Below are 144,179 nucleotides of genomic sequence, written 5' to 3'. Positions count from 1 at the left end.
GACCTGTCTCATTTGAGGCTTTTAGGATTTTGGTTTCGCTACACACCATCATGTGGTAGATTTGCTAATCTGACTCATCTTGAGCTAGTTGAAGCTACTTATGATTTTGGACAAGGCATCTTCTATTGCCCTGTGCTTGAGAAGTTGACCTTGATTTTTTGTTGAGGACTTTTCCCTAACAACTTTTGGGCTCCTAATCTTAAACGTCTGATTCAAGTGTACCATGGGATATCTTCCGAATATTCTCTAGCTGGCTTACAAAAGCTCGAAGAATACTCTTTAATGTTATTAGAAGATTGCTCTGAGGAGATGCAAACATTGAATGTGGTCAAAATTCCCGGTAGTCTCCATAAAATTGAAAAGTTTTCCTTAGCATATGATTCCTTGAAGGTAATATTCAGATTATCTTTACATTATTCTGTGCAATCTTACTTAACCGAGCAACTTCTAATTTTGGTGCTTGCATTTGTGATGTCTTTCAAAGGGCTTGGCCGCAGGAGGTTTTCCAAATAGGCTTTCAAAACCACTGCCATACTTAAAATTTATAAATATCTCTGATATTGACTTTGGTGCATTGTCCGAGGTTTCTTGTTTGGTTTGTTTAATTAGGAGTGCTCCCAACTTGCGCACACTACATATCGTAGTGAGTCATCTTCTTTAATCTCATTTTGTTCACTATAATTTAGCTACTGTTGACAATTCTTGAATATATGCTCTATCACTAGAACTCAATGGATGGCAGAGAAGAGGAACTTGAGGAGTATCAGATTGAAGATTCTGAAGAATGTATAATGCTCCATCTTGAAATTGTCTCGTTCAGTGACTTCAAAGGTGTCATTGCTGAGCTGGAGCTAGTAAAGTTTCTACTAGCCTGCTCTCCGTCCCTAAAATCATTATTCATCCACCGTGATTGCTCCATAAAAGATTGTGCCTCGGCATTAAAAATCACAGAGGAAATGTTGCAGTATACTAGAGCTTCACCAAGAGCGCAAATCAGACACTTGGAAAGCCCTGTTAACATTATTTATGGTACTAATTGTTTTGATCGGAAACTTTGGTCTGATAATTATAGTTTATTCTAATTACTTGTTTGTCGCACTTTTTGAGATATACATATGCTTTTGAGCATCTCTTTTCATATTACTAGAGCCCTTGTATATTACAAATTTCATTCCATTCAATTTCATCCAAGTGAACATAAGTAATATGTGTTATGATTTTTTTCCACCTATATCTAGTTGTTAGGGATGCAGATGGCGCCTTCTAAAAATTGAAAACTGCAACTGTATAATCGATGATATTTAATCTAATTTCTATTCGACTTTAAGATATATTTTAACAGTAGCAGTGAAATTTTTGCATTGTTCATCTAGTTTCGTATGTTCAGATATCTTTTTTCATTGTTTAAATATCTTGTTTTGCCCGTCTCTCTGAAAACACATAGTTGCAATCTCTCTGTAAATATGAACTTTCTCTTTAATGAAAAGGGGACTAGTCTCTATTACTATTATCTTCTCAAATTTAATGTTCTTTTACCGAAAACTATCAGTAGTACTATTGGAAGATGGATGATCCACTTGGATATTTGAATTTAAGCTGCTCTATGTTCTATGAATAATTATAGTGCTTTTTTATTTAAGATGATTTTCTCGAACCACCAATAAATAAATATTTTATATTTTTTTAGTAATATACGTACGGAATTAAATACAAAATTTGTTGCAAGTATAATATGACATCAAATTTTCTACTTATATTATATCATTCTTATGTTTGCTTTTTGCTTCCTTTGAGTTTTAGGATCATGAAAAAAGACTTGATGGATTTTTTTATCAGAATTCAAAGTCTTATTTCTAAGCGTCGGTAGATATCTTTGTGTATCCTTGAGTTAGATAATAAACTTTGTTGGATGAAAAAAAATCCTGATATGTATCTATGATACAGTATCAATATTTCCAAAAAAATATGACACATCTTTCTTTTATCCGATTGGTACCTCTGGATTTTTCAGTTTTTTTATCAATTTGAAGACGCATGATCAGAATCAGGTAATCAAGTGCCCGGGAAGTGTCAACAACAATACTATAGAGTGCTCCTGCAGCTGCAAGTAACTACGGATATATATATGGTTCCTATATATATGTGAAGACAAGGTTAAGAGATTTTTTGCACCCAATGTTTGCATAAAGTAACTTTTTACTTAAAAATGTTGAAGTAGAATTTACCAAATGTGTTTTAATAATATTACTTACAAGTTAATTGAGATAAATTAAAGAAAATCAAATTATTAATTATAATATAAGAAACTTCATTAATGAATAAATTTATTACATAGAAAAAATAAAAAAAACTTTATAGCAAATGAAAAACCCAAAAGAAATCATATTAATTCCACTTTCTGACTTTATAACCCAAAAAAATCACTTCACTTTTTTGTCAAACAGTGTGCAAGAAGCCTGAGACAGTTTACAATGCTAAAAGAGGCTGGAGAAGCGGTAGCCAAACATGCCCGTTATCAACGTTTCAGTGGTAAAAATCCCAGTCGCAGCGTCCACGTAATAGATGATCAATGTCACAAAACATGTGAGCAATGCTTATTATTTTAGGAAAAAAAAGAACTGCACAGCAAATTTGACAAACTGCATATTTGGTTCCATCAAGTACCTCCAAACAACCAAAGTTACAATCAAACAAGTACATCGTGAACAGCAAATGCAATTTACAGACATCCAAATCGAAGTAAAATGTGTGCACAAGAACTCTTTAAGCAACAAAGGCGCACTGAATGCTGCAATGCAACAACGAGTAGAGGAGATGCAGCCTACATTCTGAGATAATGGTGGTCACAAAATTCAGTCTTTTAAGGATTTAATGGAACACACCGATATTTAAAATATTATATTCTTGTATAGAAAGATAATTTGATTGTTTTGCATAATATAATAGTAGTATATAGAGAATAAATGTGAACTATTAAACATAATTGTTTCATAAACAGTTAATTTCACGTTTAAGATTTATTTAAGTATAATATTTTATTCTTGCAATGTTTTAATTTATATAAAAGTAGATTTTATAAATAAAATATGTCCTCTATTTTTTGTGTGTTTTAAATCATATAAGAAGGTAGAGTTAAGTTCTATGGAGTACAAAAAAAATTGGAGTATTGGAGTACAAAGTTTGATAAAATGTAATCTAGTCATCTAAATTCCAATTTTTTTTGTCCAATAATATTTGTAAATATTTGACAACCTGCACATTATGTTCTGCAACATAAACATCGTGATCAAATGGTAGAATAATTACTTTTATAAATCATAGGACTCTATGTTCTGCAATATAACTAATAAGCAGAACAATAATCTTAATACTTGTTAAAGTTGAAAGATATTAATGATTAATTGACAATTATGTGCAAGACAACTTATAAATGATAGATTATATCAAAATTTGGATAATCAAAGATATTATATAGGATCAAACTAAAAAATTATGATTTGTACTCCAATACTCCAATGTTTTTATGTACTCCATAGAACTTAACTCTAAGAAGGTAATGTAAAAAGCATATATACATAGATTCTGTAATTAAAATACAACATTCATTCATTTTATGTTCTAAATCATATAGAAGAAGATTTAGTTAATAAAATATGATTCTTATTATAAATTTTATAATTATTTATACTACCTATTTTTTTGTACTGATTGAAATATAATCATTAAATCATCACTATTCTTTTCACTCAAATGAAAATCTTGATTTTGACAGTGTATAATATCTAGGGGTTGCAAACCCGACACGAACTCGACCCAACCCGAAACCCGATTTATTGAGACAGAAACCCGAAAGTGACCCGAAAATCACCCGATTGATCCGAAATGGACTCAAAATGACCCGAAATTAAAATCTAATAACTTCAATCAAAAGTTTTATTCAATTTTAAGTGATTTTAGCTTGACCCGAAATCGACCTGCTGACACGAACACGACCCGTTACCCGAAATTGACACCCTAATAATATTAGTAAGATAACTCATAAACTAAATAAAAGAATAAGATATTCTATTATTTAGATATAGTACAAATATTTTTTTATCAGTATTTGTTCAATGATTTTTAATATAAATATATTTTTTTTCAAATAAATAACTGCGCCTGACACGAGTTATAACTAGCATTAATAAAACTGTACATGCAAAAAGGTGGTCGTTAGTTTGTAGTTCGGCACGGTACATTATAAGCATTGGATCGTTTAAATTAAGTTGAAGAAAATATTTTCAACTAAATCTATAAGATTGGAATTCCATCAAGAAAATATTTAAAAAATTATTAATTTAAATACGTACAAGAAAATTATTAATTACTATTCAAATACATCCGTAAATCGTATAAATTATAAGCTAATAATAATAAGAGTAATTGACACTTTGCATCTCTTAAGTTTAGGTGTTTTTCGATTTGGTCTCAAACAATTTTTTTTTGACAATATGCACCTTAAAATTAAAAAGCGCTTATATTTGCACCATGTTATAGACTCGAAAACGAGGGTGAGAGCGTTCATGCTTTAGACTGTTCCCGATGTGCGGATGCCTACGTATCTTCTACTTGGAGAAGAATCAAATCTCAAACGTAGTTCTAGTTTGGAGGGGTAGAGCTCTTTATATAGTAGTCCCGATGTTAGAGATGATTGGAAGTATGATTCCACATATCAGAGCTCGTAGTAGTAGGCTTCATCGTATGAGATAAGATAAGACTGTTATCTTATGTAATCGATGTTTATCTGGGACTTTAGATGTTTATCATCGAAGAATTTGAATACTCGTAAAATTCTGAAATTCTAGAGGCTTCCATTTAGTTTCCTACTTAGAGTAGGATTATGAATTTGGGCCATGAAAGGGCTCATTGTATGATTCCAGCCTCAATAGGGCCGGGGGCTCAATTATTGGACTGTGACACAGTCCACGTAGTTTAATTGTGGGCCTAAATACTGGCCACATTAATTAATTACAAAATTAATTAATATTTAAGTGTTTCGGGCCCTTATTAACTGGGCTTCTATGTTTCTGGGCTTTTTAAAAATTAAGAATTATTTCGACCCCTATCACACCCCTTTTATCATATTCTGTCAAATTGATTAAAAATTAAATTTGAGTAAAATCAAAAAATACAACCGCTATATCATCGAACCCCTCTTCCCGCCCCCTAGATTACTATTTTACCCATGCCTCTGTTAATTTTAACAGTCAATTTGACGGAATATGGTCAAAGGGGTGCAAATCGAAGCGACTTTTAAACTTTAGAGTGCATATTGCCAAAAATATTGTTTGATACCAAATCGGAAAAAAGCCTAAACTTGAGGGGTGCAAAGTGTCAATTATTCTAATAATAATTAATTTAAGAATGACTAAAAATATGTCGCTCAAAAAAATATTAAATATTCATCATTCATTTGGTAATGAGTGGTGCTAGCAGGTGCACGAATTGTGTACAGAATATTTATACATAATGACATGGCAATTGATGTAGAATGTTTTAATTGGAATTGTTGATATAAATATAAGGGTTCATTCTAATTAAAAACCATCACATATCATTATGTAAAAAATTTTGTCTGTACACCAAATATTTTTCTTTATTAATTATAGTTATTATAGATTTGTTTGCGGAAAAAAAATCACGCTTTGAATTAAAAGATATATAGTAAATTGGGTTTGATATTATAGTTTATTATTCCTTCCATCCCTATTTAAATGTATCTTTTGAAAAAAATATACTTATCCCTTATTTTTAAAAGCAATGTTTTAAAAATATAGTTTTTTTTTTAAAATGTTCTTGAAACACAATTTTGAATGTTTGAGTAGTATACATATACTCACAACATACCTTAATTCAGTGAAACTATCATGAAAGACAAGGAAATTAAATACTCAACTAACATTTTCTAAAAATGTTTAATCTTTCGAAAGGAACATGGAACTCGAGACAAGAAAATCAAATACACGACTATCATTTTTTGTAAAATGCGTAATTTTTTCAAAAAGGTCATGTAAATTGATACATGTAAACTATATCTCCTCCGTCCCATTTTACATGTCCCCTTTGAAAAAAATTACGCATCTTAAGATAAAAAGTTACGCATCTTAAGATAAAATTAGTTGAGTATTTGATTTGCAAGTCTACTCTAATAATTGCACTGTATTAAATTAATTTACGTGTATGTGTGTGGTAGTCAAATATGAAAACTTATATTTAAAAAATATTGTTTGGAGAAACATTTAAAAAATTGTTTTGAAAAACGAAATGAGATAAATATTTTGAAATTAAAAAATTTCACGAAAAAGACAGGTAAAAGAGAGACAGTGGAAGTAGTAATTACGAAGATGATATTCAACTCTTTGCGTTTCGTCATAAGATCCAACTCTTGTTTTTCAAAAAAAAAAAAAGATCCAACTCTTCGTTTTCCCAACTCTGACTTTTTATATACAGTCCCCCAACTTCAAGTCTCTTTTTTTCAAAACCCTAGTTGTATAGCTGCTATATATCTTTTCTTGTTTACATGAATAAGCGGATCTGAAGCGTTCTCTTTCCACAAGTTATTTATCAGGTATTCCAAGTTTTTTAAGCTCTTGTTTGATTATTTCTAACTAATTTGTCATGCTTTATATGTTTAAGATCCATATCACTGTTATTTTATCTGTTATGTTCTACTATACTTCTATTATGGTTGTTTCTTTGGTAAATGGTAATTACTGTTTTGCCCCATTATCAATATGTTTTGGTCAATGCATGCACTGATTAATGAAGGATTAATGGATTTGAAACTTTGTTCATGAATTTAGAGTAATTAAAATGATGCTCCTGGGATATAATTATTAATAAAATGAAGGGGTTGGCAATTTTTAATTGCAGAAGATGATGGCACAGTCCAGTAGGAGAAAGGTCGATTTTGTTAAGAAAGATATAATCAGTGAGTTGCCTCAGAACTTACTAGAAATTATCCTATGTTTTCTGCCAATACGAGACGCAGTGAGAACCAGTGCCTTGTCAAGAGCATGGAGGTACCGTTGGACCAGGATCCCACATCTGATCTTTGATTTGGAATCGATATTTCACAGCACGATGAAGAAATATACTGAAAATGATGATCCAGGACTGAAGGCGTATAGCTTTGTTAGTGTGATAAATGAAGTTCTCCTACTCCACAAAGGTCCGATCCTCAAGTTTTCACTAGACATACCTCAAGGTTATAAGTTTGATACTCAAATAGTTCATGATTATATTGATCAGTGGATTTCATTATTGTCAAAGAATGGTACCAAGCAACTTACACTGGATAACTATAATAATCTCCTTGAAGAATCTAATGCACATAATTTCTCTGTTCTAGACCCGACTCATTTGAGACTTTTAAGTGTTTGGTTTCCCTATACACCCTCATGTGAAAGATTTGCTAATCTGACTCATCTTGAGCTAGTTGATGCTACTTATAGTTTTGGACAAAGCATCTTCTTTTGCCCTGTACTTGAGAAGTTGACCTTAATAATTTGCAGAGGACTTTTCCCTAACAACTTTTGTGCTCCTAATCTTAAATGTCTGATTCAAGTATACCATAAGTTATCTTCCAAATATTCTCTAGCTGGGTTAGAAAACCTCGAAGAATACTCTTTAATGTTATTAGAAGATTGCTCCGAGGAGATGCAAACATTCAATGTGGTTATAATCCCCGGTAGTCTACATAAAATTGAGAAGTTCTCCTTAGCAGATGATTCCTTGAAGGTAATATTCAGATTATGTTTACATTATTCTGTGCAACCTTACTCTACTGAGCAACTTCTAATTCTGGTGCTTTCATTTGCAATGCCTTTCAAAGGTCTTGGCTGCCGGAGGTTTTCCACATAAGCTTTCGAAACCACTGCCATACTTAAAGTCTCTAAATATCTTTGATATAGATTTCGGTGTATTGTGTGAGGCTTCTTGTTTGGTTTCTTTGATTAGGAGTGCTCCCAACTTGCGCAAACTACATATCTCAGTGAGTCATCTTCTTTTAACTCATTCTGTTCACTATAATTTTGCTACTATTTGACAGTTCTAGAATATTTGCTCTATCATTAGAACTCATGCAATGGAGGAAAAGATAAACTTGAGGAGTATCAGATAGAAGATTCTGAAGATTGTACCATGCTCCATCTTGAAATTGTCTTGTTCAGTGATTTCAAAGGTTTTGTTGCTGAGCTGGAGCTAGTAAAGTTTCTACTAGCCTGCTCTCCGTCACTAAAATCATTATTCATCCACCGTCGTTGCTCCATAAAAGATTGTGCCTCGGCATTAAAAATCACAGAGGAGATGTTGCAGTATACTAGAGCTTCATCAAGAGCGCAAATCAGACACTTGGAAAGCCCTGTTAAGTTTAATGATAATTGTTTTGATTGGAAACTTTTGTCTGCTTATGATTTGTACTAACTTGTTTGCTGCACCTTCTGCGTTTTATGTATGACAGTGAGATATACATGTGCTTTTGAGCACCCCTTTTCATATTAATACAGTCCTTGCACATTATGATTGCCAAATAAATTTGGAGGATACTTGCAATCATCTTTATTAGTTAGTGCCTGACTGTGGTACAAGGTTAATTGGATTAGGTACTTAAAACAGAGAAATAAGTAGTATGTATTCTGGTTTTTTGACATTAGGGATGCAGATGGTGCCTTCTGAAAATCCAAAACCGCAACCCTATCAGTCGATGAGATTTAATCTAATTTCTATTTGACTTCAAGATATTTTGTAACAATCACAGTGAAATTTTTGCATTGTTCATGTGGTTTTTGTATGTTCTGATATCCTTTTTGCATTATTTAGTATCTTGCTTTGCCCATCTCCCTGGATTTGGAATGAGAGTTATTGCAAGAGAGATGATCCACTTGGTATTTTTGAATTTAAGCTGATATATGTTCTATAATTAAATATAGTGCTTTTTAAATTTAAGATGATTATCTCGAACTCCCAATAAATGGATATTCTATGAATGCTACACGTATCAAATTATCCAGGTTCTGACCCTGGCTCATCTCGAGAGCTTGTTAGAATAGATACTAATTTATAAGACTATATAGCCATATTTTTCCCAAAAAAAAAAATAAACAATATGAACACGTGAAGTCCATTATTTCTGATAAAAATATGACTCATTTCATTTTGTATCCATTTTTTTATCCAACTGCTACCTCTGCATTTTTCAGCTTTTTAACCCTTAATTTGAAGATGCAAGATCAGAATTAGGTGATCAAATGTCCGGGAGGTATCAACAACAATACTATAAAGTGCTCCTGCAAGTAACTACGAATATATGGTGCCTAAATATCTGTAAAGGCAAGGTTAAGAGAATATATGCACCTAATGCTACATATATTTGTTACATATTAGAATATCATCTCAAAAATACATTATCAACCGTTTCAGTAGTAAATCCCACTCGCAGCATCTGTGTTAGATGATCAATGTCACAAACATGTTTGCAATGCTTATTATTTTAGGAAAAACACAACCCGCACTCTGAACATTACTCGTTTCTGTTCACTTTTATACTTTGCTACATAGGTTCCAATAAATTGTTATGACAAAACTGTCTCTTTTTCTCTGCTAACTAAATTTAAAGGATCAAGTGTTTCTGCGTAACAGATGGGTGACTAGATCTCACCAGATTGCTTGCAAACCAACAGGGTAGAAACAGGACATCCTTCGAAAAATGTTATCGAACTACTGTGCTCTTGCTTTTATATACTGATGTATTTCCTGGATTACGCCGTCGGTAAGGGAGTCCACATCATGATTCTTACCATAAAATTTGACAAACTGCATATTTGGGTCCATCAAGTACCTGCAAACAACCAAAGTTACAATCAAACAAGTACATTGTGAACAGAAAATGCAATTTGCAACTAATTGCATATATATTCTGTTTACAGCCATCCAAATCGAAGTAAAATGTGTGCACAAGAACTCTTCAAGCAACAAAGGCACTGAATGCTGCAATGCAATAACGAATAAAGGCTAAGCAGCCTACATTCTGAGATACTGGTGATCACAAAATTCAGTCTTTTAAGGATTAATGAAACAAGCCAGTATTTAAAGATTAAGATGTCAACTGACACTAGAGATCTGAGATACATGCCCTCGTATTTGTTGAGCACATAGGCATATATATTACTACTACAAAAAAGTAAATTTCCATAACGCTAATATCCTATGTAGATAATACATCCATGCAAACTTGCAAAGTATCCATTCTTCAACACAGTTACATATCATTATGTCCGCAGCAGTAGTTATATCGGATGCTACATACAAAATTTTCTTTCTAATTAGGATTTAAAACATGGTAGGAGATTGCAAGGTGCAGTCAATTCATTCCACAAGAAAAACTTTAGACATTCTTTTTGGGGGGGGGGGGGGGGGGGGGGGGTGTTATTAGGGGAGGGGAAGCCATAACTGAAGGGCAGCAGAGAAATGATAAAAAAAAGATTCATGTAAAATTTAATGGATCAGGAGATCGATGCAATCAAATATGATACAGTTACTTATCTCCTTACTGCTTAGAAGACAGATCACATTAATTGTAAGTGACCATGTATTTCCTAAAACCCAAAGGTTATTGTCTAGGATAGATGAGCTGTGTAGCAACTTGTGCGACTTCACACATTCATATTAAAAAGGCTGTACACATACATGATTATGGAGTGGTCGACAAGATAATCTGAATCTTCCTCTTCCGTTTTCATGTAGTATACTCGATATGCACGAGCAGCCTTCTTTACCTCGTCAGGGCTACCCGTCAGCCCAATCAAATTCGGATGGAACTCTGGGCAGTTCAAAAATTTCTAAAATGGGTCAATTCCAGCCAATTTTCACAAATTGCTAATGCACGTACAAATTACAAATAAAAGAAGCACCTTTGACGTATTCACGGACTTGTTCAACATTATCTCTTTCAGGATCAACTGAAATGAACAAAGGTACAATCTCAAGTCCTACCTTTTTCTCTGCAGTTGGAGGCAAAAGAGAAAGTCATAACTAGCTCCCAGGAAATATAAGCAAGTTAGTATAAGTTCAGTAATAGCTCAAGAAAGAGTACATAGAATATACTATATATACCCCTGCACCAAAATTTGTGAAAAAGCTATCTACACACAGATCTGGTAGAAGTTTGAAGTATATCATATAATTACACTCTGACCCTATTGTGGATGATAAGTATTTTCTGCAGTGACGCTTAAGTTCCAGAAGAAAACATATCCCATTACCAATAATCTCTATTTTTCAGTACATTAGCTCATATATATAAATTCCAAAATATTGACAGGCTACAATTTATATCAAATAAACTTACTAATTTTGTCAATTGCAGCAGCTAGTTTCTGTAGCTCATCAGGGCAAATGTCAGGGCAATGAGTGAAGCCAAAATATACTATGGTCCATTTCCCCAAAAAGTCCTTTTCAGTTACGGATTTTCCATCATGGTTGACAAGGTTGAAAGGACCCCCAATAGCTGCTTGACCCGCAGAAGGTCCTTGTTTTACAGCATTTGAGTTGTCATTGATTACTGAATTTCAAAAACAATGGACATATTAATGGTATATGCTCATTGAAAAACCAGATCACTTAGAATACTGCAATTTAAAATTAGGATATATTTTTGGACAACAAGCAATCCAGTGTAACAGCCATGTTACTACAAACTCAAGGAAAAATATCTGTTCAGCAAGTTAGATCTACGAAATGAATAATCGAAAGATAGACCCCTTACCCCAAAAGATATAAGAAATGATATAAACAAAATTGGTAAAAATCAGGTCATATATGTATCAGGCATCATTAAACAAACTATAAATTTCTCATAGACGTATCAAATGTCTTCGAAATATGGGAAGTCTCAAAAAAGGAGTCTGCCATTGTGACAAAAGTTAGTTATGACTTGTTTTGAAGCAAAACGAATTCAAGTTGGGTACATGAAGCACTAGTATCTTGATCACACTCCCAAGCTTTCTGCGTGCATTAACAACAAGTGACGAATGAGGGAGACAGTAAGATGAACTCCTCAGGTCATCTGTATGACTGTATCCTTCATCTATAGGTAGGAATGTCACTGGAATTTCGAGCCATAGGCTGAAGGAGCAACAGCCATTCATTTCATATTGATATTGAATACATAGAAAAGTTTAGACACCACAACTACACAAACCACCTACTCACTACATTCATATACCTTGAATGTGGCGTTTCTTCTCATTATCATAGTAAAAGACAATTCCTGCTCCTGTTAGAATCAGCAAAAGAAAGCTCAACCAAGAAACAGGCTGCATAAAACATTTAAGTCGAATAAGAAACTAGGGCTTAGTTTATTTGCAAGGAGTAGAATCCCTTCACTTCTTAAGACCATTACTCATTACATCACACTTCATATATCAACATAATCCCGTATATAAGTTCAGATCACCCTATTTGTTTATTCTAGGAGGACTATTCAATACTCTTCCATTATGTATGTGAACTCTAAGATTATTAAAATTACATAAACTTAAAATCAGCATAAACAAGTTAACAATAGAGATCATAATTGGGGAATTATCATTCCGACTTCCGTGAAACCAATAACCACAACCTAACTAAACATAACCTTGAAGAGTAACAAACAAACAGCACATAGCTTAATTTAAAAAAATTCACCAATCATAAACAACCAAAACTGTAAACTAAAATTAAAACAAACAAACAATATGAAAAAACTCAACAATCATCAACATATAAACATAAAACTAAAACCATACTGAGCCTCGAAAAAATTTCGCCTGCTGTCCCGACGACTGGTTCGAATCACCAGACCCTGTTCCACCGTCTCCACTCCCTTTCTCTTCATCAACTTGCTTTCCAGTAGTATTAGCAGTAGGTGCAGCAGCACTGGTGCACAACTGCCTATGTAAAGCTACTGAAACTGATTGTACTCCAATTCTACCAACAAATTTGTCCTAAACATTGGAAAAAATGGGAAAAAATATTGATAAATATTATGAAACAAAAAATATGTGACAAATATAATGAAAAGGACTCACCGGCTGAAATGGCTGTGGTGATTGGGGGCGTAGTGAGGGGAGTCCATGTAAGCGACGGAGTGAAGGGGCGGTGTGTTGGTGATGATACAGAGAGCGACATATATAGCGGAAGCTGTGGAGTTTGCGTGACATTGTAGTTGCCATCAAGTGTTTGATGTTTTGTCTCAACCAAAATATGTTGCTATGTGTTCCTGTTTGATTCTTTCACAAGCACGTGATGTGTACCAATAGAAATGTTAGATTTTGTCTAATTTTGCGAGTGCTTTGTGAGTGTCATGCTCCCTTGGTCTCCGCTTTGCACACGTATTCTACTACTCTCATAAATATAATTTAATAAATTTTTTAAATGTCATTTCTGAATAAAAATTAATATTTAAATTTATATATAGAAAAAGAAATTTTTAAAACTATGTCATGAAATTACGTTTTATATGTGCCTTAACAATGCGGTAAAAAAATGATGAGACAACCCAGGCTTAGGTTTTTATAATTTTACAAAGAATTAAAAAAAAGTTTTATGTAAAAATATTTTTCTAACGAAGTATATTATATATGTCTTAAAATATTTTAAATTTGGAAAATATTACATAAATCTATTTTAATTTGTGAGAGTAAGTCTTTCCAATCTTGATGATCTTTTTAGTATAATTTTTTTTTTTGAATTATTAATAAATTTTACCAACTACTTGGAGCGAACCAAATATGTTAGAGACAAATTCACCTCCTTGACTATCAGTTCGTGCTCCAAATTGATATTATTTTTTTAATTGAAATAAGGCTCCTACAAAAATTTCATCATATAGATCATGAAAATTGTAATGTCTCTTATAGTCTTATAGGTTAAATTTCACATAAATTATTACAGAAAGGGAAAGAGCAATCGAAGTCATAATATTCTAAAACAAAAATTTGACCTAAATCTATCAAATACAGCTCAAAACAAAAATCCTCTCATGAATATGAAAAGACATCAAAAAGTTACTATAGAAATAAATAAAATTCAAAAAGAAATGCTTAACATACAGAAATTTGTTTACTGGAATAGTGGAATATGACTACCCAACATTTGTACTGATTTCTGCTGGTTTATTTGGAAAGCTGCTACTGGAACTCCTTACTGCTTCCTCTCATTTTCACAGAGTACCATAATGACAATATAAACATTCATCAGGAAGCACAGAGTAAGACAACATTAATCAAATTAACACACATATTCATCAATTACAACCAGAACTAACAAGAAGCTACAGAGCAGCAAATCTCTCGAAATTGTGTTCTTTGCCACTTCAAGAGCCTGTCCAGTACTTGAACTGCATGAGTTACTAACAGGGAATAAGTATCATCCGTTTTGATAATATCTAAGGGAGGGTTATCAACGACTGGCTGATATATACGAGATCAACTATAACAAAGAGGTGATATAATTACAGAAAAGGGTTAATTCTTATGTGCAGGCTAGATTTATGTGACATAAATTTTCTTAAAAAGGGAAAACAATCCAAGTTATAAAATACTAAATTTGACCTAAACTAATCAAATTGAGCTCAAACCACGGAATATATCCTTTTAGAAATACATACTGTAGTAATATGTTTACTGTCTCAACATTTGCACTGACTTCTGTTAGTTTATCTTGAATCTGCCAGCATAACTCCTTATTGCTTCCTCTAACTTCCACATGCATGGAGTACCATAATGAGTAATGACAATATAAGACATAGGTATAGACAAGCAAGAAAACATTGAAATTAACACGTATATTCATCAATTACAACCAGAAGAATGATCATTGATCAGAATCATGTATCCACAAAAACAGATATGATAGACCAACAAAAAGCTACAGATCGAGCAGCACATCTCGCGAAATTATGTTCATTGCTACTTGTAGAGTCTCTTCCAGTACTAGAACTGCTCGACTTACTTGATCTCAGTTTACTAACAGGACTACAAGTGTCATATATCCCTTTTAATAACTACACACAAGGGTTAACTAATATATACGAGATCAACTACATTAGTTGAACAAAAATATACCGCTACATATCAAAAAAAAGGTACTGAACACTTTCATGATTTGGCGAGTTTATACAGCCTTCTGGTTCTGGTTCTGTGCCTTCTGTCCGGCCTTTGACTTGAGCATCGCAAACCTATGCAAATCCCAAACCGTCTCCCTGTCAAGAGCATGAACATCAAGCTCAATTTTCCCCTCTCCATCAGGCACCCTCATTCCAGGATTCCGCTTTGCCACAATCCCCAAAATCTCATCCAAACACTCCCCAGCCAAGCCTTCCAACACCAACCCTAACTTCTCAATCTCAATTTCTTTCCTCGTCTCCGGATCAACCTTCACCTCCCTCTTCTTCACCACCAATTTTCTACAAGGCCTCTCAATCCTCCGGTTTTCGACAATCACGCCCTCCCGCTCAACCTTATACTTCTCATACGCCCAATCAAACAACTTATCAAAAGCACCGCGCAAATCAGCAGCCATATTATAAACATCCTCTCCTTTCGAATTATACAACATCGCATTATCCAAAGTCAGGCGAACATCTCGCGCGAACTCAAGCGGCGTGCGATAAACGCGCTTATCGAGCTTCGATTTCACAGTGCCGAGATCCATCGGACGCTTCACAACCTCGTAATAATCCGGCAGCCTCAACGCCACCACGTCCACCGGCTTGTTAAACACCCAGCCGTGCCGGTGCTTCATCAGCCTCTCCAATATAACACCGCACTTCCTCATCATCGCCGCCTCCACTCTCCGACTCTCCGGCGAATTCAACTCCGCCGTGTTCCTAATGCATTGACGCTTATTATTAACATTATTATTGTTTTGTCGATCGGGAGTGACCGGCGCGGCACGCTTCTTGGTGAACTGGTCTTGACGTGACTGGATTTGCTTGACGACGCTGCGAATGCGTGCCACGTCGGCGAGGAACCTGTGCTTGAGTTCCTTCAAGTCGGTTTCGGAGAACGATTCGAGATCGAGGAGTTGATCGTGGTGTTGCGCATTGGGGAGATGAGCAATAGGGTTTAAGGGTTTGGAGGTTGTGCACTTCTTCATGCGTTTGGCGTGGGGTGGGAGGGATGACGTGTAGGGTCTAGATGCGTACATGTCGAGGGCTGTGAAATTTATGAGCGAGAGAATTATGGGAGGAGATTGAGGGGTTTTTTAAGGTTTATATATCTACTGTATTCGAAATTTCGAATCAGTTTCGGTTTTGGGTTGTTTGTGAGCCGTTGATGGGATGATCAAGGGCTGAGATTGAGTTATATTTGAAACTTGTGGAAGCGGGTCCTTGCAAAACCAAATTATCATAGGATTGGGATTTGGGAATTTTATAAAGACGTACGGTATTTCTTGAACTTAATCTATTGTCAATATTTAATGGTACTTCCTATTTTAATATGGATAATTAATACTTCCTTGATTTATAAGTATAAAAAAAAAAGTGGAATCACGGTTTTGAAGATTCATAAGAAATGGAGATTTACGATGTTTTTACAAAATTCTTTTTGATTTGATTTTTAAAGGATAATACTCAAATGCAACTAATTTCTCATAAAATTAGTATGTTAATTTATACATATTCTTTTTTGAAACAAGTATATTTTATATCTTGTACTTTCGTGTTGAGTAAACGATTTTTCATTATTTTCTATTTCAATTAAATAAAGTACTCTTAGTTAATATTTTATTTACAAAATATATAAAATTTAATAAATAATGCACGAATTTTATAAAACACTAATTATTCAACAGCTATACCGAGTATATTACTACATGCACGTGTAAATAGTTTTTAAACCTCTGAAAGCAGGTCCTTGCGAAACCAAACTATCGTGGGAAAGACAGCATCTTCTTTTGAGCTATTAACGAAAGGTTCAATCAACTTGTCATTTTCTTATCAAAAAGTTTTTCAATTTTTTTTTCGCTAACAATTTCAAAGTGATTATGATTATTTAGATTGAATGTATGAAAGTAAGGAATAGAAGAGAAGAATAGACGGCAAGTGAGGAGAGGAATGGGAGAAAGAGGGGCTCGACTCTCATTAGGAGGAAGTGACCGATCTGGGATTTTAACAATGTGGGGGCTTCATTAATATTAGAAAAAATTATTGAAGTTGAATCTTGTGGAAGGGAGGAAAGCATTGATTCGAGCAAGAGCAGCAAATCATTATTTTTTTTCTTTTAATTCATTCATTTCACCAACGATTAAAAAAGAACATTAGATATAGTGGGTGTTTGGCAAACACAGCTTATTACTTATTTGGAAGAGAAGGTGCTTCAACTCATTTATGTAGCATTTGGTAACTTAAGAAAAGTACCTAAAATGAGGCTTAAAAGCCCCGGAAAAAAAAAGCTAGGAAACCCAGTTGTTTTTGGGTTTGGAGCTTATTATAACAAAATAAGTCATGAGTATCCAAACACTTTTAATAACTTATAAGTTCAACCCAATTTTTCACTTATAATCCATTTTTTTATTTTAAGCAATAAGTCACTTCTTTTAAACTCAGCCAAACGACCCCATAATATAATAGATTATTTAGTCAATGAACTGGGTTTGCAATAAAGATGAATAGGTTCAAAATAATTGGGATGAGCTCATTTATAAAATACACAAATTTTACAAAGAAAATTAAAGTTGTTACGGACTCAGGGGTGGGTTCAAGCCCCATATGTATCCGTCCCCTTATTATGATTATTTAGATTGAAATGTATAAAAGTAAGGAATAGAGGGAAAGAATAGGCGGCAAGTGAGGAGAGGAATGGGAGAAAGAGAGGCTCGACTCTCATTAGGGGTTAATAGTTGTAGAATTGTCTAAAATTTGCTTATAGAGTACAAATAACATATCGACTCACTCAGCTAGCGATTGGTATTCCAATCATGGACAATTTAAATTATCGTATTGTTCATAAATTAATGATAAATTATGTTAATATGTACGTTTTTTTGGAAGTTAGACTTATTTGTGTAATAAAAAATATTAAAAAAAATTATTAAATATATAACTAAAATTATATAATTATGGAACTTTTTTACAACATGGGTTGTGTTTGACTGTTAGTGATCGGAATTTCCATTGTTATTTTGAACAAAATATAAATACATATCCCAAGTGAGTTTTTGAAATAAGTGGATGGTCAAAACTAGTTTTATTCTTCAAATATTTTCGTGTGGTTTAAAAAGGATATCTAATATATTAGAACGTTCAGTCTCTCACGTAGAAGATGATGAACCATTACTATGTGCACCACAATGACTAAAATTTTAGGTATACATATCGGATCAAGGTAATTAGTTGACAACCGTAAAGGCACACCACTAGTATTCATTATTTTGATAATTCACCATAGAAAGTATGGAAAACAAATACCCGAAATTAAAAGCATCCCACAAATGTTTACACATTCTGAATTCAGAGTAGTATAGTTGTCCTGCTAATCTACCTATATTTCAATTGAAGATGGCAGTAACAATTATTTTTTGTAACATATTCAACTGACAGATCTATATAGTTGCAAGACATCGATATTATCTATTGCTCCGGGTTTACATTAATAATTTATTACATGCGGCTACGTGATACAGCTGGCTTGAAACTAGCAATGCCGGTGATTTCTCTACCTGTGACCAAGGAGTTGATTTCATATGTGCCTTCGTACGTATAGATAGGTTCCAAGTCACAGAATGCCTGAACCACAAAAAGAAAAATATGTTCAATATGATTCATTAATACCCTTAAAGGGCATACAGAAGAAGACTGTACTTGGGCAGTTAGACACTAGAAACAGGATATTATGTACAAATTGCGGGTGATTCACAAAAATTTGGGCGAAACCCAGCATCTTATGTAACGAGTAATTTATGACACCCTCTATGAAGTAGCAGCACCTAAATGCTACATAGGTCATGCATTCCTGTGGGGAAACTAACCCTGGAACCAATGTATTCCTAAATGTTCATGTGGACCATGATTAAATTTTTAGTACGGTTCATACAGATTCCAGACTCAGCAGTACATGGTTATATTAAAAATTATTGCTGCTTATGTGGTTGGTGGACAAAAGAGGACTTCTTTCTCTCAAACAAGGTGTTGTAAAAGTCCAGCAACTTGTGTATATAAGTCCATACCATTTTACGATGTCAGGCTGTAATTTATGTCCGGGATGAAACAATACATAGAGTGACAAACTTAAGTCTCTCTCTACCAACATAATGACCATCCTCAGATTCTTTATTGTTTAAGATAAAGGGTATAATAGAGCTTTAAGCAAAATGTATTATGAACCTTTGCAACTAGAAAGTCGGCCAAGATCCCATTGCCGCCAAGTAATTCTCTTCCAAGGGAAACCACCTCCCTTGCCTTCACAGTAATCCATGACTGCATAATATGGAACAAAATTATTACCAGTGGAACAGATCCATTCAGTGATCGCATCTTAGAAAATTTACAGAATGTTACCTTTCCCAAACCAGCCTGTCCAATAGTCATTTTCCCTGCCTCATACAGCTTGCAAAGGCGCCAACCAATAAGGACCATTGCTTGAACATTACCCAACATGTGTACTAGTTTCTGTTGGTTTATTTGGAAAGCTGCCAATGGAGCTCCAAATTGCTTCCTCTCGTTCAAGTACCTTTTAGTTTTACACAGATTAACATAATATAATACATGCATTAGGTAGCTTATAGTAAAACAATATCCGATTTAACACATATATTCATCAAGTACAACCAAATCAACCCAAGAACCCTACCTCTTTTGACTTCCATTTTTTAATCTATAATATCATCAAGTATTTTTGCTTAATCAGTATATCTAAATTTTTTCTCTTTTATTAAAAAGAATATAGTTACCCAGAAGCAATTTGTATCTACAAAACTACAGAAATCTCTCCTTTTCAAGTTTATCAAAGTAATGTTACAGCTTTGTCTGTCGCATTTCTGATTCAAAATATTCATGTTCACAGTGGATCTTTAACAGCGGAAAAGTGAAAACTGGATATCTGACAAAACAAGTACACTAGGCAACAAGATGACTTTCTATGTTATATATACATATGACAAACAAATAAGTTGAATTTTTCAAGAAGCAAAAACAGGTTACCGACAAACTTATGTCATGGTATCAAGCATTTAGTAGGTACTAAACATGTCAACAACTTATGTCATAGTATGAAGCATGAAGAAGGTACGATACCTATGGCACATATCATAGACACCCATTGCGATTCCAATAGGTTGCCAGGCAACCATTACTCGTGAAACAGCAAGTACCTGCAACCACATTATGGTATGATTAAAAAGACAAGGCTGAAAGAAAGTGTGACAGCTAGATTAAAAAGGCAATACAGAAATAAACCTCAAAACAAAACCAGTTATTTCTATCATTCTCATTCACCTGCTTCAATAATAACCCATCCACCCATTTATTTATATTTATGCCAAGTACCCACCTAGTTACTCACTTCCAGATCCTATTCTCTAAAGAAGAATCATTTAACGAAGGCAAGACACAACGTCCTGCTGGGAAAAAGCACAACTTGTGTAACTCCTCACGTTTCCTAATCAGAAGCTAGAGTCCATCTGTCAAGATATACTTAAGCTTGGAGTTTTCATTTATTTGCTCAACTTGTAAGTCATATTATATCTATACAGTATAACTGTTCCGACAATTAGTTACCAAGGATACTTGAAGATTAAAGGGAGAAGATATGTTTAGGTGCCTCACAGACTCGCAGCTCAATGATTTACCCGATATACACATTTATGAATTAGAAAATTATAGAGAACATGAATAAAATAGATGGCAAGTAAAGGAAAATTCAACGATGGCACTTCAGAAAATTTGATGGTATTTAATCAAAATCATATAAGAGTTGAAATAAATAGAACTCCTTGACATCGCATATTTGCATTTTCGCCATGACAACTTAAACTAGTTATCAAAACTTTTGTTATACCTTGTTTGTGTCCTGAAAAGAATCGACACCAGGTAATCTGTCTTCATCAGGGACAAAAACTTTTCTTAAGAGAATATCTCCATTTTGAACCATTCGCAGACCAATTTTGTTTTCAATTTTAGTAGCTTGAAGCCCAGGAGCATCCTTCATCACCAAAAAACTGTAACAAACGGATGTGATCATGTTTGAACATCATATAAAATATCTCTTAGGAAAAGGACCGCAAGTGAGAAATTCTAAAACTGAATTTGCTACAAACATTTTTTAAAAGAGAATTCTAGATTTGTGTTCTCCACACTGGTGGAATCTATGGTTGTGGTGACAATTGGCCAGAAATACATCTTTCTTCTCGACACAAGGTGCTTTGTTTTCTTTTGCATTTTCATGTAACCTACTTCTTGTTTTTTGGATGACTTCTACTCTTCAATATTTTCCATTCAATTATTGCTATTTAATGAACTATGATGAAAAGCAAAGACAGGTTGTAATTGTATAGCGGTATCCGAAAACATATTATCAATGTATATTTAGTTTACTTGAAGGCTATACAGCGACTTTTATCTGTAAGAAATTCAGCATGGTCTGCACATTTATATAGTTGATTACTTGAGCATTTATTTTGTTTGTTACCAATGCAGTGTTAAATTCAGAAACGTACCCATTAATCTGGTTGGTAGATGTGTTCCTGGCAAAAATAACCAGAATATCTGCAAAAGTGCTATTTCCTATCCATCGCTTTTGGCCTTCAAGAATCCAACCACCTTCAACCTAATCAGGACAAACCAGGAATGTAAACAATATGACCAAATCTGATGACCTACAGATAGAAAATCACCCAATATAAGATGTGCAAAATGAATGAAACAAAAGTTAACAGAGTAAACCTTTGTGGCGGTTGTTTTTAAGGAGCTTGCATCACTCCCATAGTCTGGTTCAGTTAAAGCCTGACATGAAAGAAAGCAGAGGTAATATGGCTGGGCATGGCTACATATATAATATATACATGTATGTATGTGTTGTGGCGTTGTGCACGTGAAGGTATACACTGATAACATTTATATCTGAAAAGATGATACAGATAAGAGTCTCACCCAACAGCCTATTGTTTTTAGTTTGGCTAGTGAGGGCAAATATTTCTCCTTTTGTGCTGATGATCCACACATTCCTATTTTTGAGAGCCACCAAATTTACATCAAAATGATGCATCTATATAATACCTTTAAATCCAGTAAAATGAAAATATGACTTATATAATATACCAATAGTGAGCATTGCTAAAGAAGAATGCACTAAGATAAAAGTTGAGCAACTTGCGTCAACTCTTGCCACTTCTGCTGTTGCTATAGCACTTCCAGTAATGGAAAGACCTGGACAATCAAAGCCCTGAAATTCAAAATTTACTAAAATGAGCACCATCACGCTACCACACACTAATGAACACAGAAACCACAAAGGGAACTAAATTACCTTGATTGTTCCTCCAGCAATACATAGTGCACCAAGTTTTGGGACAACTTCAAATGGGAATTCTGCCTTCTCCCAGTACTGTAACAACAACTCATTACTGGTATCACTTTGAATTAATCATATACATGAACATGATAAAAGGTTAGAATTTAAAATGCATCTAGAAGATATCTTGACCTTTCTAAAATTAAACCTGTGAATATTATTATTCATACAAACAAGGAGAAAAAGCCAAGAATTTTTGAAACTGATCTCCATGTCACTAGTCCTGCTCCTCATTTAGAAGTTAACAGAATAAAAATACCTTGGTCATTATTGGAGCAACTTCTTTCTCCATGCACTCTCTGACTTTTATTCTAATGGCTTGTTCCTCGGGAGTCAAAAGATCGTTGAAGTGGTAGTAGTCAGAAACTGTATTGATTCAGGGGCAAAGTCTATTGGTAAGGAAAACAACATGGTAAACTTTTTTGGTAACTTATATTCATTCCGAACTTCTTATCAAATTTTCACTGTAAAGTGTAAAGACCAGCATACAAAATTCGTTTAGTAATTCATAGATAATGTAAACATTGTCAATGATACCAGCAGGAGGAAAGATGGATGCTGGTGTGGCTTGCGGAAATGCAATAGAAACATCCAAAGCTGGCTTATTAAAATAGGATGACCGTGCATCCTTAGACTGATCATCTGCATAAATTTAGGGAATGTCATAAATGTTAACAAGTAAAACTCAATTAAATCAGTACAACAAAAAATTTAACAAATAACAAAAACAAACCATACTATAGAATAGCCGTTGCACACAAATACCTCGTGAGATCCTCACGAAGAAATCATTTATATAAGAAACTCCAATCCTATTAAACTATCTCCTAAGAGCTAAAACAAGCCCAACCACATCTCGTTTGTAGTATCCTTACTACCTACATGTCTTACTCCCTGCCTCCCTCTCTTACTCGAATCAGGTATATCAAATATGCTCCAAATATTATATATCTTCTAAATTTTGTCCTCGCTATCCTTTTCACTCTTCTTATTGCTAAATAACCGAAAATTTTATATAGCTTCAAGTTTCAAGTTCAAATTAAAATTGGCGAGTAAATGCAGATTAGGCCACAATTAATCTGCATAATCACTTCATTGCGACGAGTTTATTTGAGCTCTTACAAAGTCTTCTTTGATCTACTACGAAATAATCATAGTCAAAACTTGTCAATTTCTCATCTCCAATTAAAATCCAAACAATTTCCATCAGCTAAATAATCGTAACAAACTTTTTGAAGTTGAAACTTAATTAAAACAATCGTGATCACAGAAAGTTGACTTGCCACAATCATATCTTACATAATCTGAGCGAGAATTGTGTGATTTAGTGATTGCAAGTATACTTCGTGCAGAGAAAATGAATAAGTAGAGATATATAGAGAAGAAACAACGAACAGACCTTGATATTTTGATGACTTAGCAGGCATGGTGATTGTGAATTAGAAGAAAAATTGATCTATGCGAAATGATCTTATCCAGTATTGGTATGATTTGTCAGTGTGTTATGTGGCTATTTATATACGAGTTTGAGGTGGGCACGCAAATCGAGGTGCTGGGATGACTATGGGAGTTGGACTGCTAATGGCGTTCTGTAGAGCTACGCAAGTCCTACAAGGATGTAGGGATGGGCATTAATCCCGACCCGCTCGATCCCGACCCGATCCCCGCACCGAATGGTGCGGGGATTCGGGGATTTTTTCGGGTACGGGTCGGGGAACGGGGATGACTTTGAAAAAAAATCGGGGATCGGGTCGGGTACGGTTTTTCACATTCCCCCGGCCCGATCCCCGAACCCCGACCCGATTTCCCCCGATTGTCGACCCGATCCCCGGCCCAATTATTATATTATATATTATATATTATATATAATATAAATATATGCATATATATTATAATCATTTATTAACATGTTTATATACCTCTTTAGGTCAACTCCAGTCATGGATTTTCACATGTTTGTAATCGTTTATTAACATGTTTATATACCTCTTTAATATAATTAAATTTATTAAAATAAATTTTAATATTTATTTCTATTAATATAAGTCTTAAAACTAAAAAGGTCATAATTAAATCATTGAAGATCTGTTTATTAAAATGATTAGGTATTAATTAGACATATTAGAAACTAATCGTAATTATGAATTTAAGTATTTAAATAGAAATTTTAGCTTAAACTAAAAATCCCCGAATCACCGTGGGTATCCCCGAATCCCGATCGGGCCGGGGACGGGGATCGAAAATTAATCCCCGATGGGGATCGGGCCGGGGATGGGGATTGAGTTTGGATTCGGGGATCGGGGACGGGTATAGCAATCCCCGACCCGAAAGAGCCCGATGCCCATCCCTACAAGGATGGTTCGTTTAATCGTTTGTACTCCTACAAGGATGGTTCGTTTAATCGTTTGTACTTTGTATCGAAGAAAAATAAGTACAATTTTGATTGGGACTGTGATAAACGGGATATTGGGCCTGTTATCAAAACTAGTATTTGTGCCCGCTACGCAAGGGCTTTGAAAATAAAAATTTTGTTTAAATACAAATTCATATATTCAAATTAATCACCTTTCCTTGTAACCGTTATTTGTTTTCCTAAATGAAATACATATATACATTACAGTAAAGTCTGTAATTAAATTTTGACCATTTTTCGTTAAAAGTTTCATTTAGTCCAACTACATTGCATATATTCATAGAAAAATATTCAAAAGTTTTGATTTATAGAATTTGTGTTGTTTTTTAGTTTTTTTTTGGTGCAATTGTTAATTCACAAATATTTCTATGAAACAAATTCGATATCCGAAAAAAATAATTTTTGGTATTCATCCAATCCAACACAAAAATCTCACTTTGGAATAGAAAAGATGTGAACAATATGTTTTCAAAAATAGTTTTTTTTTTTTTTTTTGAAAGCAAACTATTTTTTTTTCAAAAATAGTTTTTAATGTATCTCTTCCAATATTCATTAAATATCATTATAATAAAAAGAACTTATTCCAATTTGTGACTATGATTTGTGGAATAAAAAATGGATAAATTCCTTTAAAGAATTTTTTTGTTCTTTTTTATTGGGTCACGACAATTTTATGTATGCCAAAAATTGATTAATAAATATATTATTATCTCTCTTCATTGATTCAGACAGCTACTTCTCATTTATAAATGTACTTAACTGCAACATATATTTTATGCCAACACATGACTTAAGAGTTTCTAAAATTCAATATTATATTCAACTGGAAAAAAGAATAACGTATCAAACATTCCAAAATTCTTCTTGATATCTGTAACCTCTTTATGCTGCCCGAAAATCTTTAATGAAGCTTCCCAACTAATTACCCCATTACAATTTATTGCAGGTGTTTTCAATGCTTGTAACGTTAGTTTTTTGGGGCATTATCTTTAAATGGGGAAGAAACATTCATCCTCTTCTTGTGCTGGTGAAAGAAGTCATAATCAGTCTGCTGAGAATTGCTCGGACATTAATTCTATTCTTTCAGGTAAGGTCAAGAATCTTCTTTGTATTCGTCGTATTCAATATTAGCATGCATATCAGGGTTTTTTTTTTTATTACAAATCAACAGGGCTATGGATTTGTCTGGGGTTATTATGGAGAAATTTATCAAGTGCTTAACAAAAGCGGATTTGGAATCTGATGAAATGGTTAGTACACTTGATTTGGATTGAAAAACTGGTAGTTGCTCCTCTAACTGTTTGTTTCATTTTTCAGAAAATGCCTGAAAAATTACTCAGCAAATATGGTAACATTATTCTAAAGTATTTCTTGTTGAAATTCCTCAATGGATATCAAATTCTGGTGATGCACAATGAAGAGAAAGGAGCTGTAACTGGCATTTCAACTCTTTATGCTGACTTAGACTTGAAAGCTGGTGAATTTGATTCTGGTGAAATGCTGCTCTTTGTGCTGGTATGCTCAGAGTTTTCAAATGATAATGCCCAAATTTTGTAAATGTTCCCTATGATTAAAGCATGCTCGAAAGTTTATTAAAAAAGCTGGTTTCATGTATAACATAAGGACACTATGTGCTACATAGCAGATATAGATGGTTTCATTGAGATGAATTTCAACATATAATCAAACTGTAACAAAAATCTAATGGATTTGAACATATGATCAAACTGTATCAAACTGAAATCTAATTATGAAGTGTCAAATTCACCCTACATCTCTAATTTTAGTTAATTTAACAGCATAAGTAATAGAATTACATACCACACAATATAACTCTACAAACTCAAATTCATATCAAATAGGTTGTCACACACTCATTCATTCACGCATTTTATCAAACAGGTTGTGGCACATACATTAATTAGTACCTCAAAATCATTTTTATTGTCCAGTGTTCAATGCACTAAACTTCAAGATGAGTAGTAATTTGGAGTAGATACCTGAATGTTTCTTCTAGTTATATTAACATAGTTATTGCAGCAGAGACTTGAAACCTGCAATAAGATATAAACTTACATGAGCAAACATAATAAACTATCGACGAAAGAGAGCAATGAGAGAGATAGAGTAAGAGAGAAGATTTGCAGATAAAGGATTCAAAATTCAAATTGAGTAGATATATGAAAGAGAGAGTAGATATATCAAACAATTCAAAATTTGAAATTTGAATCGGATGTATTTTAGTGATTTTAGGAAAGATGACAGTAAAGGTTTGATATGCTCAGGTCTTTCCATTCCAATAGAAGTAAGAAGCTCCGGCTTGGGGCAAGTTAACATGTGTTAACATGTTTGAAAGCACGTGATTACAAATATAGCACACAGTAGTTGATAGTTAAATATTAGTGGGTTTTAATGAGGCAAACAAATGAAGTGCTTTAGTAGATAGAATATTTGTCTTGTCCAAGACAGTGCACAAAAAGAGAAAAACTGATGGCATTTTTTCGTAATTAACATGCAACTCTTGGGGTAGGGGGTGTAAAAAACACTTGATTTTGGCAACAGGATTTAATATTTAAGGGATTTCAAATTTGAGTATCCCAGTATCAGAAATATAATCTTGGACAATGTTTATTACTCCCTCTGTCCCCCTCATTTCTTTACAGTTACTATTTTGGGATGTCACTCTCATTTCTTTACGTTACTATAAATAGTAAGTTCTTTCCATCATTACACCCACTATCTTCCCCCACTATCTCATATTTAACAATAAAAACTACTATTACACCCACTACATTCCTCCACTATCTCAAATTTATTATTAAATATTGATGGGTCCCACCACTTTACCCACTTTTCATCTAACTTTACTCATTTTCCATACATTGTCTTGGTCTCCGTGTCCACCTCCAATGTAAACAATTGAGGGGGACGGAGGGAGTAGTAAACAAGCTCCTAAGTCTAGATTTTAGGAGCAAATCAAAATTTAGTGCTCCAATGGGCTCCTAGATGCTCTTTAAAAATTTAGGAGCCTACTCTCTCTCCTTTCTTTTAAAGAGCATCTAGTAGCTCTTAACTCAATATTATATTAATTTCCCTTCAATCTTCTCTCTCTTCTAGTTAACTTTTTCCTCTCATTTATATAAAATAAATATAAAATGTGAATAAGGAGCAAAGTATAAAGAGTAGCATTGGAGTTCTCATGTTTTCTAGTGTATTAACTTACTAGGAGCTACATTTTATATTATTGTTTAAAGAATGATTTAGGAGTACCATTGGAGATGCTCTAACCGTTACCTGTGCATTGTTATAATATTTGCTATTTTATCGTATATATTTTAACTTAAACAAATATTATTGTGAGAATAAAATTATGATAGAATGATATGATTAAATAAATTTTTTCTTTGACAGATGATAAATTCTTAATAGTTTATTTCGTCAAATGGCTAATTAAAAATTAGGTCGAACATATATATTTTACTGAGAATGTTAAAATACGGTTTTTTAATTTCATGTTATAATTTAAGGAGATCTATAAAATCAGATACGAATCAACCAATCAATCTTTTAATATTTCATTATCAATAATATAGCATGGAACAGTATTATAGTATATTATAGATTTATAATATATTTTTTAAAGTGAGTCTATTAGTGTATTTAAAAATAATGTTAATGTATTTTGGTTGAAAAATATCACAAGTTATTTATTAATAATTATATATAATAATATTATATTTTTATATGTAGCTCGTGTTAATTGTAGAAGATTCATTTTTTAGTTAGAAAATTTAAAAAAGATAATGTGTTTTAGTTAAAAAGGTAATTACTATGTTTCTCAATGTTATTTTAAATGATTGGGTTTTTTTAGTTAGAAAATATAAAAAAGGATAACATATTTTAATGAAAAAGAATAATTGATATATAGATAGACCCGTATTTTGGCCCTGACCAAACTTTCAATGTTTGGGTTTTAATAATATAGTATGGATGCGTATATATTTTTTAAGATTTGACTTTAGTTTTTGGTATAGTCAAACAGGTCCTATAATTGTTTTATGTTTTGATTTTATATTTGTTTTATACTTTGATTTGTTTATATTTTATTTGAAGCCCACTAATTTTGTTTGAAGCCGACTAATTATAAAACTCCATATAAAAGCCCATGTACCGACCGATCAAATTTTTAATGTTTCGACTTTAATAGTATAGTATAGTATTTTTTTAAGGTTTGACTTCAGTTTTGGTATAGTCAAATAGGTTTTATATTTGTTTCATGTTTTGATCGTATATTTATTTTATGTTTTGATTTGTTTATATTTTTGTTGAAACTCATTAATTTGTTTTGAAACCCGCTAATTATAAAAGTCTGTATAAAAGCCCGTGTGACCGACCAAACTTTTGATGTTTCGGCTTCAATAATATAGTATAGAAGTATAGATATTATGTGACATTTTGTTTTAAAACATAAAATGTTGCATCAAATAATGCTAATTAATCTTAATTTCATCTAACGCTGCTTTGTATAATGTTTAGCACTAAGCTATCAGACCCTAATTTCATCTCAGATGAGATTTCTACCCATATATTTCTAAGCTCACGTTGTTTATTTCTTAAACATCATTTATTTAAATACTGCTAAAAGAATTGCTTGTTGAAATTTCAGAGATTTTGACAAAGCCGAAACTGAATATCAGATAAAAACCAGGGACCGTGTCACTACAATAATTCAAAAGACAAATTGTCGGAAATGAGTCTCTGATTTTAGGGTTTCAAATGTCATTATTATTTTTTAAAATTATAACCTTATATGATGATGTATATGATGTAAGATTTTTTATTTTATCTCATTTTCATTACCCTTATATCACATTCTCGCAGTTTTCAATTCAAATTAATATGAATTGATATGATATTAAAAATATTGTTTAAATATCCAATATTCGATATTCATCAATAACATGTTAAATTTTAACTTTCATTAGATATTAAGGTTTTTTTCATAAATAATCAAGTTAAAAAGAATTTTTGCAAAAATACTATATTCCCGAGAATATTTGCAATAATACGGTGGTTGCATATGCAAACCATATCTGCAACTGCTAGCAATCATATGAGCAACCAAAAACGCAATTTTGAAAAAATTGGTTGAATATTACATTTAGTTGCAAGTGATTGCAAAGGCAGAAAAACACCTGCGGAACCAATTTTAATATCAACATTACAACCTAAAAAGTAATTAAAAACGCAACCTTTATAATCCTCTTTTTTTTTTATAATTCCCATTGCACCCCCATATGGCCATATCAACACAAATCCTATAACACACACAAACACATAAATCAAAAACCAACCACCATTCCACCAACTCAGCGGCGTCAAATCCCTCCTTCCCCAAAACAACCCCTCCACCTCCCAGGTCATCACCGTCATCACCCTTTTCCCCTCGGTGGCACCTTCCTCTTCCTGCCCGGCATCACCCTCGTCGGCACGCTCATTGGCCTCGCCGTGGCCACCCCGCTCTTCATCATTATCCGTCCTGTTCTCGCCATGACAGGATTTTTCCGGCGATTTCTTCTTGCTGGAGTTTTGATCTGGTGGTGTAGATTTGTTGCAGCTTGCTCCGATCTGAAAAGAGTGAGAGAGAGAGAGAGCGAGCGAGAAATGTGAGATGTGAGAGAGAATAGATAACGAATAAAGAAATGCAAAAATGATTTAGAAAATGTAGTAGTATATTTGCAAATAAGATTCAAAAGATAATATATTTAGAAGATTTTAGAGAAGTGAGTATATTTGCGAATAGATCCAAAAAGTGGTTTACTTTATAAATTTTCAAATTTGAATCATTTAAAGACCGACCGTAACCTGGTTTATTTAATAATATAAGTTTCTTCACAAGTACAAAAGTTAATAATAATATAATAATTTTTTTACAGAACATAAAAATAATAACTAATAAAAAATAGGGTCGTTAAAATTGATGATATCTCATTCACCTTGCAGATTTTAGAGATTTTATTTTTGTTACAAAAACTATGAAAAAAAATAAATTGGGAGTCGGAGCTTCTTTGCGTATGCTCAAAAGAAGCGCACTGCCTTCGTTTTGTGCAAACGTACAAGTGGGTTTGTTTTGCCGCTGGGCTTTTAACAGCCCAAAGGCCTACATCGAAGAAAATAGCCCCCACCCGCGTAAGCACTAGCTTTATCCATCCCCACTTTCACTTTAATTCAACATTTGCAGCTGTGCTGTCACCTCCCCATAATTATCCTTCAACAAACACCCTCATCTCCACACCCACCGCATTCAAACCAAACCCCAGACCTGTCACAAGTTGATCTGAAACCCTCAGCGGATCGAGCCGATCGGAACCGATCAATTGTATTGTTTCAATCTTTTTCGCAACAGCCCAACAGGTGGTTTCCCTGTAACAACCTAGACTATCTTGATCCGAAGTCTAGTATGCTTATCTGATCATTGCTCGCCTCCATCCGCAGCTCAAACCTCTTGATCTTCTCAATTTTTCTCTCAGCAAATTGAGCCATGTGCTTCTCCATGTCAAAAAGCTTACACCACAACGTCTCGGTGTCCAATCTACAACTCCAAGGTATTTGTGAATTGTGTGTTTTATTTTACAATATTATGACTATTATATGTACGGGAAATTGTACCGAGTTTAAAATGGTTTAATTCTTGTTGAAGGTACGAATGATTTCGGCTCCAGGCCCCGGTCGGATTCTCAAGTGGCAGCTGGGCGAGGTGATTTTTTCTTTGTTTTCGATTTTATGTATCTATTTTTTTGCAGATTTTTGATGATTGATGATTTTTTTAATCAGTTAATGAGACATTGCAGGAGCTATGATTTAGTGAAGTTGGGATTTTCGGTAACAACTTCGTGTCCGGGATTAGTTTTTAGTTGATTAATCTTGGTTTTTGATAGTTGTGGATGATGTTGTGGATATGAGTTTATGTAGATTTAAATTATTCCAGTTCGGCTAGTTATCGTTGTATGATTATAATTGGTTGCTAAGTTTAGTTGAATTATTTTCTGAATTGGCATCTGGCCAGCATACCAACATCCGTGATGAAGTGTTAAGACTGAAGTATTAATTGTATTGCATTTTGGGAAGTGAAGTATTAATCCTGAGAAATTCCGATCTAGTTGTATTGGGTCTTTTAATTTTTTGATATGGAACGGCATCCTTTTGGATTAATAAGGAAAAAAAGGCATATTCAAATTCGAGTCAATAAAACCAGTCAGTACTCTGTTCCCAAAAGTTTGGTATTACACATTACACTGCAAGCAACTAAGCTCAACCAACTTCAACCGAACTCATGGCAGAATGATTAAGATAGAATGCGAGAGTGATTGATCGGAGGTCCAGTCGTGATAAGCATTTGGGTACTGTGTATCTTATGGTACCCAGTCCCTAATTGCTTATAAGAAGATGAAAATTTAGTTTGTTTCACTGGATACACATTTGAGGAAAACGTATCAGAGGATACGCATTTCCGAAATGCGTATTCAGTAGGTGTAAATGGCCATTTTTTTCGGATTTGGTATTTTTGTCTGTCTATTATATAAAAAAAGGTAATTTTGTCCGTCAGCCATTAATAAAATGTTCTGCATTATATGTGTACAGTGTATGTTCTATTAAATTGCTGCTTTTTGTGGACTGATTTGCAGTACAATAAACTTAACTTCCAAATATGCTATTTTTTTCTTCGAAAAAAATGTAAATGTAAATTGATATTGTGCCACGTTAGCGGACTTATTTTAGTATGTGGAACATTCAGTGTATTTTTGTTGCTTGCTAATGGGTTGTTCTTATGAAATCATCGCAGGAGCTCTTATTGTAGATCGAACACCAAAATGTTGTTGTGTAAGCTTCTTTGACATCGGGGAAGCACATGGCTCAACTTGTTGTGAGACAAATTGAGAATGTGAAGAAGCTTGAATTGCTGATGGTGACGGACAATGATCCATTGAGCATATTAGACTACCGATCGAGATAGCTTAGGCTGTTGCAGGGAAGATGCTGAAGAACACCTGTTAGGCTGTTGTGAGAAAGATTCAAATTATACGATAAGTCTTCCGTTATCGACTCAATCCACAGAGGTGTTTCTTTTAAATCTGGTTGTTCGACAGATTTATGAACCCAAGATATTCTAAGGATCTTATGAATGTAGAAAGTTCATGATTTTGCAAATCACAAACCAAGCTGTGCAGATTTGGAGTGAGCCAGGTAATAATTCCATGTAAATGATTGAAATCGAAGCTGAGGGACCGGAGATGAGTAAAAGCTGTACGGAGAGCTACAAGCTGGTTGTGACAGGCCTTCTCCGGTCATATCTCCTCTTAGCTTGTCACAGGTCAGAGCCGGAAATGTGTAGTAGCTACATGATGTTGCAGCAGAGCATGGTCATCATGACTGAAACTAGCCACAAGCATTTTACAATTCTCTCATTTCAGCAACTCTATATCACATAAATTCATGTATCAGCTGGCCCAAATATTTTGTATTATTGTCAGGGCTAGCAGAGTGGACAAAGCTGTATTGCTTTTAATATCAAATTACAATTCTCTATTTTTAAGGTAGTCGCATTTCTAGAAATTTACAGAACTTCTAGTGTGATCAGGTTAATATATTGAAATCCCTTTGTTTGATAAAATTCATGCACACTGACAACATTCTTCATATATAAATTTTACATTTCATGATCGAAACTAAGGAAGTGTTGCTTGATATATAATTCGGTCAGCATTATTTTCTATCAACTTTGAGATCTTGTGGTAATGAAAAATTAAAATAATACCCTAGACAATGTTCAGAAAATCCTCGATTTATTTATATATAAAAAAAATTCACTGATTTATCAATTAAATTCTCGATTTGTACAGCCGCTTAATCGGTAAGACAACCAAGTCAAATTTACGAAAAAATAAATACACATCAAACATCTTTCGAAGACAAGTATTTGTTTGGATAAAGAACACACCTACTGCACTTGGATGACTCAATCTTGCTTTATTAACCAACTCCATTTTTCATAAATATTTATTTTTACAAATACGCAACCATTTCATCCATATTAAATCAAATAAAATAATCCAAAAATATAAGAACATACTGGTTTTGGATTAAAACAAGAAGCAAAGAATCAAACCGGGTCAAATACCCAAACCCGGCCAGCAGCCGCCCCGAATCCATCATCACACACTACATAGTCTACATATACACACAATCATCTCAGCTGAAATCAGTCAAGCTTTTTTCCTCAGAGTAATCGCCATGTTTGCTAAACGCCTAATTCAAAAAGCTACACAAACGCTTCATCTTCCTCATCATTCTCCTCAGGTACAATCAACTTCTATATAATATCACAATCATAATTATTTTATATAAATTCAATTTATCAAATTCATACTTAACTGCTGTGCCTTTGACTTTATTCATTTCTGTGCTGAAATATATATGATGATGATATGTTGCGTTTTTGTTTCGATGATCGGAAATGTTGATATGGTATACGAGTTGTTGAGCTTCTAGCAGGGAAGTTTCTGATGATTTATAATGGACATTGTGTGATGGTAGGGTTCGTAGCTGGTTTGTATTAACTTTTTGTTGCGGAAGTTTAGAGGAACCGGTATTGTGAAATTGAACTCTTGTTTCTCGGGATACACCTGTGAATGTGGCTGTGTTAAAAATTGAATGAACCAAAATACTACAATTTTGAAATGATTATTGACTGTTATATGCTAATGCGGTACAAGGCTGTGATATTGGAGGTCTAGTGTGTCAAATATTGTGATTTAGGATTATAACTAATTTGAATAATAATAAGTTCAGACAAGTCATGTTCTGGTTGCTGAAATGGTAAATTCTCTCTTGAAGGCGTTGTGTCCAAAACAATATAAATTAGTATAATAGATGATTTGATGCTCCGTCTCTTTCAAATTGTTTGCTTTTTTGGAGCTGGGCACATAAACCAATTTTTACAAGTATCAGAGTCAAATAGTCATATTCTTTACAATGTTTACTTACTAAAATCAACTAGTTAACTACCGATGCCTAGAATAAATGGAAAATACAAAATCAATTAATGAGGGCATAGTTGAATCACTGAATATATGCCTTTCACTATCTCATTAAACAAGAAACAAACATTTTAAACAGGGAGATTTGTCTGAAAATGCATCTGTCTGAACTGAGGGAGTAAATATTAAACGTAACCTTTGTAGTTACCGGAATATAGTGACATATTCTTGAATTTTAGCTCACGAAACTATAGAGATATCGATCACTTCTCGCTTCCGAACTGCTCACGTGAATTGGTAGTGTATATACAGTGGCGGACAGATCTGGAATTATTTTGAGAGGAGGAACTATTTATGAAAACCAAGAGGAAGTTAGGATGGTGTGGGCCGGCTGCCCTAAAAAACAAGGCACCACTTATTATAATGGTTTTTAAAAAATTTGTGTTGTATTCTAAATGTCTAATACTAAAATTTAGTAATTTTTAAATTTATCTCAACCAGTACATATATTTTGATAAAATTGACGGCCTTTAAAAAAAACATTTACTTAAAATTAAGTAAAGTTTCATTTATTTTATAGTTTTTTAAGGATAAATTATTATGGTTTAAGAACCACATTATATTAATAAATCTATATACATATAAATATTACAAAAAAACTATACATTTTGATATATCATATGAAATTAAGATGATAAAAGAATCAATTATATTTATCTATGCTTGATGGAAATGATATGTCTTGGACATGAATTTAAGGTAGGTGCACGCAACAAGACATGACTATATTCATTTCTTATTATATTGATAATGATTCGAAACACACAAATTTTAGAAGCTAATTCCAAAATATTACAGTCTTGAGTCTTATATACTGCATTATTACATAATGTTATTTCAGATTTCATTTTATATTTGCGGTGTTTTTGTTTATTTGTGTTCAAGATATAATATTTTGACTCTGGTATTTGGATTCAGATTCAGTAAACATCAAATAGAATAGCTTATGCAAATACACATTTGAGCACTTCTCAACCTCTTATTTTAAAGTGTTACATGATGTTATTCTCATTGTGGTAAATGACACTATGGAGTATTGAATGCAACAATTCTATAACCAAAATTTATCAAATAGTCCAGTTAACAGAAACATAGGGAGTATAATTGCTTACGAAGAGTGAGATACGTTTAAGAGAAGCAGTAATTGTTGATGACTTTAATAGCGCTGCTACGCCGTGTATACAATCAGATTTCTCTTACAAACTGAGGCATTCAGAAAATTATATAATATGTCATGGACATTTTTGTTTAAAGCATTACATAATTTTTCCGGTAGCTGCTTGGATGACAGCATTGCTTTTTTATCGGACATGACTCTAACCCAGCATTTGTTCTTCTTTTGATTCAGCACAATTTGAGCTCCGTGACAGCAGCTGACTTGGATTTTCAAGTATCAGTTCACTATGGTATCCCATCTACTGCATCAATCATGTCTTTTGATCCTATTCAGCGTCTATTGGCCATTGGAACACTGTAAGTCAAGAATCATCTAAATGTTCTGCTAATTACTTAATTTCTCTTGGCAGTATGATTTTCTATATATTTCTTAAAAGTACTTTGTTTCTGTATATAACTAAAACTTACTTATGACGGATTTGTTACTAAAATTCTAATATGACCCTTCCATACTGTGGATTTTTCAATGTGCATGCGGTTCCTTTCGAGTTGTGTTGCACACTGATCTTTCCGGTTTACGCAGTTTGTAGCAAACACTACATCTGGTTGCTGATATTAAGAACTACTTTTGCCTAGCTTGGTTTTTGGCAGTTAAATGGTGTCTGTTTAGTGTGTGTAGGTGAGGATAGGGATTGGATAAGAGCATATTTGTATAAATCATTATAACAAGCAAAGACCAATTCCTTTTTTAATCACATTGGTCTAGTTGTCTTAAAAAAGTACAGGTTCCCCTCATCCCGACTCCTGAGGCATTGTATTTACAGAATGTAACTATTGCTTCACTTCTAGATTGATCTATTAAATATGCATGTTTCATTTAATCAAGAAAAAGAAATAGTTCCATTTGCATGTTCTAATGTTAATTCCTTTTTCTGATGGTTGCCAAGTTAAGCTCTTCATCTCTTTGGTGCCTTCAATTAAATTGATATAATAATTACAGCAATAGTAGAAAACGAATAAGATACCCTTACAGCTTTAACAAAGATGAAAAAACATGCATTTGAAAAATATGGCATGCTGTCACTTACATTTATTTAATATTTTGGCAGGGATGGTAGAATCAAAGTAATTGGCGGTGATAATATTGAAGGACTCTTGATTTCACGTAAACAGTTGCCTTACAAATACTTGGAGGTTCGTGAAATGCTTACTTATTGAATGTTACTGAAGAGCTTCTTTTAACACTTATCACCTAGCTCACACTATAGCGGTTAGAAATCCCTTATGTTAGTCCTCATCTAATATTAACAAATGTATACAATAAAAGGTTTGGTCAGTGTATAAATTGGTTCACTTATGCCCTTGTGCATAAACATATGTACTTTCACACATAGATGTTGTATATGCATATACATAATAGCTGGATCATGTAATTAAGAAGATACAACATGGTGTAATAACTTGGAACACATTCCCTGCAACATCATTAATAAATAAGCTAAAAACAATTTAAACCCATCTCGATGATGGTTTTCTGGAAAAATCAAGCATTGTCTTTGCAACTATTTCATTTTTCAGCAATAGATGAATTTGACTTCCATAGTTTGCTTGAAGAGTTATCATTTCTCTGCAATGATGATGTGACTATAATTACAGATGTGGTTGCAGAGTAGCCCAGTTGAACTCCATTGTGTATTTTTATGAAGTTATATGTTCCTTCTGTGCATGGTATTAAAAGGAAGTCTTGATACCTACAATTTGAAAGGAAGATTTACATATAGGATACGAAGAAGCTTAACTTATTATTCATACATAATTGTTTATACAAAAAGTTTAACATGGAAAGAGGGCTTGCAAGCTGCAAATATTGCTAGTATATTATGTTACTGTTAAATTTACCATATTAATTGGTTACATGTTATATTTTTTTAAAGAGTTGGCCAATGAAGTAACTGTGTTTGTGGTGGAAGTTTTATTTGAAATGTCAGGGTTACTGATATCTCTGTTTTAGGATGTATACATACTATTTTTGATATTAATAATTATTTAGCGCCAAATACATATAATACACATTTTCTGTCTTTGTTGTTTTGGCAGTTTCTAGTCAACCAAGGTTATTTAGTCAGCATCTCCAAAGACAATGATATCCAGGTTTGAATTTTATTGTCTGAAAGATGGATACATGTTTAAGGATATTTGATGACTCTAACGTAAAATTTAAGGATATTAGACATTGTTACAACTAAAAACCATACAACATTGCAGTTAAATCAGGTTGTAATAATGCTATGTTTTAGATATTAAAGTATAAAATGAATTGTAACTGAAATTCCAAACACAAATATGAAAACTATGAATTTTAGTTTATTTTCAAATAAGATATTATTTTATGTTATATAATTGTAGAAGGATCTAATTCAAAATTTTGGTAGTCACCAAATTTGGTTTTCAAGTAGCTCAAGAAACACAAGCGTCGTTGCATCTATAACTAAATATATCACAACCTTTAGATCTATTTGAAATTATACACCTAGAGGTGGGTGAATAGGTGTTATGGCTAATATGACCGATTTTTAATTGTTACCGAATAGTTAAACTGTCACAGACAGCTTGCTGTTAAGTTTCAGAGTAAACAGTCAGCTAGCTAACAATGCAGATGCAATGCAAAACATATATAATCAGTAAGCTAGCAACACAGAAAATTTTAGCCAGGTTCGACCCCTAACCCAATTGGTCTACGTCCTGGTCCCCTACCAACTGGTAAGAGATTATATTATTAATCAAGAATGTTAACAATTACAAGATTCAATAATGTAACTCCCTTCAACCCTTGTTCCTGTTATCAGCTTGCTGAAATCCCTGAACCACGAACCAAAAGCTCTCCAAGACCTATACTTCCCAAGTATACTATTCTAGCTAATTAGTCCTTTTGTTCCCTTGTTTCACAAGCTGGAGACACAGCAACAAAACTTTACACTTTGAACAATACAATGTAAGAGTGTAATACAACCGAAACTATGAACTCAATATAGATACATAATCAAATATAAGTACTAGAGCTCAAGAAAAGATTTTGCAATGAAAGAGTTGTATTTTCAGAAAGCTTGAAGTGTGTTCTTGTTCTTGTAAACGGCAACCTCACTTCAATATTTATACACAATAATCCAACGGTCAATTTGTTAACAAATTCTAACGTTCTTGTTCCAACCGAACTCACGTATAATTTGTTCCCAATATGAACGTTTAATCATCATGAAGTTTACTGAGTAAAAGCATAAAGACGTTGTGTATTTATCTCAGTAAAACGTTTATATAAAACAACCTTTTAGAAATCAAATAGGAGTTTTAAATGGATAAGAACGAATTGAGATAAACTCTCCTATCTTTTAGGAAATCGTTTTTGTTTAAAACTCTTGTTTAAAACTGAGCTCTAATATTTATATAAGTTATATATAAATATTAAAGTCCTTACAAATCGTTCCCTAACAATTCTCCATGATTTTAGGACTTCATCTTTATCCGATTGCTTTTCTGTTCATGCTGTGAGTGTGCTGATAAATCTGGATAATAACCTGTAAGCTTGCTGACAGTTGAACATTATACTGAAACTCGCAAACTGTTAGCATACACATATATATCTTTGATAGCTCGCTAACAAGCACTAGTTTTATGCTATTAGGTTGCTGGCAGTGTGATCATCAAAACCTTGAGAGTATCACTATCAGTAACAAATATCTCTCATTCCATGCTAGTAGAGAACTTTCTTTTAATTCCTAATAATTATATTAATGCAAGGATTACAAAATAATCTTATCCGAAACCCAAAATTTTGGATTTACCGAACACGATTTACTGGACTTGAATTTAATTTTGAACCCGAAAAGATTTATAGCGATCCGAATTCTGAAATTGGATCCAAACCCAATCCGAAATCTTAAAAAAACACGAATACATATCAATTTATGTATCACGTTTTATAACATATATTATTATATGTATTATTTGATATATATAAAATATTTTCAATGTAGTAATTAAATCCAAAATGTGTCATAATGAACACATATATTATTAATTATACGTTATAGTATATTATAAACTCAACAATTAAACCCCCAGTTACCACTAAGGGCCCATTTGTTTGCTACTTACCGAAGCTGAACGATACACAAGCTGACCGACTCATCTATGAAGCTCGTTGGGGGTAACATTATTTTCAACTGAACGATTCAAAAAAAGCTGATTGGTTTCTACCCAAAAACTTAGCTGAAGCACTAAGAAAACCTTTGACCACCATCTAGGATTGGTCACTAGAGGCATATTCATGTGCTAATCATGACTCTGATTATGCTCAGCTCCATATAATTGTCAGTACTATCTTATAATTTAAATAATTTGTGATAAATTCGTATTATTTTTGTTTTATACATCATATGATTGATATTTTTAATCTATATTATATAATATTAATATTTAATACATAGTAATTAATTTCTGTTTTGTTTATAACAATAAAATAATAAAAAAAGTGGCATAGTATTTTAAAAGTGATGAAGATTGATAAATTACAATCAATAAAAAAGAGTGAAAATAATAATATATTATATTTTAGAAAGGAAAAAATATAAAATATTATTGTTTAGACATTTCATAATATTTTTAACAAATAATATTAATCATTCAGCATTTAATTTTATTATTCATTCAGATTAGTTAGATTTAGATATATTAATCTTTCAGATATTGTTTTATTCGGATACGCCAAATGACCCCTAAGTACTTACTCGAACCTGAGGTCCTGAGCATTTTAAGAGTCACTAAATTCAAATTTTCTTGTGTTTCTGGTTGCGGGTTCATATCCAATCCAGATAAAATTCGGGTTTTGGGTACCTGAATCCGATCCGGAATCCGTTGGATCGGATTTGAATTTCAATTATTGGGTATTTTTCGTGTTGTTTGGGTATGGTAAAAGATTTCGGGTTTGGATTTGGATTTTCCAATGTCTGATTCGATCCAACCCTAGTGCCATCCCTACAGTAATGTTTTGATTATAAAAGTGCGCTCAAAGAAATATAAAAAATCTGTGCATTGCACCGGGTATGAACCAGAACTAGTATATATTCAATATTGTATTGACTAAAAACCATATTACATGCCATTTAAAGGGCTTGTCTGGTTTTTATAAAAAGTTAGGCAGGATATAATAATTACCTGCAATGTTCTTAATTGTCTACAGTCTCTGTAGGTAGATTGAACTAAATAATAGTTGCATTATTTTCTTATTTATGTGCCCTTCTAAAGTTTTTTTATTGAAAGCATGTTGGATAGCTTTCAGTAGGTATTTAATAGCATTTCTGTATAAAAGTAATTATATGTTTTTCAGGTGTGGAATCTGGAGAGCAGGTGCATAGCGTGCACTTTGCAATGGGAAGCCAACATCACAGCGTTTTCTGTAATAAAGGGCTCCTGCTTCATGTATAGTACTCGTGGCCACCAGATTTGTGTTTATATCTAAATCTAATCCACTGGATGCTTATCTGATTAGGTGCCTGGTGTTTAATGTAGTTTCTCGGTTATTGCATACAGGTATGTAGGAGATGAGAATGGTCTAATATCTGTACTTAAATATGAAGCTGACGATGAAGAACTTTTGGTATTGCCATATCAAGTTTCTGCAGATTCTCTTGCTGGTAATTGCTTTAGTATTAACTTATCTTCTACTTGAATCAGTTATATATCATTTCGAGCATGTTCGGGTTATCTCAGAGTGTCACTTAATTTATATCTATTTTTTTTTATAAATACAAGTAACCTTTTTAACTTCCAGTGTATATGAGGTGTGGGGCTATTTAACATTAAGTTTGTAAGTTCATGATATAACATCAATACACACATACATATTATTTGCTTGTATCTGTAATACGAACTTCGCTGAATTTTAAAAATGTAGCCCCCCTTGTACTTGAGACTTTTTGACCGCTTGTTACTTAAATTATTGGTTCTGCGGGCTTACTGAAACACATCAATTTCAGCTTATCACTTGCTTAAAGTAATAACTAATAAATGATACTTAAAAGTAGACTGAGCAGGTTCACCCTCTGTCCGGTCTTTCATTTCTATCTACTTTTTATAGAATTTCTTATTTTACATGTTTGTCCTTGAGCTTTAATGCAAGCTTAAACTATATCTTACTTTCCTAGTAGAATGGAATACTTGTCGTTTCCAGTTTATTTGTGTTATTGTGTCAGCATCCTCTAAAGTTTGTGAAATCCACAGTATTATTTAAGAAGAAGGCAATTACTGATATACAGAAATGTGATCAGTTACAGAGTTATGTGTTTAATACCTTATTGTTTAGAATTTATGCTACCTTTATTTATATCTTACAGATTTTAGTATCGATTTACCTTTTTCTTTTTTATGCAAAAACATTGCTGTTTTAGTAACCATACTACCTTATAGCCCATGCAAAGCACGGTTACGTTTAAATTCTTTATTTTGCCAATACTTTTTAGTTATTATGTCTTATATATTTTTAAATAATTTTAAAATAGAATACAAAACGATTGTTGGGATTTTCATTTATTTTAATTTTAATATAATACTATAAAAATTAATTTTAGTATGTTATTGATGAGAATCGAACCTTTAGACTGTTGTATGAAATTTCTTTTGGCATTGTATATAGCGGTTCTCATCACTTTAAGGTGAAAAATTTAATGGTTGTGATTAAAAGGGATAACCAAACTACAAATTATACCTGTGTTTGATTGTTATATTTTAGTATAGATTCATAAATTTGAGTACTTTGTTGTTTGCTTATGTTTCTTTTTATCAAAAGTGTTGTAATACAAATATGAAAATGTGAAGAAGCTTTGGACATGCATCCATTAGTGTCTGAAAGTATTGGCATATGGCAAGGATATATTGAGCTCTTGCAACTTGTTTAGCTTACTTTGTGTGAGTTTCATCGGTTCTTCTTGGTCTTACACGTGCCTGATTTAATTAGTGCATGAATTGTTTATTAAATGCCAAAGTATATATTCTAGCAATGTTCCTCAGGCCATAGTTTCTACCATCAAACAGAATAATCCGGAGAGTAAACTAGGACAATAACCTGAGATAAATTTCTCTCTTAATCTTTATTGGTCTGATGGAGCCCCAATGCTGATACAAAATATTAAATTTTGTCTATGATTCTATCATTCTAAACACCAAACATGTAGATTACATGTAGACAGTAGGATCCTTCAACAAGTTTCCTCAGCTAAAGTTGATTTAATTTGAAAAAGTTATTAGTTATTTTCGCTTTGAAAATTGTAAGGCACTAGGCCTAAACCGTGGTATCCATTCTTGATGGGGTTTCTTTATATATAAAAGATGTAGTAACCATCTTACTTTCTCCTCGTACAAACTGAAACCTACATTCATTTGGTAATTTTGTTTGTGGCTGGTATTACCATTGTTATCAAGTCGATGACTAGTCGTCGACTAGTCGACAAGTCGTTTTATAGAAAAAGTCAAGCAACGACTTATTTAGTCTGGCGACTTATTTTCAACATATAAGTGTCTCCCTAATCTTTATATCATTTCAACTTCACATTATTATTTCGTTCCTGTCACTACTTTTTGGCTTCAGGCTATGTAATCTTTGTATCATTTTCAACATATAAGTATAACTAACAATCTGCTACGTCATATACATCTCACTGTTGCTTATTATCTTTTACTTTTGATTCAAACTATAAACTGATGTGCGTTCAACTATATTTTATATATTAAATCTAGTAAAAATATGTATAAGAATGACTTGTCGACTTTTTACGACTAGTCGGGCGACTTGTCGACTAGTCGATTCCAAGGTATCCGGGCGCCGAGGCTCGACTTGGCGCCTTAATAACCTTGGGTATTACGTTATCTGTGTTGCTATGATATTACCTACTACCATTACTTTCCTCATAAATCATTAATGTTTTTTCTAATGTATGCTTTGGCATCTGTGTCAATGTTTGTGCTTTTTTACAGAATCAGCTGGATCTTCATTTCCTGATAACCCAACCATTGTTGGAGTCCTTCCCCAACCTTGCTCTTCTGGAAATAGGCAAGATAAAAGACTTATCAAACTCTCTGATTCTTGTTTTCTTATGTTTGAAGCTGCGTCCCTACTCCCTTATAAGTTTGTTATTATTTACCTCATCAATCCATATTGTCTGTCATGTCTCTTTGAAATACATAGAGGCAGATTTTAGACGTTTTGTGCACAAGATCGCAAGTTTTTTAGGCTTTCTTTGGTCGTTCGGCCTCCAAATATAATCACGCATGTCAGAATAGCTGATGGCTCATATTGATCATCAGAAATCCAAAACCAACATGTGTTCCATCTTCTTAACTTTTTTTATGTAAAATAAAACATGAAAAATTCATGAGTCTCTATCTAATTATATTTACATTAAGTGGTACTTTAGGAGGCACTTGTATAATAAAAGGTTATCGTGAGATATATAGTCTTTGACATTCTAGTTGTGTACACTTTTCATTTTGTGTAGAAGGATACATTTGCTTTCGAAAGGCTCTTGTGCTCAATTTTTTTGTTCTTAGTTGGAGAATGTTATAGGAAAGCAATATTTATATTATAATTTGCTTTTGTGATTTTGGCAATATATCATACAATATGAAAAACATACCTGGATACAGATACCTGCATCACTATCACTTAACTGCACTTTGGAGTTGGCTACTCAGAGACACTTGACGACCCAATTTAAATTAGACGATTTGGTTATTTTATATGTTATTTTGAAAGTAAAGCTGGCAGTTTAGGATGGAAGAGGTATAAGAATCCTTCTTGCACTCAGCATTCTGGATGACATGGAAGATCACCTTTGATATTAAAATGTTTACTGCTATAAAAACTATTGACTTGAAAAGTTTTATACTTGTTGCCTTGCTAGTACAATGGAGAGGTAGACATGGTGAAAATGACAGAATCAGTCTCACTTGTTAACAAGTGCATACCATTTAAATGAAATAAAGTTGTTCATCCTTAAGATGTTTGTTCATAAGTTTAGCTAGCTGGATGTGACAAAAATTAAAAGAAATCTTGAGCTCAAAAATTTTGTGAATGTGCCTATGAAGTTAGACTGAATTTATAAACACAATTTTCTGTGTTGAATCATATGTGATCCATTTACGAATTACGACCTCTTTGAAAAACCCTAAGATTTTGGATGAGCTGGTTACTTAACATGATATCATAGTACCATGGTATCAGAGTTCGATTTCTCCTCGGGTTCAAGTCTCGATCTGCTCAGCTTAAGTTTCAATTCATGATTGAGGGGGAGTGTTGAATAATATGATTATTCATTTCAGGCCTTCCTCTAACACCATAAGGTTCCTGTTCATGTATTTCCATCTTCTATATGTTGTTAAGATGGTCAAATGCTTTAGCTTGTCTCCCTTCCTTTTTATTTATTGTGTGTGTGTGTGTATTTCATTTTTCTAAATTTTACTTTCTATATTTTCTTGAGTATATTTGATACCGACACATAAAATTATTTGGAAAATAAAATTTATGAATTAGTATTATATTAGCTATAAAATATTAATAGATGTACTAATTAGTACATCCTTAAATGCCAATATCAATTTTAACAGGGTAGTTGTCAATTACTTTTACTTATTACCTATTAGTCTATTACATATAATAATAATAGGTTAAATATATTAATTGAAATGAGCAGGACAGGTAATTACAGTCATTAATGATTTTGTTTAGTCATTGGGTTCATCTAAAATTTTAACAATTCAGCAAGAGTCACTCAGTTTTAACGAATGAACCATTGGTTATTTAACCATCTAAATGAATTTCTACCCATATAAACATCCACTGATAATCCGTTTGATTTCGCTGTTCGTATTATAATAGCTCAGTGCAGTGGGAAGCTCTATTTTCTATTTATTTGTACAAATACTTTCGAGGCTGCTGACTTCGATTAGATGTGTATGCTTACTCTTTCAATACAACTGGGTCTATGCTGCTTTTGCAGAGTTCTCATTGCTTATGATTGCGGATTAATTATTCTTTGGGATGTTGTTGAAGCTCGGGTTGTTATGGTTAGAGGTGATAAGGTTCTTGATTTAAAGGATGGAGATGTTAATTCTCATACTGCAGCCGGTACCATTCAGACAGATAACAATGTTCAGAATATGGAGGACAAAGAAATAAGTGCTAGTTGTTGGGCATCTTCAAATGGGTCCATACTAGCTGTTGGCTACATAGATGGAGATATATTATTTTGGAAGACATCAAATTCTAGCTCTACTAAAGTTGACCAAGGTGGAAAGTCAAGTAATAATGTCGTGAGACTGCAGTTATCTTCTGCGGAAAAAAGGCTCCCTGTTGTTGTTTTGCACTGGTCTTCAAACAATAGTGCACAAAATGATGTTGATGGTCATCTCTTTGTCTACGGTGGTGATGAGATAGGGTCTGATGAAGTTCTAACGGTCAGTTACTCATTACATTTCCTTTTAAGTGTAGAGAGATATGTAAAAGATTTCTTCTACAGTTGTACACTTCAGATTTATTCTAATTACGAGGTCTACATGTTACTATATTGTTGATGTGGTAGTAGTTTCATGTGTATTATGCTTTTGTGTGCAAGATTGCAAGGCATATTAGTTTTTTAACCTAGATTTTTAAGTTGGTGTCATAAATAGTGACAACGTGTTCAAATATGAACGTCGTACTTATTCCCAATATAACACCAACTTAAAGGCTTTTCTATGTTAAGCATAGTAACTTGCCCTGCAATCTTGCTCACAAAAGCATAATACACATAAAACAACTACCACATCAGTGATGCTTGTTAATATCTGGTTGAATCTGGCAGTTACCTGAGTATTGAAGTTGGTGTTATATGATAAACAGTGATGGTGAAATATAAATGCTTTTGTTTTCTTAATACTTCTTTCAACCCATGCTCGTTCAGTTATTTGCAAACACTGCTTACTCAAATAAATAATTGTTATAAATTTACAATTATTCATTTATCAAAAGAAATTTGTTATTCTTGCAGCAACTGTCTTCCTTTTTTGTACTCCCTCCGTCCCTCCCATTTCTTATCGAATGGGTTGGGCACGGAGGTTAAGAAATATGTATAAAGTAATGGAAAAGAGAAAGAAAAGTGGGTAAAGTGGCGGGACCCATTGATTTTTAATGTATAAAAAGAAGATAGTGGAGTAAAAGTAGTGTGAAAAGAAAAGAAAAGTGGATAAGTGGTGGGACCCATTGACTATTTTTGGTAAGTATTGAAATGTAAAGAATTGGATGGGTACCCCAAAAAAGGAAAGTGTAAAGAAATGGGAGGGATGGAGGGAGTATTAATCACCACAACGAGTCAATGATTTGTCACTTTCCTATAGTCAGCTAAACTTGAGAGTTGTCTTTTTGTGAATGAGTCTTACAGACCAATAGTTTTATTTGTGTTGTGTATTGGTTCTTTGATAATGTTGAGTTGGTTTTATCGAGGATTGCTGTTCTCTTTCTAAATCAAATTAAGATTGACGAGAGGTAATCCAAATGTACATTGGTTGTTACAGGTGTTGAGTCTTGTCTGGTCTCCTGGGATGGATACTTTAAGATGTACTGGTCGTTCTGATCTCCAGCTTAGCGGCTCATTTGCCGATATGATTTTGCTACCAAGTGCTGGAGAATTTATTATTAGTCATAATGCAGCTCTGTTTGTATTGACAAATCCTGGACAGCTTAATTATTATGATCATGATAGTTTGTCTGGCATAGCAAATCAACATGACAAGAGAGTATCTATAGCTTCTGCAGAATATCCTATGGTTGTACCTATAGTTAATCCAGTCATGACTGCTGCGAAGCTCATCTCATTATCTGCAAGTGAAAACTCATCAAAGACTCCGTTTGAGGTATGTTACTTTTAAAATGGATTTGCATTTCTCTAATATTACTCTCTGTTCTTGGATATCTGTTAATTTATCTTGGTAATATAATGGAACGGAAATGTGATTTTCATAGATACTGAAGCACCTCAGAAAATGTTCACCACCAAACCTGGTTGATGGCATCAAGTGGCCCATGACTGGAGGCATAGTCAATCAATTAAATAATGACGAGGACAGGGTCGGGAGACTTTATGTTGCGGGTTATGAAAATGGATCTGTTCGTATATGGGATGCCACTTATCCAGTCTTATCTCTTCTTTGTGTTTTAGAAGGCGAGGTGAGAGTCTCACATTCAATATTCTACTGAATTGTTTGATTAAAGAAAAACATTTGTCCTAATTGGGAAGTTATAATAAATGTTTCGCAAATAATCATCAGGTAAAAGGTGTAGAAGTTACTGGTTCAAGCTCATCTGTCTTAAAGCTGGATTTCTGCTCCCTGACTTTTTGTTTAGCAGTCGGCAACAAATCTGGACTCGTAAGATGTTTCTGTATTATTGGGAGGACTGGCTGTGTATTTGTTTGTATTTGTACTAGTATAAATTTCTGTGAACTCATGTAGGTTCGTCTATACTGTCTCGATGGCAGTTTAAATGAGTCAAGCTGCTGCCTTGTTACTGAAACGAAATCTGAAGGTAAGTTACTAACACTGACTACTCTTAAATAGTTAAATGTCTTGTCATATACTTTACTTGCTAACTTGGTTGCTGCCCTGTTTGGTGTATTTCACTTATAAATGACAGTTTGTTTTAATAGCATATGATGTCTTTAACTGTGCAAATGAACTGAGATGATACCTTTTACAACATGAGTTTTCTTAATTAGTGCCTAATTTTTCCTGCACTGTAAATGTGCCAGTGTTTGTTTCTGTACTCAGTAGATTGGTGACTGGCAATCACACTGAACACTCACTATTAGTGTTCAATATATAATATTCAAATTAATAAAGAAGGCAACTATTATAGTGTGGCTGTGAGGAGAGTAACACATTCATTCAATACACTTTCGTATTTTTTTTGCAATTATATATCACTGTGAGTTTATTTCGAATATGGAGGGGTCAACTTTGTACCCCTAGCATTGGAGCTGGTAAGTAGTATGATGCTAAAGCATACACCCTCAGGCCTAGCCACCACTTCAGTAAAGGTAATCACGTTGATATAGTTTACAAACCTATATCTTCCTAGTGTCAAATTGATAAATTGAATCGAAAGAATATCAGAATGGAATACTTTAAGCACTTCCGTTGTGTAGAGTTATATCTTATGTTGCTTTAATTGACTACAATATTTCAATTTTTTTTTTCTTTCTGTTTTTCAACTTAATTGCACTAATCAGATAATGCACTAATGGATAAGAATTATTTATCGAAGTTAACATTTCTCTGAAGCATAATTTCAATTGGTCATTACATTAACTCTCTTTATCTTCAGCTTATAGTCTTACAAAAGGTGAAGGATTGAATTGTAGAGCTATTTTTGGCCTACTACAGTCTCCAGTACTGGCTCTTCAATTTGCAAGCAAGGGAGCGAAGCTTGCCGTTGGATATGAATGTGGTCGTGTGAGTACATTTGACTATTGTATTATTATTCTGGTTGATCTAATGGTTATCTTTACAAACACGGATATTTGGTGTCAACAGTTAATACTTTTGTTTCAGGTTGCTGTGATTGATACGAGCTCATTATCAGTTTCTTTCTTGGCTGACTGTCTGTCGCAACCTAGCTCTCCTGTCTTAGCATTGACCTGGGAAACTTTAAGACAAACTGATGATCATATTAAAAGTCCCAGAAATTCAGAATCAAAAATTGTAGGAAAGATAGTAGAGCTATCATTATATGCACTAACAAAAGATGCAAAGATATATGTCATTAATGGTGGCATAGGTAGCTTGATCAGCCCTAAACCGCTGCACTTGGATTCAACAGTGATTTCCATGTACGTTATAGGCAAGTATGAATTTCAGAGGGAGGTGTGGTACACTTAATTATATGCTTGGATTTCACTTGAATGTTTTATTTTTCCCCACAGATGGAAACATTACTTTATCTGAGAAATTGACGCAAATTCAAGAAGATGTTATGGATGCTGCAGGAGAGGATGAACCTTCTCAGGATACTACTTCTAGTGAAATTGATCACCTTAAGCCTGACAATCACTCTCAGAATAGTTCAGTTGTTCCACTAGTTCTACTTTGTTGCAAGGATGCCTTGCTTTTGTATCATACGAAATCTGTGGTTAAGGTGAGAGGATATTAGTATTCACTATTTATTAGTCATCATGTCATGATTGTTTTAAATCTTGAACTGTGTGTCTCTTCATTTGTCAGGGAAAGAATAAACCTATTAGAAAAATGAAACTAGCAAATACTTGCTGCTGGACTACAACTTTCAAGAAATTCGGTAAACTTTGTGGAATATTGTTACTCTACCAAACTGGAGAAATTGAAGTCAGGTAAACTATGTAATTTAGTTAATCATAGACAGTTCTGTACCATTATTCTCCCCGCTAGTCTCCAGCTCTATCTATACATCAAAATAATATATAAATTTATTTTATTTGCTTATGTAGAACATTATCTGATCTGGAACTGGTAGAAAAGACTTCCTTAACGGCAATTTTAAGTTGGAATTTCAAGGCGAACATGGATAGGACAATGAGTTCTACAGAAAATGGGGAGATCTCTTTGGTATGATATAAATTTATTTATGCACACACACACACACACACACACAATTATACATATTAACTGAATCAAGACTATATAATTTTTATTACAATGCCAACTTGCCAAGTGAAGATTGTTACAGTATTTCTCTGGATTGTCATAATATTTTTACTGTTTACGAATTGCTTATAGTTTGCTATCTGCATAAAAGCAACATGGTTCCTATGTCAAAATATTTCCTAATATTGAGTATATGTGTAGGCAAGTGGGTGTGAGATTGCTTTCATCTCTCTGTTAACCAGTGAAAAAAATTTCAGGTATCTTGTTTATGTTCACATTGTCTGTTTTGTTGCAGCATATAACCAAAGTTTATCAGTATGTGAAGAACACTAAAGTATATCGGTGTTTAATAAGGTTTTATTTGTTGCTACAGGATTCCTGAATCTTTGCCTTGTCTTCATGATAAAGTAGTTGCAGCTGCAGCAGAGGCTGCCTTTAACTTCTCGCTAGATCATAAGAAAAGAAAGGTTCAACTTCTCTTTGGTGCTTGTTCCGACTACTTGTGGAGTTGTGGTTTTTATGGCAGCTTTTTTTGTTTTTCTTATCTCTGGCTTTACAGGGTACTGCACCTGGAATCTTAGGCGGTATTGTAAAGGGCCTTAAAGGGGGGAAAGTGAGCAATGCTACAGATCTAGTTGCCAACTCCAAATCCAATCTTAACCAACTTGAGCAGATCTTTAAGAGGAACCCATTCCCAGAACCTGTTATATTTAATGAAAAAGATGACCAGATAATTGTTGACGAACTTGATATAGGTTTTTGCCATTCTACTTTACCAGTATTTGTGTGCATCTTATTCTTTTATCTAGCCACTTAACGCAATTGCGAATCTTGTGCTTATAGATGACATTCATATTGATGAGCCTGCATCAGTGCCTTCTACCTCAGCCCCTAATGTACAAAAAAGTGAGAATTCAGGAAACTGATATATATACATTAACTGTATGTTGTTTGCCAAATGTATACACAGCTGAATAAAAATTATTCCTCCTGCTGCAGAAAGGGGAAGTGAAAGAGAACAACTGTTTGATGGCGAGGCTGCTATTGAGAAGCCCAGACTTAGAACACGTGAAGAAATTCTAGCAACATATAGAAAGGTATGTCAATTTATCACCTCACTTCATCCCTCTCTATGAACACCCCCCCCCCCCCCCCCCACAACAACAACAACAAAAAAAAATCTTGGGGCACGCCAATTTTATTTACTTTTTAAATAAAACTTTTCCTTTGAAGAAGTCGAATTTTAAAAAATCATGTTCCATAGATGTTCTAAATGATTGTGCTATATTACCTTATTTCAGGATGCCTCTTCAGTTGCTGGACAAGCAAGAGACAAGCTTCTAGAACGCCAGGAAAAGCTTGAGGTAGTAGAGGCTTAGTCTATATGTTAAGATAAGATATTAGTTGCATGCGATATGATCTCCTTCATAGTCTAAAGCGGTGCTGGGAAGAGGTAGGGAGAACATGTATAGGAAGAGATGGAACACAAATATCTATCTTTATTTGATTTTTTTGTGGTACATGACCATATCTTCCAAAATTTTGAGGTGATGGACCAGTGGTAGAAGCCATAAATGGATCACATACATTTAACACTTTCACTCAGAGGTACACTGGGGATTATATAGTGAATCACTAGGAACCCATCTTTTGGGATAACAATTAAACATATCGTCTAGAATAATTTCTTAATGTCTGGGGATAGTGTGGCTCAAACACAGTATCTCTGGCATACCTAAACTCTTACCATGTTAGATGGCCATCTCTCCCAAAGCTTAAGGCTATGCTTCAGGTAAACTGGTAAAGTACTTGAATCGGTGGTTTGAAACAAGAAGAGAATGGGAGAGAAATTATTAGATTTCTTTGTTGGTTGTGCTTCTGAGATTTCTGAGGAAAGAAGAGAAAAGTAGAGTGAATTCTTTTAACTCTTTGGGGATGAGTGGAGATCACTTAATCTTTTAAATTATTAAAGTATCCCTTTCAGAAAAAATTCAGGAGTATGAAAGAGGAAAGAAGTCTAGCACCTTCTTTTATCTTTAATTATTGGTTTCTAGTGTTTCAAATTCAAGAGAGGAACACCATATTTAAAGCTAAATAATTAGAGGTTTGGGCCTTCTATTTCAAGTTGGATTCTAGATCTTTCCTCCTTCCCTTTTTTTTTCATGTATAAGTGTATCGTCCTTATCTTCTTTTACTTAGCCTTCCAAGTTCACGCTAACAATAAATTAGTTGACAAGAACTATGAAAGCAAGCATGAATAGGTTAAATATAGCCTGTAGCAGCTAGCTCGGTTTCCTCCTAAAGAATGGAAGGGTCAAAAGGGCTTACCTCTGCATTATGCTGACTCTCTATTATCTGTCCCCTAATATATATGTGATTATGCACCATCACTCATCTTTTCACTCCTTTCCTCTTCTCTTCCTCCATTGGAAACTCTAGAGCAGATATAAGTGTAAAGACGGGCCACTAAATGGATCTAATACTTTGGTCAACAATGACTTCGAAATATCATTGTGTTTGTGTGTTCATTCTACTGATATATACGTTTATTTTCCTCTGGTTGATTGTTGTGCATTTCTTATGTCAGAGAATTAGTAGAAATACTGAAGAACTGCGTAATGGAGCAGAAGACTTTGCATCATTAGCTAATGAGCTTGTTAAACAAATGGAAGGTCGCAAGTGGTGGCAAATATGAACCTATGTTGTATGGTTCGCACCTAGTTGAATTCTTTGTACAACTCTCCCAAATGTTTAGAAGATGGATACAATTCCAGTGTAGTTTCCTCAATAGAGTTTATGTATATGTAATTGATATATGGGAATAAAGTTTAGCGGAACATAGTTTTAACCACTGGTGAAAGTAATACGTGGGGAATTTCTTAAGGTGATACTCCCTCCGTCCCTTTTTACATGTCCCTTTTGAAAAAAAAATGTCCCAAATTACTTGTCCACTTCTCTTTTCAATGCAACTTTTTGTATGTTTTTTCAAAATGTAACAACTTCCAATGTTTGACTAGCATATATATATACACAACTCTATCTAATTCATTACATTTAGGGAAAATAGATTTTTTTGCCACCCAACTTATTATTTGTTTAGAAACCTACCACTGAACTATAATTTTTTTTCTTTTTTGCCACTAATGTTAGGTTCGGATTTTTTTTTTGTCACTAACGTTAGGTTCAGATTTGATTATTAACACTATGTTATTTTTTCTGGAGTTAATTGCATTTGGCACTCCTTTGATTTCAGCATGTTGCACGTTGCACCTAATAGTTTTGGAATAAACACTATGCAGCCCTTTACTTTTAACCCGCAGACACTTTGCACCCTTTCCGTTATCTTCTGCCGTTACCGTTAACTTTTGAAGGGGCATTTTGGGAAATTTTATTATATTTAATTAAAATCAGACCTTTGTTTAAATTTTCCGACCATCTAAACGATATTTTTCAGAAATCTATTTTTCGGTAGTATGCAATATAATAGTGATCTGTGTCTATATCTTTATATGTGTCTATATCTTTATATGTAGTACTCCATATGTGTCCTAAGTAATTTATCTTAGAGGACGAGATTACGGATTTTTTTACTCGGAAAGGAAATCTCAAAATTAACTTATGGAACTATATTTATAAAAAGTGAGAACCTTAAAATACGTGACAAGTAGTGGTAAAGAACTATAAAGTCAAGTGATACTATATATTTGTGGAGTCTTAAATAATTCATAAAACTAAATTTTGTAGGTTCTTAAAATGCCTGTTAAACTCTCGTACTTCAAGGTAAACTAGCTAAGGGACATATAGATGACTGTATATAATGTTATACACACATATCATATCACCATAATATTGCAGACTACCACTATGTTTTTATAATGCTAAAAAAATAATATATTGTTAATAATCAAATCAAAACATAACGTTAGTGACAAAAAAAAATCCAACGTTTTTTTAAGGAAAAAAAAACCAACATTATATTTTATTCAGAAAAAATAAAATAAAATAAAATAATTTTTGAAATTTTTTGGAGTCTCAAAATGCGTGTCCAACTCTCGTCCTCCAAGGTAAACTACCTAGAACACTACATAAAGATATAGACACATATCAGATCGCCGTTATATTGTAGACTAACACTATATTTTAATAATATTAAAAAATAACATAGTGTTAATAATCAAATCCGAACCTAACGTTAGTGACAAAAAAAAGTCCGAACCTAATATTAGTGACAAAAAAGAAAAAAATTATAGTTCAGTGGTAGATTTCTAAACAAATAATAAGTTGGGTGGCAAAAAAATCTATTTTCCCTTACATTTATTAGGGATATGTATGAAAACAAGATATCCACCTAACATTTTCTTAAGATGCGTTATTTTTTCAAAAGGGACAAGTAAAAAGTGACGGAGGGAGTACTTCTATTCAAGAATCTTTCCAAGCAGTTTGATAGCATGAGCGGAGCTCCTTCAAGAATTTTGGTATTTACAAAGGTACTCTTCTAATGAATTATTCCCTTAACTAGACTTGGATTAGTAATGATTCTGCAAGGGCGAAGTTCATAGTCATTTCACCGATATTGCACTAGGATTTTCATTTTAGCCAAAAATATTGTTGATACATTTTATATTTTCAGCATGATCTACCGTCTCAAATAAGACTATCTGGGTGGTGAAATCAACAAGCTAATATTTTGGCACATTTTAGCATTATGTTTGCACGTGTTATGGATTATAACGAAATATCAATAAAGTTACGCAGCTTGGGTGGCTAGTGTTGCGAATAAACAAATTATCGTTATTTGTTATAACAAACGATCAATGATTAAAAATATATTTTTGGCTATATGAACATGTTTGATATGCAGTTATTCAGTTAATGTGTTTTTACTTTGGGTTTTTCTCATAAATACTTAAGTCTAAAAGAATTTTTGCAAAAATACCATCATTTTATAAAACAAATTGTAAAAATATTATCTTTCAAAAAAAAAAAAGAGACAAAAATACGGTAGTTGCATATGCAACTTTATCTACAACTGCTAGCAACTATATAAGCAACTAGAAATGTACTCCCTCCGTCCCAGCAGGAAGCTTACGTTCACTGTTTGCACGCATTTTGAGGCTTTTATAAAGTATAGTTCAATAATGTTTTTTGAAATTATTTTTTTTTTGAATAAAAGTTTAAACGTCAAACTTTTTTTCAGGATTTTTTTTAAAAAAAAACACATTATAGAACTATATTTTATAAGAGTTTTAAAATGCGTGCTGAAAAGTAACGTAAAGAACCTGATGGGACGGAGGGAGTAACTTTGAAAAAACCGATTGAAAATTACATTTAGTTGCATTATAAGTTGCAAGTGGTTGCAAAAGTCGAAAAATAAGTGTCTTTGCAGGGCCAAATATTACAACCTCAAAAGCAACTAAAACAACAAATTAGAAACCATATAATCAATTAAAATCTAACAAATCAACCAGCAAACCAACTTTGTGAAACTCTCCCACGCCTCCTCACACCTCGCAAACTAGACAAACACGACAATCCCCCCTCCCATCTTTCATAACCTATGAAAACAACATTTTTTTTTGAGTTTCTGGATGATAAGCCACCGATTGACGAAGCGACAATTCATCATCGCGAAGGCGAATGACGTTACGTGAAGCGCGAGGCACGCACAGGAGCACGGCGGCGCTCTGCCAACAGTGAAGATCTCTTCGGAGTTCATTTGAAACTTGATCTCCAAATCTACTAAATGATTCTCCAGCGGATCTTGTGGGTGACGTGTTGACATGTAAGGCGAAACCTGTGATATTGAAGACATACTGAAACTGTATATATGCAATTCATTTTTTTTTTTTTGAAAAGTAACGTAAATATGCAAGAATGATAGGAGGATCATATTATTGCACAAGGTACGCTAAAATAGGGTATTTGTGTCAAATACCCTTTTACTTTTTAGATGGATAAATAAATGTAAATGATCTCTATATATATATATTTGTATAAATTGTACCTACATACATATATTTTTGGTGCGACTAAAATGTAGTTTCTCGTTTTAAGACTTGAAAAGTTGAAAGTCAAATATTTTATATTTTCGTATTAACAATATCTATTTAGTGAATTCTGTGTTTCTAAGGTTTTCAAGACGCGTATGATTTTTAAGCAGTTCATATATTTTAATTATTGATCAACAAAATCTTCTTTGAGTGGAGTATCGGAAAATTATATTGATATTTTTAGCAAAATCAAGATTATAAGGTGTATTCAATTGAGATTTTAGAAGATTTTTTTTTTTGTTGATATTTGAAGGTATTCAACTCGGTGTTGAATAAATGTATGAGAATCTTCAGATATTCAATTGGATTATAAATTATACTATAAAAACTGATAGTATTCAATTAGCATTTTAAACTATGCTTAAAAATATGATAGTATTCAATTGAGATTGCTTAAGTCTATTAAAATCCATGGTAGTCAAATAATGATGAATTTTTTGGACTTCATAAATTGATAGATTTTGTGGGATTGTTTAGTATTTTAAGCTTTTCAAAATTCCATCAAAATTCATGAGATTTTGAATCTTTGTGCTTAAATTTTAAAGAATCTTATATCAACTCTGCGATATTTTACTAAAAATTCGCACCAAATCAAAATCAGATATAATACACTAAAATTCATAATTAAAAAATTATCGAGTAAAATTCTAGTTGAATACACCCCATAATTATAGCGAGAGGAGATATTGTCAAATTAAATATATTAAAGTGTGATTATTTTTATACAATCACATGGGTCATCAAAAATTGACTCAAACCTCCTTATTGTTACCAATATTAAAACCCAATAAACCAAGTGGGCAATTGGGTTTTACTTTAAATATCTATTTATAATTTCCTATCAATGAGCGATTGGTCACACAACCCCGTCATTCAGTTGTTCTTTAGATGAGACCCCGTACTAGATCATAGCAGAAAATTATTTTTACGATATTCTAATTTTTTGTTTTGACATGATTTTATGATTTTTTTTATATGATAGAAAAGTAAAAGAAGTTAGCCCACTGGAAAGTATTCACTTTGATCCCATAGTTGACATTGTTCTTTAAATATATGTCTACCACCAGAAAGTGAAACTTCAAAACATCATAGCAACAGAGTAGTGAACATATTTTTTTTTGTCATAGTCAACATTTTTTTTTTTTGAGATAACTAATGCCAACTCCAACCAGATTCAAATTTGAATCACCAAATCATCTAAATTTGAGGGGAGATCCAGATCTTATTCCAATTATGTGATTCAAATATAAATTCAAATTCATTCATCATTATTATATTCATATACTTAATTGATTTTAGATATTTTAGAAAAAGATTATTTAATTTCATTATTAAGTATGATAATAAAATCAACAAATAGACAAAAGTAAAATGTTACAAAATAATTCCAAAAAGACAAAACAGTATATTCAACTAAAATCATGGCGGGGAAAAGCTGGAGTGAGTGATCACAAATTAATTTATTATCGACCGGCTGACTTCGACCATACTTATTGTTAACTGTTTCTGGTCGTTTTTATTATTTTCAACCAGTTTTTTCGATCGCATCGATTTTCAACCGTATACGGTTGAAACTAGTTTACAGTCGAAATTAGCCGTTTTTCTTGTATCGAATATGTTATTTATACTACCAAGTTTTAATATAAAAAAATATTGTAAAAAGTTAATTTTCAAGGGAAAAAAATTAAGTCGGTTAATATCTATACTATACTATTAAAGCCGAAACATTAAAAGTTTGATCGGTCGGCACTTGAGCCTAATTATGGGCCTATCTATACAAACAATTATCCTTTTTAACCGAAACATATTATCTTTTCTATATTTTCTAACTAAAATAAATTATTCTTTTTAACATTAAAGTTTGACCGATCGGTCGATATGTGAGCCGAGATACGGGTCTATTTATATAACCAATTATTCTTTTTAACCGAAATATATTATCTTTTTATATTTTCTAACTAAAAAAACTCAATCTTCCAAAATAACATCGAGCAATATAGCAATTGATTTTTTAACTAAAACATATTATAAAACTAATTAAATTTATAATATATATGATAAAATAACAAATATATTAACCGCCTGTGCGTTGCACGGGTTATAAAACTAGTGTTATATATAATCAAACTTGAATTATTAATTTTTAAACTCTAACAAAATGATGACTAAAAGTATTCTACCACAATATTTTGACATCATTTCTTACGTTCAGATTATTGAAAAGTATCCATCAAATATGAATATATGCAGAACTAATAGAAAAGTATCCTACTGCTGTCTTAGAACTCAAGCCCTATTTAACATTATTATTTTTGGAATTATTGTTTGTTATTTTTTTAACAATTTACGCTTATATACCTTGTAAATGAGTATCCGTTCTAATACTTATCGGCATGAGCGAGAGTCGAACCCGAGAAAAACCCACCACTTAGTTATTCAAATTCACAGAATTAAAATTATAAAACCTATAATTATTTACTCGTCAAAACACGGTGTGCAAAAATCAAACTGACCTACAGAAGAAACGTAGTATTTCACAGTAAACATACAATCAACAAAACTGATTCATTTCATTGCTTGATAACACTAGCTTGTTAAAAAACACTAATAGTAACAATTATCGATTCAACCTTACGGACATGAAAATATGTATTTTACTCTGGATGGTATCCAGAATTTCCAAGCAGGATCCATAGTTATAATCATTAAGCATTAAATAATGATTAATCGATTGATTTTGACCCAACAAATAAACATAATTAAATAACTATAAATTCACCTTGACCACTAAATAATGTTATATATCAAATAGTATATCGATCTAGTTGTTTGTGAAATGGACATATTAACTAAATCATTAGTTTTTAATGAGTCGAGTCTGTTTTACTGACCTCTTCAATCATGCATGAGAAGTCTGATTATGCTATAGTTTTGAAAGAACTTCTGATTGTTATGTTTTTGGTAATTCTGATGATCACGGTCCGTTTAACTTATACTCTCTCTGTCCCTCTCATTTATTTACAGTTTTTTTACACTGCTCGACACGCATTTTAAAACGCATATAAAACATAGTTCTATAACATATTTTTAAAATTTTTCTTTTTTTATAAAAATATAAACATCAAATTTTAATTCAAAAGAAAAAAAGTTCAATATAATTTATCGAACTATATTTTACGACTGCATTAGAATACGTGCTGAGCCCCCGGTCCCCAATGTAAACAAATTAGGGGGACGGAGAGAGTATAATAATACTTCTGGTATATACTAAGAATTGAGCATGGCTTCAGTTCATAATAGTTGAAATGAATAGACCAGACTCAAGTACTCTCTGAATCGGACCAAAATTATGTGATGAACTGAACTAGATGCTTTTCTTTCCTGAAAAACTGAAGACAAAAGAAACATGTGCTCTTTAAGTCAACTAGCTTTGGCCTATTGTACTCAGGCCCAATCAAGTATAAGAATAAAATATATATGACCAAGAAAATACGAGATTTACCTTGTAATGTAAAGCATGTATACAAATATATATGACAAAAATTCACCTCCCAACTAACCTTTATTATTTTAAAATCATTATTAATAATATAGTCTATCACCTAACAATACTCGAGCATCAGCTTTCAAGCGATACCTAATTCTAGAATTTGAACATACATAACAAACACAATATCATTATATATACATTTAGTCATCTCAAACTTAGCTAAATAAGAATCTAATTCTGAAATACCTAATTCTGATCAGAATCCAATTCTGAAATCTCTAATTCAAATCAGAATCCAATTCATATTATATTAAAATATTTAACTCTAATACTCTGGCAACATCTACATTTAAAATATTTATATAAATTATCTTAACCGGTGTTTCGTACCGATCATAAGCTAATATCATCTAAAGTTTATGAGAGTGTCCTTGTATCATTATTGCAATATTAATCAAATCAAGTCTCCCTCTTCTTGGGTGGGCCTGATTGGTCCAACTTGTCAGAGCTAGTTGAGTTAAGATAGCTCATGTTTCTTTGGCTTTGAGTTCGTAATTAGGAAAGATAACATTTAGATTGAGTTCATAAACATAACTTCGGTGTGTGTTTACATGTGTATATATATAATACACAGAACAAATAATATGTATATAAAATTGAGAGAAAAAAAATAACGTTGAGAGTTTTCATCATGAGTGTATATATACATTTGAATTTAAACTCCTAAAACGAGAGAAGTGGCAACTGAAAACAAGAAACTACTTCCTCCTCCATCTTCACTGTTATTATCTTATTTCACACACTCCTGATAACATGCAATTGACCCGGTCTTATTATAACAAAAGCACGTTGTTACAACTAATTTATTCAACACTAAATAAATAAACAAATACTTAAATAATAAGTTTAAGACGATTAAATTCCAACAATCACCCCTTTGTCATCAGCCTAGCCTGTATGAATTTCAGCTTAACCCGTCTAGCTTTCAACTACTCTACCGGTTTAGCACTTCAACTTAGCCCGTGTGGCTTTCAAAAATTCTGCCCATCTGGCACTCTTTCTTGCCCATCTTGCACGCCTTATTTGTCCATCCGACAATTTTTCCGTCTACCCGTAAGACTTTCACATTAGCCGTTTGACTTTCAATCCCTTTTGTTTTTCAATTTGAGCATTGTGTTTTCACCTAGCCCATTTGGCTTTCAACTCATTTGATTTTCCACATAGTCCATTTGGCTTTTCACCTTTACAATCCTTCTAGGCTCTAGCTAGCGCTTCTGATATGCCCTTATGGCATGTCTTCAGTCCAGGCCACACACACACACACACATATAGAGGGTTACTCTAGTGAGAACTCTTAAAATAAGATTAAAATGAGAACTTTGTCGAAATATAGCACATATGGTATGCAAATTGATCGTTGGGAGATGAAGAAAATTTCAGTGAAGTCGGATTTTGAAAAAAAGTTTACTGATTGACGGGAAAAATCAAATTAAAAAAATAGCTGGGGCTGTGTGTGGGCTGGTGTATTGTATTTCTGTGTGCTGCCCCTGTCGGGGCCGTTAGATGAGATTGAATATGTGGCTGAGATTAGTTCTCATATCTCACATAGGCATGTAGTTCTCATTTGAGCACCTGCCTATATATATGTATACACATATTTACAACTCGCATCATCGTTCTCTCTTCCCCGATTTATTCTTTCTCGGCTGAGCAATGCAGATGCATAGACATCATCACCACATGCACAACACTCTTGGACATCAACCATATGTTGCTTTCTTACGCCATCCTCTCTCGCAGCCTCCCTATTGCAACCACAACTCTTTTGATTATAACAAAACAATTCTTATTGTCTGCTCCTATTGCTGAGATTTCTCTAGGAAGTTCTTCCTAGCCTTAAGCCTTCTCAGCTGGAGTTTATTCTCGAAAATTAATTTGTAATGCCACATAGATCGGTGGCTCTGATACCAAGTGTAGACGATTTGTGTGTTTACAAGTGTATATAATACTCAGAACAACTAATACGCATATAAAACCGAGAGAAAAGAATAACCTTCAAAGTGTGTATCATGGACGTATATATGGCTAGAATTTAAATTGCTAACACTAGAGATGTGACAACTAAAAACAAAAAACTACTTCCTAGTACTCTATCTCCAGTATTACTATCTTATTCCATGCACTCCTGATAAATGCAACTGACCTAGTCTTATTGATACAAAAACACATTATTACAGCTAATTCATTTAAGACTAAATAAATAAACAAATACTTAAATTAAGTTTAAGATTAAATTTCAACATTCGGTCTAATTCAAATTTGAATTTGATCTCAGTTGTTATGAACCGAACCAATAGAATGCTCTGGATGGTACTATATAATCTAAACGAGGGTTGTTAGAGGTACCGAAAACATAATAATCCGAAGTTCTTACAAAAAAAATAAGATGTTCATACTTCTTATGCATGACTGGAGAGGTCAGGAGAACATAATGGCCGTAATAGAAAAATGATGATTTAGTTAATATGTCAATTTCATAAACAAGTAGAGATATATACTATACAATGATATTATTTATATATCAATGCTACTGCCACTGGTTAAGTCAATTTATAGTTATTTATTGTTTAGATTATGTTTACAAAATCAATCAATTAATCATATTCTTGATATGCTTTATGATTATACTTATGGATCCTGCTTGGAAATTCTTAATACCATCCAGGAAAAAAAAAAATCAATATGCCAGTAAAGTTGAAGCGATCAATGTTCCTCTTGATGTTCTTTAAGAAGTGTTATCAAGCAATGGAAATAATTAGTTCTGTTGATTGTACGTATGTTCATATTGAAAGTTACTCCACTTAAAAATTTAACTTACAAGCCAATCATAGACACAAATCACTTACAGTACTTGATATGAATGAAATATTTGGACACTAGAGGCCAAGCACATACATAGTTGCCAATGTCACAAATCACACACTACAACAAAAACGACTAATTTCGACAGTCAGAACTGGTCGACCGGTCGCTTTTCTTACTTTCGACCTGTTATTTTCGATCATAAACGCTTTCGGTCGATGAAGTACGAGGGTCGCTGCAATTTAAGCGATCATAAACACTTTAGGTCGAAAAACGGTCAAAATTAGCCGCTTTTCTTGTGACAGAACTTGCCATGTCTCAGCGAGGGCTAGTTGGTGGGTGCAACAAACTAATAGTAGCACTTGAACTGTATTGTTCAGAGTCATTCACCACATTATGGTAAGAACTTAGTTGAATTTCATAAAGATCTGAATGCGGAAACTCATTTTGACCTATTAACCTTGCGGTGTCTTCATTTCCATGCTGATTAGCCCAGGGATGTTTGGTAAATTTTCTGAAGCTTTCGACTTCCATCATCACTTCCTTCATTGTTGGTCTTTCCTCGCCATTAAGGCTAAGACACCTCTTCACAAGTTGAGCGGCCTTTTGAAGTTGATCTATCGTCCCTTCCTTCAATAATCGAGGCTCAATAATTTGAAACAACCGGTCTTCCTTCAGGGATGAAACAAAATATGTGGCTAGATTTCTCTCTTCTGGACGATTAGCCATGCATATTGGTTGTCTTCCGGTTAAAAGCTCAGCAAAGACTATTCCAAAACTATAAACATCGCTTTTCTCAGTCAGTTGGCCTGTATGGAAGTATTCAGGGTCCAAGTACCCCAAAGTTCCTTGGACTAGTGTAGTCACTTCTGTTTGATCCATGGGTATCAACCTAGATGCTCCAAAATCCGCAATTTTAGCCACATGGTTATCATCTAGTAAAATGTTAGCTAATTTGACATCTCTATGAATGATGGGTATAGAAACCGCAGAGTGGAGATATGCAAGGGCACCGGAAGATTCAGCTGCAATTCTCAGCCGATTCTCCAATGATAACCATGAACCAGAACCATCAACATTGTGAACGTGATGGAATAAGGTGCCATTGGATACAAACTCGTATACCAGCATCGGTACCTCACATTCTAAACAACACCCCAAAAGTTTAACAACATTTTTATGTTTAACTTGTGTAAGAATCCTCACCTCGTTAATAAATTGTTCTACTTGAGTCTTGTCCAGTATTTTAGACTTTTTTATGGCAACTATACGTTCATCTGGTAAAATTCCTTTGTAAACTACACCATAACCACCTTGTCCGAGAATCCTATCAGATGCATAGTTGTTGGTTGCATTCTTCAATTCTTCGTAAGTGAAATGTTTCGTTGACTCAACAGCACCACCCTCTGAAGTACTCTGCTGTCTTAACAGGAGGCCTCCATTTTGGTGAAAGTATTTCTCTCTTTGTTGAGCGTGTTGTCTTTTCCTACTGAAGCAATACAACCAATTCATTCCAATGATTATCAACAGACAACCAAATACAATACCTGCACCATGAACATAGATATGTAGTTGTGAATTAACATGAATTTATGTCAAAAGAGGGGTTTAAAAATATATATATATATATATATATATATATATATATATATATATATATATATATATATATATATATATATATATATATATATATATATATATATATATATATATATATATATATATATATAGGGTCTTACTCAAATGAGAACCATTCTTATTATGAGATATGCGATCTTATCTCAGCCGCTCATTTAATCATTATATTCATCTCTCACCATTCATTTAATATTTTAATATTTCACCATCTTTTAATTCAATTACCTATCACCTTCAACCACCGCTCACCACCACCACCACTTCCGATGACCCCACCCCACCTCCGGCGACCATCAGAAAATCACCACCGGCAAACATAAAATCACCACCGGAAACTAAAAAATCACCGCCAGAAATGAGAAATCAACACCCGAAAAACGAAATCACCACCGTGAAAACAAAAATCCACCACCAAAAAATGAGAAATCAAGACCAGAAAACGGAATCACTACCGTAAAAATAAAAATACCACCAGAAATGAGAAATTAACACCAAAAAATGAGAAAATCCCACCGTAAAACAAAATCACCACATAAGCAACACCACCACCACATCTTCTCCAGATCTGTCAACACCAACAACACCGTCGACATAGTATAAAACGCGACAGCGAAATCAGGAGCTTGGGTGCGTGTGTTGAAGTTGGATCGACGACGAGGAGCAACGTCGTGAAGGCACGGGAGTAAAAACGGCGGCGATTTTGTGTGTGTTTGTGGCAGAGCCACCGTCGCGGTGGTGGCAGCGACCATGAAAAAGGAAACGAGGAGATATTGAAGGAGAAATGGCAGGAGATAGAACGGTGACGTCGGAAAACAAGGCCGGTGGCGATGATAGCGTGTTGGTGGATTTGACGGTGATGATGGTGGAGAAATGATGGGTTGGTCAAAGATGGAAGACTGAAAGGAAAGAGATGGGTGAGAGTGGCAGGGGAGGTAAGAGTTGTGTGGTGGGATTAAAAAAAATATAATAAAATGAAGGGTTGAGATTAGATCTCATATCTCATTAATGTGGGTTCTCATTTGAGCACCAGCCTATATATATATATATATATATATATATATTATATATATTATATAACCTAGCTTATAACCCCGGGCCATCTTGGTTGATGCTCTGTCACCAACTACAAACCAACGACCAATATTTGCATTTCAGATTAGTGTAGATATGTCATCCCACATTAATGAGTATAGTCTCTACCTAAGATAAACTTGATCGGATGGGACTTGGAGCTTTCAGGGACGCATTTTCCAAATTCCATCAACATCGGAGTAGTACCCCGGCCAGCAAAGAGCAACTATAGTTTCCTTGAGTATTATTGCAGTCATGCTGGCAAAGATTTCTTTCTTCGCATTCATTGATATCTTGCATAAATTAACCATTATAATTAATTCATGGCAATACAAATTACTAGGCAATTTTAAAATAAATGAACATTCAAGTCGGTTGATTACCTTCGCATCCTGGACTGATATACGGGTTGCCCTTGTAACCATTTTTGCAGGTGCAGCGATATCCTTGAAATACTCCAGAGCGACTCCTATTGACACAGTCGCTATTTGGGTGTATGCAAGCATAAGAATCTAGTCTTTAGTGCTTCACTACAAGTTTTATTCTCAATTACCCAGTCAAGTACTACAGGAACATTAGCCATTGTTCTGTGTAGAAAGTTGGATCCTCAAGATCTGATATACCTTGAAACTTGAATCTGCTTCTCTCACCCAAAAAGGTATACCCGCAATTGTTGGAGGACGATAATTTGTATGGTTACTAAAGCTTCCAAGTTGGAGTCCATAATACTGCTGGAGATTGATGGATATTTGACAACAGCCAGTGCCAGTACAATCGTCTTCAACGGCTTCTTTCAATGTGTTGGCATGTGGAAAGGCATCCCTTAGGCAATTGTGTTTGGAGCATTGAACAAGTGGCGTTCATCACAACCAACAACTGTGAGAGCATTTGCACTGGAAAACTATATGAAGTTCCCCCAATCCTGTTGCCGTAGTTTGTCCTCCAGTTGTAACCCATCTGAATCGTAGCAGCTGTAAGCCATAAGATTAAATACGTAACTCGGTGTTGGATATATCATAAACTTCAAGATTACTGTTTTTATGAAAGCCTTGGAGGATTGGTTGAAGTATTGCAGGTAATATCAAGTGAGGGGTCCTTGGAACAGCTGAGACCTGTTAAACGATGCCAAAAGATATGGGACCGTGAGATTTCCGCATTTCTTTGGACATCCGGGCTTGTGATGGTTTCAGCGTTCAAAATACTGTGATTGTCATCGGTGATATTGAATGTGACATTGATGTGACAGTGTGATCAACTCCTGCGCTTTTAATCCCGAACAGAAGTGCTGCAGAGTGAGGAGGGGAGGAGAAGGAGCTGCATTTTGAATTGTTTTAGGTTTTGGTATATTCAGTTGTGTGGTGTTGTATAACTCTCTTTTATAGCCACCTTTGTTTTGGAAACTAGCAAAATGCAGAGTCTCCGGCCTCCATGCCCACACCAAAAATCAAATACATATAACGTTTTTCATCAAAATAACTACCAAAAAATTAGGGATAATATATTCATACGTCCCTAAACTTCCACTTTATTCGATAGGTCCCTAAAAAATATTCCTCAAACCGGGTCATTTAACTTTTCCAAACGCTTGAATCTAGTCCTTCCGTTAGGTAGTTCTAACAGACGTTAGAATCTTGCTGAATTGGTGACACATCACCCGCTGAATCATGCTGACATGGCGACACATCACCGCTGATTTGTACCTACATTAAAAAAAGAAAAATGAAATTAAAATGAAACTAAAGTTAAAAGGATGTATAAAAAAACTCCTTCCTCCATCGCTCCTCTCTCCCTCATCTCCCTCACCAGCCACTGCCACCACTGGCCGGAGAAATTTCCGGCGACCTCTCTCTCATCTCGTCTCTCTCTCTCTCTCTCTCTCTCTCTCTCTCTCTCTCTCTCTCTCTCTCTCTCTCTCTCTCTCTCTCTCTCTCTCTCTCTCTCTCTCTCTCTCTCTCTCTCTCTCTCTCTCTCTCTCTCTCTCTCTCTCTCTCTCTCTCTCTCTCTCTCTCTCTCTCTCTCTCTCTCTCTCTCTCTCTCTCCTCTCTCTCTCTCTCTCTCTCTCTCTCTCTCTCTCTCTCTCTCTCTCTCTCTCTCTCCTCTCTCTTCTCTCTCTCTCTCTTCTCCTCTCTCTCTCTCTTCTCTCTCTCTCTCTCCTCTCTCTCTTCTCTCTCTTCTCTTCTCTCTCTCTCTCTCTCTCTCTCTCTCTCTTCTCTCTCTCTCTCTCTCTCTCTCTCTCTCTCTCTCTCTCTCTCTTCTCTCTTCTCTCTCTCTCTCTCTCTCTCCTTCTCTCTCTTCTCTCTCTCTCTCTCTCTCTCTCTCTCTCTCTCTTCTCTCTCTCTCTCTCTCTCTCTCTCTCTCTCTCTCTTCTCTCTCTCTCTCTCTCTCTCTCTCTCTCTCTCTCTCTCTCTCTCTCTCTCTCTCTCTCTCTCTCTCTCTCTCTCTCTCTCTCTCTCTCTCTCGCCCCCCCCCTGTACACACACCTCACCTCCTCACCTCCTCAATCTCCTCCCCGCACCAAGCTCACCACCGCCGCCTATCTCTCTTCCCTTCTGCCGCCGTGAGTCTCCGTCGGCGAGGCGAGACTCCGGCCTCCTCCCCACATTTTCATGCCCTTCTCCTTTCACACACAGCCAATCAACCACAATTAATTTACAAATTAAAAACCCCAATTTCTACTTATAAACCCTAACCCCGTTTTTGTTTTACAGATTATGGGGAAACAAGTTTTTGTATACATAAGAAAGGTGTGTGTATTGATAACCAAAACTTCAGTTCGGTAGAAGGGGGAAAAAAGCTATCTCTCTCTATGCTCATCAAGTTATCTCAGACTCCTTGCCCTTTCAAAAAGTATGATTCAAGGAAGAGTTCGCTTCGTTCTGGGTTTTCGGTGTTCGATTCACAAGGGTGGTGGAAGAGCTCATATACAACAGTACAATTTCATTGTTTTAATGTCTGTAAGAATCAGCAGGTGAATTTCACCATGTCAGCATGATTCAGCGGGTGATGTGTCACCACTTCAGCAAGATTCTAACTCTGTTAGTACCTACTTAACGGAAGGACTAGATTCCAGCGTTTGGAAAAGTTTAATGACCCGGTTTGAGGAATCTTTTGTTTAGGGACCTATCGAATAAAAGTGAATTAGTTTAGGGACGTATGAATATATTATCCCAAAAATATATGGTTGTGTTATAATTAGTAAAATGAATGGAGGAGATCCATTATATTTAAAGGAAAGATCTCATATGTCATAATTTTCATAAATAATGTCTAAAATATCAGAATTGAGAAAAATGATCCGAAATATAATTTATTAACGCCGTATAATTTAGCATTTTGATTTTTGGAAAAAGACGCTACATCGTGTCGTCATGTCATGTTTAGTTCTGAAAATCCATACAAAATGTAATACTATATGGGATTTTAGTATGGAATGATTGACACCTCTAATTCACTGAGTAATATTTGACACATCACCTGTATACATTTTAAGTAGGGCTGTTCACGAACCGAGCCGAGCCGAGTTTTGACCGAACCGAGCCGAGCTTTAATTTTTTTTTTTGACGAGCCGAGCCGGGCCGAGCTTTTTTATCGAACAAAAATTGTGTTCAAGCTCGGCTCGTTAACTAACGAGCCGAACACGAGCTTGTTCACGAACAAATACAAGCCGAGCCGAGCCGAGCCAGAAAAAAAATAAAGACAAACCGCTAGTTGACTCTTAAAATAGCTAACCAAATAATTTTAAATTTTTTTTAAACTTTGTTTATATCACTAAAATGTATACTCCCTCCGTCCCTTTTTATCTGTCCATTTTGGAAAAAAAAACACATACCAAGGAATAATTGATTGTATAAACTTTTTCATTAAATACCTTTAATTAATATCTTGAAAATGGTGGAATACCCATACTTTATGTCTTGAAAACATGAATTTAACCAAGTTTTAAATAAGTCAAGCCTTGAAAATTGAAATTATGGAGATATATTTGAAAAACTATCATTAAATTAGTTTTGAAAGTATAAATGGACAGATAAATAGGGACAAATTTTTACTTCTAAAGTGGACAGATAAATAGGGACGGAGGGAGTATATGTTAACATTCATACGGTTGGATCGGTAAGAAATATTTTTTAAAATATTGAAACACTAAATTAGATTAAACACTAGTTCGGCTAACGAGCCGAGCTCGAGCCGAACATACTAAAAGCTCGGCTCGAGCTCGTTCACTTAACGAACAATTTTTTGTGTTCGAGCTCGAGCACGTTAACTTAACGAGCCGAGCCGAACAAGCTCTTAACGAGCCGAGCTCGAACTTGTTCGCGAACAGCTCGGTTCGTTAAACAGCCAAGACCTAGCATTTTTCTATGAGATACTTAGTTTTCACTGACTATAATTTCATTAATATTAACACGTTTTGTAACTAAAATAAGTCTAACTCAAAAAAAAAAAAAACGAAACATAAGTCACTATTAACCGATGAGTAATAACCCGGATTTTTAAAAATATTTTTATTAATATTATAAATGATTTATTAAAAAGAAAGGAATAAGATTTAATATTTTATTCCAGTTTAATGAGTTTTCAAAGTTTTATATTTAAACCCCGGGTTATTGTGTTATTGATAAATGATTATATTTTTAAAACTGATTTTCATATATTGTTTCGAAAATTTTAGATGAATATTATGTGAATATATGTGGTATGTGACTAAGTGTTACTCGTGGTATTACTCGTTTAATTATTTTGGTGATTTATGAATATTATATGATTATTATATAATTTTGTGAATTTTGTGTTATCTAGTTTATTGAGCTGAATGCTCGTATGTGTTCGTATTCGCGAGATTTCAATTTCTATATGCTCAGGAGAAAATATAGTTTATTTGGATGTTTTCATATCGATTTATGGAATGTTAGATGATTTTATAATCGATTTACGGATTTAATTGCGTATATTTATATTTATTGATTAATTATTTGACTTCCGTAAAATCGTCCACTCGTAACGGTGTGTAGCAAATTTTCTTCCCAGAAGTTTCAACAAAACTCACCTTTAGTCTAATTTGAATATTCCGGACACTTTTCGTGTTTTGACTTTTTCGATCCGGAGTACGGTTTTTCCCGGAGTCGGTCCGGCGGAGTTTTGCGGGTATTTGAATTGTTGATAATTATCCAGTTTGTCTCGATAAGCGTGAAACTAGATATTTTGATTATTATATTAATTCTTATCTTGTAATAATTGCAGTGGGACCCGCATACTAATGACTGATTAAAAAGCCCCGTTTTGATGATTATCTTGAAAACCAGTACCGATTGGACCCCGCTATATTAATATAAAGCTATTAAATACGTATTTTCATGTCATAAACGATCCAAAGGGGTACCAATTATTTGTAAATATAAATAGACTTTTCTATAGCTGATTTTCACCCGTAAAATCATTTCACCAGTTTCTTTTCACGAATACCGAGAGAAACCGAGCTGCGTTCTTCGTGTTCTTCATAATCAAACGAGGATTTGAAGGTGTTATTGGAATCCGATGGAGGCGTATAAATAGTCAAAACGAAGCTCTCGACGCGTAGAATCTAGTACAATCATCCGTTTATATGCAGATTCAACAGGTGATTTTAGATTATTTTTCTAAAATTCGAATTTATCTGATTTAAATGATGAATTTTCGCAAACTTGGTTGTTTGATTGTTTTGATGATTCCATGTTGTAGTACGTGTTTTTCTCGTCGTTTTGGTATATTATATGTTGATTTTTGAGTTCCATAACATCTAGAAAAGTTGGTTTGATTACTGAACTGTGTTCTTGGGGTGTTCTTGAGCTTTCTTTGAATTTTCGCCGGAGTTTGAGTTCTAGGAAGGCTGGGTAAGATTGGAAAACACAGATGTGTAGATCGTTGAATGCTGAGTGTGTTCATATAATCGAATCAGCTGTTGGAGTCGAGATGAGGCCTCGCCGGAGTTTGAAACTCCGGCGGCGTTCTTAGTTTTGGTTTAATTTTCCGGCCAAACGGCCGATCCTTTGATAAAACCGATTGCACGAGTGGATTCCTGAGAGGGAGTAGAGCGGATCTGCACTTTGGTGTCGAGTTCTGGGCACGGTGTACTAAATCCGGCCAAAGTCCGGTGAGTTCTCGCCGGAAAAGATGACCGGAGGGTCAAACTGCAGTTTGGTCCCCGGAGTTTCAAAGAAGAAACAGTTATAACACCCAAGTTTGTAGATTTTCAAAACAGACCCTGAATGTTTGAAAACTTACACTTCTGACCTTGTGAAAATGTTTTCAAAACTTTACACTTTAAACCTTTTGATTTTAATTTTCAAAAATTGTTTTTATTTAATTATTTTAATTCCGAAAAATAGTTTTTAATTATTTCTTTATTCAAAAATAAATCTAAATTAGTTTGTTAATTAAATTTAATTAGTAATTAATTATTTTAATTAGTCAATTAATTTAAATATTAATTGATTAATTATTTTAATTAATTATTAATTGATTTTAATTGATTAATTAATTGGATTTAATTAATCCTTTTTGATTTAAAAATTCCGAAAAATAGTTTCGAGCTTTAAAATATTTTTCCAAATTATTTTCAAGGCTCGATAATTGTTTATGAATGATTTCAAGTCCAATTTCAAGTATTTGGGACTTGATTATTTGTTCGAAAAGTGATTCTTTTATCGATTTTAATTCCGAAAAATGTTTAAAAATTCTGGAAAATTCCCGAAAAATCATTTTTAACCCAAGACTCGATTTAATATCAATTGGGATGGGAAACCTTATGTGCTATATGAAGATTACTATCTATTTAATGTGTTATGTGCCGATAGAGAGTAAGAAAACAGTTTTGTTCATAACTTTTGACTCGTAATTCAGAATGTAGTGAAACGAAAAAGGGATTAAAGCTTATAAAGTCTATTTTCAAGTGACATAGTAATATGGTGGAGTATAGAATGTGAATAATTGTTGTTAAATGTGTAGAATATGATTATATGTGATCTAATTGCTATTAATTGATGATTGCACGGACTATCTGGTTGTTCTAGTATTACATAAATGTGATAAATGATTGAATGACATAGTGTCGTGTCTTGATAGATGTCGGATAAAAGCATATGGATTATAGTGATTGGATCTTGTTGGTTGATTGTTGATTGAGATAGGATAACAGGTGGATAGTCTAATAAATAGACGAGACGATGTCGGATTTTCGATAGGATTCATATGATAAGTGATTGGTAATATGTTATGTGGAATATGACTTGACTATATGGTAGAGTCAAAGCATGATTACGTGTTAAGTGATATGTGATAAGTTTAAAGGGGTATATAAGTGGGTATCGATATACGTGATATGTATATGCGATATATTGTTTAGTGACTATAGTATTATCTTATTCTCGTAAAGGATTTGGACGAGACGTGTATGCTCGAAGACGTCAGAAAGTCGGAATGGTATTGCAAAGCGGATAAGGGATGAATCGAGTAAGTGAAGCAGTGTGGCGAATAGAGTATAGCCAGAGATGGTCTAGAGACTATGATATGCATAGATTGTGAAAATGGAAAGATGAGATAGAGATGTGAGACTGGAGTCAGATTTAAGGCAAGTATCCTGCAACCTGCTTTTGGATATATTGCAAATATTCTGATCCATTCCTTTGGTATATGTTTCAAGTATTCATACCTTTCTTTTCAATGTTCGAAAGTGCGAGTATTCTGAACCATTCTGTCTAATCTTCAAGTTTCTAAAGAATTTCCTGTTTTACAAATTAATTCGAAGTTCAGATTGTCATTGAAGCATGTGTTGCTCAGTGATAGTTAGAGCTTTGAATGAATTGGGATCTTCTTGATTATTCAACCCGCCATTGTCATGCTGGTTTAGCAGGCTAAATTCAGTTGCTTAGCCGATAATGGAGGATACTGAATAGTTGAGGATTTCCTGAACTGTGATTTATGAAAGGATGAATCATGAATTATGAATAGATTATTATCAAAGTTGATTTGGAATTATTCTGTTGTTGATAATATTTATGATGATGTTCTGTTGATTTACATTGGCTACTTGAATTGAATTAGAGAATTGGATTATTGTTTTTACATAAACCTGTGGACCAGATTCGTGGTCATGTTAGGCCAATGAGTGCCTTGGATCCAGTAATAGAGCATGGCGGGGCCTGCTCGGGGTTAGTGCGGAACTGATCAGCTGCCTAACCTTGGTTTTAATTAAAATGTGATAGTCCAATTCAATAATTCTTTTGGAAAGATTGAATTCCCCAGTATTCCATTGATGCAAGGTATTGTGATTCTCTTATACAATACCTAAACTCGTGAACTCAGGTTGAATCATTTTATATCTTGAACTCGTGAACTTATGTTATATCATTTCAGAATTATCATTGATTATTACTACTTGCTGAGCATTGTTGCTCACCCTTGCTATTCCTTTCTAACCATTTCAGAAAGGCTTAAAGATGAGATGATTGATTGAGATTCTGAGTAAGGCTAATGCTAGGCGAGGAGACAGAGTTGAGGATCCAGTGGTCGAGGAGTGTTCAGAAAAGTTGATGAGGCTGGTGCAAGCTGGAATAGTTGACAGTGATTCTTCTTATCGAAGATGATCTGATTTGGTAAGAAATGTGGTGTAATATTAGTGGTGGATTCTAATTTCAATGCTATAACCTGGATGCGATCCTGTTGCTTTAGGGGGTTGAAATGTCTCTTTCGAATCATTTATTTAAGTTAAAATGTTCTCTTGAAATTCTCTTATTATGGCTTTCAAGTTTGAAATTCAGGTTTTGAAATCATTTGATTTATGTTCTCATTCAAATCTTTTATTAAATGTTTTCAAGTTTTAAATTCTTTTGGATTTTCATTATCTTTAAATAAAAATAAAAATAAAAAAAAAATAAAAAAAAAAATATTGCAGGTTTTTAAAGTGTCTTAAAAATGGTTTTTGTGTGGTGACGTCAGAATCCAGACCCCCGGATTCCTGGACCGTCACAGTTGGTATCAGAGCAACAGGTTATAAGTATTTGAAATTAGAATATAGATCATAGTTATAGGTTTTTTAGAGAAGAATGTGGTGTAACCTCACATAGAGGTATGGTCGGACTATTTAGGAATAGTCTAGAGATGTGAGTGAAGCATAGAGTTTAGTTAGATGATCAAGTTAAGTGTGGATATTTAAAGAGATTAGGATTCTTAGGTTTAGACATATGATTTCTAGTATGTTGATTAATTGAGATGGTGAATTGTGGAAAAGGTCAGTATTAGACCTATATAGAAGAGTTTGATAGTGAATGATGAGTTGAGTATGGTGAAAATGCAGAGTTCAGAGTATTCTGACTATACTGCATAGTTGAAAATGGTCTATTGTATTGATTTGAGAATGATAAAGATGCATGGTTCATAGTATGTTGACCATGTCAGATATTTGGAAGATGTATATTGTTCTGAGTGAAGATATGAAGAGTAAGTGTGGAGTATGAGTTGTATTGGATTAGAAGGAGAGATTGGTAGATAGAGGTTGATAGGTGAGAAGTGAATGATAGAGAGTACGTGGAATCGAATCCAGTTATTAGAGATGATGTCTACGAGTAAGTTAGAACGTTAGTCCTCGACGACAACGCTTCGAGCTAATCGGGATTTCAAATGGCATCAAGGTGGGCCCATAACCCACAGGTTGATGATCCAGACAATCGAAGATACGTTACGTGTTTGTGCTATGGATTCCAAGGGCAACTGGGATAAAGTAGAAGAATGTAAACTACATGGGCCAGAGTTATTACGAACGAATGTCAATCAACTATCGAGAACGTTGAAAGAATGACATAAATCGAATAACGATTTTGTAAAGTAGAGTGGGAATTTGAGAAGACCTTGGCAATACCTCTCTTCAACTAAAGATTCTTTTGATTATATGTTTTTCATCAGTGAGTTATTATGATATCATTTCGATAAACGAGATTTTCAATTTCTCAAATTCTAAGATGATAATGATATTGATCATTGGTGTGAGTTAGTATTGAATCGGTGTATGATAAAGGCGTGTTTATGAGGAGACAGTGGAATTCCTTGATATTATTTGATATTTTTTGATATCCCTGGATATTCTTTCATATTCTTGGATATCCCTTAATATTCATTGATATTCTTTGACACTCTTTGGTATTCCTTGATATCTTTTCGATGTTCCTTAATATATTCTTCGATAATCCTTAACCTTTCTTGATGCTCTTTGAGATTTCTTGGATTCTTTCAATTTGATTGGGATGAACAACCCTATTTATAGGGGACACAAGGTATACCTGTCTGTGTGATAGGAGTTGGATGGGACGCCATCACTTGTGTGTGTTGTGATTACAAGAAGGTTAAAAGCCTTTAGTAGTGTCTAATATGGACACGCAACATTAAGTTCATTTGATCTTATTGATCTCCCAGTCACTTTTGTATTTCAATGTGACCTATTTTGAAAATTTCTTGTTCCTCTGAAATTCCCAAAGATTGATTCTTGGGAAATGAATTTTGCAATTGTGGAAGTTGATTCTCCTATTTCTTTAAAAGCTAAAGGTATGCCAAGGTTGATCAAAAGGTGGATGATGATACAATATTACGAAGTGTGTACGTTTTAGTTTTCTTCGGGGGATTCCGAGGACGGAATCCTTATAAGGGGGGTAGAATGTAATATCCCATATTTTTAAATTTAGATTTGATTATTATAAATCTATTTGTCTAAATATTATTGTTGGCTTTAGTTGAAAAGTGAATTGATTATGTGAATAGTTTTATATGATTATACTTGTTCTGTGGATTAATATGGATTATACTAATTATGCGTTCTCCTTCTTTCTCTGATTCCGAGGACGGAATCCCTATAAGGAGGGTAGATTGTAATAACCCGGATTTTTAAAAATATTTTTATTAATATTATAAATGATTTTATTAAAAAGAAAGGAATAAGATTTAATATTTTATTCCAGTTTAATGAGTTTTCAAAGTTTTATATTTAAACCCCGGGTTATTGTGTTATTGATAAATGATTATATTTTTAAAACTGATTTTCATATATTGTTTCGAAAATTTTAGATGAATATTATGTGAATATATGTGGTATGTGACTAAGTGTTACTCGTGGTATTACTCGTTTAATTATTTTGGTGATTTATGAATATTATATGATTATTATATAATTTTGTGTTATCTAGTTTATTGAGCTGAATGCTCGTATGTGTTCGTATTCGCGAGATTTCAATTTCTATATGCTCAGGAGAAAATATAGTTTATTTGGATGTTTTCATATCGATTTATGGAATGTTAGATGATTTTATAATCGATTTACGGATTTAATTGCGTATATTTATATTTATTGATTAATTATTTGACTTCCGTAAAATCGTCCACTCGTAACGGTGTAGCAAATTTTCTTCCCAGAAGTTTCAACAAAACTCACCTTTAGTCTAATTTGAATATTCCGGACACTTTTCGTGTTTTGACTTTTTCGATCCGGAGTACGGTTTTTCCCGGAGTCGGTCCGGCGGAGTTTTGCGGGTATTTGAATTGTTGATAATTATCCAGTTTGTCTCGATAAGCGTGAAACTAGATATTTTGATTATTATATTAATTCTTATCTTGTAATAATTGCAGTGGGACCCGCATACTAATGACTGATTAAAAAGCCCCGTTTTGATGATTATCTTGAAAACCAGTACCGATTGGACCCCGCTATATTAATATAAAGCTATTAAATACGTATTTTCATGTCATAAACGATCCAAAGGGGTACCAATTATTTGTAAATATAAATAGACTTTTCTATAGCTGATTTTCACCCGTAAAATCATTTCACCAGTTTCTTTTCACGAATACCGAGAGAAACCGAGCTGCGTTCTTCGTGTTCTTCATAATCAAACGAGGATTTGAAGGTGTTATTGGAATCCGATGGAGGCGTATAAATAGTCAAAACGAAGCTCTCGACGCGTAGAATCTAGTACAATCATCCGTTTATATGCAGATTCAACAGGTGATTTTAGATTATTTTTCTAAAATTCGAATTTATCTGATTTAAATGATGAATTTTCGCAAACTTGGTTGTTTGATTGTTTTGATGATTCCATGTTGTAGTACGTGTTTTTCTCGTCGTTTTGGTATATTATATGTTGATTTTTGAGTTCCATAACATCTAGAAAAGTTGGTTTGATTACTGAACTGTGTTCTTGGGGTGTTCTTGAGCTTTCTTTGAATTTTCGCCGGAGTTTGAGTTCTAGGAAGGCTGGGTAAGATTGGAAAACACAGATGTGTAGATCGTTGAATGCTGAGTGTGTTCATATAATCGAATCAGCTGTTGGAGTCGAGATGAGGCCTCGCCGGAGTTTGAAACTGCGGCGGCGTTCTTAGTTTTGGTTTAATTTTCCGGCCAAACGGCCGATCCTTTGATAAAACCGATTGCACGAGTGGATTCCTGAGAGGGAGTAGAGCGGATCTGCACTTTGGTGTCGAGTTCTGGGCACGGTGTACTAAATCCGGCCAAAGTCCGGTGAGTTCTCGCCGGAAAAGATGACCGGAGGGTCAAACTGCAGTTTGGTCCCCGGAGTTTCAAAGAAGAAACAGTTATAACACCCAAGTTTGTAGATTTTCAAAACAGACCCTGAATGTTTGAAAACTTACACTTCTGACCTTGTGAAAATGTTTTCAAAACTTTACACTTTAAACCTTTTGATTTTAATTTTCAAAAATTGTTTTTATTTAATTATTTTAATTCCGAAAAATAGTTTTTAATTATTTCTTTATTCAAAAATAAATCTAAATTAGTTTGTTAATTAAATTTAATTAGTAATTAATTATTTTAATTAGTCAATTAATTTAAATATTAATTGATTAATTATTTTAATTAATTATTAATTGATTTTAATTGATTAATTAATTGGATTTAATTAATCCTTTTTGATTTAAAAATTCCGAAAAATAGTTTCGAGCTTTAAAATATTTTTCCAAATTATTTTCAAGGCTCGATAATTGTTTATGAATGATTTCAAGTCCAATTTCAAGTATTTGGGACTTGATTATTTGTTCGAAAAGTGATTCTTTTATCGATTTTAATTCCGAAAAATGTTTAAAAATTCTGGAAAATTCCCGAAAAATCATTTTTAACCCAAGACTCGATTTAATATCAATTGGGATGGGAAACCTTATGTGCTATATGAAGATTACTATCTATTTAATGTGTTATGTGCCGATAGAGAGTAAGAAAACAGTTTTGTTCATAACTTTTGACTCGTAATTCAGAATGTAGTGAAACGAAAAAGGGATTAAAGCTTATAAAGTCTATTTTCAAGTGACATAGTAATATGGTGGAGTATAGAATGTGAATAATTGTTGTTAAATGTGTAGAATATGATTATATGTGATCTAATTGCTATTAATTGATGATTGCACGGACTATCTGGTTGTTCTAGTATTACATAAATGTGATAAATGATTGAATGACATAGTGTCGTGTCTTGATAGATGTCGGATAAAAGCATATGGATTATAGTGATTGGATCTTGTTGGTTGATTGTTGATTGAGATAGGATAACAGGTGGATAGTCTAATAAATAGACGAGACGATGTCGGATTTTCGATAGGATTCATATGATAAGTGATTGGTAATATGTTATGTGGAATATGACTTGACTATATGGTAGAGTCAAAGCATGATTACGTGTTAAGTGATATGTGATAAGTTTAAAGGGGTATATAAGTGGGTATCGATATACGTGATATGTATATGCGATATATTGTTTAGTGACTATAGTATTATCTTATTCTCGTAAAGGATTTGGACGAGACGTGTATGCTCGAAGACGTCAGAAAGTCGGAATGGTATTGCAAAGCGGATAAGGGATGAATCGAGTAAGTGAAGCAGTGTGGCGAATAGAGTATAGCCAGAGATGGTCTAGAGACTATGATATGCATAGATTGTGAAAATGGAAAGATGAGATAGAGATGTGAGACTGGAGTCAGATTTAAGGCAAGTATCCTGCACCCTGCTTTTGGATATATTGCAAATATTCTGATCCATTCCTTTGGTATATGTTTCAAGTATTCATACCTTTCTTTTCAATGTTCGAAAGTGCGAGTATTCTGAACCATTCTGTCTAATCTTCAAGTTTCTAAAGAATTTCCTGTTTTACAAATTAATTCGAAGTTCAGATTGTCATTGAAGCATGTGTTGCTCAGTGATAGTTAGAGCTTTGAATGAATTGGGATCTTCTTGATTATTCAACCCGCCATTGTCATGCTGGTTTAGCAGGCTAAATTCAGTTGCTTAGCCGATAATGGAGGATACTGAATAGTTGAGGATTTCCTGAACTGTGATTTATGAAAGGATGAATCATGAATTATGAATAGATTATTATCAAAGTTGATTTGGAATTATTCTGTTGTTGATAATATTTATGATGATGTTCTGTTGATTTACATTGGCTACTTGAATTGAATTAGAGAATTGGATTATTGTTTTTACATAAACCTGTGGACCAGATTCGTGGTCATGTTAGGCCAATGAGTGCCTTGGATCCAGTAATAGAGCATGGCGGGGCCTGCTCGGGGTTAGTGCGGAACTGATCAGCTGCCTAACCTTGGTTTTAATTAAAATGTGATAGTCCAATTCAATAATTCTTTTGGAAAGATTGAATTCCCCAGTATTCCATTGATGCAAGGTATTGTGATTCTCTTATACAATACCTAAACTCGTGAACTCAGGTTGAATCATTTTATATCTTGAACTCGTGAACTTATGTTATATCATTTCAGAATTATCATTGATTATTACTACTTGCTGAGCATTGTTGCTCACCCTTGCTATTCCTTTCTAACCATTTCAGAAAGGCTTAAAGATGAGATGATTGATTGAGATTCTGAGTAAGGCTAATGCTAGGCGAGGAGACAGAGTTGAGGATCCAGTGGTCGAGGAGTGTTCAGAAAAGTTGATGAGGCTGGTGCAAGCTGGAATAGTTGACAGTGATTCTTCTTATCGAAGATGATCTGATTTGGTAAGAAATGTGGTGTAATATTAGTGGTGGATTCTAATTTCAATGCTATAACCTGGATGCGATCCTGTTGCTTTAGGGGGTTGAAATGTCTCTTTCGAATCATTTATTTAAGTTAAAATGTTCTCTTGAAATTCTCTTATTATGGCTTTCAAGTTTGAAATTCAGGTTTTGAAATCATTTGATTTATGTTCTCATTCAAATCTTTTATTAAATGTTTTCAAGTTTTAAATTCTTTTGGATTTTCATTATCTTTAAATAAAAATAAAAATAAAAAAAAAAATAAAAAAAAAATATTGCAGGTTTTTAAAGTGTCTTAAAAATGGTTTTTGTGTGGTGACGTCAGAATCCAGACCCCCGGATTCCTGGACCGTCACATAAAACACGCGAATTCACAAATTATCAAGTGTGAATATTTCTTTACATTCAAATTAATTATTAGAGGTCATGAAAAATTAACTCAACCTTCGTGGTCCATATTGATATTATCACAAATATTAAAACCTAATGAACCAACTGGGCAACAGGGGTTTAGTTCTAATAATGATTCCCTGTCAACCAGCAGTTGGTTCCAAGATCCGTCATTCAATTGTTCTTGAGATGAGACGTCCTCAGTGACTCAGTCTTTGGTCACGGCGGCAAGTGTTTTTTTATTATAATTTTATAATCAATTCTTAGTCAACAGTAAAATAACGAGAAATTAGCCCACTGGCAAATATTCACTTCGATCTGATAGTTGACGTTGGTCTTTAAATATATGTTCACCAGCACCCGAAAGTGAAAGTTTAAAGTATCATTACATTACACAAATCAACATTTTTCAATGGGAGGAAGTGTTGGATGTTTTTCTTAGCCTGGTGACTAATTAGACAGGTTTTTATAGAGTTGTTGCTGCAGAGCTCTACTGCATAAACTTCATGTAAAAGATGGAAAGAAAATATTGATAATATTTTTTCTGATATTGCATATTGAAAAGAGATTACAAGACCTCAATTTATACTAATATGGCCATGACTTATCAAATCCCTTTTAACTTATCAGATTATAAACTAAGAAAGAGCTTAACTCGTCTTATTCATTATGCAAAGTATATTGATTCAGAACATTATGCAACCAGATTCCTAGACAAGCAGCGACTATTGTTGTCATGAAACCATCTCGTATGAAGGTAAAGCCACACATCTTTGCTTTTTTGTGAAACCCACATAATAAGATTTTCATTCAGGTAGAAGACCATACCTCCTGTACTCTTTCTAGCTATCATCAACATAATTCTCTCGAGAAAAAAACTATGATTATATTAGAAGTTATGCACAACACAGATAAAGGCACAAACAATTATGCTGGAAAGAAAAAATTCCAGCTCGATGCCTCAATCCATATATAACATTATGCTGGTCTGTTTCAATTCGGACCTTCAAATGACATTTTAATTTTTATCTATTCAGTCGGGCCAGTAACCAAATATTCAGGCTTCTTATGCAACACGCGATTTCATTCATATACAAGTAGAGATATATGTAATAAAATAAAGCTGCCAATTGGTGATCAAATAAATTCATTGTTATTTATTGTTTATATTATTTTGCCGGCTTAATTAGGGCTGAGCATTCGGTCGGTTCGGTCCAGAACCGGACCGGACCGAACGGACCAAGGACCGAACTTCTGAAAATTTCTGGACCGGACCGGACCGAAGTTTGTATATGGACCGAACCGGAACCGAACCAAAATAGTTCGGTCGGTCCGGTCCGGTCCGCCAGAACCGAACTTTTTTTGAAAAATTTAAATTAATCTGTGTTATAAAGGAAACATCAAGCATAATTAATGTAAAAAAATGCAGCGACCAACACATGATTTAGAAAACCAAGTAACATTCAAACACCACTCCAAGTCTCCAACTATAAGACAAGCAAATAACAGCATCAGAATTCAGAAGCAAAACTTAAAGAGAAAAAGCATGTCCAAACAGGTAAACTACTAAACAAGTAAACTATTCTTAAACATCTGCATCACACCATGGTTGCTAATTCAATGGCACTCGGCAAAATAACTGTAAAAGATCAATTTAGCGAAAGAACAGAGGAGACTTGCATACCATATTCCTATCTTATATTATGTAATGAAATGTACAGTTGAGTTGATAAAATTTGTACTTTTCCTGGTAAACATTTATATAGAAACCAGAGTTATCGATTTCTCATACTCGAACAAGATAGTGAGATACTGTGTTGCGGCACCGTGGATAGTTAGATAGTCAGAAGATTAGGTATGCTCAAAGCTCGATTAGATTAGGTATAGTCGTATAGAGTCAGTGAATATAGATATTAGATAATATAATATAAGTGTATAAGTATAATATGTTATTTAATATATAAAATAAAAATTTTATTTATATTATATATAAAAGTTCGGTCGGTTCGGTCCAGGACCGAAGTTTTTCGATGGGGACCGGACCGGACCGTATTTTATTTCGGTCCGGACCGAAATACCCGAACGGACCGAACTTTCAGGAAATTAGGACCGGACCGGACCGAAATTATTCGGTCCGGTCCGGTTTTTCGGTTTCGGTTCGGTTCTGCTCAGCCCTAGGCTTAATGACCTTTTCAGCCCTTGAAGTTTAGGTGAAAGTTCCGATGCGGCCTCGAAGTTTAAAAACGTACCTTTCGACCCTCAAAGTATCTTTGTCGTATCTTTTAGCCCTTATGGCGTATACCGGTATATAAGGGGGTGGACAAAGTTGACATTTCACACGTGAGGGTTAAACGGAGCATTAAACATTAAGGGTTAAAAAGAACCTCTAATGTATTTTGATGTATTCTTTAGGAGTTAAAAAGAACGAGATGTATACTTTGAGGGTTAAAAGGTACGCCAAAACTTTACCCCGAATATGAATTGTCAAGTTTATCCCTCGATTTATACCGGTATTTTTAAAAAGGGCTAAAAGGTACGACAAAGATACTTTGAAGGTCGAAAGATACGTTTTTAAACTTCGAGGCCGCATCGGAACTTCCACCCATACTTCGTGAGCTAAAAGGTCATTAAGCCTATTTTGCCAAAATGAATAGACTAATCATATTTTTCAAGCTCTATTATTAAAATTACGGACCCTACTCAGAAATTCTGGATCCCATCTAGAATAACTACATATTTTTATAGTATATCATTAAGGTTGAACCCATAAATAGTTTCGCTGATTGTATGTGTACAATGAAAAAAAAGTTTAATTGAAATAATGAAAGTACACTGAAAAAGTCCAAATTACAAGCTAATCATAAACACAAATCACTTGCACTCCAGAACTAGCCATATCTCAGCGAGGGCTAGTTGGTGGATGCAACAAACTAATAGTACTCGAACTATATGGTTCGGAGTCCTTGACAATATTATGGTAAGAACTTGGTTGAATTTCATAAAGATCTGAATGCTGATTTTCTGTATGACCTAACAAGCTTGTGGTGTCTTCATCTCCATGCTGGTTAGCCCAAGGATGTTTAGCTAATTTCCTTAACCCTTCGATTTCCATCGTCACTTCTTTCATTGTTGGTCTTTCCTCCCCGCTAAGGTTGAGGCACCTCTTCACTAGTTTAGAGGCCTTTTGAAGTTGATCAAGCGTCCCTTCCTTGAGTAATCGAGGCTCAATAATTTGGAATAGCCGGTTTTCCTTTAGGGAGGTAACAAAATATGTGGCTAGATTTCTTTCTTCTTGAGGATTAGCCATGCATATTGGTTGTCTCCCGGTTAAAAGCTCTGCAAAGACAACTCCAAAACTATAAACATCACTTTTTTCTGTCAGTTGTCCTGTATAGAAGTATTCAGGATCCAAGTACCCCAAAGTTCCTTGGACTAGTGTAGTCACTTCTGTTTGATCCATGGGTATCAACCTAGATGCTCCAAAATCCGCAATTTTGGCAACGTGATTATCATCCACTAAAATATTAGCTAATTTGACATCCCTATGAATGATGGGTATGGAAACCGCAGAGTGAAGATACGCAAGGGCACCAGAAGATTCAGCAGCAATTCTCAACCTATTCTCCAATGATAACCATGAACCAGCACCATCAACATTGTGCACGTGATGGAATAAGGTGCCATTGGATACAAACTCGTATACCAGCATCGGTACCTCACATTGTAAACAACACCCCAAAAGTTTAACAACATTTTTATGTTTAACTTGGGTAAGAATCTTCACCTCGTTAATAAATTGTTCTACTTGAGTCTTGTCCAGTATTTTAGACTTTTTGATCGCAACTACACGTTCATCTGGTAGAATTCCTTTGTAAACTACACCATAACCACCTTGTCCAAGAATCCTATCAGATGCATAGTTGTTGGTTGCCTTCTTCAGTTCTTCATAAGTGAAATGTTTTGTTGACTCCATAGCACCACCCTCAGAAGTACTCTGTTGTCTTAACAGGAGACCTCCATTTTGGTGAAAGTATTTCTCTCTTTGTTGAGTGTGTTGTCTTTTCCTATTGAAGCAATACAACCAATTCATTCCAATGATTATCGAGAGGCAACCAAATACCATACCTGCACCATGAACATAGATATGTAGTTGTGAATTAACATGAATTTATGTCAAAATTGTTGAAATTAAACTATAAAACTGATGACTTCAAATTAAACAAGATGAATATATATGTACAAGAGCAAATGAACTCCAAAGACTACATTGTATTTCTCCTGATATATTAAAAGAGATACATCACATAATATATAAAGGCTACCCAACAAAGTGATAACAACTAACTAGTGTCCACCTGAAACTAAACTCTACTACTCCACGATCCTAAAAACACTCATTACTAATCCAATACTCTCCCACAATTTCTCTAACTTATCCTCTACTAATAAAACAATTAGTGATTATACTAATTTATTTATTCTAAGTTTAGATTATTAGAATATAATTCCAACAAAAATAGTAGTTCAGATACTCTCTCTTGTTTTACACTACCTACTAATTACTTCATCTCGTCTCTTTTAACAATCCCACTTTCATCTCTCTCGTCCCCAAAAGTCACCACCACTGCCACTCCCACGACCCGCCATCACTCTCCATCCATCTCATTGTCCCTCATTTCATCATCATCGTCACCAGCTTTGCGCTGCCTCTCCCCCGCCATCACATCATCCTCCTGTCTCCGCCGTCACTACCTCTGTCCTTTCTCCTTCATCACCACCTCCGTCCTTTTCCTTCCCTACCCCCGAATTTTTTTTGACGATCTCTCTCAATCTCTTAAATGTCTAGAGCTCTGTCGTGGATTTTAACGTTGTTAAAGCTTTTTTATAACTATTGATATAGTTACAAAAATCGAGGATTTCTGCGGTACAAACTACTGATATTTGCTTTAAAAAATAGTCATATTTGCTTTCGAAAGTAGAAAATGTCGCTTTAGAAAATAGTGATATTTGCTTTAGAAAATAGTGATGTTCGTGAATTCCGAAGCACAAACTCACACTTGTTGTGTGATTCAAATTTGTATAAAAATTCTATGTAAACATGAATAGTAGACTTCAAAATAGAGAAATATTGCTCAAAGCACCGTTAACACACTCTAATTTCACCGTGTTTAATATATAACCATTTTGTAGGGTCGCGCTCAGTGGAGAACAGGTTTTAGTGTGAGAACACTGAGAACAACAGAACAATACAACAAAAAAAATAAAATAACTGCAAAACAATTATTCTACATTTTTTGAAAAGTGCAGAGCAACTGTTCTCATTGCTCTCACAACAAAACTGTTCTCACGTGAATCACGACCACCATTTTGTATGTATAGGGTGCGTATATTTCAATTTTTATGTTATAGTAGTGGGCATCAGTTTTAAAAATAGTGGGATGGGCTGAAGGTGTGTGGGCCGGACTGCAGTTTGTACATGTTTACACATAGTATAGATATGATCCCCCGAGTACTCCTTCCGTCCTGGCCAATTATTTACTATCGGTTTGGATGCGGAAGTTAAGAAATATATAAAAAATAGCGCAACCCATTGATTTTTATTGTATAAAAGAAATAGTGAAGTAAAAATAGTGTTAGAAGGGAGAAAAATTAAGTGAGGAAGTGGTGGGACCATTGACTATTTTTGATAAGTTTTGAAATTTAAAGAATGAGATGTACACCCAAAGGAAAACTATAAATAAATAGTTAGGAGAGAGGGAGTACAAGTCTTTACCTAAGATTAACTTGATCGGTTGGGACTTGGAGCTTTTAGGGATGCATTTTCCAAATTCATCAACATCGGCATAGTACCCGGGCCGGCAAGAGCAACTATAGTTTCCTGGAGTATTAATGCAGTCATGCTCGCAACTATTTCTTTCTTCACATTCATTGATATCTTGCATAAAATCAACCATCAAGATCAATTCATGGCAACAGTTACTCGGCAATTTTAGGATAAAATGAAAATTCAAGTCTGTTGATTACCTTCGCATCCTGGACTGAGATACGGGTTACCCTTGTAACCATTTTTGCAGGTGCAGCGATATCCTTGAAATACTCCAGAGTGATAATTATTGATGCAGTCGCTATTTGGGTGTATGCAAGCATAAGAATCTAAGTCTTTAGATGCTTCACTACAAGTTTTATTCTCAATTACCCAGTCAAGTACTATAGGAACATTAGCCATTGTTCTGTTTAAGAAGTTTGGATCATCAAGATCTGATTTACCTTGAAACTTGAATCTGCTTCTCTCACCCAAAAAGCTATACCCGCAATTGTTGGAGGATGATAAATTTGTATGGTTACTAAAGCTTCCAAGTCTGAGTTGGAAATACTGCTGGAGATTGACGGATATTTGACAACAGCCGGTGCCAGTACAATCGTCTTCAAGGGCTTGTTCAGTGTGTTGGCATGTGGAAAGGCATCCCTTAGGCAATGTTGTGTTTGGAGCATTGTACAAGTAGGCGTAGTCATCACAACCAACAACTGTGAGAACATTTGCATTGGAAAACATATATGAAGTTCCCCTCAATCTTGTTCGCGAATTTTGTCCTCCAGTTAGTACCCCAGAATCATAGCATCTGGAAGCCATAAGATTTAATATACGTAACTTGGTGTTGGATATATCATAAACTTCGAGATTACCCGTTTTTATGAAAGCCTTAGGAGGATTGGTTGAATAATTGCAGGTAATATCAAGTGAGGGGTCCTTGGAACAGCTGAGACCTTCTGAAATGATGCCAAAAGGATATGTTACTGTGAGATTTCCGCATTTTTTTGGACATCCGGGCTTTGTGATGGTTTCAGCGTTCAAAATACTGTGATTGTCGTCGGTGATATTGTATGTGACATTGAATGTGACAGTAGTGATCAACTTCTGCGCTTTTAATCCCGAACAGAAGTGCTGCAGAGCGAGGAGGAGGAGGAGAAGGAGCTGCATTTAAATTGTTTAAGATTTTGGTATATTCAGTTGTGTAGTGTTGTGTATAGCTCTCTCTTTTTATAGCCCACCTTTGTTTAAGAAACTAGGAAAATGCAGAGTCTCCGGCCTTTGTGTCTACATCAAATAATCAAATACATATAAACCGTTTTTCATCAAATAACTGGCAAAAAAGATATACGACGACGTGTCCTTCAATTATATTGGTGGTTTATCAGTTAAATCTGTGAACTAAAAAACAATTTTTAATTTTGTTATCTAAACTTTTAAAAAATATTTGATTAAGCTCTCCGTTAAAATTTGATTAATGTCCTTAGTTAATGTTAACATGAAAATTGAAAAAATAAAAGGAAAATAATAAAAAACACAAAAAATTAAGACTTCACGGATTGAAATAAAATATTGATATGTTAATTTACAAGTGATTTGAATAACACCCATGGTGAAAAATTCCAGCTTCGAGTTATAAAAATATGCATTTCAAGAAAAATTTTCTTCGAGTTCTTGAGATTAAGAGCAAATCCAAGAGTGTCCAAGTTGAAGTCCTAAATATAATATATATAAAATATCATGTCCTAGTAAATTAAGACATATTTTACAACTTAATCAAAAACAATGTGCCATATTCTCACAATATGTTTAATATTATATTATTAAAGACTCTCTTAATTAATTAGTAAAGCATAATATAAAAGTTGAGAGAGAAAGGGAGTGTTCATGAGAACTTTTAATAAATTATGAGAAAAGACAAAGAGAGATGTGCCTCAAAAATAAGGCTTGAGGAGGTAGGCTTGAGGAGGTTGTCCTAATGATATAAGACATCACTAGGACATCGTTGGATCAACCTTGTTCATCAAATGCCCAAAATTATAACTTAAGACATGATATAAGACATCTCTTGGACTTGCTCTAAAAATCAAATTATTATACATTAGTGAACCTGAAATAAAAAACTTTCACCGCACGTTTGAAATCACTCGTAAATTAACATATCAAATTTTCGTTTCAATCTTTGAAGTTTTAATTTTTCATTTTTTTTCAATTTTTATTAGTATTGACTAATAGCCATTAGTTACATTTTAACAGAAGGATATTTTTTATAAATACTCAGCCATCGGGGCAAGTTCCAGATCCTGATAAGTAGGAGGCCGCTGCGAAACCTTAACCGTAAGTTTGGGCGGAGCCTCCGATGTTGCGGATCTTGGTGGTAATAGCAAATATTCAAATGAGAACTTTGAAGGCCGAAGAGGGGAAAGCTTTCATGTGAACGGCACTTGCACATGGGTTAGTCGAACCTAAGAGACGGGGGATGCCTGTCAGATAGCGCGTTTTCCGTGAGTTTTGTGTGATTTTCGACAGGGAATCAGGTTAAATTCGAAAGGGAGAGATGAAAGCAATGTTAGGGAGTCCAGAGACGTCGGCGTAGGCCTCAGGAAGAGTTATCATTTCTGTTTAATAGCTCGCCCACCCTCGAAACGGCTTAGCTGGAGGTAGGGTTCAGCGGCTGGTAGAATACCGCACGTCGCGCGGTGTCCGGTACGCCCATGGTGGTTTCGAAATTTCTACGCGAATTAAGATCGAGAAAAGTACCTTGGAAATCTGGAGGACCGAGTGCCTTCCGAGTTCGGTCGTACTCATAACCGCATCAGGTCTCCAAGGTGAACAGCCTCCGGTTGATGGAACAATGTAGGCATTGTCCCTCTTTTTAGACCAAAGGCTCGCTTGCGGGCCAATCCGGGACAAAGACATTGCAGGTGGGAAGTTTGGCTGGGACGGCTTAAAAGATAACGCAGGTGTCCTTTTTTTTTAAATATTTAAAAATTGAATTTTTTTAGTTGAGAGACCTGTATCAAAAACGACATATATTTCAGAATGAATTAATTTTCTTGATGTTTTTTAATTAATTGGATGAACATATGAAGACCTGTATATTTAAGAGAATATTTAAGAGAGAATAATATTTGACACTTCACTTTTTCGGATATTTTTTTTAAGACGAAGTACTTTCTTTCACCTTGCCCTTTTCATCAAGTTAGCTACCATTAATTGTTATAACTTCATTAATAATAACTTGTTTTCTTTCTTCAAAAAATAATAACTTGTTTTCTAATTAAAATAAGTCAACTCATTGATATATAAAAAGTTTATTTGGATTTAACTCGAAAAAATTGCTTAGTGCTAATTAATATGTGAGAAGTTAATTACAGTGACAAGTAATTTTAATTTATGTGTTCGGGTATTTTTTTTGTATTTATAACTTATCATATATGTATAAAATTATTAATATAATAAAATAATATTCTAAATTATTTTTAAAAGTTCAAATCTATTTTTTCAAAATTAAATTTAATAATAAAAATAAATTATTAATAAAAATTAGAATTTTCAACTTCTCAAATTTTAATTTATAGGTCGACAATAAACTTATAAAATTTTTAAATAAACGATATGATTGCCCAAAAGAAATCATAAATCACTATTCAACCACGAGTAAAATCATCGAATTCTACAAATGAAACAATGATACACGTAACATGGTGCATATTTTTATACACTCAAATTAATGATAGAGGCCATAAAAAAATTAATTCAACCTCCGTAGTCCCGTATTGATATTATCACAAAATATTAAAACCCAAGGAGCAACTGCGGTGTGTTTTAATAATGATTTCCTGTCAACCAGCAATTGGTTACACGAGCCGTCATTCAGTTCTTAAACGTCCCAAGTCTTTGGTCATAGCGGCACGTCTTTTTTTATTACGATTTCATAATTATTTTTAATATGATATTGAAATTCCAAGAAATTATCCTCCCCGCTAATATTCACTTCAATATAGTAATAGCTCACATAGTTGACGTCGGTCTTTAAATATTCATTCGAAAGTGAAAGTTTGAATTATCATGACATTACACAAATCAATTTTAATGTGAGGAAGTAGCCAGGAAATTTTATCACAACGTGTGCCCTTGTATCCAAAAAGGTGAGAAATATTAGTGTTATAGAGAAATTATTCTCTAAACGAGGCAATTTTATAAATTATGATTTTTAATTAATATTAATTTTTCTTGGCAAAAAAAAATAAATTAATATTAATTTTTTGTTATTATAAAAATTATATCTTTATAAAATATTTTTGTAGAGATCAGATGATGTATTTTGTTTAGAGGCTCCATTCATGGAACCTTAACTTTGAAGTGGCCGATATAATTTAAATCATATAATTTTATAATATACTTTCTTATAAGGTTTCATTTGGTGGTTAAAAGTATAGGGTCATTTTACAGTTAAAACTTTGAGCCTAAGAATCTTTATAATCCTCGGCAGGGATGACAAAATTTTCCGAACCGACGGATATCTGACCGAATCGATCCGAATGATTTTTACGGAAACCTTTATGGTATGGTTACGGGTTTGGTTTTTATTTTTTCAAACCGATTGAATTTGGTTCGGGTTTGGTTTTTAGGCCAACCGAACCAAAACCCGACCCGAATATCCGAAACCCGACCGAACCTGAACCAAACCGAAACCAGACCGAACCCGATAGTATAAATTAATTTAATATCATTATATAATAAAGGTCAAGTTCTATGAAGTACACATTAATATAAGAATATTAGAGTACCCTGTCACAGTTTTTTAGTTTAATCATAAATAATATCTTTGACTGTAATTTTTTTTAATATAATTTATCATTTATAAGTACACTTAAACATAATTATCAATTACTCAATAATATATTTTAACTTTAATAAGAATTAAGATTATTGTTCTACTTGTGAATTATATAAGTACACTTAAACATAATTATCAATTAATCAATAATATATTTTAACTTTAACAAGAATTAAGATTATTGTTCTACTTGTGAATTGTATCGTAGAACATAGTGCCCTGTAATAGTTTTTTATTATTATTTTTATATTTTTCGGTTTTTGGTTTAAACCGAACCGAACCAAAAACCGGTGGTTCGGGTTTGGTTTTTGAACTTCGGTTTTCAGTTTGGTTCGGTCCGGGTTCGGTTTTGAAAAATACTATTCGGTTCGCGTTCGGTTTTTGTCAAAACCGAACCATACTGACCGATTGCCATCTCTAATCCTTAGTGATTAATTAGGGTTCTGCAGCAGAACTGCACATGCAAAAAATTTCATGTTTAGTTATTATATTTTAAAATTATTTTTGAACACACAGAACGATGCGAAAAAAATATAACATTATTTTTTAACATAAACAACGATGCAAAAAATATGTGGGATTCTGCACTAGAACCTTAGTGGTTCTAAGGTTTTATTTCAAGGACCGATTCTATTTTGAGCGTGACCCTAGGTAATAATGTCAAATACAACATTAGAATGTTATTTCAGGTACAATGTTTTCATGAACTACACTTGTTATCTAACAAATTGTTATCGTGTCAAAGCAGGATTAAATGATGTTGGCCTGAAAATAAAATGTTAGAGGGAAAATATCCGTCGGAAGCCAATGACAGGATTCGGAGTTCCTCATGTTGTGCAAAAACCTATGGTTGTGATCACTAGGGATCGAGAACGTATCCCAAGAAATATTCCAGCAAGAGGAGGAGGGCAGGGGCGTCTGTATTTCTATTTTGAGAATGTAGCACGTGCACCAAAAGGGGTGGGGGAAACTATGAGTAATTTTCTATACGATATTGAGCCCGAATTTGTGGACTCAATATATTTTTCTGCTGACGGCAAGAAAAAGAGGTTACATTCACAACCTTCCTATTGATAAGAGGTTTCTAATTCTTCCCACCCCTCCATCCACCATATTTGGAGCCCTTCCTTCCACTAAAACTTCCTCGCCTAAATGGGATCCGAGGATCAAGCTAAAGTGTACAGTTACTAATAATGGACGTCCAAAACATACCAAGATGATAATACCAAGATGATAAGTGAAGAGCTTGATAATTGTGTACACATCAGAAAAAAAGTGCTTCAGGTTTGCAGGAAATATAATTTTATTTTGGTGGGAGAGAATAAAGTGGCATCCCTCCACCCCAAACAGAACGAGAAAATAATGGGATCTCCAGATGATCACACAGATATGTTGAGCCGCAGAGTTCGATATCAATGCCTTTGGAAACACATTCCAGGTATGCTTTATAAAACTAGTATATATTAGTAATTTTATTTATTAATTCATATGCATATTTTGTTCTAAATTTGATAAATTGTTTTAGGTCAACACCATAGGATATCATCTCTCGGCATTAAAGAGATTGTTTCCTGAAGGCATTGAGGTTCTTTCATTGTTCTCGGGCATTGTGGAGCTGAAGTTGCTCTACATGAGTTCAAAATTACCTTAAAGTTTGTAGTCTCCGTAGAATGTTCAAAGGCTTGTCGAGATGTTATGCTCAGATGGTGGAAAAGAAGTAACCAGCAGGGCAAGCTGATTCATATCTCCGATGTGAAATATCTAACCTATCAAAAGCTAAGAGAGTTAATTGATATGTGTGGAGGGCTTTGATCTTGTAATTGGTGGAAGTCCCTGCAACAATTTTTCTGGAAACAATTAGCGTACTAGAGTGGGTTGAAGGGTAAACAATCCTCCTTATTTTTAGACTATTGGCGTATTCTTGAATCTGTAAACTTTATAACTTTGTGCAGAACCTATTATTGAATTTGGCTTCATTCATAGGATTGCATAATAGTGAAAAATTGTCATTTATTATAAAATAATATTTTCATAAAATTTTGATTAGATAAATTTTATAATATATTAATGTATTTTCATATGCTGCAATATTGTGTGAAGCTTCCATATGTTATACTACATTACCTACAAAAATATACATGTGCTGGGGAAATAATCAAAGTTCTATAAATTGGTTGGATTGAGTAAAAAAATAAATTTAAAAATTAATATGTGTTCATGATGATCATTTTAATTTTGGATACAAAAATTAGAGATCTTATTTAATGAGTGTTCGAAAATCGGGCAACGATTCCAATTAATTATAAATATACTTACTATTTATATTTTGAAACATGCATAAACTTGTGGGCCTCGGCTGACATATAGGTTTTTCAACATATACATTGGTAAAGAAATGAAATAGGAACTTACAATCACCTTTCTCTCTTACATATAACTAAGCGCCGCCGTCTAGTACTACTGCCCGCTGTAGCTTCTAAGATGGCTAACCCTAACAACAGTTCATGGCCTTCAAAAAAGGTGCCTTTAATTTTTTTTCATCTTCAATGAGTCTATCCATTCATCCATCTATAATTCAATTTCAATCGAGCTGTATAAGCTGTTAAATAATGTTCAATGGAGATGTATAGGCTGTTACCTGTTTAGTTTGATTGTGAAATATCAGATATTAAGTGAACAAAATAATAAAAGTACTAATGGCCGCAACAGCCATGAGATTGGGATCTTCAACATTGTTGGGAAATTTACTCCGTCCAATTGGAAGGTACATAAATCAGCTAAGTTTTCATTTGACTATATCTCCATAACCACTTGGATCTTATTTTATTTGTGTATAAATTCGTAAGTGTGTTTGTATAGCTTATGTAATTAGCTTTTTTAACTCGTCACGCAATAAAAATAAATTTATTATATTCATGATATTAGTTTAAATGTTGAAATAATTGGGGATGAAAATGTTGTATTTGATATTTTGTTTAGCTGATTTGCCTTGGTTAATTTATTAGGTGAATTTTGTTTACGATCTACATGTTTATAGTATAGTGTCTTTTCTCTCGGTAAGTTCTATGAGGAGTAGCCTGTGTGACAGGTTACTAGTAATGAGATATCCTTGGAAAGTTGTGGTCAGGGCAATAGAAGAACATGGTAAAATTACTCTTATCACTTACTCTTATGTATCCTCAAGGAATTGGAATTCTCTTTTTACCCCAAATTGGTATGTAGCTCATTTTTTCGTCTTGAATTTGTATAGGTGCATACAATGAAGAAGCAGTATTCAATACTATTCTCACATATAAGGTGAATTATTTTGTAAGTTTCAATTCATTCTCTCTTACATATATGTTAAGGCCTCACTTTCCTTTTTATGTCAACTTGACATTAGGGGTGTAAATGAGCTGAGTCGAGCCGAACTCTAGAGTGCTCGTGTATCGTTTTTTAAAAAATTAGTGAACTCGGACTCGAGCTCGAGCTTGGATCAAGCTAAAAATATTGTTTGAGGATCGACTCATTAAGGAATAACTCTGTTCACGAACGGCTCGCGAACCGCTCGCGAACATGTCTCACGAGCTTTTTCTCACGAACCGGTTATTAACTTATACTCACGAACATGTCTCACGAATTTTTGCTCACCAACCACTCATTAATTTTGTTCACGAGCTTGTTTAATAAACTTTGCTGACGAGCTGGCTTATGCTCATAAATTTATTTACGAGCTTGTTTGGTATTTAATTTAATTAAAAAATAAAATAAAATTCTAACAATGTTTTAATTTATGCTCTAAGGAATCATGTTCACGAGCCAAGTTCACGAACCATGTTCACGGGCCGAGTTCATGAACCATGTTCACGAACTCCGCTCACGAGCCAAGTTCACGAACCATGTTCACGGGCCGAGTTCATGAACCATGTTCACGAACTCCGCTCACGAGCCAAGTTCACGAACCATGTTCACGAACTCATAATTCAAACTTGTTCGCGAACTGTCGAGTCGAACTCTAATGTGCTCAAGTTCAGCTCGTTTATAAAACGAACCTTAAAATTGTGCTCAAGATCGACTCGTTTATGAATCGAGCCGAGTTCGAACCGAGCTTTTTTCGAACCATACACCGAGCGGTTATCGAGCGTATCAACTCATTTACAGCCCTACTTGACATCTCCAATTATGTGAAGATTTAAGACAAAGATATGAATCTACTTTAATTAGTAAGATCGACACTCATTTACACATGTAACATGCAAAGAAATTTACTTATGTCATGAATTATTCTACTTTTCTATTTCAAAATAGTTTGAAGGCATTCATAATTTTTGAGGACTCAACTGTGATTTTATAAAATAAATACCGGGATAACTTGTCTTGGAAATGCATTTCAACAAAACGAATGCATAAAACCTCCATCCTTCATTATCTTCACATCGTGTAGTCTTAAAGTGTGCGGACACACGAATGCCTCACACACTATATTAATATATTTAAAGTTGAATATGCTGTATTCTTGTGGCCTTCTTAGACAGTAGATATGTTATTACATTAATCATGTATTTAATCTTCCTCACATAAGATCTAATCATGTCAGCCTCTCAAGTGTCAATAAGGTTTGTTTTTGAGAGGTAATATCTATTCATGTTCCTCAAATGCAAAATTAGGTGGAAAGAATCATGCAATAAGTCATACTTCTAGTTAAGGTATCAACAATGGAGCGAAAATATTCAAGTACAAGTAAATTAATCATCCTATACTTAGGTTTGTCAAAAGTAATTGGAAATTATTATAAACTTTGTACTCATTAATGATTTTATTTTCTCTCACACACCCTACAATGTTTGGAGAATAAAAAGAAACAAGATTTTATCTCGTAGTTTACATATAACACTTTATATTAAAAGATAGATGCATATATGGTAAAATTATTTGTTATAATTGGGATTTTATGCTACTTTTTAACAATCAAATCAACTTTTTTATAAATACCGTACCACATTCTCGCAGGGCATGGCAATTTTACGAGAAATGGGATTTACATGTGGCGAAGCTTTTGCAGCTATTGGAAGATGTGCTTAGTATCTATGCTAGATACAATACTTGTTTAACATCAATAAAGTTGATTACTTAGCTCTTCAAACTCTGCAGGTGTACAAAGTCCGATAACTGATGCACAACATTTTATACAAGGTAATAATGTCGAATACAACTTTAGAATGTTATTTCAGGTACAGTGTTTTCATGAACTACACATGTTGTCTAACAAATTGTTATCGTGTCAAAGCAGGATTAAATGATGTTGGCCTAAATATAAAATGTAAGAGTGAAAGTATCCGTAGGACGCCAATGACAGGATTCGGAGTTCCTCATGTTGTGCAAAAACCTAATAATGTTGTGATTACTAGGGATCGGGAACGTATCCCAAGAAATATTCCAGCAAGAGGAGGAGGGAAGGGGCCTCCATATTTCTATTTTGAGAATGTAGCACGTGCACCAAAAGGGGTGTGGGAAACTATGAGTAATTTCCTCTACGATATTGAGCCCGAATTTGTGGACTCAATATATTTTTCTCCGGCGGCAAGAAAAAGAGGTTACATTCACAACCTTCCCATTGATAAGAGGTTTCCAATTCTTCCCACCCCTCCATCCACCATATTTGGAGCCCTTCCTTCCACTAAAACTTCCTGGCCTAAATGGGATCCGAGGATCAAGCTAAACTGTATAGTTACTAATAATGGACGTCCAAAGCATACCAAGAAGATAAGTGAAGAGCTTGATAATTGTGGAACTGAACCACCCCCACACATCAGAAAAAAGGTGCTTCAAGTTTGCAGGAAATATAATTTTATTTGGGTGGGAAACAATAAAGTGGCACCCCTCCACCCCAAACAGATCGAGAAAATAATGGGATTTCCAGACGGTCACACAGATATGTTGAGCCGCAGTGCTCGATATCGGTGCCTTGGAAACACATTCCAGGTATGCTTTATGAAATTAACTAGTATATATTAGTAATTTTATTTATTAATTCATATGCATATTTTGTTCTAAATTTGTAAATTGTTTTAGGTCAACACCGTAGGATATCATCTCTCAGTATTAAAGAGATTGTTTCCTGAAGGCATTAAGGTTCTTTCATTGTTCTCTGGCATTGGTGGAGCTGAAGTTGCCCTACATAAGCTCCAAATTCCCCTAAAGTTTGTAGTCTCCGTAGAGTGTTCAAAGGCTTGTCGAGATGTTATGCTCAGATGGTGGAAAAGAAGTAACCAGCAGGGCAAGCTGATTCATATCTCCGATGTGAAATATCTAACCCATCAAAAGCTAAGAGAACTAATTGATATGTGTGGGGGCTTTGATCTTGTAATTGGTGGAAGTCCCTGCAACAATTTTGCTGGAAACAATAGGCGTACTAGAGTTGGGTTCAAGGGTGAACAATCCTCCTTATTTTTAGACTATTGGCGTATTCTTGAATCTGTAAACTTTATAACTTTGTGCAGAACCTATTATTGAATTTGGCTTCATTCCCTAGGATTGCATAATAGTGAAAAATTGTCATTTGTTATAAAATAATATTTCCATAAAGTTTTGATTAGATTAATTTTATAATAAATTAATGAATTTTTATATGCTGCAATATTGTGTGAAGCTTCCATATGTTATACTACATGACCTGCAAAAATATACATGTGCTGGGGAAATGCTCAAAGTCCTATAAATTAGTTGGATTGAGTAAAAATTTAAATTTCAAAATTAATATGTGTTCATGATGATCATTTTAATTTTTTAATTTTGGATACAAAAATTAAAGATCTTATTCAAAGAGTGTTTGAAAAACGGGCAACGATTACAATTAAATATAAATATACCTACAAGTTATATTTTGATAACATTCATAATTATTTTTACATAAAGGGGTAATTGATTCTCAAAATATAGTATAGGAATTATTTAATACTTGATTTTGAAAAGTGACCATCCTAATCACTTGCTTAATTAGTTTCTTATTTATAATTTATATTAAAGACACATGTGCTCCTACTTTATAATTTATTAGAATTTGTCTATTATGAATTCGTACAAGTAATAAAATCCAAAATTATAGAAAGTGGATGATTAAAATTGAAATTACCTTTTCTTAACTTCAACCAATTTTTCATCCTCCCATATTCATAGAAGTGAACATTGTAATCGTTTTAGTTGTTTAAACTAGAATACTTATAGCCCCTGTTTGGGTAGCACAAGTCAGCTCCAACTCTTTACTTCTGCTTTTCTTTGACCTGTTTGGGGTTAAGAAGTTGGTGAGAAAGAAGTTGAAAGTAGAAAATGCTAGTTTTTCTTTACCAACTTCTACTTTTTTTTCCGAACACTTTAATAACTTATAATTATTAATAATTTATTTCTCACTTCTATTTTTAAGCGATAAGTCACTTCTTTTAAAATACCGGAAACGAACACTTAGTATTTCTATAATATACTTTTGAGTTCAACATAAATTATTATCTTTGTATTGAAACATCTCTATTTGTGAGTTTTGAAAGTGAGCAACAATTCTTTAACAAAACAAAGGAGTTCATCTGTACTCTAATTAATTCTACTTGGAATAGATTCCAAGGAACAGGAGAATTCCAAAAATACAACTCAAGGAATATCGTGGGTTCAAGGAACATATTTCAAGGATAAATAAGCAAAAAGATAAAATAATTTAACTCGATTTGTATCCTATAATGGAAAGAGATATATATTATTATTCTATTATTGATTTATTTAGAGGAATAATATACTCTTTTACCAATTACATAAGGTAACACAATGTAGACCATTACAATAAGGGGGTTGAACCTCCTTAAACTTTTTTTCTCAAAACAATAAGCCTACTAGAGTTGGGTTGAAGGATACACAATCCTCCTTATTTTTAGACTATTGGCGTATTCTTGAATTTGTAAAATTTATAACTTTGTGTAGAACCTATTATTGAATTTGGCTTCATTCCCTAGGATTGCATAAAATAATATTTTCATAAATTTGTGCAATACCTTGAAATAGGTTGAAACAAGTGAAAGATATTTGCCTAATTTTCTCTTACAACGTTTCAATTGGTTGTTAAAAATATAATTTAATGTTTGGTTTATATATATATTGATAAAAGCAATTGATATAATTTATAATTAAAATATTCTATAACTACTAAAAACAAATATAAAATTAATTATAATAAATATATTTTACATATGAAAATCTATTCTTATTTTTTAACAAGTATTAATAAAGTGTTCCAAATATATATTAGAAGCTCATTCTTCTCGATTTTTTATCATTACAACTGTTGTTGTATTAATAATTATTTACTATTGATAAAATTTATACAGTTACATACCACACTAAAAATTTAATTCATATTGTAAGAAAGAAGCCCATTTATTGAAATGATATAAACTTGTGGGCCTGGGCTGACATAGAGGTTTTTCTATATATATATTGGTAAAGAAATGAAATAGCAACTTACAATCACCTTTCTCTCTTACATATAACTAAGAGCCGCCGTCTAGTACTACCGCCGCAGCTTTTAAGATGGCGAACCCTAACAATAGTTCATGGCCTTCAAAAAAGGTGCCTTTAAATTTTTTTTATCTTCAATGAGTCTATCCGTCATCCAGCTATAATTCAATGTTCAATCGAGCTGTATAGGCTGTTAACTAATGTTCAATCGAGATGTATAGGCTGTTAACTGTTTTGTTTGATTGTGAAATATCAGATATTAAGTGAACAAAATAATAAAAGTACTAGTGGCCGCAGCAGCCATGAGATTGGGATCTTCAACATTGTTGGGAAATTTACTCGGTCCAATTGGAAGGTACATAAATCAGCTAAGTTTTCATTTGACTATATTTCCATAACCACTTGCATCTTATTTTATTTGTGTATAAATTCGTAAGTGTGTTTGTATATCTTATGTAATTAGTTTTTTTAACTCGAAACACAACAAATATAAATCTATTATATTTATGATATTAGTTTAAATGTTGAAATGATTGGGAATGAAAATGTTGTATTTGATATTAATTTGTTTAGCTGATTTGTATTGGTTATTTTATTAGGTGAATTTTGTTTAAGATCTACATGTTTATAGTATAGTGTCTTTTCTCCAGGCAAGTTCCATGAGGAGTAGCCTGTGTGACAGGTTACTAGTAATGGGATATCCTTGGAAAGTTGTGGTCAGGGCAATAGAAGAACATGGTAAAATTACTCTTATCACTTACTCTTATGTATCCTCAAGGAATTGGAATTGTCTTTTTACCCCAAATTGGTATGTAGCTCATTTTTTCGTCTTGAATTTGTATAGGTGCATACAATGAAGAAGCAGTATTCAATACTATTCTCACATATAAGGTGAATTATTTTGTAAATTTCAATTCATTCTCTCTTACTTATATGTTAAGGCCTCACTTTCCTTTTTATGTCAACTTGACATCTCCAATTATGTGAAGATTTATGACAAAGATATGAATCTGCTTTAATTAGTATGATCGACAGTCATTTACACATGTAACATGCAAAGAAATATACTTATTTCATGAATTATTCTACTTTTCTATTTCAAAATAGTTTGAAGGTGAACATTCATAGTTTGTGAGGACTCAACTGTGATTTTATAAAATAAATAGGGGGATAACTAGTCTTTGACAAAACAAATGCATAAAACCTCCATCCTTCAATATCTTCACATAGTATAGTCTTAAAGTGTGTGGACACAAGAATTCCTCACACACTATTAATATATTTCAGGGAGTCGTCTTTCAGAGAGGTCTTCGAACTAAATTAGTACATTATCACAAGTTTAAAGTTGAATATGCTGTTTTCTTGTGGCCTTCTTAGACGGTAGATATGTTAATTATAATTAAGATACATTAATCATGTATTTAATCTTCCTCACATAAGATCTAATCATGTCAGCCTCTCAAGTGTGAATAAGGTTTGTGTTTGAGAGGTAATATCTATTCAGGTTACTCAAATGCAACATTAGGTGGAAAGAATCATGCAATAAGTCATACTTGTTAAGGTATCAACAATGGAGCGAAAATATTCAAGTACAAGTAAATTAATCATCCTATACTTAGGTTTGTCAAAAGTTATTGGAAATTATTATAAACTTTATACTCATTAATGATTTTATTTTCTCTCACACACTGTACAATGTTTGGAGAATAAAAAGAAACAAGATTTTATCTCGTCGTTTACATATAACACTTTATATTAAAAGATAGATGCATTTATAATAAAGTGATTTGTTAAAATTGTGATTTTATGCTACTTTTTAACAATCAAATCAACCTTTTTATCATTACCGGTCCACATTCTCGCAGGGCATGGTAATTTTACGAGAAATGGGATTTACATGTGGTGAAGCATTTGAAGCTATTGGAAGATGTGGTTAGTATCTATGCTAGATACAATACTTGTTTAACATCAATAAAGTTGATTACTTAGCTCTTCAAACTCTGCAGGTGTACAAAGTCCGATAACTGATGCACAACATTTTATACAAGGTAATAATGTCAAATACAACTTTAGAATGTTATTTCAGGTACAGTGTTTTCATGAACTACACATGTTGTCTAACAAATTGTTATCGTGTCAAAGCAGGATTAAATGATGTTGGCCTAAATATAAAATGTAAGAGGGAAAGTATCCGTAGGACGCCAATGACAGGATTCGGAGTTCCTCATGTTGTGCAAAAACCTAATAATGTTGTGATTACTAGGGATCGGGAACGTATCCCAAGAAATATTCCAGCAAGAGGAGGAGGGAAGGGGCCTCCATATTTCTATTTTGAGAATGTAGCACGTGCACCAAAAGGGGTGTGGGAAACTATGAGTAATTTCCTCTACGATATTGAGCCCGAATTTGTGGACTCAATATATTTTTCTGCTGCGGCAAGAAAAAGAGGTTACATTCACAACCTTCCCATTGATAAGAGGTTTCCAATTCTTCCCACCCCTCCATCCACCATATTTGGAGCCCTTCCTTCCACTAAAACTTCCTGGCCTAAATGGGATCCGAGGATCAAGCTAAACTGTATAGTTACTAATAATGGACGTCCAAAGCATACCAAGAAGATAAGTGAAGAGCTTGATAATTGTGGAACTGAACCACCCCCACACATCAGAAAAAAGGTGCTTCAAGTTTGCAGGAAATATAATTTTATTTGGGTGGGAAACAATAAAGTGGCACCCCTCCACCCCAAACAGATCGAGAAAATAATGGGATTTCCAGACGGTCACACAGATATGTTGAGCCGCAGTGCTCGATATCGGTGCCTTGGAAACACATTCCAGGTATGCTTTATGAAATTAACTAGTATATATTAGTAATTTTATTTATTAATTCATATGCATATTTTGTTCTAAATTTGTAAATTGTTTTAGGTCAACACCGTAGGATATCATCTCTCAGTATTAAAGAGATTGTTTCCTGAAGGCATTAAGGTTCTTTCATTGTTCTCTGGCATTGGTGGAGCTGAAGTTGCTCTACATAAGCTCCAAATTCCCCTAAAGTTTGTAGTCTCCGTAGAGTGTTCAAAGGCTTGTCGAGATGTTATGCTCAGATGGTGGAAAAGAAGTAACCAGCAGGGCAAGCTGATTCATATCTCCGATGTGAAATATCTAACCCATCAAAAGCTAAGAGAACTAATTGATATGTGTGGGGGCTTTGATCTTGTAATTGGTGGAAGTCCCTGCAACAATTTTGCTGGAAACAATAGGCGTACTAGAGTTGGGTTCAAGGGTGAACAATCCTCCTTATTTTTAGACTATTGGCGTATTCTTGAATCTGTAAACTTTATAACTTTGTGTAGAACCTATTATTGAATTTGGCTTCATTCCCTAGGATTGCATAATAGTGAAAAATTGTCATTTGTTATAAAATAATATTTCCATAAAGTTTTGATTAGATTAATTTTATAATACATTAATGAATTTTTATATGCTGCAATATTGTGTGAAGCTTCCATATGTTATACTACATGACCTGCAAAAATATACATGTGCTGGGGAAATGCTCAAAGTCCTATAAATTAGTTGGATTGAGTAAAAATTTAAATTTCAAAATTAATATGTGTTCATGATGATCATTTTAATTTTTTAATTTTGGATACAAAAATTAAAGATCTTATTCAAAGAGTGTTTGAAAAAGGGGCAACGATTACAATTAAATATAAATATACCTACAAGTTATATTTTGATAACATTCATAATTATTTTTACATAAAGGGGTAATTGATTCTCAAAATATAGTATAGGAATTATTTAATACTTGATTTTGAAAAGTGACCATCCTAATCACTTGCTTAATTAGTTTCTTATTTATAATTTATATTAAAGACACATGTGCTCCTACTTTATAATTTATTAGAATTTTTCTATTATGAATTCGTACAAGTAATAAAATCCAAAATTATAGAAAGTGGATGATTAAAATTGAAATTACCTTTTCTTAACTTCAACCAATTTTTCATCCTCCCATATTCATAGAAGTGAACATTGTAATCCTTTTAGTTGTTTAAACTAGAATACTTATAGCCCCTGTTTGGGTAGCACAAGTCAGCTCCAACTCTTTACTTCTGCTTTTCTTTGACCTGTTTGGGGTTAAGAAGTTGGTGAGAAAGAAGTTGAAAGTAGAAAATGCTAGTTTTTCTTTACCAACTTCTACTTTTTTTCCGAACACTTTAATAACTTATAATTATTAATTTATTTCTCACTTCTATTTTTAAGCGATAAGTCACTTCTTTTAAAATACCGGAAACGAACCCTTAGTATTTCTATAATATACTTTTGAGTTCAACATAAATTATTATCTTTGTATTGAAACATCTCTATTTGTGAGTTTTGAAAGTGAGCAACAATTCTTTAACAAAACAAAGGAGTTCATCTGTACTCTAATTAATTCTACTTGGAATAGATTCCAAGGAACAGGAGAATTCCAAAAATACAACTCAAGGAATATCGTGGGTTCAAGGAACATATTTCAAGGATAAATAAGCAAAAAGATAAAATAATTTAACTCGATTTGTATCCTATAATGGAAAGAGATATATATTACTATTCTATTATTGATTTATTTAGAGGAATAATATACTCTTTTACCAATTACATAAGGTAACACAATGTAGACCATTACAATAAGGGGGTTGAACCTCCTTAAACTTTTTTTCTCAAAACAATAAGCCTACTAGAGTTGGGTTGAAGGATACACAATCCTCCTTATTTTTAGACTATTGGCGTATTCTTGAATTTGTAAAATTTATAACTTTGTGTAGAACCTATTATTGAATTTGGCTTCATTCCCTAGGATTGCATAAAATAATATTTTCATAAATTTGTGCAATACCTTGAAATAGGTTGAAACAAGTGAAAGATATTTGCCTAATTTTCTCTTACAACGTTTCAATTGGTTGTTAAAAATATAATTTAATGTTTGGTTTATATATATATTGATAAAAGCAATTGATATAATTTATAATTAAAATATTCTATAACTACTAAAAACAAATATAAAATTAATTATAATAAATATATTTTACATATGAAAATCTATTCTTATTTTTTAACAAGTATTAATAAAGTGTTCCAAAAATATATTAGAAGCTCATTCTTCTCGATTTTTTATCATTACAACTGTTGTTGTATTAATAATTATTTACTATTGATAAAATTTATACAGTTACATACCACACTAAAAATTTAATTCATATTGTAAGAAAGAAGCCCATTTATTGAAATGATATAAACTTGTGGGCCTGGGCTGACATAGAGGTTTTTCTATATATACATTGGTAAAGAAATGAAATAGCAACTTACGATCACCTTTCTCTCTTACATATAACTAAGAGCCGCCGTCTAGTACTACCGCCGCAGCTTTTAAGATGGCGAACCCTAACAATAGTTCATGGCCTTCAAAAAAGGTGCCTTTAAAATTTTTTTATCTTCAATGAGTCTATCCGTCATCCAGCTATAATTCAATGTTCAATCGAGCTGTATAGGCTGTTAACTAATGTTCAATCGAGATGTATAGGCTATTAACTGTTTTGTTTGATTGTGAAATATCAGATATTAAGTGAACAAAATAATAAAAGTACTAGTGGCCGCAGCAGCCATGAGATTGGGATCTTCAACATTGTTGGGAAATTTACTCGGTCCAATTGGAAGGTACATAAATCAGCTAAGTTTTCATTTGACTATATTTCCATAACCACTTGCATCTTATTTTATTTGTGTATAAATTCGTAAGTGTGTTTGTATATCTTATGTAATTAGTTTTTTTAACTCGAAACACAACAAATATAAATCTATTATATTTATGATATTAGTTTAAATGTTGAAATGATTGGGAATGAAAATGTTGTATTTGATATTAATTTGTTTAGCTGATTTGTATTGGTTATTTTATTAGGTGAATTTTGTTTAAGATCTACATGTTTATAGTATAGTGTCTTTTCTCCAGGCAAGTTCCATGAGGAGTAGCCTGTGTGACAGGTTACTAGTAATGGGATATCCTTGGAAAGTTGTGGTCAGGGCAATAGAAGAACATGGTAAAATTACTCTTATCACTTACTCTTATGTATCCTCAAGGAATTGGAATTGTCTTTTTACCCCAAATTGGTATGTAGCTCATTTTTTGTCTTGAATTTGTATAGGTGCATACAATGAAGAAGCAGTATTCAATACTATTCTCACATATAAGGTGAATTATTTTGTAAATTTCAATTCATTCTCTCTTACTTATATGTTAAGGCCTCACTTTCCTTTTTATGTCAACTTGACATCTCCAATTATGTGAAGATTTATGACAAAGATATGAATCTGCTTTAATTAGTATGATCGACAGTCATTTACACATGTAACATGCAAAGAAATATACTTATTTCATGAATTATTCTACTTTTCTATTTCAAAATAGTTTGAAGGTGAACATTCATAGTTTGTGAGGACTCAACTGTGATTTTATAAAATAAATACGGGGATAACTAGTCTTTGACAAAACGAATGCATAAAACCTCCATCCTTCAATATCTTCACATAGTATAGTCTTAAAGTGTGTGGACACAAGAATTCCTCACACACTATTAATATATTTCAGGGAGTCGTCTTTCAGAGAGGTCTTCGAACTAAATTAGTACATTATCACAAGTTTAAAGTTGAATATGCTGTTTTCTTGTGGCCTTCTTAGACGGTAGATATGTTAATTATAATTAAGATACATTAATCATGTATTTAATCTTCCTCACATAAGATCTAATCATGTCAGCCTCTCAAGTGTGAATAAGGTTTGTGTTTGAGAGGTAATATCTATTCAGGTTACTCAAATGCAACATTAGGTGGAAAGAATCATGCAATAAGTCATACTTGTTAAGGTATCAACAATGGAGCGAAAATATTCAAGTACAAGTAAATTAATCATCCTATACTTAGGTTTGTCAAAAGTTATTGGAAATTATTATAAACTTTATACTCATTAATGATTTTATTTTCTCTCACACACTGTACAATGTTTGGAGAATAAAAAGAAACAAGATTTTATCTCGTCGTTTACATATAACACTTTATATTAAAAGATAGATGCATTTATAATAAAGTGATTTGTTAAAATTGTGATTTTATGCTACTTTTTAACAATCAAATCAACCTTTTTATCATTACCGGTCCACATTCTCGCAGGGCATGGCAATTTTACGAGAAATGGGATTTACATGTGGTGAAGCATTTGAAGCTATTGGAAGATGTGGTTAGTATCTATGCTAGATACAATACTTGTTTAACATCAATAAAGTTGATTACTTAGCTCTTCAAACTCTGCAGGTGTACAAAGTCCGATAACTGATGCACAACATTTTATACAAGGTAATAATGTCAAATACAACTTTAGAATGTTATTTCAGGTACAGTGTTTTCATGAACTACACATGTTGTCTAACAAATTGTTATCGTGTCAAAGCAGGATTAAATGATGTTGGCCTAAATATAAAATGTAAGAGGGAAAGTATCCGTAGGACGCCAATGACAGGATTCGGAGTTCCTCATGTTGTGCAAAAACCTAATAATGTTGTGATTACTAGGGATCGGGAACGTATCCCAAGAAATATTCCAGCAAGAGGAGGAGGGAAGGGGCCTCCATATTTCTATTTTGAGAACGTAGCACGTGCACCAAAAGGGGTGTGGGAAACTATGAGTAATTTCCTCTACGATATTGAGCCCGAATTTGTGGACTCAATATATTTTTCTGCTGCGGCAAGAAAAAGAGGTTACATTCACAACCTTCCCATTGATAAGAGGTTTCCAATTCTTCCCACCCCTCCATCCACCATATTTGGAGCCCTTCCTTCCACTAAAACTTCCTGGCCTAAATGGGATCCGAGGATCAAGCTAAACTGTATAGTTACTAATAATGGACGTCCAAAGCATACCAAGAAGATAAGTGAAGAGCTTGATAATTGTGGAACTGAACCACCCCCACACATCAGAAAAAAGGTGCTTCAAGTTTGCAGGAAATATAATTTTATTTGGGTGGGAAACAATAAAGTGGCACCCCTCCACCCCAAACAGATCGAGAAAATAATGGGATTTCCAGACGGTCACACAGATATGTTGAGCCGCAGTGCTCGATATCGGTGCCTTGGAAACACATTCCAGGTATGCTTTATGAAATTAACTAGTATATATTAGTAATTTTATTTATTAATTCATATGCATATTTTGTTCTAAATTTGTAAATTGTTTTAGGTCAACACCGTAGGATATCATCTCTCAGTATTAAAGAGATTGTTTCCTGAAGGCATTAAGGTTCTTTCATTGTTCTCTGGCATTGGTGGAGCTGAAGTTGCCCTACATAAGCTCCAAATTCCCCTAAAGTTTGTAGTCTCCGTAGAGTGTTCAAAGGCTTGTCGAGATGTTATGCTCAGATGGTGGAAAAGAAGTAACCAGCAGGGCAAGCTGATTCATATCTCCGATGTGAAATATCTAACCCATCAAAAGCTAAGAGAACTAATTGATATGTGTGGGGGCTTTGATCTTGTAATTGGTGGAAGTCCCTGCAACAATTTTGCTGGAAACAATAGGCGTACTAGAGTTGGGTTCAAGGGTGAACAATCCTCCTTATTTTTAGACTATTGGCGTATTCTTGAATCTGTAAACTTTATAACTTTGTGCAGAACCTATTATTGAATTTGGCTTCATTCCCTAGGATTGCATAATAGTGAAAAATTGTCATTTGTTATAAAATAATATTTCCATAAAGTTTTGATTAGATTAATTTTATAATACATTAATGAATTTTTATATGCTGCAATATTGTGTGAAGCTTCCATATGTTATACTACATGACCTGCAAAAATATACATGTGCTGGGGAAATGCTCAAAGTCCTATAAATTAGTTGGATTGAGTAAAAATTTAAATTTCAAAATTAATATGTGTTCATGATGATCATTTTAATTTTTTAATTTTGGATACAAAAATTAAAGATCTTATTCAAAGAGTGTTTGAAAAACGGGCAACGATTACAATTAAATATAAATATACCTACAAGTTATATTTTGATAACATTCATAATTATTTTTACATAAAGGGGTAATTGATTCTCAAAATATAGTATAGGAATTATTTAATACTTGATTTTGAAAAGTGACCATCCTAATCACTTGCTTAATTAGTTTCTTATTTATAATTTATATTAAAGACACATGTGCTCCTACTTTATAATTTATTAGAATTTGTCTATTATGAATTCGTACAAGTAATAAAATCCAAAATTATAGAAAGTGGATGATTAAAATTGAAATTACCTTTTCTTAACTTCAACCAATTCTTCATCCTCCCATATTCATAGAAGTGAACATTGTAATCGTTTTAGTTGTTTAAACTAGAATACTTATAGCCCCTGTTTGGGTAGCACAAGTCAGCTCCAACTCTTTACTTCTGCTTTTCTTTGACCTGTTTGGGGTTAAGAAGTTGGTGAGGAAGAAGTTGAAAGTAGAAAATGCTAGTTTTTCTTTACCAACTTCTACTTTTTTTCGGAACACTTTAATAACTTATAATTATTAATTTATTTCTCACTTCTATTTTTAAGCGATAAGTCACTTCTTTTAAAATACCGGAAACGAAACCTTAGTATTTCTATAATATACTTTTGAGTTCAACATAAATTATTATCTTTGTATTGAAACATCTTTATTTGTGAGTTTTGAAAGTGAGCAACAATTCTTTAACAAAACAAAGGAGTTCATCTGTACTCTAATTAATTCTACTTGGAATAGATTCCAAGGAACAGGAGAATTCCAAAAATACAACTCAAGGAATATCGTGGGTTCAAGGAACATATTTCAAAGATAAATAAGCTAAAATAATTTAACTCGATTTGTATCCTATAATGGAAAGAGATATATATTATTATTCTATAATTGATTTATTTAGAGGAATAATATACTCTTTTACCAATTACATAAGGTAACACAATGTAGACCATTACAATAAGGGGGTTGAACCTCCTTAAACTTTTTTTCTCAAAACAATAAGCCTACTAGAGTTGGGTTGAAGGATACACAATCCTCCTTATTTTTAGACTATTGGCGTATTCTTGAATTTGTAAAATTTATAACTTTGTGTAGAACCTATTATTGAATTTGGCTTCATTCCCTAGGATTGCATAAAATAATATTTTTTATAAATTTGTGCAATACCTTGAAATAGGTTGAAACAAGTGAAAGATATTTGCCTAATTTTTTCTTACAACGTTTCAATTGTTTGTTAAAAATATAATTTAATGTTTGGTTTATATATATATTGATAAAAGCAATTGATATAATTTATAATTAAAATATTCTATAACTACTAAACACAAATATTAAATTAATTATAATAAATATATTTTTACATATGAAAATCTATTCTTATTTTTTAACAAGTATTAATAAAGTGTTCCAAAAATATATTAGAAGCTCATTCTTCTCGATTTTTTATCATTACAACTGTTGTTGTATTAATAATTATTTACTATTGATAAAATTTATACAGTTACATACCACACTAAAAATTTAATTCATATTGTAAGAAAGAAGCCCATTTATTGAAATGATATAAACTTGTGGGCCTGGGCTGACATAGAGGTTTTTCTATATATACATTGGTAAAGAAATGAAATAGCAACTTACAATCACCTTTCTCTCTTACATATAACTAAGAGCCGCCGCCTAGTACTACCGCCGCAGCTTTTAAGATGGCGAACCCTAACAATAGTTCATGGCCTTCAAAAAAGGTGCCTTTAAAATTTTTTTATCTTCAATGAGTCTATCCGTCATCCAGCTATAATTCAATGTTCAATCGAGCTGTATAGGCTGTTAACTAATGTTCAATCGAGATGTATAGGCTGTTAACTGTTTTGTTTGATTGTGAAATATCAGATATTAAGTGAACAAAATAATAAAAGTACTAGTGGCCGCAGCAGCCATGAGATTGGGATCTTCAACATTGTTGGGAAATTTACTCGGTCCAATTGGAAGGTACATAAATCAGCTAAGTTTTCATTTGACTATATTTCCATAACCACTTGCATCTTATTTTATTTGTGTATAAATTCGTAAGTGTGTTTGTATATCTTATGTAATTAGTTTTTTTAACTCGAAACACAACAAATATAAATCTAATATATTTATGATATTAGTTTAAATGTTGAAATGATTGGGAATGAAAATGTTGTATTTGATATTAATTTGTTTAGCTGATTTGTATTGGTTATTTTATTAGGTGAATTTTGTTTAAGATCTACATGTTTATAGTATAGTGTCTTTTCTCCAGGCAAGTTCCATGAGGAGTAGCCTGTGTGACAGGTTACTAGTAATGGGATATCCTTGGAAAGTTGTGGTCAGGGCAATAGAAGAACATGGTAAAATTACTCTTATCACTTACTCTTATGTATCCTCAAGGAATTGGAATTGTCTTTTTACCCCAAATTGGTATGTAGCTCATTTTTTCGTCTTGAATTTGTATAGGTGCATACAATGAAGAAGCAGTATTCAATACTATTCTCACATATAAGGTGAATTATTTTGTAAATTTCAATTCATTCTCTCTTACTTATATGTTAAGGCCTCACTTTCCTTTTTATGTCAACTTGACATCTCCAATTATGTGAAGATTTATGACAAAGATATGAATCTGCTTTAATTAGTATGATCGATCGACAGTCATTTACACATGTAACATGCAAAGAAATATACTTATTTCATGAATTATTCTACTTTTCTATTTCAAAATAGTTTGAAGGTGAACATTCATAGTTTGTGAGGACTCAACTGTGATTTTATAAAATAAATACGGGGATAACTAGTCTTTGACAAAACGAATGCATAAAACCTCCATCCTTCAATATCTTCACATAGTATAGTCTTAAAGTGTGTGGACACAAGAATTCCTCACACACTATTAATATATTTCAGGGAGTCGTCTTTCAGAGAGGTCTTCGAACTAAATTAGTACATTATCACAAGTTTAAAGTTGAATATGCTGTTTTCTTGTGGCCTTCTTAGACGGTAGATATGTTAATTATAATTAAGATACATTAATCATGTATTTAATCTTCCTCACATAAGATCTAATCATGTCAGCCTCTCAAGTGTGAATAAGGTTTGTGTTTGAGAGGTAATATCTATTCAGGTTACTCAAATGCAACATTAGGTGGAAAGAATCATGCAATAAGTCATACTTGTTAAGGTATCAACAATGGAGCGAAAATATTCAAGTACAAGTAAATTAATCATCCTATACTTAGGTTTGTCAAAAGTTATTGGAAATTATTATAAACTTTATACTCATTAATGATTTTATTTTCTCTCACACACTGTACAATGTTTGGAGAATAAAAAGAAACAAGATTTTATCTCGTCGTTTACATATAACACTTTATATTAAAAGATAGATGCATTTATAATAAAGTGATTTGTTAAAATTGTGATTTTATGCTACTTTTTAACAATCAAATCAACCTTTTTATCATTACCGGTCCACATTCTCGCAGGGCACGGCAATTTTACGAGAAATGGGATTTACATGTGGTGAAGCATTTGAAGCTATTGGAAGATGTGGTTAGTATCTATGCTAGATACAATACTTGTTTAACATCAATAAAGTTGATTACTTAGCTCTTCAAACTCTGCAGGTGTACAAAGTCCGATAACTGATGCACAACATTTTATACAAGGTAATAATGTCAAATACAACTTTAGAATGTTATTTCAGGTACAGTGTTTTCATGAACTACACATGTTGTCTAACAAATTGTTATCGTGTCAAAGCAGGATTAAATGATGTTGGCCTAAATATAAAATGTAAGAGGGAAAGTATCCGTAGGACGCCAATGACAGGATTCGGAGTTCCTCATGTTGTGCAAAAACCTAATAATGTTGTGATTACTAGGGATCGGGAACGTATCCCAAGAAATATTCCAGCAAGAGGAGGAGGGAAGGGGCCTCCATATTTCTATTTTGAGAATGTAGCACGTGCACCAAAAGGGGTGTGGGAAACTATGAGTAATTTCCTCTACGATATTGAGCCCGAATTTGTGGACTCAATATATTTTTCTGCGGCGGCAAGAAAAAGAGGTTACATTCACAACCTTCCCATTGATAAGAGGTTTCCAATTCTTCCCACCCCTCCATCCACCATATTTGGAGCCCTTCCTTCCACTAAAACTTCCTGGCCTAAATGGGATCCGAGGATCAAGCTAAACTGTATAGTTACTAATAATGGACGTCCAAAGCATACCAAGAAGATAAGTGAAGAGCTTGATAATTGTGGAACTGAACCACCCCCACACATCAGAAAAAAGGTGCTTCAAGTTTGCAGGAAATATAATTTTATTTGGGTGGGAAACAATAAAGTGGCACCCCTCCACCCCAAACAGATCGAGAAAATAATGGGATTTCCAGACGGTCACACAGATATGTTGAGCCGCAGTGCTCGATATCGGTGCCTTGGAAACACATTCCAGGTATGCTTTATGAAATTAACTAGTATATATTAGTAATTTTATTTATTAATTCATATGCATATTTTGTTCTAAATTTGTAAATTGTTTTAGGTCAACACCGTAGGATATCATCTCTCAGTATTAAAGAGATTGTTTCCTGAAGGCATTAAGGTTCTTTCATTGTTCTCTGGCATTGGTGGAGCTGAAGTTGCCCTACATAAGCTCCAAATTCCCCTAAAGTTTGTAGTCTCCGTAGAGTGTTCAAAGGCTTGTCGAGATGTTATGCTCAGATGGTGGAAAAGAAGTAACCAGCAGGGCAAGCTGATTCATATCTCCGATGTGAAATATCTAACCCATCAAAAGCTAAGAGAACTAATTGATATGTGTGGGGGCTTTGATCTTGTAATTGGTGGAAGTCCCTGCAACAATTTTGCTGGAAACAATAGGCGTACTAGAGTTGGGTTCAAGGGTGAACAATCCTCCTTATTTTTAGACTATTGGCGTATTCTTGAATCTGTAAACTTTATAACTTTGTGCAGAACCTATTATTGAATTTGGCTTCATTCCCTAGGATTGCATAATAGTGAAAAATTGTCATTTGTTATAAAATAATATTTCCATAAAGTTTTGATTAGATTAATTTTATAATACATTAATGAATTTTTATATGCTGCAATATTGTGTGAAGCTTCCATATGTTATACTACATGACCTGCAAAAATATACATGTGCTGGGGAAATGCTCAAAGTCCTATAAATTAGTTGGATTGAGTAAAAATTTAAATTTCAAAATTAATATGTGTTCATGATGATCATTTTAATTTTTTAATTTTGGATACAAAAATTAAAGATCTTATTCAAAGAGTGTTTGAAAAACGGGCAACGATTACAATTAAATATAAATATACCTACAAGTTATATTTTGATAACATTCATAATTATTTTTACATAAAGGGGTAATTGATTCTCAAAATATAGTATAGGAATTATTTAATACTTGATTTTGAAAAGTGACCATCCTAATCACTTGCTTAATTAGTTTCTTATTTATAATTTATATTAAAGACACATGTGCTCCTACTTTATAATTTATTAGAATTTGTCTATTATGAATTCGTACAAGTAATAAAATCCAAAATTATAAAAAGTGGATGATTAAAATTGAAATTACCTTTTCTTAACTTCAACCAATTCTTCATCCTCCCATATTCATAGAAGTGAACATTGTAATCGTTTTAGTTGTTTAAACTAGAATACTTATAGCCCCTGTTTGGGTAGCACAAGTCAGCTCCAACTCTTTACTTCTGCTTTTCTTTGACCTGTTTCGGGTTAAGAAGTTGGTGAGGAAGAAGTTGAAAGTAGAAAATGCTAGTTTTTCTTTACCAACTTCTACTTTTTTTCGGAACACTTTAATAACTTATAATTATTAATTTATTTCTCACTTCTATTTTTAAACGATAAGTCACTTCTTTTAAAATACCGGAAACGAACCCTTAGTATTTCTATAATATACTTTTGAGTTCAACATAAATTATTATCTTTGTATTGAAACATCTTTATTTGTGAGTTTTGAAAGTGAGCAACAATTCTTTAACAAAACAAAGGAGTTCATCTGTACTCTAATTAATTCTACTTGGAATAAATTCCAAGGAACAGGAGAATTCCAAAAATACAACTCAAGGAATATCGTGGGTTCAAGGAACATATTTCAAGGATAAATAAGCAAAAAGCTAAAATAATTTAACTCGATTTGTATCCTATAATGGAAAGAGATATATATTATTATTCTATAATTGATTTATTTAGAGGAATAATATACTCTTTTACCAATTACATAAGGTAACACAATGTAGACCATTACAATAAGGGGGTTGAACCTCCTTAAACTTTTTTTCTCAAAACAATAAGCCTACTAGAGTTGGGTTGAAGGATACACAATCCTCCTTATTTTTAGACTATTGGCGTATTCTTGAATTTGTAAAATTTATAACTTTGTGTAGAACCTATTATTGAATTTGGCTTCATTCCCTAGGATTGCATAAAATAATATTTTCATAAATTTGTGCAATACCTTGAAATAGGTTGAAACAAGTGAAAGATATTTGCCTAATTTTTTCTTACAACGTTTCAATTGGGTTTTAAAAATATAATTTAATGTTTGGTTTATATATATATTGATAAAAGCAATTGATATAATTTATAATTAAAATATTCTATAACTACTAAAAACAAATATAAAATTAATTATAATAAATATATTTTACATATGAAAATCTATTCTTATTTTTTAACAAGTATTAATAAAGTGTTCCAAAAATATATTAGAAGCTCATTCTTCTCGATTTTTTATCATTACAACTGTTGTTGTATTAATAATTATTTACTATTGATAAAATTTATACAGTTACATACCACACTAAAAATTTAATTCATATTGTAAGAAAGAAGCCCACTTATTGAAATGATATAAACTTGTGGGCCTGGGCTGACATAGAGGTTTTTCTATATATACATTGGTAAAGAAATGAAATAGCAACTTACAATCACCTTTCTCTCTTACATATAACTAAGAGCCGCCGTCTAGTACTACCGCCGCAGCTTTTAAGATGGCGAACCCTAACAATAGTTCATGGCCTTCAAAAAAGGTGCCTTTAAATTTTTTTTATCTTCAATGAGTCTATCCGTCATCCAGCTATAATTCAATGTTCAATCGAGCTGTATAGGCTGTTAACTAATGTTCAATGGAGATGTATAGGCTGTTAACTGTTTTGTTTGATTGTGAAATATCAGATATTAAGTGAACAAAATAATAAACTAGTGGCCGCAGCAGCCATGAGATTGGGATCTTCAACATTGTTGGGAAATTTACTCGGTCCAATTGGAAGGTACATAAATCAGCTAAGTTTTCATTTGACTATATTTCCATAACCACTTGCATCTTATTTTATTTGTGTATAAATTCATAAGTGTGTTTGTATATCTTATGTAATTAGTTTTTTTAACTCGAAACACAGCAAATATAAATCTATTATATTTATGATATTAGTTTAAATCTTGAAATGATTGGGAATGAAAATGTTGTATTTGATATTAATTTGTTTAGCTGATTTGTATTGGTTATTTTATTAGGTGAATTTTGTTTAAGATCTACATGTTTATAGTATAGTGTGTTTTCTCCAGGCAAGTTCCATGAGGAGTAGCCTGTGTGACAGGTTACTAGTAATGGGATATCCTTGGAAAGTTGTGGTCAGGGCAATAGAAGAACATGGTAAAATTACTCTTATCACTAAACTTATGTATCCTCAAGGAATTGGAATTGTCTTTTTACCCCAAATTGGTATGTAGCTCATTTTTTCGTCTTGAATTTGTATAGGTGCATACAATGAAGAAGCAGTATTCAATACTATTCTCACATATAAGGTGAATTATTTTGTAAATTTCAATTCATTCTCTCTTACTTATATGTTAAGGCCTCACTTTCCTTTTTATGTCAACTTGACATCTCCAATTATGTGAAGATTTATGACAAAGATATGAATCTGCTTTAATTAGTATGATCGACAGTCATTTACACATGTAACATGCAAAGAAATATACTTATTTCATGAATTATTCTACTTTTCTATTTCAAAATAGTTTGAAGGTGAACATTCATAGTTTGTGAGGACTCAACTGTGATTTTATAAAATAAATACGGGGATAACTAGTCTTTGACAAAACGAATGCATAAAACCTCCATCCTTCAATATCTTCACATAGTATAGTCTTAAAGTGTGTGGACACAAGAATTCCTCACACACTATTAATATATTTCAGGGAGTCGTCTTTCAGAGAGGTCTTCGAACTAAATTAGTACATTATCACAAGTTTAAAGTTGAATATGCTGTTTTCTTGTGGCCTTCTTAGACGGTAGATATGTTAATTATAATTAAGATACATTAATCATGTATTTAATCTTCCTCACATAAGATCTAATCATGTCAGCCTCTCAAGTGTGAATAAGGTTTGTGTTTGAGAGGTAATATCTATTCAGGTTACTCAAATGCAACATTAGGTGGAAAGAATCATGCAATAAGTCATACTTGTTAAGGTATCAACAATGGAGCGAAAATATTCAATTACAAGTAAATTAATCATCCTATACTTAGGTTTGTCAAAAGTTATTGGAAATTATTATAAACTTTATACTCATTAATGATTTTATTTTCTCTCACACACTGTACAATGTTTGGAGAATAAAAAGAAACAAGATTTTATCTCGTCGTTTACATATAACACTTTATATTAAAAGATAGATGCATTTATAATAAAGTGATTTGTTAAAATTGTGATTTTATGCTACTTTTTAACAATCAAATCAACCTTTTTATCATTACCGGTCCACATTCTCGCAGGGCGTGGTAATTTTACGAGAAATGGGATTTACATGTGGTGAAGCATTTGAAGCTATTGGAAGATGTGGTTAGTATCTATGCTAGATACAATACTTGTTTAACATCAATAAAGTTGATTACTTAGCTCTTCAAACTCTGCAGGTGTACAAAGTCCGATAACTGATGCACAACATTTTATACAAGGTAATAATGTCAAATACAACTTTAGAATGTTATTTCAGGTACAGTGTTTTCATGAACTACACATGTTGTCTAACAAATTGTTATCGTGTCAAAGCAGGATTAAATGATGTTGGCCTAAATATAAAATGTAAGAGGGAAAGTATCCGTAGGACGCCAATGACAGGATTCGGAGTTCCTCATGTTGTGCAAAAACCTAATAATGTTGTGATTACTAGGGATCGGGAACGTATCCCAAGAAATATTCCAGCAAGAGGAGGAGGGAAGGGGCCTCCATATTTCTATTTTGAGAATGTAGCACGTGCACCAAAAGGGGTGTGGGAAACTATGAGTAATTTCCTCTACGATATTGAGCCCGAATTTGTGGACTCAATATATTTTTCTGCTGCGGCAAAAAAAAGAGGTTACATTCACAACCTTCCCATTGATAAGAGGTTTCCAATTCTTCCCACCCCTCCATCCACCATATTTGGAGCCCTTCCTTCCACTAAAACTTCCTGGCCTAAATGGGATCCGAGGATCAAGCTAAACTGTATAGTTACTAATAATGGACGTCCAAAGCATACCAAGAAGATAAGTGAAGAGCTTGATAATTGTGGAACTGAACCACCCCCACACATCAGAAAAAAGGTGCTTCAAGTTTGCAGGAAATATAATTTTATTTGGGTGGGAAACAATAAAGTGGCACCCCTCCACCCCAAACAGATCGAGAAAATAATGGGATTTCCAGACGGTCACACAGATATGTTGAGCCGCAGTGCTCGATATCGGTGCCTTGGAAACACATTCCAGGTATGCTTTATGAAATTAACTAGTATATATTAGTAATTTTATTTATTAATTCATATGCATATTTTGTTCTAAATTTGTAAATTGTTTTAGGTCAACACGGTAGGATATCATCTCTCAGTATTAAAGAGATTGTTTCCTGAAGGCATTAAGGTTCTTTCATTGTTCTCTGGCATTGGTGGAGCTGAAGTTGCTCTACATAAGCTCCAAATTCCCCTAAAGTTTGTAGTCTCCGTAGAGTGTTCAAAGGCTTGTCGAGATGTTATGCTCAGATGGTGGAAAAGAAGTAACCAGCAGGGCAAGCTGATTCATATCTCCGATGTGAAATATCTAACCCATCAAAAGCTAAGAGAACTAATTGACATGTGTGGGGGCTTTGATCTTGTAATTGGTGGAAGTCCCTGCAACAATTTTGCTGGAAACAATAGGCGTACTAGAGTTGGGTTCAAGGGTGAACAATCCTCCTTATTTTTAGACTATTGGCGTATTCTTGAATCCGTAAACTTTATAACTTTGTGCAGAACCTATTATTGAATTTGGCTTCATTCCCTAGGATTGCATAATAGTGAAAAATTGTCATTTGTTATAAAATAATATTTCCATAAAGTTTTGATTAGATTAATTTTATAATATATTAATGAATTTTTATATGCTGCAATATTGTGTGAAGCTTCCATATGTTATACTACATGACCTGCAAAAATATACATGTGCTGGGGAAATGCTCAAAGTCCTATAAATTAGTTGGATTGAGTAAAAATTTAAATTTCAAAATTAATATGTGTTCATGATGATCATTTTAATTTTTTAATTTTGGATACAAAAATTAAAGATCTTATTCAAAGAGTGTTTGAAAAACGGGCAACGATTACAATTAAATATAAATATACCTACAAGTTATATTTTGATAACATTCATAATTATTTTTACATAAAGGGGTAATTGATTCTCAAAATATAGTATAGGAATTATTTAATACTTGATTTTGAAAAGTGACCATCCTAATCACTTGCTTAATTAGTTTCTTATTTATAATTTATATTAAAGACACATGTGCTCCTACTTTATAATTTATTAGAATTTGTCTATTATGAATTCGTACAAGTAATAAAATCCAAAATTATAGAAAGTGGATGATTAAAATTGAAATTACCTTTTCTTAACTTCAACCAATTTTTCATCCTCCCATATTCATAGAAGTGAACATTGTAATCGTTTTAGTTGTTTAAACTAGAATACTTATAGCCCCTGTTTGGGTAGCACAAGTCAGCTCCAACTCTTTACTTCTGCTTTTCTTTGACCTGTTTGGGGTTAAGAAGTTGGTGAGGAAGAAGTTGAAAGTAAAAATGCTAGTTTTTCTTTACCAACTTCTACTTTTTTTCCGAACACTTTAATAACTTATAATTATTAATTTATTTCTCACTTCTATTTTTAAGCGATAAGTCACTTCTTTTAAAATACCGGAAACGAACCCTTAGTATTTCTATAATATACTTTTGAGTTCAACATAAATTATTATTTGTATTGAAACATCTTTATTTGTGAGTTTTGAAAGTGAGCAACAATTCTTTAACAAAACAAAGGAGTTCATCTGTACTCTAATTAATTCTACTTGGAATAGATTCCAAGGAACAGGAGAATTCCAAAAATACAACTCAAGGAATATCGTGGGTTCAAGGAACATATTTCAAGGATAAATAAGCAAAAAGCTAAAATAATTTAACTCGATTTGTATCCTATAATGGAAAGAGATATATATTATTATTCTATTATTGATTTATTTAGAGGAATAATATACTCTTTTACCAATTACATAAGGTAACACAATGTAGACCATTACAATAAGGGGGTTGAACCTCCTTAAACTTTTTTTCTCAAAACAATAAGCCTACTAGAGTTGGGTTGAAGGATACACAATCCTCCTTATTTTTAGACTATTGGCGTATTCTTGAATTTGTAAAATTTATAACTTTGTGTAGAACCTATTATTGAATTTGGCTTCATTCCCTAGGATTGCATAAAATAATATTTTCATAAATTTGTGCAATACCTTGAAATAGGTTGAAACAAGTGAAAGATATTTGCCTAATTTTTTCTTACAACGTTTCGATTGGTTGTTAAAAATATAATTTAATGTTTGGTTTATATATATATTGATAAAAGCAATTGATATAATTTATAATTAAAATATTCTATAACTACTAAAAACAAATATAAAATTAATTATAATAAATATATTTTACATATGAAAATCTATTCTTATTTTTTAACAAGTATTAATAAAGTGTTCCAAAAATATATTAGAAGCTCATTCTTCTCGATTTTTTATCATTACAACTGTTGTTGTATTAATAATTATTTACTATTGATAAAATTTATACAGTTACATACCACACTAAAAATTTAATTCATATTGTAAGAAAGAAGCCCATTTATTGAAATGATATAAACTTGTGGGCCTGGGCAGACATAGAGGTTTTTCTATATATATATACATTGGTAAAGAAATGAAATAGCAACTTACAATCACCTTTCTCTCTTACATATAACTAAGAGCCGCCGCCTAGTACTACCGCCGCAGCTTTTAAGATGGCGAACCCTAACAATAGTTCATGGCCTTCAAAAAAGGTGTCTTTAAATTTTTTTTATCTTCAATGAGTCTATCCGTCATCCAGCTATAATTCAATGTTCAATCGAGATGTATAGGCTGTTAACTAATGTTCAATCGAGATGTATAGGCTGTTAACTGTTTTGTTTGATTGTGAAATATCAGATATTAAGTGAACAAAATAATAAAAGTACTAGTGGCCGCAGCAGCCATGAGATTGGGATCTTCAACATTGTTGGGAAATTTACTCGGTCCAATTGGAAGGTACATAAATCAGCTAAGTTTTCATTTGACTATATTTCCATAACCACTTGCATCTTATTTTATTTGTGTATAAATTCGTAACTGTGTTTGTATATCTTATGTAATTAGTTTTTTTAACTCGAAACACAACAAATATAAATCTATTATATTTATGATATTAGTTTAAATGTTGAAATGATTGGGAATGAAAATGTTGTATTTGATATTAATTTGTTTAGCTGATTTGTATTGGTTATTTTATTAGGTGAATTTTGTTTAAGATCTACATGTTTATAGTATAGTGTCTTTTCTCCAGGCAAGTTCCATGAGGAGTAGCCTGTGTGACAGGTTACTAGTAATGGGATATCCTTGGAAAGTTGTGGTCAGGGCAATAGAAGAACATGGTAAAATTACTCTTATCACTTACTCTTATGTATCCTCAAGGAATTGGAATTGTCTTTTTACCCCAAATTGGTATGTAGCTCATTTTTTCGTCTTGAATTTGTATAGGTGCATACAATGAAGAAGCAGTATTCAATACTATTCTCACATATAAGGTGAATTATTTTGTAAATTTCAATTCATTCTCTCTTACTTATATGTTAAGGCCTCACTTTCCTTTTTATGTCAACTTGACATCTCCAATTATGTGAAGATTTATGACAAAGATATGAATCTGCTTTAATTAGTATGATCGATCGACAGTCATTTACACATGTAACATGCAAAGAAATATACTTATTTCATGAATTATTCTACTTTTCTATTTCAAAATAGTTTGAAGGTGAACATTCATAGTTTGTGAGGACTCAACTGTGATTTTATAAAATAAATACGGGGATAACTAGTCTTTGACAAAACGAATGCATAAAACCTCCATCCTTCAATATCTTCACATAGTATAGTCTTAAAGTGTGTGGACACAAGAATTCCTCACACACTATTAATATATTTCAGGGAGTCGTCTTTCAGAGAGGTCTTCGAACTAAATTAGTACATTATCACAAGTTTAAAGTTGAATATGCTGTTTTCTTGTGGCCTTCTTAGACGGTAGATATGTTAATTATAATTAAGATACATTAATCATGTATTTAATCTTCCTCACATAAGATCTAATCATGTCAGCCTCTCAAGTGTGAATAAGGTTTGTGTTTGAGAGGTAATATCTATTCAGGTTACTCAAATGCAACATTAGGTGGAAAGAATCATGCAATAAGTCATACTTGTTAAGGTATCAACAATGGAGCGAAAATATTCAAGTACAAGTAAATTAATCATCCTATACTTAGGTTTGTCAAAAGTTATTGGAAATTATTATAAACTTTATACTCATTAATGATTTTATTTTCTCTCACACACTGTACAATGTTTGGAGAATAAAAAGAAACAAGATTTTATCTCGTCGTTTACATATAACACTTTATATTAAAAGATAGATGCATTTATAATAAAGTGATTTGTTAAAATTGTGATTTTATGCTACTTTTTAACAATCAAATCAACCTTTTTATCATTACCGGTCCACATTCTCGCAGGGCATGGCAATTTTACGAGAAATGGGATTTACATGTGGTGAAGCATTTGAAGCTATTGGAAGATGTGGTTAGTATCTATGCTAGATACAATACTTGTTTAACATCAATAAAGTTGATTACTTAGCTCTTCAAACTCTGCAGGTGTACAAAGTCCGATAACTGATGCACAACATTTTATACAAGGTAATAATGTCAAATACAACTTTAGAATGTTATTTCAGGTACAGTGTTTTCATGAACTACACATGTTGTCTAACAAATTGTTATCGTGTCAAAGCAGGATTAAATGATGTTGGCCTAAATATAAAATGTAAGAGGGAAAGTATCCGTAGGACGCCAATGACAGGATTCGGAGTTCCTCATGTTGTGCAAAAACCTAATAATGTTGTGATTACTAGGGATCGGGAACGTATCCCAAGAAATATTCCAGCAAGAGGAGGTGGGAAGGGGCCTCCATATTTCTATTTTGAGAATGTAGCACGTGCACCAAAAGGGGTGTGGGAAACTATGAGTAATTTCCTCTACGATATTGAGCCCGAATTTGTGGACTCAATATATTTTTCTGCGGCGGCAAGAAAAAGAGGTTACATTCACAACCTTCCCATTGATAAGAGGTTTCCAATTCTTCCCACCCCTCCATCCACCATATTTGGAGCCCTTCCTTCCACTAAAACTTCCTGGCCTAAATGGGATCCGAGGATCAAGCTAAACTGTATAGTTACTAATAATGGACGTCCAAAGCATACCAAGAAGATAAGTGAAGAGCTTGATAATTGTGGAACTGAACCACCCCCACACATCAGAAAAAAGGTGCTTCAAGTTTGCAGGAAATATAATTTTATTTGGGTGGGAAACAATAAAGTGGCACCCCTCCACCCCAAACAGATCGAGAAAATAATGGGATTTCCAGACGGTCACACAGATATGTTGAGCCGCAGTGCTCGATATCGGTGCCTTGGAAACACATTCCAGGTATGCTTTATGAAATTAACTAGTATATATTAGTAATTTTATTTATTAATTCATATGCATATTTTGTTCTAAATTTGTAAATTGTTTTAGGTCAACACCGTAGGATATCATCTCTCAGTATTAAAGTGATTGTTTCCTGAAGGCATTAAGGTTCTTTCATTGTTCTCTGGCATTGGTGGAGCTGAAGTTGCCCTACATAAGCTCCAAATTCCCCTAAAGTTTGTAGTCTCCGTAGAGTGTTCAAAGGCTTGTCGAGATGTTATGCTCAGATGGTGGAAAAGAAGTAACCAGCAGGGCAAGCTGATTCATATCTCCGATGTGAAATATCTAACCCATCAAAAGCTAAGAGAACTAATTGATATGTGTGGGGGCTTTGATCTTGTAATTGGTGGAAGTCCCTGCAACAATTTTGCTGGAAACAATAGGCGTACTAGAGTTGGGTTCAAGGGTGAACAATCCTCCTTATTTTTAGACTATTGGCGTATTCTTGAATCTGTAAACTTTATAACTTTGTGCAGAACCTATTATTGAATTTGGCTTCATTCCCTAGGATTGCATAATAGTGAAAAATTGTCATTTGTTATAAAATAATATTTCCATAAAGTTTTGATTAGATTAATTTTATAATACATTAATGAATTTTTATATGCTGCAATATTGTGTGAAGCTTCCATATGTTATACTACATGACCTGCAAAAATATACATGTGCTGGGGAAATGCTCAAAGTCCTATAAATTAGTTGGATTGAGTAAAAATTTAAATTTCAAAATTAATATGTGTTCATGATGATCATTTTAATTTTTTAATTTTGGATACAAAAATGAAAGATCTTATTCAAAGAGTGTTTGAAAAACGGGCAACGATTACAATTAAATATAAATATACCTACAAGTTATATTTTGATAACATTCATAATTATTTTTACATAAAGGGGTAATTGATTCTCAAAATATAGTATAGGAATTATTTAATACTTGATTTTGAAAAGTGACCATCCTAATCACTTGCTTAATTAGTTTCTTATTTATAATTTATATTAAAGACACATGTGCTCCTACTTTATAATTTATTAGAATTTGTCTATTATGAATTCGTACAAGTAATAAAATCCAAAATTATAGAAAGTGGATGATTAAAATTGAAATTACCTTTTCTTAACTTCAACCAATTCTTCATCCTCCCATATTCATAGAAGTGAACATTGTAATCGTTTTAGTTGTTTAAACTAGAATACTTATAGCCCCTGTTTGGGAACCACAAGTCAGCTCCAACTATTTACTTCTGCTTTTCTTTAACCTGTTTGGGGTTAAGAAGTTGGTGAGGAAGAAGTTGAAAGTAGAAAATGTTAGTTTTTCTTTACCAACTTCTACTTCTTTTCCAAACACTTTAATAACTTATAATTATTAATTTATTTCTCACTTCTATTTTTAAGCGAGAAGTCACTTCTCTTAAAATACCCGAAACGAACCCTTAGTATTTCTATAATATACTTTTGAGTTCAACATATATTATTATCTTTGTATTGAAACATCTTTATTTGTGAGTTTTGAAAGTGAGCCACAATTCTTTAACAAAACAAAGGAGTTCAACTGTACTCTAATTAATTCTACATGGAATAGATTTCAAGGAACAGGAGAATTCCAAAAATACAACTCAAGGAATATCGTGGGTTCAAGGAACATATTTCAAGGATAAATAAGCAAAAAGCTAAAATAATTTAACTCGATTTGTATCATATAATGGCAAGAGATATATATTATTATTCTATAATTGATTTATTTAGAGGAATAATACACTCTTTTACCAATTAAATAAGGCAACACAATGTAGACCATTACAATAAGGGGGTTGATCCTCCCTAAACTTTTTTTCTCAAAACAATAAGCCTACTAGAGTTGGGTTCAAGGATACACATTCCTCCTTATTTTTAGACTATTGGGAAATTTGTAAAATTTATAACTTTATGTAGAACCTATTATTGAATTTGGCTTCATTCCCTAGGATTGCATAAAATAATATTTTCATAAATTTGTGCAATACCTTGAAATAGGTTGAAACAAGTGAAAGATATTTGCCTAATTTTTTCTTACAACGTTTCAATTGGTTGTTAAAAATATAATTTAATGTTTGGTTTATATATATTGATAAAAGCAATTGAATAATTTATAATTAAAATATTCTATAACTACTAAAAACAAATATAAAATTAATTATAATAAATATATTTTACATATGAAAATCTATTCTTATTTTTTTAACAAGTATCAATAAAGTATTCCAAAAATATATTAGAAGCTCATTCTTCTGGATTATTTATCAACACTGCTTGTATATTTACATTTTTCTCATCACTCTTCTGTTAATTTATGTGTCTCATTTTGGGTGGGTTTGTGTCTACTTATATATCTTCGTTAATTTTGTATAACTTTTTATGATTTAACAGGGTTCTAGAGGAACGGTAATAGCTGCAGATTGAGATGGCGGAATCATCATAACCCTCGCATCAAACCTGAGGAAGATCAGATAATCGTCTGTCACCAAGCCCTAATATTAACAACAGGTCCCGGCTCTTTGGAATACTCATTTCTCTTGGTCTTTTAAACAGGACTAATCGAAAAAAGAATTGATTGGCCTTCCTATCCAATGAGAGAATCTCAGAGTGGGTAATTAAAATTCCATTGAAGATATTTAAAAATTTATTTAATTAGATGTATTAATTATTCTAAAAATATTACTATAAAGAATATAAATTATCTGCTGCTCAACATGCTTACTCCTTTATGTCATGGCTAGAATTCATTCGGCCAGGTTTACTGATCATTGGATCTATAAATGACATAAATAATTAAAAATTTCAAAATGATACCTCTAAGGGCGACTGGGGCGGTCCAAATTCAAAATTTCAAAATTGAAATCGTCGGCGATCAATCAACGGCCACTGGGATCGGAACACTGCAGGGGGGCTTCTGATCAACAGCTAATCAACTTCATCTGGGCGCATCACTCATGGGTAGATCGAAAGGTATTGGAGAGATTGAACTCAAGAGAGGAAACTGCTATTAATGAAGCACTTGGACAAATCCATAGCCGTAGTCTGGAAGGCTTGGGTACACAAAATAGTAGGAGAGACACGCAGCACAATTTGTATAAGACTGTACTAGAGAGAAGCATGGAAGATGGATGGCAGACAGTTCGTAGCAGGAAGCGCAAGGTTAATAGCCTGAAGAAACAAAACGCCGGGATCACTACTATATTCCTCTACAATATTCCTGAAGTAGCCACGGGGAAAGAAATATGGAATCTATTCCAGTCTTGCGGAATAATAAGGGATATTATTCTACCCAGGAAAAGAGACAGGCTAGGCAAGAGATATGGTTTCATACACACAGATAATGAACGGGAAGCAGGTGCGATAATTAACAATGCCAAGATGGATAAAGCATTGGGTGGAAGAATAAAGATGACTATAAATGAGGAAAACTACAAGCCAAAGGCAGGTAATCTAGGCAGAAAGCCAGAAGCTAAGCCAAGCGAGTCTCGAAAGGGAGAACAAATGGGTAAGCCTCCAGCACAAAATGAGGACACTAGGGACCCAATACAAGGTGATAAGAGGAAGGATGAAATCCCCTTCAGCAAAAGGATGTTTGAGTTTACAGAATTGGAGGTCGATGAAGAGGTGGAAAAAGCCCTTTTGGAATGCAAAATAGGTTACATGTGGTTTGAAATGGAAGCGAGTGAAGTTCAAGAAACTTTCAATCAGATGAGGCTGGGAAAGTACAAAGTGACATCCTTATCTAGTAGGAAATTTCTCATTCGTAAGGATCCAAGTGATAACTGGGAAGCGCTGGAAAATACAGACATGTCAGTGTGGTTAAACAAGATAAGAGGCTTTGAAGAATTTGACCAAGTAATCACAAGAATAGCCTGGCTAGAATGCAAGGGGCTCCCAATGCCAGCTTGGAAAGAGGAGAATCTTCGGGCTCTCATGGATAGATTCGGGCAATGGCTTAGCTGGTCATATCAAGGACATGGATTTGGAGAATTCTTTAACCCTTTAATTTGTCTAGACACGTCAGTATTGGAGGAAATTAAAGATGAAATGACAGTACTATATAAAGGGAAACAGAAGAAAATTTATTTTTTAGAAGTAGCAGACAAAAGATACCTGCAAGGGAAAGTTTTACCTATGGAATTCTCTCGGGAAAAATCGAGCAAAGAAGAGAATGCTCAGCCAGAATTCGCATACTCTGAAGTACCTATTAATGTAGAAGGAGAAGACTGTGAGGAAAAATCTCAGGTGGATCAAAAGGAACCCAAGCAGAATCCACAGGAAGCTCAACACGACAATAGTAGAGCAATAGTAGTTGCACAAGGCAATCTTGGGCAGGTTGAAAAGGGGAAGAACAAACAGAATGCCTCCTTGCTTAGAAAGGAAAGGTACAACAAATTTAGGCAAACAACAAATAGCTCAGAAGTGGTTTCAGAGGAATCAAAAATTGGATCGATGACAGAAGGCAAGACAATTAAGTCAGAAGTTTGTGTTGAAGTTGCTAGCAAAAGCTCACAGTATACACTCTGCACTGGGATAGTTAGACAGCTAAAAGTAAAAAGCAACAGGGGAAGGCCTCGCAAGAAGGGAACTACCATTAGAAACCCTTTTGATATTGGTGTTAAGATCAAGTACAAACAGGGGTCTGGCAGGGGAGGGAAGAGGTCGCAGAAGAAGAAAAGGGCTGGAGAAATAGGAAATAATTTGCAGATTATACCGACGAAGGTCATTGGGAGCACAGTACAGCAAGCTTTAAAAATATTGGAATCAGCGGAAAACATGGGACTAGCTGTGCGTGGGAACAGGGAGGTGGCGCTGCAGGAAATTGTAAAGAGATTGGAAGGTAAAGAGTTGTGATTACATCACAGTATGTTACATTATAGTTTAATTAGGAAATGGTTTTCATGGATGCAGTAAAAATTCTCTCTTGGAATATTAGAGGTGTAAACAATGTAATTGCAGCAAGAAATCTTAGAAGCACAATAAATTCCAGCATGGCGGAAATTATTTGCTTACAAGAAACAAAGAATGAGAACTGGGATGCAAGTCCGAAAGCACATCTCTTAAATTTCCACAACTATAGTTTTTGCAGTCAACCTTCTAAAGGTTTGTCTGGGGGATTAGTCACTCTGTGGGCACTAGATAGAATGAAATGTGTTGGGCTGGCTCAATCAGCTAATTGGATCTGGACAACATTCGAGCACAGCATAGCAGGCTGTAGGTTTCATGTGATACATGTCTATAGTCCATTACGACTGGACAAGAAGAGGATTTTGTGGCAAGATATGAAACACATATGCAGCTGTATTAGTGGAGAGCCAGTATGTTTTCTGGGTGATTTTAACTGCATCAGAAATATTAGTGAAAGGCTCAACTGTGTGTACACAGCAAAGGATATGGAGGAGTTTAATGCCTTAATAGAAGACATCAACTTGATGGAAATAAGCATGATTGATGCTAATTTTACCTGGTTTGGGCACAGTGGCAGGAAAATTAGGCTGGACAGAATATTGGTGGATTCAAATTGGCAAAGTCATGCAACCTGGTTGGTCAAGGCTTTAAACAAAATGCACTCGGACCACAAACCCCTTTTGCTATTTAGTTCAGAGGGCAAGACGGAGCCCAAACCTTTCAGAGTGTTCAATTGCTACTTGAATGATACGCTGCTGGAGGCTATCACAACAATGATATAGCAAGAAGGCAATTGGGAAGGGACTTCTATTCACTCTGCTTTGAAGAGTATAAAGAGTGTCATATAGAACATGGGTAAGGGAGGATGGAAAGAACTGGACAAGGACATAAGCAGGTTGGAAGGTATAATGATAGAGCTAGAAGAAGATAACAATCTCGCATAAGAGCATTAGGAAGTTAAACAAAAACTGCAAGAGATGTACATTAAGCGAGAATCCATACTTAGGCAAAAAGCTAGAGTTGATTGGATAGCTTTAGGGGGTGGTAACACCAGGTTCTTCCATCAGGCCATCCACAGAAGAAGATGCGCAAATCAAATCCACAAAATACTATGGCAGGGCAAGTGGGTTACAGAAATGGAAAAAATAAAGAATGCATTCTGGCAGCACTTCTCTCAATTCTTTCACAGCTCACATGTCAAAATACTCTCTCTAGGAACCTTACAATTAACCAGATTATCAGAGGAAGGGAAGCAAGCTTTGGTCAGGCAGATCACAGCACAAGAAATAGAAGCAGCAGTGCAGTCTCTAGCCATGGACAAGGCCCCTGAGCCTAATGGTATGAATATTTGAAGCATAAAATTCCTAGGCCCTTCATAGGTGGGAAGATCAGCAATTTCATTACATCCTTTTGGAGCACAGCAAGCATTCCATGTGGTGTTAATTCTTCCTTTATAGCCCTAGTTCCGAAGGTTAGCTCTCCTAGCTGCATCAAGGATTTTCGTCCCATTAGCCTTATCAACTCCACTATGAAAATCCTCTTGAATATTTTAGCTACTAGATTAGCAAGGCAGATGGAAAACTTAGTTGGAGACACACAAACGGGCTTCATCAAGGGGAGGCAGGCATCAGAGAGCATTTTAATAGTTAAAAAAGTAGCCCACTCCATTCAAAAGGGAAAAACCAAGGGAGTCATCTTAAAATTGGATTTCGAGAAAGCATTTGACTCGGTTAACTGGGAGTTTTTGCTGCAGACTTTACAAGTAATGAATTTTGATTGCAGGTGGGTTGAATGGATCAAGGCAATATTGGAAACAAGCAGGATCTCGATTTTAATAAATGGTTCTCCCACGAGGGAGTTCTCTCCTCGGAAAGGTTTGAGGCAGGGTGATCCCATATCACCCCTGTTATTTAATCTAGCTGGGGAGGTTCTCAATTCCATGCTTAGGGAAGCAGTGTCAAAGGGATTGATCAAGGGTGTTGCTCTGTCAAAAAACTCTAAACCAATCACGCATCTGCAATTTGCAGATGATACAGTGATTTTTTTATATTGATCTTTAGAATCATCAAGGGGCATCAAAACAGTTCTGCAGTGTTTCCAGCTCCTATCTGGACTGAAGATAAATTTTGGCAAAAGCGAGATATACTCAACTAGTTCTGCGAGTAAAGAGCTTTCTGAAGGTGCAGAAATAATAGGATGCAAAGTTGGAAGCTGGCCTATGAAATATTTAGGTCTTCCTATTGGCTGTTCCTCAAGAAAAGAAGCATTCTGGGATCCTCTGGTGAGAAAGGTCAAGATGAAACTTGCAAATTGGAAATCTGAATCCTTAAACCAGGCTGGACGACTGACATTAGTAAAGTTTGTATTAGACAGTTTGACAATGTATTTGATGAATTTGCACCAGATACCGGCAACAGTCACAAGAAAACTAGAAGCTATTAGGAGGAATTTTCTATGGGGTCACTCGGATCCCTCCAGCCAGCAAAATAGAAAACTACATTTGATAGCTTGGGACAAGGTATGCAGGCCCAAAGAGCAAGGTGGATTAGGCATTGTACCTATCAAAATCAAAAACTTGGCTATGCTAGGTAAATGGTGCTATAGGTGGGAGGATGAAAGAAGTTAAAGATGGAATGTATGGATAAGAGACAAATACAAGTACATTGCTGCAAGTAATCTGACGGACATCAACAATTTCAAAAACCCTTCTGGTAGTCTAAAAGCAATTCTCAAGGCGGTTAACAATTCACAATTGAGGATCTCTCTATTAAAAAGCCATTTCCTTTGGAAAGTAAATGATGGAAACACAGTGTTGTTTTGGGAGGATTTCTGGGAAGAGTCTGGGTGCTTGATGGATCGTTTCAAGAAATTATATTCATTATCTCTGCTAAAAGAGTACACAGTGGCTAGCTACAAAGAAACCTGGTAAAATAGCAAGGCCATGGGAGGTTGTAATCTTTGGAAAAGGCCTCTTAGGAACTGGGAATTAGATCACGAGCAGTTGCTGGGAAAAATCATTGAAGCAATCTTTTTACGACGTGGCAAGGATATCCTTAAATGGTCGTACAGTAACAATAAATTCTCATTCAAAGTGGCCACTGAACAACTGCTTACTCCTGGCCCTCAAGTGCAATGGAAGTTTATTTGGAGACTTAGAATTCCGCATAAAATTAAGTTGTTTTAATGGAAGGTCCATTTAAATATTCTTCCCTCTAAATCTTTTATAGGAATAAGAGGGATTATTCAGGAAGAAGACACAGCATGTCATATATGTCACGAGGTCATGGAAACTGCAACACATATTTTGATGGAATGCGATATTGCACAGCAAGTCTGGAGGTTAGTTTTTATGTGGTGGCAGTTGTGTCCCCCCGATTCTCAGTCCCTGAGCGTAAGTGATGTATGGGATCAATCAAGGCAATGCCAAATTAAGAAAGTCCAGGTTGCATGGAAAATTGTTGTCAGTGCCACCTTATGGGTCATCTGGCTAACTAGAAATCAATGGATTTTTTCAAGCATAAAAGCAAGCGTGTCTAATATGTCGGCAGTGATTAAACAACAAGCAAAAGATTGGTGCCTAGCTTTCAACATCATACACAGTAGCTCTTCGATATGGTGGAAGGACAATCCAATGGGAGTCTTAACTAGTTCGGAAAGAATTCAAGTCAAGGAGCTTATAGTTTCTTTAGAAACTCTGGTTGGATTTATAGATGGATCTTTCAAACGCAAGAATAAGCAAGACAAATCAGGCATTGGCGGGTTAATTTTCTCAAACAATGGTAATCTTCTTTTCACCTTTTCAGGACCATCACATGCAAATGATTCATTTAAAGCGGAGTGGCATGCGTTAGAGTTTATGTTAAAATCTTTTCTGAGTTCTGCATGGAAAAATAACAGTATAGTCATATACTCGGACTGCAAATTATTAGTGTGCAAATATCTAGAAATGGTAACGGCTAGTATTGATGAGATTTGTTGGGATTTTATGTGTCTTGCAAGACATAAAAATCTCAAAATCAAGTTTATAGCAAGTGATTTAAATTCTCAAGCAGACTACCTAGCAAAAAAAGATGCAAGTGCCAAGGTAATAGCCTCACATTGGGTTTCCAAACAATTATAGCTCTGCACTATAAACCACAGCTGAGTTAGAATTTGAAGAGTTGGGGTTAAGAGTTCTCTTGTTTAATTAACCTTATTGGCAGATGTGCAACCCTAGCTCACTCCCTTCCTATATAAACCCCCTGCCTTTCTCCCAGTTATTCATTAGTAGCTCCAAAACACTTCACTTGAAAATATGGCAGACGTAGAGAATGTAGCGGCGAATGCTAGATGGAAAATGCCTCGCCGAGGCATGGTAAAAATCAATGTGCACGGGTGCTTCTACGAGCATCCTCTCCCAAATGGGAATGTGTCTGGAATCGGAGCTGTTATCCGCAACAGTAGGGGTCGGATTCTTCGCATGCTGTCGGGATCTTTGGGGATTCAAAACAGGATGGTTAATGAATATCAAGCTATGCTGGAGGGTTGCAAAAGAGCATTCATCGAGGAGAAGGAGCACTACATTCTGGAATCGGACCACTTAGACTCTTTCTGGGAGTGGAAAAATTCGACTTTGGAGGGAGTTCATCCCGATCATGCAGCCGTTGTTCAGCAACTAAACCAAAGGCAGGAGGACAGGAATTTTCACATGGAGGTTACACTCTTTGACCCAAATGCTAACTAGCTTGCAAGCAACTTAGCCCACCATGGTGCTCAGAATTATAAGGTTATGGTAGTGATTGCACAGCCGTTTGGAAGAGTATTTGATCTCTGGAGCCTCGATATGGGGCTTGGCTCTGGTGACCCTCGTTTCATGGCAGTTAACGAGGAGGACCTTGGACCTGGAGTTGTTAATGATGCTGATGTGCAGGAGGATGCTGAGGTGAATGATCAGGAGGAACATGTCCAGGCAGCTGATGGTATGCAGGAAGTCGCAGCAAACAATGATGAAGTGGAGGTTGTGGAGATTATGGACTAAAGATGTGAGCTGGTCGCTTGGGAATAATAGAAATTATTAGGTACTATCTATGTTGTTTTGTTTGGAGGGCTGGGAGGGTATTTTTTGTGAGGTTCTAGGCTAATGAAGGAGAAAGTAGTACTGGGAAATAGCTTATGCTGGTTAGATAGCTATTATGATGCATATCCTATCGGGATGATAATTATTCTCTAGAGGTCTACAAATCTTTTGATTTGTCCAGATGTACTCTTTATTTTATCTAATGAATCTTTTGCTTTTTAAAAAAAAAATAGAGAAGAAAATAAAATAAAAACTGAAAATATAATTCATATGAATTAAACCTTTTTAACATTTTTTTTTTTGACGAATTTTTTAACATTATTTAGGTATATGAAAAAATCACATGGGAGAAATATTTAAAGGAAACTCTTTATTTTCATTAAAAGGAATAGAAGTGATAAGATGTATGAAAATAAAAAAGAATAGAAGTGATAAGAAGTATAAAAATAAAAAAGAACAGAAGTAATAATCAGGTAAGTGGCCGACAACACATTAAATACTCCGTCCAACTCAGGCTGCCAAGTCATTCTGTAACTTTTTTCTGTAGCGCTTTCTGTGGACGTAGCATTACTCTTAAGAAATAAACATATATCATTCAGAGATGGACCACTCGCTGCCGGAACTCTTGTTGGAAACACCGGTTAAATATGGCTCCTTCCAAGCCACTTGTTGGGTCACGTTAACTCCACATTAGAGCGGGCACCGAATTATTTTCTGGTTCCTCCCAAAACGCCTCATATTAATGTAGTTCTTCCGCTTATATTCAAGACAAATCTTATCTTTTTGACGTGGGACTTGGGTTGACACTCACTCAAAAACTAACTCGTCCACCATATCTTTGCCGCAAATATATGAGTCCAACAAGCAACAAACCTCCTAATGAAACAAATCAACAATAATATCCTAAGCAGCAGAGAACAGTGGATTTCCATAAACGGTTAAGTATCACATTGGTCAGTGGAGTGAAGGCCATGTATTAGTTCTTTTATTGATCTTTTAGAGATATCATTTTGATCGTTAAAGTCGTATAAAATATCAAATTGATACCTCTAAATATGTGTCGAGAAAGTAAATAATTTGTTTGGTTAAGTTTTACAAATTTTTCTTCGACGCTACTATAACCAAATGAAAACCGGTAAATTGAGCTTTTTATTCAGTTGAAATGTATAACATGCTAGTTGACAATTGAGCTTATTTACGGGAAAATTATATGCATACTTAACATTAGCCAAATTTTTGCAAAATTTAAAATAAAAAGCTCTCTCAATTAATTAAAAGCCACATGACTAGAATCAGGCCAATCCAATGGTAGTAATTACATTGCTCGCTATGGTCTTTATAGAGCCCAACTTTTATTGTCAAGTTGTGGTAAGAGGGCTATTTTATCGGACACGTTGAAAGACATTGGGGGTGTTTTGATGGGCTTTTAAGCCCAGCTTCTGGATTTATAAGTTAGAAGCACTTATTTGTACCGTTTATGTAAAAAGTCGAGAAGCACTTATAAAAAAGCTAGGAATGCTAGCTTTTGTTTCACGACTTCTACTTATTTCCCAAACACTTTAATCACTTATAAGTCTTAACTTGTTTCTCACTTCTATTTCACTTTTTTACTTTAAGCAAGAAGCACTTATTTTAAGCTTAGCCAAACGGCCCCATTATTTTATTCACAAGGAGGTAGAGCATATCTATCCAGATGAGATCATGTGCTTAAGTTTCGTAGAAATATATTTCTACGCTACATAGTAATTAAGTTGCATGTTAGGAATATTAAGCTATGCAACTAGGTTTTCAGTAGCATTATTTCCAATGTCAGTCTAACAAATATAAACTATTTCAATTTTATCATGACCACACTAATAAAAAATTGACTTTTTGAGTCGCATTTTTAGTGTCAGTTATTTTGATAACCGACACCTTTGATGCTTATATGCATCGGTTGTGTGTTTTGCCGACGCTTTTTCCCAATTCTTCAATATTTTTTTTCGTCGGTGGCGTCACTTAACTGACGCTGTTGATAATAAAAGCCGCCGATTTGAATGCCGATGCTATAGAGGTCCTATTGTGTCGGTCGGTCAAATAGCCGACACTATTAATCACTCTACTGTGTCGGCAGTCACATAGCCAACGCTATTGAGTACTCTGCTGTGTCGGTTGTTACCTGACTCTTTTGATAGGTTGTATGGTGTCGGTTCGAATTTACCCGGCGTAATATTTAATAATTTTTAACTATTTTTAAATTAAAATACTAAACAGTAAAGTATGTTAATTAAAACCCTCACACTCTTAACTCGTGTTATACTCTCTAACTCGCACTCTTCAGTCTTCACCCTCTGTTGCCGAAGATTTTTTTATTCACCATCCTCTACCACGCTGGAATTGTCCACGCTGACAACCACAAGGCCTATTACAGGCATGTAGCCGACCTTAAAACCTTTTCTCACAAGACCAAGACATATGTACATTCTCTTGAATCTTCTTCTTTCTTGTCGATGTTCTGCTTCTTCAAACTCCATATGCATTATGCTATTAGGCATAATTTTTTTAATCTCATCTATGTACGTAGTCCCACGAAAGTGCATATCGTGCCACATGATCACCCTTAATGTTCTTCAAAGTCAACCTTTTAGTCCTTCCAATAATATTATGTCTACTAACATCACACTTCCAATCATTCAATACCTTAAGTCTAAAGACATAAAATGGTCAAGTCGGGTTAATCCTCAAGTCATTCTCATATATATTGCGCGATCCGCCTTGAGCTAATTCGTTTCTGCTCAAATGTTTATTGACGTGATAAGGATATTAATCTAAAATGTTGAAGATTTCTGCATTTGGGAGCCATAGATATTCCATTTACAACCACCAGTTTCATAAAAAAATTCACCATTCTACCAAAATTTATAACTTGTTTAATAGCCCTTGTTTCAATAATTGCTTGGGGTTTGTCAGCCTTCCTAAATGAGTTTGCACTAGTAACAGTCATACCAATCTAAAATTTTAGATTTGTTAGGTCAGTCCGATCATTAAAACAAGGAAAACTAATCTCATCTTCATCATCAGTTCTATTGGCTAACATTCTCTCTTCATCACTAAGAAGACAATCACTAAAGTCATACTCTTCTTGATTTGGAATCCAATTTTGGCTATGTATGAGAATATCTACTATATATGTCATCTCTTTTCTTTTTTACAGGTATAACATCTTCATCAGTACTGTCAATATTAGAGCTATCTTCATGGAAGCAACCTTTTTCATAATCACTGATCTCAGTATGAACATCTTTACCACAAGTGATATCAACAATTTCATCGATCTCAAACAACTATAAAGGAATTCAATAGGGTCATCAATGATCTCAAAGAGTTGTGATGGAGGAGGGAATTGTGATGGTTGAGAAATTTGTGTAGGGACTTCTTTGACTTGTCTCACAGTAAAGATACAATATCCTAGAGAAGCCTAAATGAGTACACGTCCACTACCTGATTATCACTAGTTTTTGGAAAAATTCCATCCTCCATTTCAGTCTTTGGAAGTTTTGTTAAACAAGTTATCAAAGCCAGCATCAGTTAACATGTTATAAACCCCCCCCCCCCAACCCCCAACCCCCAACCCCCAAATATCTCTTATGATTTCTCCCAAAATGTAACTTAGTTGTAAGAAAATCTGAAAGATCAACAAGCTCAATCCAATCACGTAACAAATTTCAGTAACATTTAAACAAATCTTAACCATAAATGACAAATAAAGGAAAAAGAAAAATAAAAAAGAATAGCAGAGGATACATGCAAGAAATGAATATATATGAATACATAATCAGCTACCAAACTTGTTAAACAAGTTTTTTTCCTTTATCGGAATCTCACTCTAGAAACCACCATCATGATCAACGTCTCGTATTAGCCATGTCATCACTTTGATTAGATTTTCAAACCTTCCCAAACAGCTCAATCTCTGACGAATTAATAAAAGCAGAGAAGAAGAATATGTACAATAATGGAGGTGATCAGAAATTTATGCGGGAGTATGTGTGTGTAAAATGGACAAGAAAGCTCATGTCCTTTGCTTTGTTAACGTCTGTTAATAACACTGTTAGTATTGGTGTCCTAGAGACAATACTATTGTGTTCTATCGTAGACATTTATGGATTATGTTATATTGATTATTGAATAAATATTTATTGTGTCTTTATTTACTGCGTAATAAATTGAAAGCATAATAAATGTCCTTGGAATATTATATGTAATTCTATATCTCTAAGTACGTGACTTAGAAATGAGATTATGAGAATAATATCATATTCCTAAATGTCCCTAGTCGAGTATTATTGTTAAGGGACAATAATGATGCATTAAGACTAGTATGTTTGTTGACTGATGATCACATCTCATTGATCATAGGTATAGTGATGCTAAAGTCAAGAACATAAGTGCATGTATCGACACATGGCACTGGAATGACCCACCGTGAGATTTTACATGTTAATAACTGTCATTGGAAATTTTCACTGTGATAATGATGTAATGATCCTCTGACTTGATATCATTATATTTCTATATGAGAATTAATATACTTTGGTTGCACTAAAAGTTACCTTTGACCGGGTGATGATGAAATGTACATTGGGTATATTATGAATCGTATGAGAAATATGAATGATCTAGAAAGGATTTAACCCTCCTATTTTAGGAGTGATATTATTGGCCTCTTGATTGAGTGAGACTATAAAATGCTTGGCCGTGCTCAAATATTGATTTGTTTAATAGTCTACTCATTGATCAAGGAAATTCGGATTAGACGATGAAGAGAATGACACAATACATGCCTTGACACTAGTCCAAACTGGACTTTCTGCGTCGGTCAAATAACCCCTAAAGCGTCGGTTAAGTGGCGTAGCAAATGTAGGAGACGCTATAGGTATAGGCCTATAGCGTCGGTTAAACTGATGACGCTAAAGGTTAATTTTTGGCGTCGGTGGTCAATAATGCCGACGCTGTTGGTCTACCAATTGCGTCGGTTCTATGAAACGCCGACGCTATTGGTCTGACTATTTGCGTCGGTTCAGTTAAAGGCCGACGCTGTTGGTCTACCTATTGCGTCGGTTCTGGAAAACGCCGACGCTGTTGAACTGAACTATTGCGTCGGTTCTGGAAAACACCGACGCTGTTGATCTGACCAATTGCGTCGGCTGTGTGAATAACCGACGCCTAAAGTGTAATTTTTTTAAAAAAAATATTTTTTATCTTTTTTGTGAACATCTAGCAATTCAACATCATCATAACAATAACTTCAAGTCCCATAAGAAAAATGGACCATAAATTTGATCTTATTAATAAGAAAATGTTACAAAGTAGAATGAAAGTTTAATACATAAGAATAGGCATCTAGCGTAATATTTCAATACATGAAAACTTCAACTGAAATATTTGATACATCAGACTAGACTTGCTGTAATATTTCAACTGAAATGAAAACTTTCCGGCTTCGCGAGATAGATGTGAAAGGTCACCTTAGTCTATTCTGATATCTACTGTTTTGTACCTGCAGTCCACACTGTAAACCTACATTGATCACAAGTAGCAACTATGATTTTAAAAACCAAATACATAAGTTGTAACTTTAGTAGTTAGTAAGGATATATACCTGTGTACAAAGTTCTGAAGACCGTGGACGCAAACCAACTGTGAAGCCCTCAAACGCCACAAGTTATATAGTTATAAAATTATATATTATAATATATAATATAATTTTAAAGAAATATAACATCTAAAGCGTCGGCATTCTCTTGACCAACGCTACAAGTGAACCTATAGCGTCGGCATTCTCTTGACCGACGCTACAAGTGCACCTATAGCGTCGGCAATCTCTTGACCGACGCTACAAGTGAACCTATAGCATCGGCATTCTCTTGACCGACGCTACAAATGAACCTATAGCGTCGGCATTCTCGTGACCGACGCTACAGGTCAACTATAGCGTCGGCATTCTCCCGACCGACGCTACAGGTGAACCTACAGCGTCGGCATTCTGCCGACCGACGCTACAAGTGAACCTACAGCGTCGGCGTTTTACCTGACCGACGCATAAAAGTATCTACAGCGTCGGTTCTATCTTTAACCGACACTAAAGGGGCGACCCAGAAAGTCATTTTTCTACTAGTGTGAGTCTGATCTATAATATAAGGTTAAAGGGATTATATTACATTGTACATTATTCACAAAAGGTTTAATTGAATCACCAATTATTATTATTACTTGGGTAGCAATGATGTATTACTAGATGCCGCTCATTGTTTATAATTTTATTATTGGATATTAAAATTATTGCCAACGTAATAATAACCTAAAGGGTCACACACTTTGAACGTTTAAAGGAGTTTTAATTTAAATTCTGAATTTAAATTAAATGATTAATTCGAAATAAATTATTTAATTGAGCCGGTCTTAATTAAGTCATTAGAATTTCGAATTTAATATTATAACCAAAATCGGATTAGGTTTGGAGAAGCCCAAATCCGATTAGGGTTTGGCCCATCTATCTCTCTTCCCTATAAATACATAATGATGTATTGTTTTACGGGATTAAAACCCTAGCAGCTCTAGATCAAGAGAGGCTAGAGAGAGAGAAGGGCTGCATTCGGCTAGTACCGGCTCCGTTGATCTTTGGCGATCAAACGTTCGTGTGGACTGCTTAGAGACGCGATCCTTAGACCGAGGGCTGCGTGGTGATTGCTCGTTCCGGACCTCCATCTTTCGCTAACGCAAAGCTTCAACAAGGTATTATTTCGTATCTCCATGATCAGCCGTACTTTATAGATGGATCCTCGGGTTAGGGTTTCGGAAAATTTTGATTTTACGTTGATTATCCGCTGTGTTTGTTGCCCCGAAACCCAACAAACACTTCTTAAAAACAGCACACATATTGTTCTATTTACTGTAGTTTAGGGACTTGTTTTGGCTAATTGATTGTTAAGGTGCACATTATGCAAAAGAGTTATAATTTAAATACACATGTTGCAGTTTATTCTTTAATAAATGCAAGCTATCATCTTTGTAATTTGAATGCATGGAGATTACACAAAGCTTATTTTATGATAAACCTTAATAATGCAACTTTACTCCACTGCTTTGTGTTTGATATACTCTGCATTTTTTACGATGCTTCCCGTTATGTAGTTCTCCTCTCGAAATTACTCGTTCTTCTTGTAGTAGAGTATATTTGCTCCATGTCTCTTTTCTAAATTAATTCTCTAGTGCTCAAAAAAGAGACACTTAGCTTGCAAAATAGCATGATGAAATCTCAGCTCCTTAATGGCTACCATCATGAAATCTTTACTCCATTTCCTCCTCTTTTCACTTATTTCAGAAGCATCGTCTCAGTCCTGCGTGAAAACTTGTGCTGGCTCTTAGTACTGTTGGTAAATTTGGTGCTAGAGGAGGACGACAGTGAAGGATATGTATCATTTCCGATCTTTTAGGGTAACACAAATGCATCCAGAAATTCAACTAAGGACTAAGGAGGAAAAATAGTAAATCAGTACCTCTATAGAGTTCTGATTTTCTGATCTGGAGAACTCTGTTCTGGTACATGTAAAAGATTACGAGACTTATCGTGCGCTCCCTCCGTCCCCCTCATTTATTTATATTGGGTCACGGGGATCCGACACACATTTTAATGCTCTCTTAAAATGAGTTTTATAATTTATTTTGAACTTTTTTCTGAACAAAAGTTTAATATTTAAATTTTTATACAAAAAATAAAAAATCTAAAAATAAGTTATGAAACTATACTTATATGCGCCTTAAAATGCGTATCGAGCGAAAAAAATGTAAAAAAATGATAGGGACAAGGGAATATCATACAACGAAATGCAACATTCAAATCAGTATTACATTTGCATTATGTTCCCCAACAAAAATTCTTTCTCGAGTTGAATTTTCATTCTGTATAATTAAACTTATACTGATATTTGAATGTCACATCATTGGATATGAAATATAAACACAGATTTTTTTAATTGTTTTTTCGTTTTATGGGAACACTGAATCTCTAGTAGTATAGTGCAAAATTTTCGTTCAGGACTTGCAGAACATGATGTTGATAAAATGGAAGACGAGAATGACAAACGAAGCATAAAATTTGATTATTAAGGAAGTAGACACAAGCTGACCTCTGCTTTTGCCAATTTTGTGGAGTGCAATGAACTTTTTAGTCAACAAAGCATCAAGAATGATGTTCGTTTTCTTTTCTTCTCAACATTGGGAACGAGGGTGCAATTCTTTGTCTCCAGTATTAACAGATCTCTGATTCCTAATCCTAAAATTATAATGAATATATTTAAAATTTGACCATTTTTCATCAGACACGGTACAGATAATGTAGTTAAAATATTATAAAATTCATATTTTTATAAATCATATAACATATTTTGTAAACTAATAAGTTTGTAATCTTTCGATTGCAAAACATGCATGTTATCTGATGTCTCTTGTATGATTTTTACATAATTTTACTCTATCAAAATAATCTTACAAATACTTTCAAGGTATATATTATATGACATATAATTTTTTTGTCAAAAAAAATTGTCCTTCACTAATTTATATGTAATCTTTTCACCGGTATTGTCAAATTTACTAGAAAAAAAAAAATTGGAATACATGCGGGGACGAATCTAGGACTCAAACTTTGAGGGTCATCAAGCAAATTTTCGAAAACACCTATATGTTCTCAAATTCTCTGGGGGCCACTTCTATAATTTGTAAAATTTAGTATGGTGACAAAATGTAAAAAGAAAATTTTAGAAAGACATTGTCCCCAGGCCTCTTCCCCAAATCGAACACAGGAGTGTTGCCTAAAAAAAATTCAATTTGCATCGGCTATATTTTATATATTTATGTGATCATTACTCGCCTAACTTAATTGATTGTTTGAAAGACGAACATGTTTTTTGCTTCAAGCATTTAAAATCTTGTGACCAAATAATTTATTTGCAGGAGGAAGCAATGTAAAGGGAGGAATAAACAGTAGTTGGAGTGCTAAATAGGAGAATATAAGATCCACTTAAGCTTAAAAAAGGACATTAAAACTTAAAATGCATAAAGAAAACAGACAACATGGGCCTTGTGGCCAAAATGCTTGCAAGCAAAAGGGACAACACATGGCATATTTTCTTCTTCATAGTCATACCAACTTTCCATAATATAAATTATCATTATATATATTCTTGCTTTGGTACCCTATTGGGGCCTCATCATCTGGTTACTACTCATTTTTTCTGGACACAATGGCTATATTCTGTGTGAAGTTTGTTTACATTGAATTCA

The 144,179-nt window shown here is 33.7% G+C and overlaps 11 protein-coding genes, 3 long non-coding RNA genes, 1 other non-coding gene and 1 pseudogene across 18 annotated transcripts; 11 read left to right on the top strand and 5 right to left on the bottom strand.

The window, feature by feature from the left end:
• The first annotated feature begins 166 nt into the window (after window positions 1-166).
• LOC108217140 (uncharacterized) lies at window positions 167-1,201 on the top strand. Its single transcript, XR_010291414.1, has 3 exons — window positions 167-390; window positions 485-643; window positions 726-1,201. It is a non-coding gene; the product is annotated as an uncharacterized LOC108217140 (transcript).
• Window positions 1,202-6,403: 5,202 nt separating this feature from the next.
• On the top strand, window positions 6,404-8,574 carry LOC108217720 (F-box/FBD/LRR-repeat protein At1g13570). Its single transcript, XM_017390601.2, has 4 exons — window positions 6,404-6,607; window positions 6,913-7,779; window positions 7,874-8,032; window positions 8,116-8,574. The coding sequence occupies exons 2-4, from the start codon at window positions 6,916-6,918 to the stop codon at window positions 8,461-8,463; spliced, it is 1,371 nt and encodes a 456-aa protein (XP_017246090.1). The 5' UTR covers window positions 6,404-6,607; window positions 6,913-6,915; the 3' UTR covers window positions 8,464-8,574.
• Window positions 8,575-9,375: 801 nt separating this feature from the next.
• LOC108216242 (protein SCO1 homolog 1, mitochondrial) lies at window positions 9,376-13,381 on the bottom strand. Its single transcript, XM_017388949.2, has 7 exons — window positions 13,107-13,381; window positions 12,825-13,022; window positions 12,263-12,353; window positions 11,387-11,599; window positions 10,950-11,039; window positions 10,726-10,858; window positions 9,376-9,877 (listed from the first exon to the last, which is right to left on the bottom strand). The coding sequence occupies exons 1-7, from the start codon at window positions 13,248-13,250 to the stop codon at window positions 9,757-9,759; spliced, it is 990 nt and encodes a 329-aa protein (XP_017244438.1). The 5' UTR covers window positions 13,251-13,381; the 3' UTR covers window positions 9,376-9,756.
• Window positions 13,382-14,965: 1,584 nt separating this feature from the next.
• Window positions 14,966-16,228, bottom strand: LOC108218208 (transcription factor GTE7). Its single transcript, XM_017391124.2, has one exon. The coding sequence runs from the start codon at window positions 16,225-16,227 to the stop codon at window positions 15,193-15,195; it is 1,035 nt and encodes a 344-aa protein (XP_017246613.1). The 5' UTR covers window position 16,228; the 3' UTR covers window positions 14,966-15,192.
• Window positions 16,229-18,474: 2,246 nt separating this feature from the next.
• On the bottom strand, window positions 18,475-24,192 carry LOC108219345 (acyl-coenzyme A oxidase 4, peroxisomal). The gene is made up of 13 exons (XM_017392752.2): window positions 23,989-24,192; window positions 23,127-23,231; window positions 22,849-22,955; window positions 22,545-22,622; window positions 22,337-22,460; window positions 22,169-22,242; window positions 21,962-22,021; window positions 21,736-21,845; window positions 21,078-21,237; window positions 20,315-20,391; window positions 19,580-19,751; window positions 19,406-19,498; window positions 18,475-18,808 (listed from the first exon to the last, which is right to left on the bottom strand). The coding sequence occupies exons 1-13, from the start codon at window positions 24,014-24,016 to the stop codon at window positions 18,683-18,685; spliced, it is 1,314 nt and encodes a 437-aa protein (XP_017248241.1). The 5' UTR covers window positions 24,017-24,192; the 3' UTR covers window positions 18,475-18,682.
• A 6,963-nt stretch (window positions 24,193-31,155) lies between these two features.
• On the top strand, window positions 31,156-33,599 carry LOC108219290 (uncharacterized). Of its 2 annotated transcripts, none has more exons than XR_001806572.2 (3): window positions 31,156-31,607; window positions 31,703-31,759; window positions 31,837-33,599. It is a non-coding gene; the product is annotated as an uncharacterized LOC108219290 (long non-coding RNA). The 2 variants fall into 2 exon arrangements; XR_001806571.2 differs by having other exon boundaries at window positions 31,169-31,607; window positions 32,846-33,599.
• A 601-nt stretch (window positions 33,600-34,200) lies between these two features.
• On the top strand, window positions 34,201-53,798 carry LOC108219189 (uncharacterized). Its single transcript, XM_017392494.2, has 24 exons — window positions 34,201-34,359; window positions 36,448-36,572; window positions 37,325-37,409; window positions 38,313-38,366; window positions 41,599-41,690; window positions 41,802-41,905; window positions 44,241-44,316; window positions 46,262-46,718; window positions 47,814-48,152; window positions 48,262-48,465; window positions 48,567-48,665; window positions 48,750-48,822; window positions 49,621-49,748; window positions 49,848-50,136; window positions 50,219-50,430; window positions 50,517-50,641; window positions 50,759-50,876; window positions 51,117-51,172; window positions 51,289-51,382; window positions 51,475-51,670; window positions 51,759-51,821; window positions 51,915-52,012; window positions 52,217-52,279; window positions 53,503-53,798. The coding sequence occupies exons 1-24, from the start codon at window positions 34,294-34,296 to the stop codon at window positions 53,608-53,610; spliced, it is 3,324 nt and encodes a 1,107-aa protein (XP_017247983.1). The 5' UTR covers window positions 34,201-34,293; the 3' UTR covers window positions 53,611-53,798.
• A 9,496-nt stretch (window positions 53,799-63,294) lies between these two features.
• Window positions 63,295-88,505, bottom strand: LOC108217138 (wall-associated receptor kinase 4). Of its 2 annotated transcripts, none has more exons than XM_064092739.1 (3): window positions 87,497-88,505; window positions 87,246-87,407; window positions 63,295-64,864 (listed from the first exon to the last, which is right to left on the bottom strand). In XM_064092739.1, the coding sequence occupies exons 1-3, from the start codon at window positions 88,449-88,451 to the stop codon at window positions 63,636-63,638; spliced, it is 2,346 nt and encodes a 781-aa protein (XP_063948809.1). In that variant the 5' UTR covers window positions 88,452-88,505; the 3' UTR covers window positions 63,295-63,635. The 2 variants fall into 2 exon arrangements, with proteins under 2 accessions (XP_063948809.1, XP_017245476.1); XM_017389987.2 differs by lacking the exon at window positions 63,295-64,864 and adding an exon at window positions 84,357-85,597 and having other exon boundaries at window positions 87,497-88,504.
• Window positions 71,042-81,313, top strand: LOC135152442 (uncharacterized). Of its 2 annotated transcripts, XR_010291615.1 has the most exons (5): window positions 71,042-71,646; window positions 73,441-73,635; window positions 74,492-78,051; window positions 79,846-80,040; window positions 80,897-81,313. It is a non-coding gene; the product is annotated as an uncharacterized LOC135152442 (long non-coding RNA). The 2 variants fall into 2 exon arrangements; XR_010291614.1 differs by lacking the exon at window positions 71,042-71,646 and having other exon boundaries at window positions 72,478-73,635.
• An 8,947-nt stretch (window positions 88,506-97,452) lies between the features above and the next one.
• Window positions 97,453-98,616, top strand: LOC108217137 (DNA (cytosine-5)-methyltransferase DRM2-like). The gene is made up of 2 exons (XM_017389985.2): window positions 97,453-98,085; window positions 98,176-98,616. The coding sequence occupies exons 1-2, from the start codon at window positions 97,453-97,455 to the stop codon at window positions 98,614-98,616; spliced, it is 1,074 nt and encodes a 357-aa protein (XP_017245474.2).
• Window positions 98,617-100,674: 2,058 nt separating this feature from the next.
• Window positions 100,675-103,970, top strand: LOC108217135 (DNA (cytosine-5)-methyltransferase DRM2-like). Its single transcript, XM_017389983.2, has 8 exons — window positions 100,675-100,713; window positions 100,859-100,957; window positions 101,253-101,340; window positions 101,447-101,493; window positions 102,468-102,534; window positions 102,609-102,650; window positions 102,748-103,439; window positions 103,530-103,970. Exons 1-8 carry the CDS (start codon window positions 100,675-100,677, stop codon window positions 103,968-103,970), a joined length of 1,515 nt encoding a protein of 504 aa, XP_017245472.2.
• A 2,054-nt stretch (window positions 103,971-106,024) lies between these two features.
• Window positions 106,025-109,319, top strand: LOC135152284 (DNA (cytosine-5)-methyltransferase DRM2-like). Its single transcript, XM_064092153.1, has 8 exons — window positions 106,025-106,063; window positions 106,209-106,307; window positions 106,603-106,690; window positions 106,796-106,842; window positions 107,817-107,883; window positions 107,958-107,999; window positions 108,097-108,788; window positions 108,879-109,319. The coding sequence occupies exons 1-8, from the start codon at window positions 106,025-106,027 to the stop codon at window positions 109,317-109,319; spliced, it is 1,515 nt and encodes a 504-aa protein (XP_063948223.1).
• Window positions 109,320-111,368: 2,049 nt separating this feature from the next.
• Window positions 111,369-114,668, top strand: LOC108217136 (DNA (cytosine-5)-methyltransferase DRM2-like). Its single transcript, XM_017389984.2, has 8 exons — window positions 111,369-111,407; window positions 111,553-111,651; window positions 111,947-112,034; window positions 112,141-112,187; window positions 113,166-113,232; window positions 113,307-113,348; window positions 113,446-114,137; window positions 114,228-114,668. Exons 1-8 carry the CDS (start codon window positions 111,369-111,371, stop codon window positions 114,666-114,668), a joined length of 1,515 nt encoding a protein of 504 aa, XP_017245473.2.
• Window positions 114,669-118,531: 3,863 nt separating this feature from the next.
• On the top strand, window positions 118,532-120,013 carry LOC135152283 (DNA (cytosine-5)-methyltransferase DRM2-like). Its single transcript, XM_064092152.1, has 4 exons — window positions 118,532-118,577; window positions 118,652-118,693; window positions 118,791-119,482; window positions 119,573-120,013. Exons 1-4 carry the CDS (start codon window positions 118,532-118,534, stop codon window positions 120,011-120,013), a joined length of 1,221 nt encoding a protein of 406 aa, XP_063948222.1.
• A 2,055-nt stretch (window positions 120,014-122,068) lies between these two features.
• LOC108217133 (DNA (cytosine-5)-methyltransferase DRM2-like) lies at window positions 122,069-125,368 on the top strand (annotated as a pseudogene).
• A 14,793-nt stretch (window positions 125,369-140,161) lies between these two features.
• On the bottom strand, window positions 140,162-140,563 carry LOC135151959 (uncharacterized). The gene is made up of 2 exons (XR_010290951.1): window positions 140,497-140,563; window positions 140,162-140,414 (listed from the first exon to the last, which is right to left on the bottom strand). It is a non-coding gene; the product is annotated as an uncharacterized LOC135151959 (long non-coding RNA).
• Between the last annotated feature and the right edge of the window lie 3,616 nt (window positions 140,564-144,179).

Source organism: Daucus carota, chromosome 4, assembly GCF_001625215.2.
Source record: "Daucus carota subsp. sativus chromosome 4, DH1 v3.0, whole genome shotgun sequence".
In the NCBI taxonomy this organism is placed as follows: Eukaryota; Viridiplantae; Streptophyta; class Magnoliopsida; order Apiales; family Apiaceae; genus Daucus; species Daucus carota.
This window is presented reverse-complemented; position numbering and strand designations above follow the sequence as displayed.

Bases quoted from the DNA above. Each gene is read 5' to 3' on its own strand.
- LOC135152284 (XM_064092153.1), top strand. From the start codon at position 106,025: ATGGCGAACCCTAACAATAGTTCATGGCCTTCAAAAAAG. The intron at 107,884-107,957 runs GTTAGTATCTAT...CAAACTCTGCAG, and splicing joins TGAAGCTATTGGAAGATGTG to GTGTACAAAGTCCGATAACT. The intron at 108,000-108,096 runs GTAATAATGTCA...GTGTCAAAGCAG, and splicing joins TGCACAACATTTTATACAAG to GATTAAATGATGTTGGCCTA.
- LOC108217136 (XM_017389984.2), top strand. From the start codon at position 111,369: ATGGCGAACCCTAACAATAGTTCATGGCCTTCAAAAAAG. The intron at 111,408-111,552 runs GTGCCTTTAAAA...GTGAAATATCAG, and splicing joins GTTCATGGCCTTCAAAAAAG to ATATTAAGTGAACAAAATAA. The intron at 113,349-113,445 runs GTAATAATGTCA...GTGTCAAAGCAG, and splicing joins TGCACAACATTTTATACAAG to GATTAAATGATGTTGGCCTA.
- LOC108217135 (XM_017389983.2), top strand. From the start codon at position 100,675: ATGGCGAACCCTAACAATAGTTCATGGCCTTCAAAAAAG. The intron at 101,341-101,446 runs GTAAAATTACTC...GAATTTGTATAG, and splicing joins CAGGGCAATAGAAGAACATG to GTGCATACAATGAAGAAGCA. The intron at 103,440-103,529 runs GTATGCTTTATG...AAATTGTTTTAG, and splicing joins GCCTTGGAAACACATTCCAG to GTCAACACCGTAGGATATCA.
- LOC108219345 (XM_017392752.2), bottom strand. From the start codon at position 24,016: ATGCCTGCTAAGTCATCAAAATATCAAG. The intron at 23,232-23,988 runs GTCTGTTCGTTG...AAATTTATGCAG, and splicing joins TAAGTCATCAAAATATCAAG to ATGATCAGTCTAAGGATGCA. The intron at 21,846-21,961 runs GTTTACTCTGTT...TGTCCTGATTAG, and splicing joins TAAAAACAACCGCCACAAAG to GTTGAAGGTGGTTGGATTCT.
- LOC108216242 (XM_017388949.2), bottom strand. From the start codon at position 13,250: ATGGCAACTACAATGTCACGCAAACTCCACAGCTTCCGCTATATATGT. The intron at 12,354-12,824 runs GTATGGTTTTAG...TGTTTTATGCAG, and splicing joins CGAAATTTTTTCGAGGCTCA to CCTGTTTCTTGGTTGAGCTT. The intron at 10,859-10,949 runs GTGCTTCTTTTA...TGAACTGCCCAG, and splicing joins AGTCCGTGAATACGTCAAAG to AGTTCCATCCGAATTTGATT.
- LOC135152283 (XM_064092152.1), top strand. From the start codon at position 118,532: ATGGGATTTACATGTGGTGAAGCATTTGAAGCTATTGGAAGATGTG. The intron at 118,578-118,651 runs GTTAGTATCTAT...CAAACTCTGCAG, and splicing joins TGAAGCTATTGGAAGATGTG to GTGTACAAAGTCCGATAACT. The intron at 118,694-118,790 runs GTAATAATGTCA...GTGTCAAAGCAG, and splicing joins TGCACAACATTTTATACAAG to GATTAAATGATGTTGGCCTA.
- LOC108217137 (XM_017389985.2), top strand. From the start codon at position 97,453: ATGACAGGATTCGGAGTTCCTCATGTTGTGCAAAAACCTAATAATGTT. The intron at 98,086-98,175 runs GTATGCTTTATG...AAATTGTTTTAG, and splicing joins GCCTTGGAAACACATTCCAG to GTCAACACCGTAGGATATCA.
- LOC108219189 (XM_017392494.2), top strand. From the start codon at position 34,294: ATGTTTGCTAAACGCCTAATTCAAAAAGCTACACAAACGCTTCATCTT. The intron at 48,823-49,620 runs GTAAGTTACTAA...CTTTATCTTCAG, and splicing joins TACTGAAACGAAATCTGAAG to CTTATAGTCTTACAAAAGGT. The intron at 52,280-53,502 runs GTAGTAGAGGCT...TTCTTATGTCAG, and splicing joins AACGCCAGGAAAAGCTTGAG to AGAATTAGTAGAAATACTGA.
- LOC108218208 (XM_017391124.2), bottom strand. From the start codon at position 16,227: ATGTACGCATCTAGACCCTACACGTCATCCCTCCCACCCCACGCCAAA.
- LOC108217138 (XM_064092739.1), bottom strand. From the start codon at position 88,451: ATGCAGCTCCTTCTCCTCCTCCTCCTCGCTCTGCAGCACTTCTGTTCG. The intron at 87,408-87,496 runs GTAATCAACAGA...ATTTTATGCAAG, and splicing joins TCTCAGTCCAGGATGCGAAG to ATATCAATGAATGTGAAGAA. The intron at 64,865-87,245 runs GTAAAGACTTGT...TTCATGGTGCAG, and splicing joins ACCGATCAAGTTAATCTTAG to GTATTGTATTTGGTTGTCTG.
- LOC108217720 (XM_017390601.2), top strand. From the start codon at position 6,916: ATGATGGCACAGTCCAGTAGGAGAAAGGTCGATTTTGTTAAGAAAGAT. The intron at 7,780-7,873 runs GTAATATTCAGA...TGCCTTTCAAAG, and splicing joins TAGCAGATGATTCCTTGAAG to GTCTTGGCTGCCGGAGGTTT. The intron at 8,033-8,115 runs GTGAGTCATCTT...CTCTATCATTAG, and splicing joins TGCGCAAACTACATATCTCA to AACTCATGCAATGGAGGAAA.